The sequence below is a fragment of the Neofelis nebulosa genome, chromosome 1, assembly GCF_028018385.1.
Source record: "Neofelis nebulosa isolate mNeoNeb1 chromosome 1, mNeoNeb1.pri, whole genome shotgun sequence".
Taxonomy (NCBI): domain Eukaryota; kingdom Metazoa; phylum Chordata; class Mammalia; order Carnivora; family Felidae; genus Neofelis; species Neofelis nebulosa.
Genome location: NC_080782.1, coordinates 111,605,362 through 111,740,082, shown reverse-complemented (window position 1 = coordinate 111,740,082; position 134,721 = coordinate 111,605,362). Strand labels below are relative to the sequence as shown.

The window sequence follows — 134,721 nt, the reverse complement described above, 5'->3', positions numbered from 1 at the left end:
CTTGGGTTTTATCAGGACAGCAGTAACAGATTCAGTTGAGTGGAGTTCACGGAGATAATGGTAAAGCCCCCACAAACAAGGTACCCTCTGGCCTCCAACTGGAGAATGAAGGAAGAGATGAAGGGCCGGAGCAGGACAAACTTGGAAAATGATGAAAATCTAATGTCAGTGTGTCCACTCCAGTATGAATCTGTGTTTGGGGCAGGGAGGCTTCCAGACACAGGCAGTTAAATAGTTCGAAGGCCTTGTTGGAGGGATGCAAGCACATCATTCTCTACCCCTCCTCAATATTTTTTTACCTTATTCATATTCTATGTAGGTTTGGGGGGAAATATAATAACATCTGTGAAGAGATACCACCACAAATGGTAGAGAATTCAAAAGTTACACTATAAAATATGATGAAATGTAACACCCTTCCCACCTCTATCTCCCAGCCACTCAACAACTGTTACAGTTTCTTGAATATACTTCCAAAGCTGTTCTATGCGCATACAAGTACATAGGTACATGTATTTTTATGAACATTTATAGAAGACACATGGAGGAGTAGTTTTCAAAAATTTTTTTGGTGATCCACAAAAAGCAAAGAACCTTCTCTTCCATTCCACTGACGTTACTATGTATGCCCAGTACCAGGGTGCTGTCATCATCTTAGCTTGGTACTCTATGTTCCTCAGAGCATTTGTGTCCTCTCATTATTGTTTGGATTCAGTAATTTCCCTGTGTATTCTTCCCCTTTTATTTATCCATATAAACTTTACAGCTTGTCTAGACATGTGGTCCTATCCTGCATTATAGCCTGATACCAATTGTTTTTGTTTGTATGGGTAAGGACTACTGACTTTTTTTTTTTTTTAATCAAGCTACAGTACTCAATTCTCTTATTATTGCTGGCAGTGATCCTTGTTATTTTTGTTTCCTAGGCACAATCGTTTTATTTCCAAATATGATTATTTTACCTCCTCCTCTCCAACTTATACATATTTCTCTTCTCTAAAATGTTGGCTAGTACCTCAAGACTGGCATTCAACAAAGTGAGGACTGTGACATCCTTGCCCTGATTTAATGTGAATACTTCTATTGTTTGTACATTAAGCATGAGCTGACTTTTGCAATAAGATAAATGTTATATTAAGGCAGCATGAATTTAGTTATATTTTATGAGGCGTTTTTCCATAATCAATAATGGACTCTCATAAAATTTTCAGCAACCATGGGTGGGAGCACATGGCTTGCTGTTTTAATACACTACTACAGTGAATTACATTAGTAGGTTTCCTAACACTAAGCTAACCTGCCTTTGCTCAAACCTCACCTACTCATATTTTACTCATTTTTTATTGTCATTCTGGATCCTGTTAATATTTCACTCAACACCTTTGCACTGATACTCACAAGGGACATTGGTTTTTGGTTTTCTTTCTTCTCATTGCTGTTCCATAGCAGATTTTTGTGCTTATATATCCTTTACTCTGTAACCAGAAACCAGTGGCTTGGCTTTATCTAGAAAAGTGTGAAATCAATTGAGTAATCAATTAAGGTTTGAAGAGTTGATCTGGGAAAACATTTGCACCTCATAGTTGGGGAGAGAGGCAGCCTCCACACAACTTTTCTCTTTTTTTCTAGTATAATTCATCTCTTTAGGTTTTCAGATTTTCTGGGGTCAGCCTTGGAATGTTATCTTTTCTATACATTAAATGTTTTATCCAAGTTTTTAAAAATGTATTTGAACATGATTGACCAAATAAGTCTCCTATAATCTCCTTTAACTTTCTGACATTATTTCTCTATTCTTGTTTACTTATTTCATCCATTCCTGCTTTTTTCCCTTGCAAAAATAAATGAGTGCTGCAACACTATTCACAGTAGCCAAAAGGTGGAAGCAATCCACCTGAAAATAATTCAGACATAGAAAAGGAGGAATGACATATGCTAAGTGGATGAACCTTAAGGGCATTGTGCTAAATGAAATGAGCCAGACATTAGAATTGAGACAAAAAGACATTGGAATTTACCATAATGTGGGGGGATGAAGAATGGGGAACTATTGCTTAACAGGCACAGAGTTTCTGTTTAGGGGGATTAAAAACATTTGAACATAAGTAATGACGATGGTTGTACAACATTGTGGATATAATCAATGCCACTAAACTGTATGCTCTAAAATGGCAAATTCTCATTAAATATATTTTACTACAAAAACACTAATTCCAAAGGATATATGCACCCCTGTTTACTGTATTTACAATAGTCAAATTATGGAAGCAATCCAAATGTCCATCAATTGATAAATGGATAAAGAAGATGTCGTATATATGTACAATAGAGTATTATTTAGCCATTAAAAAGAATGAAATCTTGCTATTTGCAACAACATGATCATGGACCTTATGATTTCACTCACATATGCAATTTAAGAAACCGAAGGGAAAGAAGAACAGATCAGAAAAAAAACAGACTCATATAGAGAACAGTTACCAGAGGTCAAGTGGATGGAGGGGGACTGGTGAAACAGATGCAGATTAAAAGTACACTCATTTTTTTAAGTAACTTATTGAGAGAGAAGGCACACGGGAGCACACGCGGGGGGGGGGGGGAGAGGGGGCAGAGAGAGAAAGAGACACTCAGGCAGCCTCCATGCTATAAGCATGGAGCCAGATGCAAGGCTCAATCTGACAAACCATGAGATCATGACCTGAACCAAAATCAAGAGTTGGACACTTGACTGAGTCATCCAGGCATCACAGAAGTATACTCATCTTGATGAGCACAGACATGGAATTACTGAATCTCTATATTGTACACTTGAAACTAATATAACACTGTATGGTACCTATACTATAATTAAAATTTTTAAATTTTTAAATTTTTCAAATACAATCGAGTGTAGCCAACAATTTTAATATTTTTTCCAGACCCAACTAATAGACTTAGTTTCACCATTTTAAAAATTTCTACAATTCATTTGCTTTTGCTTTTATCTTTATTAGTGTCTTACTCTGTTTTCTCTAATTCACATTATTTCATAAATTATGGTTTTGGGTATTTAAAATTCACTAAATTCTTAATTTTAAGTATTTAATGCTATGAATTTTCCTCTGCAATTTGGCATTGCTTTACCAAGATCTCAGTCTCCAATATGGTGTTTTAATTTTTGTTAATACAGAGTTAATTTTTCTGACTGCTCAATCAATACTTCAAAGGACAGTATAACGTTTTCTGAGTATATAGCTTAATGTGTATCCATTAGAGCTATCCTACTCAGGTCATTCAGAGTCCATATTCTTTCTTTCTTTTAGCTTTATAACTATTGGCCGTAGTTAATAGGTAAGATTTAAGTTTTCTGTTATTTGAACATTTCTATCTATTCCTATATTTTCTTTAACTTTGGCACTGGTTTTCATGACAAATTTTTTAACACATTAAGTTATATCATGAGTTACATCTTTTACTGTAATCAAATGTCCTTTGTATCTAATTTAATGCTTTTTATTTAGAACACAACCATATAGTTATGATTGTTGCTTTCTCTCTCCCTCTCCCTTGCTCTCTTGGCATTTTCTTTGTTGTCTGTTTTGTTGGCTTGGGCCGCCCTAAAAAAATACCATAGACTGGGTGACTCTAAAAACAAAAATTTACTTTCTCACAGTTTTGGAGGCTAGAAAGTCCAAAATGGGGGTGCCAGCATAGTCACATTCTGGTAAAACTTTCCTGGCTTAGAGACTGCCACCTTCTGCATCTTCCCATGACAAAGACTACATTCTAGTGTCTCTCTTTTTGCCAGGGCACCAGCTCTATCAGATCAGGGCCCCACCCTTTCAACCTCATATAACCTCAACCATGCTTTAAAAACCATCTCCAATATATAATCTCATAGAAGGGTTAGGACTTCAACATATAAACTGGGAGGGGGAGGCAAGTTGGGACATGACTCACACTAAAGCAATCTCTGCCCAACTGTCTACACCTTCAGCCTTTCTGGGCTTCACTGTTCTACACACGTCTCCTATATTGCATAGAACTGAACTCCACATTCTTTGTAAATACGAGTCTCTTAACAGGTGAGTGGGACAATTTACATTTATTGTTAAGGTTATATGTTTGGTCAAATTTGGGGACTCATTTTGTTGTTTTCTAAGCCTTTGCTTTGGGACGTGATGGGAAAATCCTACAGGTACACATGGCAGAGTAAGACATGATCATAGTTGAAAGTGAAGACAATCTAATCAGAAAGATTTAATATTTGTCAGCCAACGTTGAGGCTCAAGTCATGAGTGGGACACGCAAGAAGGCTGAAAGGGATGGTAATTAGTATTCCTCTCCTTGTTTATCCTCTCCTACTGAAGAATCCACACCAACCTCCTCATAACCCTTCTCAAAAGCAACAATGTCCTCACAGGCCTCAGAAAACTCCCCTTCCTCCATGCCGTCACCCACCTACTAGTGAACAAAGGGACACTTGGCATTCACCAGGTCATACTTGTGGTCCAGGCGAGCCCAGGCCTCAGCAATGGCTGTGGTGTTGCTCAGCATACACACAGCTCACTGTACTTGGGCCACATCTCCACCAGGTACCACAGTGGGGAGGCAGGTAATTAGCACCAACTTTGAAGCCAGTGGAGCAGCAGTCCACAGACTTGATGCTGCACAGGTCTTGATGGGGGCATGGCAGCAATGCACCTTTAGGAACATGATGCCACAGCATGACAGGCAGCAAGCCATGTATTTACCATGGTGGAGGTCACATTTCACCCCCTGGTTGGCTGGCTCAAAGCATGCGTTGGTGACCTGTTCTATAGAAAGCTGTTCATGGTAGGCTTTATCAGCAGAGATTACAGGGCATATGCAGCCAGAACAAAGTGGATGCAGGGTTAGGGCACCAGCTTGGTCTGAAATTTTGTCAGATCAACATTCAGGGCTTCATCAAATCAGGGAGAAGCAGTGATTTAGGAATTCAATAGCAAGGTTTCGAGAACAGACACCACAGATGGACTCATTGCCATGAAGGCAAAATCAGACTGCTCCACGGTGGGATGGGTAGTGAAGATGGAGTTGTAGAGCACAACTACATCTGTGGACATCTGGGGGGCTGGGTAAATGGAGAACTCCAGCTTGGACTTCTTCCCATATCAACAGAGAGAGGGAGGTGGACCCAGAACCAGCTCCCCCTTCAAAGCTGTGGAAACCAAGAAACTCTGAAGACATATGCACTCGTCAGCCAGTTTCCAAAATCGGCCCAAGACAAGGTCAATGATCTCCTTGCCAGCAGTGTAGTGCCCTAGGGAGTAGTTATTGGCAGCCTGTGAAGACCTGCTCAGGGTGAAAGAGGTGATGGTAGGTGCCAGTGCAAAATTCATCAATGATGGTGGGTTCTGGATTTACAAACACTGCCCTGGACACATGTTTGCCAGCACCCATCTCACTGAAGAAGATGCAAGAGTCATCCCCTCCCCCAGTGGTCTTCTCACTTGGCATCTGACCATCAGGCTGGATGCCATGTTCCAAGTAATATGGCTCCCAGCAGGCACTGCCAATCTGACCACCAGCCTGGCCAACAGGAATGAAGATGCCCTCATACATGGTGGTTACAGCTTAGCAGGCACCAGCTACAGAAGCAGACACTGGGTCCTGGTTACTGTTGCCAACAAACTAAGAGTCAAGGTAAGTCGCACACTCGGGTACTCATATTTTATGTTCTTATTCCCTTCTCTTGCTTTTGATATTCCACTGTGTAATCTGTTTTGCTATAATGTCACCTTGATTTTTCCTCCTTTTAATAGTTTTTTTTGTTTGTTTCTTTGGTTTTCGGTTTGTTTTTTGTTTTTTGTTTTTTTTTGCCTAAATGAAAGACTTTGTCTTCAAGGGCCAGTAAATGTCCTTGGATACGTGTCAATGCTAATCATTCTGTATCAGTTTTCTCTGGGCCACAGTGCAGCCTTTTCATTTGGAGACTCAAGTCTTATTTAATTTTCCAAAGCATTTTACTGAGTATCATCTCCAGGCTTCTTCTTAAAGGATACCAATAATGCATACGCTGCAATTCTTTTGCCTTCCAGATCTTTCGGATTCTCTTTCATCCGTTCTATGTTTGTTCATTTCTAGTCTATTTTTGCTTGCTTTTCTTAATCCTGTTCCCCTCTTCATCACGGATGTCAGCAGTGCCTGTTCTTCTTTGCGTTTATTCCAAGGTGCTTGCATTTCAATGGCGGCTCTATTTTTCTCTTCTGCTTCCTTCCTGAGCTCTAGAAGTTCTTGTTTCATCTCCATCTGTGATGTCCCTATTATTTTCCCCCAAGCTCTCACTTGCTCTGCTTACACCTGTTTTGTTAACTTGCCTTAATTCATAGCCATTTACTTACTCATCATTTTCAACATCTTGGTGGCCACTTATTGTTAAGAACCCTTTCTGCCATACATATATCTGTCCCTCCCTCATGTCTTTTGTCTTATACCATCTTTACATGGAACCTGTTCTGGTTGCCTTTGTGTACTCATCTGTCAATTACATACACTCTTCTGGGACTTTGGAACTAGTTCATGTTGGGAAGGGGCAGGGTAGTACTTCCAGGCTAGCAGAAATTCTCCCTGGTTGAGGGAGAAACCCATCATGACAAGGTTGTATATGCAATTAACTTTAGCTTTTCCCGCTCTCCAGCCAACAAACACAGGCAGCTACAGCGCAAGGCATAACTTGGCTTCTCTTCCACCCACCTCACCAGGAGACAGACAAAAATGGCATTTCCATAGTTTTTTTTTTTTAATTCAACTCTGCCTTTCCCATTTCTCTGTGTGATGAAGTAAGGTCTAGGGATCTAGGTTCCCTACCACCACAAGTAGATGCCATTCCTATGATTCCAAAGAAGAAGAAATTGGTTTTGCCCCCCTCAGAACGCCATCTGTGTAAGAAAATGTTTTCCTTCCAACTGTGTCTGAAATCTACACCTACAAACACCCCTTCCAGGAGCCTTCCTGGACCTGTACTTGATCTTTACTGCATTGGCAGCTCTCCACATGTATTATCTTTTGCAGGTTAGTCTTCAGTTTTATCAAAGGTGACATTCTTATTTCTGCCCTCCATTTTTCTTTCTGGAAAATTCTAAGAAGTATAGAAAAATATCTTTAGTATGTCCTGTTAAATCAAAGCCCCAGTATTTATAAAAGGTATAGATTAAAGTGAACACAAAGATTAACTTTAGGGGGAAAATGTGCTGGCAGGCAGACACGTATCCTGAGAACTGATCGTGGAAGGGAGGGAACAATTACTTTATCAGTGCCTCAGCTGAGGATAAAAGAACCCATGTTCGGACTATGTATATGCTAGTCCCTCCCTGTAAACTCATTTCCCCCTAGCACCAGTGTTTTGTCTTATACCACTCCTTAGAAACTTTGGTACTCAAAAGGTGGCCTGTGGACCAGCAACATCAGCCTCAGATGGGAGCTTGTTAGAGATGCACAATCTTAGGCCCTAACTCCAGCTCAAAATAAGAATCTGCATTATAACAAGATTCCCAGGTAACTCACATACACAGTAAGTTTGGGTAGCAGCATCTGGTCTCAGCTCTAGTATCCCTTCCCTCCGCTGACCCAGTCATCTGAGGCTCCTTTGTTGCATACTCCAAAGACATTTCTTCTGAGCTCTCACTCTGTAATTATCCATTTACTAGAATATGTTTAGAAAAACATATTCATCTGTATGTCCCCCACTAAGGTAGTGCCAAGCTCCCTAACTATCCCACAACCAATAAATAAATATTTCCTGAATGAGTAAGTGCATGTCTACCATATTCTGTTTATGTCTCAAACCATCTTCAGTGCCCATTGGCCCTTGCTCATTCTCCCTTCAGTGGCCTCCATGCATCAATTCATCCATGTCTATATCCACCTGCTAGAACTGAGCAAGGAAACAAAGGAATGAATGGTATCTCAGAAAATCCAAGAAATCTCATCATTCAGTGCCATTTTCCAACATCTTACGTACTTGTAAACGGCACAAAGAGATCCTGTTACCTGAGTGTTATTTTGGAAAATCTAATCATTATTCCTGTGTGGGAAGGGAAGACATTTCCCTGGCACTGGAGCAGACACCCAGTGCCCACAGCCCCAGCTCAGAGAGGATGTGCTGCAGCAGGAAGGTCCCAGTGACAGAGGAGGGGCCAGACAGGGTGGGAGACACTGAGAGGAGCTTCCCCTGCTGCTGTGCTCACACTCAGCTCCAGTAGTGCAATTGTTCCTGTCCACTGCCCTCACCAGGTGTAGGGGAAAGTGCCATTCTCAGCTGCAGGGGGGCTGTTTTGATGAGCAAGGAATGAAAAGTGACAGCTTGAAACTAGTTTCCCTACGTGGATAATTAAACCTTTACTAAATATAGTAAGTTTAAAATGAATGTTCACAACACTGAAACAGAACATGCTAATTCTAAAAATACAGACTCCCTTGCTGTGGAAGTCCTCTCAGGAAAAGGGGACAGTGAAGCGCAACGATGATTTCATCCCTCCTGACCTCCACCCCCCACCCAGTGAGCCAATGTGTTCCAAGAGGAGGGTCACCACATGGCAGGGGGAGAAGCCAGAGCTGTTAGCAGACACTCCATGAAACTCTGAGGAAACTAATGGTAGGAAATCAAGGAAGGAGAAGTGATCAGGCAGAAGTGCTCTCTGTGGGATCCTGCCCGGCACCAAATCAAGCCAACAAGCTCTTGTTTTTTTAATCAATAAATGCAAATCTCGAGTTCGTATGGGAAAGAAATTTCATTAGCTTTGCATTGGAGTCCATGATGCATTTTGTTAGAAAGGACATTCCAGTAAGAAAAACTTTCTTTGAGGAAAGTAAACTCTCTAGGGAGGAACTTTCCTGAACGATTTAATCACAGATGACCTTGACTCTCTATGACCTCAAAAGCGATTACACCCAGATCTCAAAGAAGGCTGTTCTTTGATCATAAAATTCTCCTTTGCAATTTACATGGTGTAATAACAACCTGTCAACAAAGCTTCAAAGAGTTGTCTTCACTTGCTATTCTTGTCTTCCCAACCTGCTCTCTCTGGAGCCCACTGCGACCAGAGTCAAAGTGTGTATCATGGGCATAATGTCCCCATGTTGTTCCTTCCAGTGGTCAGCCCCTAGTTGTGCCAGGAGCATGTGGCAGGGCTGGTCACCCCCTTCCTGAAAATCCTCACCTTTCACTCATCTGGTTCTTGATCCACCATTCCCTCTGATTCTCCTCTGACCTCAATAGGGACAACTTCACTGGCACAGAAAGTTGCATTTTGCTGATATGTGACCTCATCTTCAGTGACCATGCTTTCTATTTTTGGAAGGCTTGAGTTTTCTTCACAGCAAAACCAAGTATGTGAATATGATACTTTGCTCTTCCAAAATGTAATGTGTCACTGAAAGTCACAGTGTCTCTTCAGAAGGCACCATCCTCAGGGGTCGCAGCACTGCTACATCCTCTGTGGTTCAACCTCAACCCTTCAACTTTCCAGTCTTCCCTCAGCACCAGTCCAGTGCAGTAGCTCAGTGGCACAGCTCTAGACAACAATAGCCAGTTAATTCTCTACTGGAGAGAGGGGAACTCAGACATCCACATAAAACTCTGGCTACCCTCAGCCCAAAGGGTACAAAGCCGAAAATTTATATCCTCCATAATTTCATGCCACCAAGTTATTTGTACTGCTTATCACATCTATACCTAAAGATGGGATAAATACAACTAAGAAATTATTCCAGAAGAGAAGACAGCAAGAGTTTTGGTGTGTTTTTGTTTTTGTTTTTAAAGAATTGGGGGCAGGGAATGAGGGGGATTTGGGGCCAGGAAAACTCTTTTTCAGGGGTACAAAGGGCTACTGTGCTCCTCCCACTCTGTAATTCTCAATATAACAATCTGCCATCCTTCTTTTCAAGGAAAAAGGCCATGTTCTCACAATAAGCTCACTTCACTTACTCCTGTTTTAGCACGTGTGACATTCCTGACCTGTCCTCCAACTCCACAGGCAATAATCAAACCAGATCAATTACAAGAAATTACAACAATTTTACACATTCTGAAACTAGCTGCATGACATTTCAGTTGTTTTTTTGTTTTCCAAATATATCAGTCAATAAGTTAGACTTTAAAGGAAATCCTGGTTGTTTCAAGAAGTCTTTTACCTCTGTGTGAAAATTACTTCACCTGACAAATGCTCAGCCATCTTCTGTAAATGGTAACTCATTTGTAATCTACAAGTTTATAGAGCTAAAGAATTCTTTTAGCATAACTTACATAAAAGACATTCTTAACCTCTAAAATTTAATGGGTGTTTTATATTGTGTTTACTTTTTCCATGGGAGCCAAGAAAGAAATCTAGCATGTCTGACACTTTTAAGAGATGTGCTTGTTCTGTCTTCTTAATCCAATTCAAAATGTTCAAAGTTCAAGAGAAAGTGCTTAAAAGGAAGTAATTTCAATGTATATTTATGCCACAATGACATTTGTAACATATGTATTATATAATGTATAATTTATAATTTCTAGAATTTACTTTGTAAAATTTTCAAATAGGATCTATCAATATTTATGAAAGGGTGGAAGGAGTTGAGATATTATCTACTTTTTTTTTAAATACTCCCCTTTTACAAGCATATGGTCAGTTCTTTGTTCATTGTCTTAGAGAAGTGGTAAACTGAGGCAGAAAGCAGACAAGGCCTCTGAAATTTCCTAGCATTGATTTCTGAGTATGTGTGTGACAATAAACACTTAAGGCTAAGAAAATGAACTGAGGTCTTTACAAAGTGTCTGAGACAAACTAAAAAGGAAAAGATAAGAATTTCTTACCTCACCTTACCACCACTCCAGAAGAAAATAAAAAGGCTTCTCTACAAAGGAGAGCAGAGCCTAGGGGTCAGGGTGTCCTAAGAAAAGGGTCCCCCAGAAAGACAGTGGCTGCAGCCAGCCTCCATGCAGGGATTCTGGATTCTCAGCCCTTCAGAAAAGTAGGAAACTGTACCAACACAGCCCTCCAAGTAGAGGATGACTGTAATAAGACAAGACACCACAGTAAAAATGCCATGCAGACAGGCACTGGGAGTGACTGGGCAGGCTTCTGCAAGGCCCAGGGACTCAGGACCAGGACCACATGCGTAGACAGTCATTCCCCCCAACAAGTGCTTAGGACCGAGTCATCTTCAACATTATCCACATTTCCTAGAATAAAATATTTCCCGCAGATAAAAAACATTAAGACATAAAAAGTAAACAAAGCAGGTGAGTGACAGAACTGAACGTAGTTCTGTTTTCTTTTTGATATATCGTGTCATCCTCAGAAAGTATTCCAACCACTGTATCATGAGACATCCTAATGGCCAATATAAGTATTGTTTAACTAACTGTCTGGCATCACTAAGTCTAGAGACATTTGCTTTCTCTTGTTGAACGTAGCCACGTACGTTCTCGTGTTGAACGTAGCAGGGGAAACCCTGCTAAAAATCAAACATAAAATTTAAATGTAGGTTGTTGAATTTTCAACTTCAGCAGAAGTCACAATCTTGCCCAGGCTCTTATGTGAAAATGACAGCACGGATTTGGAAAGAATGAAGTCCTAGAATGTGGAAAGACCACAGCTAGTTATACTGAAATGAAACTTACAAACCTGAAGGGCCGGGTCCCCCTGAGTCCTCCCTATCAGTGGAAGTAGCCTGCCCTCTTTCGTCTGGGGACATCAGCCTCTTGTAGCCACTCTCTTCTCCAAAAGCATAATTCTTATCAGGCTTCAGGGTGTCAGGCACACAATGTAACACGGGAGCAAAGAGCTCACTCTCCAAAAGAACTCAAAGATTTTGCTAAATTATTGGCATAAATCTAAGAAATACACGTGGAAGTAGATTCTAAGAGTGTTAGAATAGGAGGACCAAACAATGTTAGATTGGGCTACATTTGTTGATAGGAGTGTATTTACTAGAGATTCTGAATTTAATGTGTTAGCTCATGTAGAGAGAAATGGCTATAACAACTGATGTGGCTGGTTGACTGAAACTTGGTCTCAAAAGTGGTCTACATGTAATGAGGTTGAAATATCAGGGAATACCAAAGCTTAGGTAGATAGGAACGTTCAAGCAGATTTATCATGTGTTACCTGCACAGTCCCAATTATATTCCCCAAGGCCCAGAATATACTCACTTCATTAAACATTGGTAAGTATACAATTGGGTAGAGCACCTGTATCCTCAGAAAGGATTGTTCACCTTGCAGACCAAGAGTGACCATGAAGAGTTTCATTGATAGGAGACCCCTGATGTCAATGGGAAGATAGGATTCCAGAGGAAGAGAAGGCATGAGGCGGCAATTTACCACCAAAGACCAGGAGAACACACTCACAATGAAGGGGACCAGGGATGTAATGGTGATCTGTTAACAGGATTTAGCAAGAAAAAACTCTAGGTCTGGTGGCCAAATACCTAGCTTGACTTGAAAGGGAAAAGGTATGGGGAAGACTTCTCAAAGAGGGCATAGTGGGAAGAAATTTGTCTTGTATGTCAATTCCTACCCAAGGGCATCTGCTATGGAAGTTCTTTTAAAAAAATTTTTTTAATGTTTATTTTTTAGGGAGAAAGAGAGATAGAGCATGATCATGGAAGGGGCAGAAAGAGAGGGAGACACAGAATCTGAAGCAGGCTCCAGGCTCTGAGCTGTCAGCATGAAGCCCAACATGGGACATGAACTCACAAACTGCAAGATCATGACCTGAGCTGAGATTGGATGTTCAACTGACTGAGCCACGCAGGCACCCCATCTATGGAAGTTCTTTAAAACCATGCTGGCTGACACCAGTCATATTCTTTCCCAAGATATTCCAGTGTTACTCAAAGGCCCCCTGAGCTTAGTGGCCAGAGTATCAGGGTTGGAGGCTCTGAAAAAACAAACCAGATCTCTCCTTAGTAAGGCTGACCTGGCTACAATTACTGCCTATTTTCTCATCAGCCAATAGCAGAGATCAACACTGAGCCCGTGATGTGGTACCATTTACCAGGGGAACCAGCCAACCACCTGGTAACAGCTTCATTACCTTGGACTTATTTCCATTAAGGAGAGAATGGGGATTAATCCTCACTGTACTAAACCCAAACTCTGGATAGGGATTGGTCTTTCTGCCTGTAACACCCCTGTAAAAACCACCCATGAACTAAAAAAATGCCTCATCCACCATCATCGTATTCCACACAACACTGCTTCTGATCGACTTATTTCATAGCAAATTAAGTACAACAGTGGACTTATGCCCAACTAATCCTATGTTATTTCCATCACATACACCATTGCCCAAAGCAACTGGGCTGATTCAAACTCTGGATGGCTTACTGACCACTCAGTTATAGCTCTGTTTGGGACAAAACACTGTGAAAGACTAAAGCTTATGCCTTGACTCCGACTTCGTATGGTGCTGTCTCCCCCATAACCAGAATACATGGAACTGGAACTTAAAGGGTGGAAATAAAAGCAGCTCTTCTCACTAAATACCTAACAATCCTTTTGCAGAATTTTTGCTTCCCTTCCCAGCCACTCTGAGCACTGCTGACTTGGAGGTCTAAGTTCTCAAGGAGGCAGCACTTCTACCAAGGGACCTAACAATGGTTCCATTAAACTGTGGGGGAAAAGGTCACTTTGAACTCCTTATGCCACTCAGTCAAAAGAGAAAAAAAGAAGTACCTCTATTGGCTGAAATGATTCTGTTTACCAAGAGAACTAGGGATGCTACTAAACACTGGAAGCAATGAGGACTATATCTGACATACAAGGGGCCCTCTGGAAGCAGCAGCAAAGTTAATGTTAAACTATAGGAATCAACTTTTTCAAAACTGCTATTATTGAGAACTCAGACCCTTACAATGAAGGTTTGGGTCACTCAACCAGGTAGAGAACCCTGATCTAAAGGCAATGAGAACAAGGGCAGGCAGTAAAAGAGACCAACCACAGGTAGTAATGACAGCCTCTTAATTACTGAAATAAGAACTGTATAGTTTGTATTTTCTCTTTGTATGCTGTTTGTAGGAGTTTATATTAACCATTTTTCTTTTTTCTTCCTTTCTTCCCTTCACTATTTTATAAATAAGTTGTTTAACTTAGCCTGTAGATAAGAGAACACCCAATGGGATTGTGACTGAATTTGGAAAATAATACAGGCAGCTAAGGATACAAATGACTGTTGACATTTTATGTCTCCTCATTCAGAGGAAGGGGTGAGAACTTCTGCTCTTCTCTGAAGAACAGAGCTGGCTTTGTGATGTACAAAAGTTCAAACGTGGGGGTGCCTGCGTGGCTCAGTAGGTTGGGCATTAGACTTCAGCTCAGGTCATGATCTCATGGTCTGGGAGTTTGAGCCCCGCATCAGGATCTGTGCTGACAGCTCAGCACAGAGCTGACAAGAACCTGGTTTGGATTCTGTGACTCCCTCCCTCCCCCTCCCTCTCTCTGCCTCCCTCCCCCACTTTTTTAAAGGAGCACCTGGGTGGCTCAGTTGGTTAAGTGTCCGACTTGGGGTCAGGTCACATTCTCACTCTTTGTGGGTTCAAGCCCTGCATCGGGCTCTGGGCTGAGAGCTCAGAGCCTGGAGCCTGCTTCAGATTCTGTGTCTTCCTCTCTCTCTGCCCCTCCCCCACTTGTACTCTCTTGCTTTCTCTCAAAAATAAACATTAAAAAACACTAAAATTGTTTTTTTTTTAACATTTATTTATTTTTTGAGACAGAGACAGAGCATGAACAGGGGAGGGGCGGAGAGAGAGGGAGACACAGAATCTGAAACAGGCTCCAGGCTCCGAGCTGTCAGCACAGAGGCCGACGTGGGGCTCCAACTCACAGACTGTGAGATCATGACCTGAGCCAAAGTCGGACGCTTAACCAACCGAGTCACCCAGGCGCCCCGAAAAAAAAAACCACTAAAATTGTTTTTTTTTAAAGTTCAAATATTTATCAAAGGATGTGTGTGGAGATTAAGGTGCCATAGGAGTTCACTGCCAGTCATTGATTTATTACCTCCCAACTCCAGATCCACCCTTCCTTGCCCTACTCTACACCCTGGGAACACCTCTCCCCAGACAGCTGGTGCCATATTCTGTTTTGTTGGTACAATTCAAGGGGAGAAACAGCAAGGTATAGCAGAATGAACATTCTTCCATTCTTCCTGGGTCTTCTGTCACCAGCTGCATGTAGGAGACCCAGTGGCACCTGCCCTCCGGCAAATTTCACCAGCTCCCAATGAGGGCTTCCAAATGAGTTTCACTTCCATCCCAGGAGACCTCTTTCTTGCCAGCAATATGTAGAACATCCAGGGGTACCCCCTTCCAGCAGATTTGCCAAACCATAGTAGGCACTTTCCTGCTCATGGTACTAGACCGCTGGCACCCCAAAAGACAGCTGACTGTTCAGCAGCCTTGGCCGCTGACACCTGAAAGAATTGCACTAGGCAGCGGGCTACACACAGCCTGTCCTTCTCCAGTAACATCTGGATCTCAGCCTTGGGATGAGGGTGAGTGAACCATCTCCAAATGAATTCCTTCCTTGAGAATTGACTGTCAGCTCTACATAGAGTAGCCACAGATACTTTATTATGTGGTAGTTATCGTAGCTACTTCCTAACTTGGTATTCCTGTTTTTTTAGAGTCTAATCTACCCCTTTTGTAATTAAACAGGTTTTTCTAACTAATAATTTGCCATATTAAATTTTCCCTATTCAAATTACTGGTGTGACTTTGGTCTCCTCTCTGGACACTGAGTGATACAGTTCCCTTGAAGAAAGAATCCCCTTTAGAAAACTTCTAATTTTTCTAATTTTTCCCCCCACAAACGAATATCAAAACATTACAGGACTTTGAACAGGATGTTTCACAGTTGGAATTATAATATTTGCCTTTAAAAAAAATGTAGTGTTTATTTTTGTGAGACAGAGAGAGACAGATCGAGTGCAAGCGGGGGAAGGACAGAGAGAGAGGCAGACATTGAATCCGAATTAGGCTCCGGGCTCTGAGGTGTCAGCTGACTGAGCCACCCAGGCACCCCTAAAATTCAGAAAACAGTCTGACAGTTGCTCAAAATGTTAAACATCCAGTTCCCATATAATCAAAAATTCCACTTCTAGGCAACACATGCAAGAGAAATGAAAGCATACGCCACACAACTTGTCCATGAATGTTCATAGTAGCATGATTCATAACAGCCAAAAAGTAGAAACCATCCAAATATCCATCAACTGGTGAAAAAAATGTGATATACACATAAAATAGATTATTTAGCCATAAAAGGGATGAACATAGGGCACCTGGATGGCTCAGTCGGTTGAGCATCTGACCTCGCCTCAGGACAGCACAGAACCTGTTTTGGATCCTCTGTCCCTTTCTCTCTCAAAAATAATTTTAAAAAATCAACATTAAAAAAGAGGGAATAGATTTACATGTTTTAACATGGATGCATCTTTAAAGTTTCATGCTAACTCAAAGAAATCAGAGCCAGTTATCAGAGACCATACATTGTAGGATTCCATTTGAATGACACTTCAAGGACAGAGTGATCTATACAGACAGAAAGTTAATTAGCATTGCCTAAAGCTGGGGCAAGAGGAATGAGCAGGAATGGGGACAGACAGCTAATGGATATGGGATTTCTCATGGAAAAGTTCTCAGATTGTGGTAATCTGTACAACTCTGAAAAATATGCTCAAAACAGTGAACTGTACACTTTGAATACATCAATTTAAATGTATGTGAGTTATGTCTTAATACAGCAGTTTTGAAACTCTGCCTTCTAAAAGTGGCTTTAGCTCTGCCAGCGTAGCTCCTGAAATGTATCCAAGGGAAGCGAAAATAAAACCAAGAACTAAACCCAATAAATCACAAAATCTTTTAACATTTTATCTATTCCTTGGTTTCATTTGATTTGCTTTTAATAAAAATTGTTTTTGAAAAACATCTGAGAGGAGAGTGGATGACTTTTCTCAGAGGTTTTGTAATAGTCTGTTTCATCCAATTGCCTGAAGGGTATGCTTTGTGAATGTGATTTAATGATTCTAAATCAATGGTAAAGATCACCTCAAAAGAGATAATAACCAGGAAAGTGTGATGGAAAATGCCACAGGGTGTCCCTCTGGTTCCAGCTCTTTGAAGAGAGACTAGAGCTTTGGAAGGCACCTTCACCACCCTGGACCTCTCTGCTCATCTGTACTATCAGCATGTTGAGAGAAATGGTCTCTGAACATCTGTGTCCCCAGCATTCTGGGAGGCTGAGATTCTGTTCTGGGGGCGGGGGGGGGGGGGGGGGGGCGGAAATGTAAGCAAATTTTGCAAATGAAAGCAGACCTCTGTTGAATACTTTGGTGTGATGGCCTACATGAGTATCAGATACACCCAGGGCCATGGTCCCTCCAGGGTCACCAGAGAGGCTCTTCTTTAGGAAACCAGACAAACATCAAGGACAGGCTAGATGACAATCAAAAAGTAAACTGGACTCTTCAGATTGAGGACCTTTGAATGAGGTTACAAAACTTGCTGTACTTGTTGCCAGTTTTCCTAAGTAGCTAATTCCTTTTTTTTTTTTTTTCCCATAAAAGCTTCTGTAGTTATTCCTGGTTTTAAAAAAATGGGCACTTTTGAAATAATTAAATCCTTTATATAGTTTTCTTTCACATTACTCATCTATTCTTTGCTCCCTGAGGATCTTGCAAAGCAATGAACCTCAGGAAAAGTATAGAAAATACAGTTACTTTCTTTCTCCTATTTCTTTTTTGTGTGCCATAAAAGATTCCCTCTAAGAGCTCTCCATCTTAACTCCAAATGGACAAGCTAAATCTAATTCTAATTGCTATTCATATTAACTAATCTCACATTTAAATCATGCTGATGCCATTTTATCAAGGCTTTGAAAATGGCTTAAGCAATTTGTTTACTTCAGTGAACTGTAAGCTAGCTGTTGCTCAAGGATTTTTCAATTTTAATTTTATTGCTTCAAATTTCACCTTACTTATTTTCCTAGGTATGCACAACGGTCAGATGCTCATTGAATGAAAACCTTCAACCCAGAAGACAGAAAGGGGACTAGACAACCTTTATCAGATATAAAATAAAAAATTAAATATCCACTATTAATATGCTTTCATATGTACAATATATGTAGAATTTGTATGTAGAGTATAAAAGTATATCGAGACAAGTATGTATAGGATATTTGATACAGATATACATTAATGCCGTAAGATACAGACATACAATAAAAAGTAAATACTTCTTTTAAATGAAAAAAATACAACAAAGTACAAATGTGTAAAAAGTGATAAAGATAACAAGTGTTAGAAAATTTGGGGAAAAAATATATTTTTATTAGTTGCCTGATACATTTCTAGAATACTTTTATTCCTATGGTTTTAGCTGAATACTTGCTGGGTGCCTTGTCCTAGGACAACATTTTACAAAACATTAAGAACCATCTCTTTTGTCCATTGTACGTTCTGTTGGGTCCTCTGTCAGTATGACGGGATCATGATTCTGGAAAAAGTCATTAAACATTGTTGAATGAAATATTGCTCACCCTAACAAGTCCCAACAAAAAAGGGCAGGTTGTATCAAAATCAATAACCTGGTCATAATGCAGTCTTGACATTCACACCCTTCTGTTGACTATAAAACTTGGTTGTGTCTACAGTGTCATATTCATTTTCCATCTGCTTTTTCACTTTCTGCTTGAGGAGGTCCTGGTTCTCCTAGACATCTGGATGTCTTGCCTTCAGTTTTTTTAACTGTAATTTTTGGTTATCTTGTTTCTTTGCCCTATCTTCATGATTTTGAGCATCAGAGCTTTTAGTTTATATAGTGACATGGTTTTTTTATTTTGAAGCTTATGCTACCTTCTTTCATCCAATTTTTGTTTTTTCTCTCTCTCTAGGGAGACTTCTTTCATATCAATAGTGTCATAAATTATTTAATAACTTAAATAGTATCAAGTATAAAATATCTAACTTCTACAACATAATTCATCTGTCATCAGAACCTAACAAAAACAAGAGCAGGCAAACTCTTTAGTTAATAAAGGGTCACACAGTATATACTTTTCAGCACTGAGGGCCTTACAGTCCATCTTAATGACACAGCTCTACTTTCACAACACTAAAATAGCCACAGACATTATGTAAATATATGGCCATGACTTTGTTCCAGCAGTAACCTGGATTTGGTCCCCAGTCCATAGTTTGTCAAACCTTACCCAAGAGCAATTTTAATGTTTATTTATTTTTGAGAGAGAAAGACAGAGTACGAGCAGGGGAGGGGCAGAGACAGAGGGAGACACAGAATCCAAACCAGGCTCCAGGCTCAGAGCTTTTAGCACAGAGCCCAACGTGGGACTCATATTCGTGAACCCCTCAAACCCACAAACTCCAAGATCATGACCTGAGCCAAAGTTGGACACTTAACCAGTTGAGCCATTCAGGCGCCCCTCAAATCAGTTTTCAAACTGCTGCTACATTCTATTGACCTACACAATTACTCCTACTACCAATCTCCTTTAACAATTCTTAGATTGCGTACACTGACTTATTGGTGATTATTAGGAGTTTGGTCCCTTCGACACTTCTTTCTTCTGTTTTCCTTCATTGTTGGCAATAGGGTGAGCCATTTCCTCTGGAACCATGCAATTTCAGCAGCATAGGATACATGGGAAGTGCTGAAACAATCCAATACACTAGGAAGCTTAAAACACGTGAGCTCACATACATACTATTTGCAGTATAGCAACAGGTTTGAATCTTAATCAGAAATTCTGATAAACTCTATTTTGTACATTTCCTCTCAAAAAATCTATGTATGGTGCACTGGTAACTGATATGCAGTAAATGTATTGTTGACAGCAGACAATTACCATTTGACTGGAAATTAATGAAAACAAACTTAGCAGTGTACAAATTGGAATAGTTTCCCCAGACTAACTTCTGGTTCTCTACCTTTTTAAAAAATGTTTATTTTGAGAGAGAGGCTACTTGGGATTCCTTCTCTCTGCCCCTCTGCCCCTCCCCAATTTGTGTGCACGCACTCTCTGTAAAAATAAACTTAGAAAAAAAAACCAGAAAATAAACCGGTTTACTCTACCAAACATCTCCCCCAAAATGTTTAAGTGAATAAAGCTACACCCAAGTTCACATAGTTGGTGGTATAGGACATAATTCTGCCCTATCCTCTGTGTATATCTTCCAGTTTTATGAGGACTGTACATGAGACAGTCCCAAAGAAGAGTTTTTGAAACCACTCAAAAACCTTTGAGTGGCTCACACGCAACCATGGTGGCTCACAGAACCCTGTAATGTAACCTGCCAGCCCCCAGAAATAAATTACAATACATGTAAGTCAGCATTTCCCAAGCTATGGAAGCAACAATTCTTAAAATACAGTTGTGAGTAAAAGTTTTATGTTCATTAAATACACACAAAGAACCAAGATGCATAGATTGTTTTAAAGCAAAAATGTATTTTTTTTTTACACTCTAAGATACAAAGTCCCCAAAATAAAGACTAGAATCAGACTTTCTCATACTCATTACTATGCAATAAAATCAGAAGAGTCAGCTCTGAAAAATAGGTAGATCCATCAGTCCGAAATTTTCCACAGGGTAACTTTGTCAAGTACAAATACTGTGGGTGCTTCATATATGTTATGGATAGAAAATAGGGACTTTTCCAACCCAAACTATTGTATAAGAAGGAAAGCTATGTAAGTTTCTTCCTTGGACTGCTGAAGCACAGCAGGGGGTGTGAAGCGGTGGGGAACAGTAGCCACCATTCACTGTGAATGGACTTTTGCCAGACATGGTGCAGGGCATTCTAGTGATATTAGCTCACTTAATCCTCCTCACAACTCCATTATATAGGCAAAGAATGTTAAATAACTCCCATAGGTTCACAAGATATATACTTCTACAGAACTCACAGACTCAAATCACAATAGAAATTAGAAGACATTTCAAACTGACTTACAATAAAAATAATACCTATTAAAACTCAACCGAAGCTACTAAAGCCGTGCTTACAGGAAAATTTATAGCCTTATAGGCATTTATTAGAAAAGATGAAATCTGGCTGCAGGCTAAGTGTTTATCTCACACAACTGAATCAAGAGCAAATTAACACAAGGAAACCAAGTGAAGACAATAAAGATAGGACATAGAAAACAAATATACAATACAGAGGCAAAAAAGCCTAAAACATGTTACTGATAAATAATTCACTTAAAAAACCTAGGTGAAAACGAGCCCACAACCACGCTCCTGGGCCTTGGTCTGCTCATAATCTCCATGGGGTTCAGGTAATCATGAAGTACATCATTTTTTAAAAAGCAACTCTGACCATTTGTACAAGATAGGACCAACACAGTAAGTCAAGTCTGCTTTTACAAGTGGATTTCGACAGTGAAATCACTGTTATTGCAACACATTTGCAGAGAATTTTTTGAAGCCCACACCTTTTTTATGTTAAAGTAGCTCTCAAGTGTTTTATAGGGTAAGAGCCCTTAAAAAGTCAATTGTAGCTTACGTGAAATAATATATTTCTTATACTGAACAGAAAACAATTAGGTTACTGTTTTAATGCAAAAAAGAAGAAATTCATTAAATAACATTATGGGATCAATAAATTTAGAAAACTGAAACGCCATTTCACTGTTAAATGCCTAGGTGAAAGGAATTGTATGTGCTTACCTGAAATGTTCCCCCAAGTCCTCACAGAACACTCCGAACTCTGGCATATGTAGCAAAAATTAATTCTATGACTCACTGCACTGGTTTCTCCTTTTTATTTAGGGGGTTTTCAAGCCCATTGGAGCATAAACTCTCGTGGGTCTCGGGGTGTGGTCTCGCGACAACACCATCTCTATCACCTGGGACTTGTTAGACATGCAAATTATCAGGCCGAATCTACAGAACCAACCTTAGCTACAGAACCAACCTTAACAATCTGGGCTCTAACAAGCCCTCCAGGTGATTCTAATCCACACTGAAGTTTGAGAACCCCTGGTGTAAGGTAAATTGAGAAAGACTTCCAGAAGCATCTCAAAATGGCATCTCCACCTGAAGCTAAAGGAAACGCACAGGGCTCTGCCCATCCACAGGTGTGGGCAGTTTATACAGAGCTCTTAATGGCTCTGACTAAAGCAGGAGCCTAATTATCAAAGCAGAAGCTTCCACAGCATCTCACATAAGACGGGTTCTACCTTGCAAAAATGTGCTGTAAATAGCACTTCCCTGCATACTAGAAGAAATGACAAGAAATTTAATGAGCTTATAACAAGATATACTTGCCTGAATAGTTGATCATTCGCCAGAGTAGAGCTGTCCTACCCCTAAAAAAGGACATTCATAGGAAAATAGAAGCAAAGGAGAAAGCTGAGAAAACCACCATTCCAAGGACAGCCAATTAGTAAATGGCTTGATTGAATGAAAATAAGATCCACCAGCACTTTATCACCAATTATCCTAAGGCGACAATGGCTATATTTACTCCTTTATATTTTCCTCTGCCTTATTCCTGCCTCTATTTTGAGAAGAAAATGAAGAAAAATGTTTCCCCTGAGTTTCCCTAAGCTCACATTTCTCCAACTAACAATGGTCACAACAGCCACGAGGGGTCCCTGGGGGGTTTAGAAACAAGGGCCTCTTAACAAAGAAAAGCAAAACACTTGCCTTTCCAGCATGGTGTTCTTGTTGTCCTGTTTTTATTTATTTATTTTTTTAATATACTTTGTCCTTTCCAAATCAGACGATAGATTAAACTGAAGTTCTGAGTGGAGCTCACTGATGATTAGGGGGGAAAGGGAAGTGTGCACATTTTACTACTATTTCTTTCTCTGCCTGATTTCTCCCACCACGCACACTGCCTGTAAGTAACTGCAGCACTCAGTGGAATTTTCTAAAGGTCAAGCCTCTCTCCTTCCTTCAGAGAGCCTATGGAACAGTGAGCTAGGGAGGTAACAGCCCAACATCACAGCCCAGGTTCTAACTCTGTACCTAGACCCTGAAAGAAAAACATCTCTTTTTAGTAACTATTTTGTATTCCACTTTTTTAATTGCAAAACTAATACATGCTCATTTTAACTGATAAAATAATCCAAAGATGCATCTGTGGTATAAACAATATTTAACATAAACACATTTGTAAGGGACATTGGTGGGGAAATCTTTCATTGTGTGAATTTGGCTGTGAACATGTTAAAGGGGGAAACAGTATTCTCTTCCCAAAGGATTCACACATCCCCACCAACTGGTGTCTGGTGCAGAGCACACACACACTCAGCTTGCACCAACACCCCTAGCTGGACTAATGCATTCAACGGAATTGAGAAAAGACTCCATGGCCAATTGGTACCAGTAGGGGTAAAAGTCTAATGGTGGCCATGCTATTATGGACATTCTAAACCACACTGCTCTGTGACATGACCTCTGTTGTGTCCTCCATGGCCAAGGTCCCTGCCAAATTCCTGAGCCTAGTTCTTCTATATTAATCTTCCAACTACTTCTGTGAGCCTCATTTAGCACATAATTTGGAATATTCTCAATACTGGCAAAATTTTTTGCCTTTAAGGGTAGATTTGAGTTTTGAAACAGCCAAAAGGCATTTGGAAAGAAGTGATGATACTAATGAATACTATGAATACTATATATGGACATACACACTCACAGACACATGAATGAGACATGATTATTATGAAGTTAAAGAAAATGGTGCCAAAAATGTCTTGAACAATGGAAACATTGTTAAAATGAGTGCATTTTAACATTAAGAGCTCACTCTTTAAAAGGATGAAATTAATGCCAATGTTTATTTCTATTTTTGTAAATTAAAATCAGTCTTACTACTACCTATCTGGTATGCATTTTATATGAGCCCAGGCATAATGGGACCTCATGAAGAGCCTAGAAATTCTTTATTTATTTATTTAAAAAAATTTTTTAATGTTTGTTTATTTCTGAGACAGAGAGAGAACAGAGCATGAGTGGGGGAGGGGCAGAGAGAGAGGGAGACAGAATCAGAAGCAGGTTCCAGGCTCTGAGCTGTCAGCACAGAGCCCAACGAAGGGCTCGAACTCACAAACCATGAGATCGTGACCTGAGCCAAAGTCGGTCGCTCAACCGAGCGAGCCACCCAGGCACCCCGAAATTCTTTATTTTAATAAGAAAAAGACAGGCTTCCAGATCCATAATTTAATTACTTTAAACCTAGAAACTACAATTCAGTTTTGGTCTGCCCAATATTATATTTTCTACACTATGATAATAAAAACAAAATAGCTTTCTCCTGACAGTACACCTACATAAATAAAACCACTATTTGGAATAGCATTTTTATGACCTTAAACAGAAGCAAATGTTTGGATTATCTTATTTTAAGTTGCCGTGCACTTTTGATACTCATATCCATCCATGTATAATTGTCTAACATTTAGTGGATACTAGAATACATTTTTATTTTCAAATCTATTCCATGAACTGGGCACGAAGTTTTTTATTTCCTCCAGTGATTGTTTTTGTACCAGTTTTATTTATATGTTTCACATACCATACAATTCACCCATTTAAAAGAGCAATTCAATGATTTTTAGTATATTCACAGACTTGCTCAACCATCACAGCTGTGATTTGTTTCAAGAGGCAGTAGCCAAAGCAATAAGAGACAGAAAAGGAGCTCCCTTTCAAGTTTCAAGCCGAACTCAACACCAAAAAAACAAACAATCTGATTTAAAAATAGGCAGAGAAGAGGTGACTGGATGGCTCAGTCAGCTAAGCATCCAACTCTTGTTTTTGGCTCAGGACATGATCTCACAGTTTGTGTGTTCAAGCCCTGCATAGGGCTCTGCACCTGGCAGCATGGAGCCTGGGTGCAATTCTCTCCCTCTCTCTTTCTCTCTCTCTCTCTGCACCTCCCCCACCCTGTTCACATTCTGTTGCTAAATAAATAAATACATACATAAATAAATAAATGTTTAAAAATGGGCAGAGGACCTGAAAAGACATTTCTCCAAAGATGATATACAGATGGCCTACAGACATATACACAAGCCCACATTGTGGCTATTTTGTCTGATGAATCGTATATAGCTGTGGAGTGGAAAATTCATTCTCCCTACATGGAGATGGCATGAGGAGGGAGAGAAGGGAAGGCAAATCAAAGCAGTTTATTTATGGTTGCTAGTCTCATCTTCCTAACTAGACTATCCTGCTGGGCAGTAAGAAACTCAGGATTTAAATTAACTAAATTTAAACATATCGGATAACTTCTTATCTGATGCAATCAAGATTAATATTTGATTTAAAAGTTAAAATGAGAAACTATAAAATATATAACAAATACTATAATCATTTTCATTTAAATCATAAATACATACATTTAATAAAGTGAGTCCACTTAACTTGTCAAGATGATACATGATTTTTCACAACATAGTTGTTCCACTTTTTAATTATACAACTATTTTTAACTCTTGATTCAATCTGGTACTTAATAAATGGTAACATTTAGGACTTTATTGACCTATACTAGTTCTGGATTTGATTCTCTCTTTGCTTCTCCTCTTTTTCAAATTGAGATAAATTAATTTAATTAAGATTTTATATGATTTCTACATTATTCATGCTATGGCCTTAGTGTTTATGTCCCCCAGTAAAATTCATATGCTGAAACCTTAATCTCAATGCAACTGTATTATGAGGCAGGACCTTTGGGAGGGTTCTAACCTCAGAAATGGCATTAGGGCCCATATAACAAAAAGTTAGAGGTGGACCTGGGTGGCTCAGTCAGTTAAACATCTGACTTCAGCTCAGGTCATGATCTCACAGTTAGTAAGTTTGAGCCCCAGGTCTGGCTCTGTGCAGATAGCTCAGAGCCTGAAGCCTGCTTCAGATTCTGTGTCTCCCTCTCTCTCTGCTCCTCCCTGCTCATTCTCATTCCCTCTCTCTCAAAAATAAATAAAACATTTTTAAAAATTTTTAAAAAAGAAATTTAGAAACTCCTTCCTTCTCTTGACAAAGTCAAACTTTCCATGCTGCCCACACTATTTTAAAAAATACAACTACCCTATGATCCAGCAATTGCACTACTATTTACCCACAGAATACAAAATTCAAAGGGATACATGAACCCCAATGTTTATTGCAGCATTATCTGTAAGTGCCAAATTATGGAAACAGCACACACAATGGAATATTACTCAGCCATAAAAAAGAACGATATCTTGCCACTTGCAATGATGTGGTTGGAGCTAAAGAATCTAATTCTAAGCAAAATACGTCATTCAGAGGAAGACAAGTACCATATGATTTCACTCCTATGTGGAATTTAAGAAACAAAACAAAGGAGCAAAGGGAAAAAAGAGTGAGGCAAACTAAGAAACAGACTCTTCACTATAGAGAACAAACGGATGGTCATTAGAAGGGAGGTGGAGGGAGGTTGGGGGAAATAGGTGATGGGGATTAAGGAGTGCACTTGTGATGGAAGTGTTGAATCACTGTATTGTACACCTGAAACTAATATTACAGTGTATGCTAACTAAAATCTAAATAAAAACTTTAACAAAATTCTATCATAGTTAAAAGCTGAACACTGAATCTTTGCATTCTTATTATAAAAGTCTTAATCCCACTCCTAGTCCCATAGTTTCTCACACTCCTACCCTCACTACAGAAAGATGCCTTGGCCTGACCAGGAATAAAGTCATATACACAGAAATTCAGGACAGGAGAGTACATAGAACATTTCAAAAAAAATTACCCTCTGTTAAACACTTCTACTAAGTGAAGATAATGAATAAATAAGTGAACAAGGGCAAGATAAACTTGCATAAGAAATAACAGGACAGAAAAGAAGCAAGCTCACAGAACACTCAGGAATGTTTGCTCGATACATAAACAAAGTCACTGAGACCATGAACCGCTTCCCATTATTTGTCCTTAGGAAATAAAAATACATCAAAAAGAATTGAAATCAGGATTTCAAAGAGATATCTGTACCCCCACATTCACCACAGAATTATTCACAATAGCCAAAATATGGAAACAACCTAAACGTCCATTGACAGATGAATGAATGCATGAAGAAGATGTGGTGTATATATACAACAGAATATTATTCAGCCTTAAGAAATGAAGGAAATCCTGTCATTTGTAACAACAGAGATAAACCTGGGGAACTCGATGCTAAATGAAATAAGGCAGACCACAGAAGGACAAATACGATGTGATACCATTATATGAGAAATCTAAAGTAGCCAAACTCCTAGAACCAGGGAGTAGAAGGATGGTTACCAGGGACTGAGAAGAGGGGAAATAGGAAGGTATTAGTCAAAAGGTACAAAGTTCGATCATGCAAGATGAATAAGCCCTAGAGGCCTACTGAATAGCACAGTGCCTGTAACAATACTGTAGTATGTACTTAAATACTTGCTAAGAGGGTAGATCTTACATTACGTGTTCTTATCATACACTACACACACACAAAATAAAGAAAGTAGAAGAAAACTTTTGGAGGTGAAAGATGTTTATGGCATAGATGTGGTGCTGATTTTCATGAATGTATATTTATCTCCAAACCCATAAAACTGTATACATTAGAAACGTACATCTTTTTGTAGGTCAATAAAAACTTAATAAAGTGGCTTAGAAAGGAGATAGAAATAAAATGCCACATTTTATAAAATCTGAGACACCATTAATTTTTCCACCACTAAAAAAATTTTTAGATGCTGCCAATTAAACGACTCACCACCAACTGAGAGATGCATCCTAGTTTCAGAGATGCTAAAATGTGGAGAAAAAAATGTCTTAGGTGGAATAAAATATGGTAGCAGAGATGAATGAATCCTAAAAACAAAAATTAACTGATCACTTTCAGTTACGTTAGAGATACAAAAAAAGATTGCTACCAAAATAAAAATAAAAAAAAAAAGAAGAAGAACTAGAATAATCAAAAATATTTTCACCATTTCTATAACATACAGAATACTACAGAAAAATGTAACAAGGATGCAGGGTTTTGAAACAGGTATTTAAGGTCTTCCAAAATGCAATTAAAAAATGAAAAGGAATATAACAAAGTAGAATCATGGAAATGCCACTTCTTCCTGGAAAAGCTGCTGAGCCGTCAAAATCGTCATAGGAAAGCACGGGACTCTGTCTTCCCGCGGAATGGCTGGTTCAGGAGGTTTGCAAGGTCTGCGAAAGCACCCAGGGCTACTCTGAAAGATGTTTTCTTTCTTTTCTTTTTTCTTTCTTTCTTTCTTTCTTTCTTTCTTTCTTTCTTTCTTTCTTTCTTTCTTTCTTTCTTTCTTTTTCTTTCTTTTCTTTCTTCCTTCCTTCCTTTCTTCTTTCTTTCTTTCTTTCTTTCTTTCTCTCTCTCTCTTTCTTTCTTTCTTTTTTTAAGTGTATTTATTTTGAGAGAGAGAGAGAGAGAAAGCGTACAAATGGGGGAGGTGTAGAAAGAGAGGGAGAGAGAGAATCCCAAGCAGGCTCTGCACTGCCACACACACCTCGATGTGGAGTTCAAACTCACGAACCATGAGATCATGACCGGAGCCAAAGTGAGACAGACATTCCATCAACTGAGCCACCCAGATGTCCCTCTGAAAGATGTCTTCTGAGACAACTGCACAAGCTGTAAGACGTTTGATGATCTCTAGATACATCTTTTTGCCTAAAGAACAGCAATAGAAGTCCTGCTGATTACATCCTTCCTTACCGGCTACAAACTGATAACATGCATAGTGATGAGAAAAGAGTTTCCTTACATTAGTATATAAATGAAGCATCCAAATGAGTTTTCATACTATACTATATTATACTCCATTAAAAAAAAAACTGAACTGGGGCGCCTGGGTGGCGCAGTCGGTTAAGCGGCCGACTTCAGCCAGGTCACGATCTCGCGGTCTGTGAGTTCGAGCCCCGCGTCAGGCTCTGGGCTGATGGCTCGGAGCCTGGAGCCTGTTTCCGATTCTGTCTCCCTCTCTCTCTGCCCCTCCCCCGTTCATGCTCTGTCTCTGTCTGTCCCAAAAATAAATAAAAAACATTAAAAAAAAAATTTAAAAAAAAAAAAAAAAAAAAACTGAACTACAGAAAGGCATAGCATCTAAGTACGACCAATGTTAACTGCTTCTAACTCAATGCCCTGCTTATATCTACGAGGGGCTATAAAAGTTTATAAAATTGGGCTTTTGATTATGAAAATATTCAACCCTGGTAATGGGAATATTTGCATCTTTTCACACATAAAAAGGCACTATCAAGTCAAGAACATTTTAATGAAATGAGGAACAATTTAGAGATGCTTATTTAATACTCTCATTTTATATTGAGTCAATTAAAAAAAAGCTACATAACTTTGGTTTTGACTTAATGATAAAATTTGAAACTAGGCATTATGACATGAGTCATTTGATCTAACAGGACAACTTGAAGCTCTGTGCTCACTCTATTACCCATGTGGCCAAGCTACTGAAAATTGCCATGAATGTTAATAATGATATGAAAAGGGAGTCTGGTTTATATAAATGCAAGTCAATACATATGGGGAAAGGACCATTTATTGTGATGGATGTGTTCACTGAATGTAAAAAGAATATTATTGAAGAGAGAGTGAAAGGAAGAAATCTATAAATATCCAGACTCCCTGCAGTCGAAGGGAATTAACTACATGGAAATGAAAGAAAAGCTGAAGGAAAACACGGAGTTCGCATGTGGAGAAAATATTAAAAGCATCTCACTGCAGGCAACAAGATTAAGGCGATGCATTTGTGGAGCCAGTTCTAACATTCATTAAATGTTATGAAACGGAACAGTACAGACCCAGAGGCATGGAATATATCAGGCTGTTGAGGGTAAAATAGAAACGGGCAAATAAAAGGATCGCTCTTTTAAATAAAGCACAAGGAAGGTTCATCAATACCAATGATTTTTTGCAACCTTCGTAAATACACCAGTATAAATGAACACAGGCATGCCTTGTGAAAACTTGGAAAGAGAAACCATGATGTAGCCCCAACCTAAGCAGGATTCCAGAGCAAATTCCAGAGAGCACGGTGTCTGGATGTACTGGGCTGGAATAAAGTAGAAGAGGAAGTCACCTTGGAGATGTTACTTGAGAGATGTGGTAAAGCTCCTCACTTAAGATAATTCCCTGCCTGCTCTACCACAGGTCATGAGATCCCCTTATCAACCAACCACTCCTTTAGATAAAGTCATTTAAGACTCTTTATTAAAATACTAGTATTATACTGACAACATGGAATGACAAATGACTTCTGACTGCCACTAGCGCCTTATTTTGCACCAGACCCACCTAGGAAATGTCTTTTTGCCCTGCCTTCGTCCTGGTGGACACGTTTTTCAGGGCTCAGCTTAAATATTAGCTTCTCAGGGACATCTTCCCTATGCCTCCAACTGCCCTGGAAAAATTGCCTTTCTCTTCTCCGTGTCCCTGCACGCTACGGGGCTCTGTGGCTCCAAGTCATCACCTACAGTTACGTGGAGGCATGTGCATTTTCCTCACTGCTACATGCCTTCAGAGTTGTACCTTTCTTCCTGCATCATTGCTGAGGGTCTGCATATTAAGGGTCTAAAAACCAAAACAAAACAAAACAAAGAATAACTGCAACAGCTCTAATTATTTGGATAGCTAATAGTCTTTGTGAAGAAACGAAGTACAGCCTGGATTAGTTATGCTGAGGGCAAAGTCGGCATGATAGTGGAGACCCTGAAGTCAGAGGGCAGCACCATGCAGACACTGGGCCCTTCTGTCAGCTCGTAAAGGGCGTCTCATATAAACACCAATACTCAGTACATATATGAGCATGGCTGACGTGGGGGGTGGGGGTGAAGAGAAAAGGACCCCAAAATGAAGGGGCACACATGGAGGATAGAGGGAACCCCCCCAGAAGTGCCCTCTTTCGGAGATCTGCTTGGATCAAGCCCACATACCTCACCTGACAGCAACAGGATTAGTGTGGTAAAATGCAAGAGTATTGGATCATCAAAGAGAAGAGCACACATGAAGTTCTGCATTAGTGTCTGAGCACTTCTCTGAACCTGCCTCCTCATCTGCATCTATTTGCCCGCTGGGATTTGAAAAGAGTTTGTCAGAAAATACAGGTGAAATCACTGCACCAAGGGCTCCAGAAATGAAAAGTACTGGGTTTTTTTTTTTGTTTGTTTGGTTTTTATTTTTTGTTCTTGTTTGTTTGTTTGTTTTTTGGTCTAACCAACAAGACAATGTAGGTAATGACAACATAAAAGCCACCTGTTAGCGAAAATAAACATATGCACAGAGACTGAAGGCTGGCTCTGGCAATTTCAGTTGGCACAACGAGTACCGAAAATTTGTGAATATTTTGTAAACAACTGTGATGACAGGTGCAAACATATAACACAAGTATTGACACTGATGAAGAAAAATGTTCTGGTAGCTATTGGGGATTAAACCAACCAGCCTAATCCTCTAAACAGAGACAAACAGCAGTTCAAGTTAAGTTAGGCACATTCTTTTTTTTTTTTTTTTAATGTTTTTATTTTTTTATTTTTTCTTATTGTTGAAGGAGAGAAATACAGAGTGTGAGCAGGGAGGGGCAGAGAGAGAGGGAGACGCAGAATCCAAAGTTGGCTCCAGGCTCCAAGCTGTCAGCACAGAGCCTGACACAGGGCTCGAACTCACAAACCACGAGAACACGTCCTAAGGTGAAGTCAGATGCTTAACTGACTGAGCTACCCAGATGCCCCAGGTTAAGCACATTCTAACAAGCCTAAGGATGAAGATAAAATTTCTTTTGGAAAAAGGCGATTCATGATGCATTAGCATTCACTTTAAACTTACCCTGACAGGCTTTCTTCTATTTTCATATAGAACTGAGTGTGCTGACATGTGTTTTACTCAAAACAAAAGCAGAAGAGCTCAAGAGACAGAAATAGGAAAATAAGCATAAAGCAATAAGGGGCCAAGTGTGGGAAAAGGTTTAAAAAAAAATCACGAAACACCAGAACCAGAAGAGACCTCACAACTCACCTAATGCAAATTTTGTCATCTCTGCCCATATTATTTTTTTGGCCAACACTGGCATTTGGCATTTTGTTTTTGTTTCAAATACTTTGGCGTAGGACTTGAATGTTCCACCTTCTACTGGCCCTTCCACTACTCACAACCTCTACTATCTTCCTGTCCCCAGAAGACATTGGAGTTTGTGACCTCTGAAATCCAATCCCTTCAGTTTACTGAGGAAACCAAAGCCCAGAGAGGCTGTGATTCACTCAAGTTAGCGTGACTCACTAACCAAGATTGGTGCTACAAATTCTAGTGGGAAGGACCTTTCAGTAACAATTCAGATGGAAAGAAGGGACTAAGAGTCTTGCCTTAAGGTTGACATTTGCACAGCAAATATACCATTTCCTTAGTTCTGTTTCTTTCAGGTGCGGGAGATGAAAGTCTCCCCAAGCTATGCCCTGGTACCACTGCCACTGCTCACAGTGTTCTCTCCACTCGCCTGTATATCTCTGGTAAAGTCACTTAATCTTCTCAGTGACCTCTAAGGTGTTTTCTGGGCTACGCTTGTTGGACTCCTTGCAGTAGGTTGGTGTTGTCAACTCCAAAAGCATCGTTTGCAAACACGTTTTATCTCAGATTCTACTTCTGCACTTATTATAAGGTGCTTGGTAAAGAGATGAAAAATGAGTCTGAGGAATAAGAGGTAACCAAGATTTATTCTAAGGAAAGAGAACCGGCAGTTACTCCCACGTTGTAGAAAAGACAGGCGACTTGCACAAAATTATCCTACCTCTTGTTTTTCTTTTTTCTCAAACTCAATTTTGTAGACAATTTTTTTCACTTTAAAATCTAGTAATCTGACATTTAACCCAAATTATCTGCTGCTGTATTGAGATAACTGTTTATTCTCACCATGTAGATAGCCCACTTTTGGAGAGTGTTTAGCAAGCAATAGATCCCTGTGAGGTTTTGGAGAAAAATATGGTGATACAGGAGTCAAAACAGTACCCATAGTTACTTATGTTACAATAAAGATTATCAGTTTTTAAGTTTCTTCTTTCCACAACTAATGGATTACAAATTATATAAAATATACATAACTTTTAAATAAAATCCCTAGCTTTTCCTTTATGGTACAATCATTACCAACACAAGACTGTTCCCACTGGGTCCATCTGTCCCAAGTCCTGGATGGTCAGGACTTGTGAAGAGTCTTCCTAAACCAGACACCTCCAACAGCTTTTAATAGATCAGTGAATTCCATTCTCTGTGAAGAGAAGAGTGAGGAACTTTCTGAAATCAAAGCCTTTATGGTCTTTAACCAATAATGGTGGTTAATCATACTTGGCATTTGGATGAGTAGAAAGTTCAAAGAAATTCACAAATGATGTCAGTGTATGTTTCAAATGTTAATTATTGCTTCAGGTAATTATTAAGAGGTGAACAGTGAGAGCAGTATTATCCAATCAGATTTTACCACCCTCTACATGCCATTTAGAAAAGTCTTAAATTTTTTTCTAAGTATCAGAAAGCTTTTTTTTTTTTTAAATAAGATTGAATCTTTAAGACAAACTTGCATATGGACAAAATCCCAGGTTTGATTAAAAAAAAAAAAGGCAGAATCAGTAGACAAAAAGGCTCATTTCTGCTGTTATTGTCCTCTATGCCTCGTATTACGGTCTGTTTTAAGATCTCATGTGAAGAAACTTTCAGCCACATGATTCTAATCTTCAAAACATTATTCGCATGGTATGAGTTTGGTTTTTTTAATAACTGAGTCTAAAACACACCTGATTTTTTAAAAATATAAATACATATATATATATATATATACATATATATATATACACACATATATATACATACATATACATACATATATTATATATATATACATATATATATATATATATATGTATATATATATATATATAGAAATAAACTGGAATCAAAGGCTCTTAAAATCACAGATTGCATTTTATCCTAACTGTTTTTCACAGGAAATTGTTCTGCTACTTTAGTAAATTATCACTGAAATGTTTGTTGCAAAGAGTCTTCCAAAGGGCACAAGTTCTTAGTTGCAAACAGTGAGCAAAAGACCTCTTCATTCCCATGTCAGATAACCCTACACTGATTAAAAGTACTTCTATTTTAAATATCAATTATAGTTTCCTAGTTCTTATGAAAATAAAATAATCTTCAGTCCTCTGGTGTTTTCTTTGTTTTACTAGAATGCTCAAGAAGACTACCTTGTTATTACTATGAGAGAGAGGCTGGCAGCTATAAGGAAAATTTGTGGAGGCTGGAAAAGGGGAGAACACCTTCTGTTATATGCTCTAGAAAAGTATCTGGAATCTGTTCTCGGTTTTGAAAGAAGAGGCCCAACAGAGATATTATATAATGAATACACCCAGCCAAACACATATATTATTTTTTGCTTTGAGACAGGTATGTTTTATGGGAAATATAATTTATTCTAGGTCCTCAAATGAGGCAAACAATTCACTTAACAATTCTCCAAGATGGAATTTGCAAAAACTATAGTTTTTTAACTAAATCTTAGATTCACTGAATTATGAAACTTACAGAGCAACACAAACGTACACTGAACAAGCAACAACTTTCATTTTTTAATGGGCTAGTACCTTATTATCTCATTGTTGTTCCCATTTCATTTCCTCAAATGGAAAGTTGAAACACTGAGGTTATACCGACACTAAAACACACAAAAAATCCACGAGAAGCTACTCATTATATTCTTAAATTAGTGAATATACACTCCAGTTATCCCAGGGAGTATATTTCTTCTACAAAATTAACAAATGCATTTTCAAGTTGATAAAAAGAAGCAAATTCTCTGTTTATTAATGCCGTACCAGATCCCAACTTACAAATTACTTGCGTACCCAGGAGCAAATATTTTCTTTAAGTCCTAATAATCATAGTTTGTTTTACAGTAATTTGTTCACCTGGGAGACCCAACATGTAATGATTCAAGGTAGTATACTTTTTTGCAGGTTATGTTGTCTTAGGCAAGTAAATGCAAGTGCAAAATGATTCCAAATGCCACAAAATTAGAATTTCCAATGCTTCATTTTGAAGTAAACACTTCAAATTTGGGCCAATGCTATAATGATGGAGAGACATACAGCTGAATTGCCTCTTGCTACTGATTGTAGTAAATAATAATTATTTTGTAAATAAATATTTATTTAGTAACAATATTGGTTTTAGTAAATTACTCCAGGACTTTAATGTTTAATGTCCGTTTTTGTTCTTCAAGGCAAAAGGAAAGATGTTAAAGATTCAGCCACCCCATATAGTAAAGAGGCATTTTAATTGATTCCTTTCTCAATCATGCGAAAAGATTTTGTGCTCTTCTAAACATAGAAATATTCAGTTTCCTATTCTTATACATTAACAGTTCACAAATACTGGCTCTTTTTAAGTTACATTTCCTATAAAAATGTATAGAAACGCTCTTCTGGCTGTGGGAATCCAAACAGAGCTCCTGGAGGACACAAATGCTAAGTCATGACTGATACATCTGCTGCATTTGCTAGAGCCCAAATATGACTTCCCTGAAGGTAGATGCAGGAACACAATGATGTATGAGAAATGAGAATGAAGAATGGCTGAATTCCATTACATGGGATATACTCAATCTTGAAATGTGCCTTAGAACCCTCAAATTTTCTGTATGGAACACTCGTTTGATAAATTCCTGATCGCAGTCTCTCAGATCAATGATAATCCCTATGACATTTTCTACTCATCCTGCCTATCACAATACCTTAAAAGGTATACCTACAAAGCCAATACATGACTGCACCAGAGAGCTTCTACAAAACACTCTAGTTTCATCACTGTTGCAGGTTTTTTTTATAGGGATATGTAGGAAATTCAGTGAAAAATCTTTAGTAGATATTCATAGAAAGTGACCAGAAAAAGAGTGGAAATGAATTTGGCAAGGTAGGTTAGGGCACTGAAAACACTGCCAATAAAAAAGAAATTTGAGTTCTTAAGTTTTACAAAGCATAGGCCAAAAAAACGTCTTTACACAACGTCTGAGCTTATACACAAATATCAAACGGTGCTCATAAAAACCATGAAACAATGCTCAATGGGAGACAATAAGACATCAGAGTCAGGAGCCTGGACAATGCAGTCACAGCTGGTCGTGACCGCTTACTATGCTGTTCACAAGATGGGTGATCTTAGGGCAGTTACCCAACCTTACTGAGTCTTGTTTCCTGAGCTGTAAATTGGGATATAAATTTGAAAGTAGCAAATACAAGAATTTAATAGTAGACTAAACATACCTGAAGAGAAATGTGCTGGAATGGAAGAAAGAGTAAAGAAATTATCCAGAATGCAGCACAGAAAGGCAAAAATATGGAAGGTACATGAGAGATTAAGAAACAGAGAATAGTATGAAAAGATCTAAAATATGTTTAAAGAATCAAAAGCAGAGGAGAGATTGTGAGAAAGGGAATACTTAAGAGAGTAAAAGACCTTGATCCTCTTATTTAAGAAGCCCCACAAATAACCAATCAGAATAACCACTGAAAGAGTACATTATATAAACCAGAAATGTCATTGTAAACTGCAGACCACCAAAAATAAAGAGAAAATCATAAACAGCAGCTGCCAAAACATGACACACTATCTATAAAGAGTGTCAACAGACTTTTCATCAGTAACAATGGAAGCCAGCTAACAAATGAATGACTACAAGGTACTGAGATACAAAAACCTTCAACCTAGAATTCTATAAGCAGCAGAAATATTTGTAAAGAATGAAGGCATTCTTTATACAGAATTGTACGCTTAAAAATGATTAAAATGGCAAGTTTTGATATAAGAAAAACATAAAATGTAAAATACTAAAAACCACTGAATTATATACTTTAAAAGGGTTAATTACATGATATGTGAATTACATCTCAATAAAGTTATTTATTTAAAAAAGGAATGAGGGCAAAATGAAAAAGACAAAAACCAGCAAATACTAAGTTCTGAAGAATGTACTCTAAGGAGAAATGTGGTAAAACATGGGTAAGTCTAATAAACAAGTACTATATATAAAAACAATATAGTATGAGGTTTAAAAATTATAAAGTTAAAATATATCAGAAGAATAATACCTCATTTGGGAGGGTGTTGTTAGTGCTTTAAGGTCCCTGAACAGCCTCCGTGGAGGGTAAAAGGTATTTACTGACATTAAACTTTGATAAATTAGTATGTAAAATGTAATTTCCAGGGACCCAATAAGAAAATTAGAAACAGAATATTGAGTTTCAAATTAGAAGAAAACATGAAATTAGGTGTAAGATCCAAAAAAAGTCAAGAAAGTAGAGACAAAGAGGTGTAAAACATCAATAAATGTTTATACCCAAATATAGAATTTTATTAAATATAATTTGTTACAAAATTTTGACTAGAAACAAAAATTGTCAAGTTGGCATCTTAAAAAATAATCTATATGATGGTTATAAGGGACACAACTAAAATATAATATAGAAAGACTGCAAACAAGTACATTGCTAAAGATAAAGAGTGACAGTTTATAATAATTCTAAAAAATGAAGGAGGGAAGGAAGAAAGGAGGGACGGAGGGAGGGAGGGAGGGAGAAAAAGAGGGAAAACGAATTGGAAGGTGTATTGTATCTATCACTTCATAACAAATTACCCCCAGATTAAGTGACTGGAAAAGCCAAATATTTATTATCTCACAGTTTCTGTGGGTCTGGAATCCAGGCACAATGAAGCTGAATCCTCTGGCTCAGGACCTCAGGCTTCAGTCAAAGCGTCAGCTAAGGCTGCCTTCACCTCAAGGTTTAAGAGAGAGTGTGCTTGCAGGATCACTCACGTGACTGCTGGCAGGCTTCAGAACAGCCACTTCCAAGATTGCTCACACAGCTGTTGGCAGGCCGCACGTCCTCACTCACTAGAAGGCAGAGACAGGAGTTCCTGGCCTGAGGGGCCTCTCCAAAGAGCAGCTCCCGCAGGTCATCTGGCTTTCCCCTCAGAGCAGGCCTGGGAAAGAGAGAGGGAGGGCAAGCAAGACGGAAACTGGGTCTTTATGTACTCTAATCTCAAGAGATATCCTATCACTTTTGTCATATTCTATTTGTTACAAATGTGTCACTACACCCAACTTAACATTCAAGGAAAGATTACACAAATACCAACAGGCAGGGGTCACTGGGGACATTTTAAATGCCATAGACTGCAGAAATGAAAAACAAAAACTGTCATTGTTTGCTTACTATGTAGTGAATATGTAGGAAATAAAAAAAACACGCTAGATGTTTAGAATTAATAGGAAAGACTAGGGGCACCTGGGTGGCTCAGTCAGCTGAGTCCAACTTCAGCTCAAATCGTGATCTCACGTTTCTTGAGTTCAAGCCTCACATCAGGCTCTGTGCTGACAGCTCAGAGCCTGGAACCTGCTTCAGATTTTGTGTCTCCCCCTCTCTCTATGCCTTCCTCTCTCTCTCAAAAATAAATAAACATTAAAAAAAACAGGAAAGCCTAGCAGGGAGTTTGGATACAAATATCAGTACACAAAAATCAGTTTTATACTATATATAAGCAAGAAGCTGAAAGTGGAAATTTTAAAATAACCCCCTTCACAATAGGATCAAACAAGAGGTATTTTTCAGTTAAATAATAACTAGTGAAGTTAGGGATGGATACTATTTACTTTTGCGTATACTTGAAATTTTTGATACTAACATATTTTTTAAAAGTACCAAATACCTAGGAACACATCTAACAAACGATTTGCAAACCTTTGCAGAGATTTTTTTTTCTCATTTATTCTAAATAAATGGAAAGATAAACTATGTTCATCCACTGGAAGACTTAATATTGTAAATATAGCAATTATCTCCAAATTGATTTATAAATTCAATACAATCAAAATCAAAACCTCAGAGGTGTGTGTGTGTGCACACAAGTGTAAAGCTTGACAGGCTGATACTAAAATCTGAATAAAAATGGAAAAAGTAAAAAAACATATATAGTAGAAGTCTTTGGCTAAACCATACCCATAACACAAAGTAAAACCATAATGAGATACCATTATACACCCACCACATTGACAAAAATTCAAACTCTGACAATAGCAAGTTTTGGTGAGGACATTAAGCAAAAAGAACTCTTAGACACTGTCAATGGGAAGGTTTACCGGAGTGCAAAGAAAGCAGAAGTAGACTTATTCTTTGCTATAAACATCATTCTAAGATCTGAAAACAAATCCTGAAATACTAAAAATCTCCCATTCCTTTACCTATTCGGAGGGAAAGGTGGTATCCAAACCAAGAGGAATACTTTTATCCACTTGTAAGTAAACAAAATCTGAGTCACATGTAGGAGCCATTCTGCAACAAAAGAACAGGGCCAGAGCAAAGGCAAGGGAATTCAGTCCAAAGCCAACTAGTGACTGTTACTCTTAAAATTTAGGGCAATTACTTATAGAAGAAGGCTTCCAGATGCTCCATAATCTAAGTGTACCATTATTTGCAAAAGGGCAAAGCAAACTGGGTCTTTAGGTACTCTAATCTCAAGAGATATCCTATCACTTAGCCACAACGGACAAAGGCTCCTGAAGGCTCATAAAAAGCCTAACATCACTCATTTTATCATAGAAATAAATGAATGATGTGAGGACACTGGCCAAGACGATGAACTTCAGCATCTGAAGATGTTTTCTAACTGAACGAAATAAATACCAAAAAAGAAACACCACAGAGCATAAAAAAACAAAAACCAGTATTTATTTACATCCCATTTACTTTCCAAAGGATGAGGAAGGTGGGAGAAATACAAAGGAAGTAGTCTTGTTTTACTTAACCTATTTGTGCTTTTCACGAAACAACAAAGACCTGACTCACAATCACAGTAACAAGGGGACCCAAAAAGATTACTCAGTTCAATTTTCCATCTCCAGCCAAGACTGAAATGATACCACTGCAGGCAAATGAAAATCAACCCCAAATATAGGTGAACACCAGTTAATATATGTTCTAAAAGAACCAGCTTTAGTTAAAGCTGTCATAACATCCAACGAATCTGCAATAAAAGACACAGTCATCATAATGTGGAGCCTTAAGACTCTCTGTACAACAATGAAAACCAAATTTTACACAAAGAGAAGTCACAACTATTAAGCTGTGAAGTCAAGAGCATCACAGTAGCAGTACCCAGTGTCTCTCTTATTCAAGTACATACACTATTTTTAAAACTTGGTTATAACAAAGACATCAGTAACTGAAATGTACAATTATTTTATTAACACCATGAAAGATAACAAATAAAAAAATAAAACTACCCACAAATTTTGTAACAATTACAGACACGCATATTAACCATACCACTATACATTTGTCTCAACTTTTAACTGATTTGTACACTTTAAAAATAGCATTGGGTTTTACAAAAATACTGATAATGGCTCAACATTTTAGGAAGTCCGGTAACTTTCTATTTTCCGTAGCCTCTATTTTCTGCTCTTCTTTCTTCCATCGCCATAATCCTCCTACAACCACCAATTTGCTCGAGGCAACAGCAACAGAGATCTCTAAGAGCTATGCAAGCACTACATCCGAAAACTTCTAGTTCTTTGAAATGGTTGGAAAGGGTTTTTTAGTGCCCACATCAGGAGCTGTGGTTTCGGTTTCGGTTTTTCAGGAAACAGAAGTGCTTCACTTTCTGGTGTAGGAAATCGTTCTTGGTAGACTTCAGGATAGGATTTTTGAAACTAAAAAAAAAAAAAAAGATTCAAGACGAGTCAAAAAAAAACCCACATAAGGGCCAATAAAATTAGGCGATCTAATTTTAAAATTAAAGACTTTCTGATCTGATTCCATACAAGCTGTTTTTGTTTTGTTTCAATGTTTATTGTTCTCTATCAGAAAAGAGAATAACAAGACAACTAATCGTAATCAAATTCACTCCAACACAAATCCATTTCTTTTGGTAAGATCATTTGATTCCACTTGCTATAGATCTAATTCAATTTAAATTTGATCAAAGCTTCAAATACACTTCTCATTTTGGTCTTATTTCTTAAAATTTCCCCCACTGCTAACTATAAATAGACTTCACTTTAAAAATATTCACAAGTAATCCTGACTTGAAAATAACTTATGTTCTACACAGTTAAAGAAAATTTTGGCCCAACTACATTTCACGATCTCCCAGCTTCTCCAACTCAGTCCCACCTGCTTCTGCTCAAATGGAAGGGAAAACATTCCAGTATATATGACTTTATGAAAAGCTTAAAGAGAGGCAATATGCTTTTCCTTCATCCTCAACACTGAACTCTTCTCCAAAATTACTGAGAAAAATACGATTGGGAGTCTAGAACTCTGGTGATCTGTGTATAATCCTATATGCATGATGTGATCAGGGATCAAGCTTGCAGGAGTCAGACTTCAAAAATAAAAACAATTCACTTAATCTGGAATCAATACTTTAAGAATGGTCGAAGCAAATCTAGTGTGAGTTAAACACTATTCAATGAAACCCTAAACCTTGTTCCTAGCAGGAACTAAAAACTTTTAGTGCTGCCTGAGGCAAAAAAACAATTTGATACTGGTGATCTAAAACCAAAGCCTTTCCAGTTTTACACATTTTCTATTTGCAAATTCAGTATAATTTGCCTTTCAAAAAAAAATCAAAAGGAACCTGTCCTCATTTGATAGCTTCTCTGAATTTAAAGTAATTACTCCACTAACACATCAAGGCACATACCAAAACAAAGGACAAATAATAGAGAAGAGCTCCACAAATGAAGAGTTCAACAATGGTAAAATATCTACACTGGAAAATAAAGACGTGGAAAACAGACCACAATTGTGTAAAACAATGAGACTGCCGGAATGTATAAATTGAGTAATATACTTTCAAAACTGCTATGTCATAGAAGATGAGATTTATATGAAATTTAGTAAAACAGAGAATAAAAAGAAAAAATATAAGAACAGCAGGCAGAAGAAGAAATGACTTCTAAAGAATATTCTTCTTTTACCTGCTTCAGTTTTTTCTTCTTCTCTTTGCTGGAGAGTTTGGCATCTGTTATGACTTCTTCCAGCAAGGCTGCCAGAGGTTCCTGAGAGCCGTATGCTCTCTGGTATTCAAACTCCCCTGGACTGATCTGACGGCAAAATGATGGAGCAGATAGAGTGATATCCATATCAGCTCCTGGGTATTTTATCTAAGGCAAAAGGATTAATAGTGAATGGAATAAGTATATTTTCACATAAACTGCAAAAATTAGTTCAGATCAAATACAGCATATCTCCTACTAAGAGTACCACATCATTCTTCAATTTGGGGAAAACTCTTTGGTAAAAGGTAACAGTGTTTCTATAACTTCAAAAAAAATATCACAGCCACAGTTTTAAGTAAGAGATGTTTACCTTTTTAAACCCAAGATCCATTTTAATAAATAAAAAACCTGCGTGCTCTTTTAAATAAAACCTTAAGTTGAAACATAAACTAAACATGTTGACAAAAATGATTCAAAAACAATTATAATATTGACCACACTTAGTGGATCCCTTCCCACATCTGGAGAATCTGATCCTCTCTTTCTTGGGGATGGACAGAGAAACACATATAGCTTGGCTGTTATGTAGAGAGAAGTTCTACAACCATCTCCAAATATGTTAACACTGAAAATCAAGAAAATAAATATTCAGACATTGTATAGGGCAAAAGGGAGAAGGAAGAAAAAAGAGGAAACATAATACCAAGACCTATAAATAAACGAGCATCCATTAAAAATATTTAATTTCAGGGCCATTTGGGTGGCTCAGTTGACTAAGCATTGGACCTTGCTCAGGTCATGATCCCATGGTTTATGAGTTCTAGCCCCATATCAGGCTCTATGCTGTCAGCACAGAGCCTGCTTCAGATTCTCTGTCCCCCTCTCTCTCTGCCCCTCCCTGCTCAATCTCTCTCTCTCTCTCTCTCACAAATAAGTACATAAGAACTTTAAAAATATATATATTTAATTTACATAAAGCAAATATTAACAGGTATAAAGGGAGAAACTGACAGTAATACAATCATAATAGGAGACTTTAACACCCCACTTACATCAATGGAGAAGTCATCCAGACAGAAAATCAACAAGGTTAGAGGGACGTAACAAATATATACAGAATATTTCATTCATATACAGCAGAATACACATTCTTTTCAAATGTACATGGAACACTCTCCAGCATAGATCACATCTTAGGCCACAAAACAAGACTCAATAAATTTAAGAAGACTGAAATCATATCAAGCATCTTTTCCAATCACAACAGTGTAAAAGTAGAAATCAGTTATCAAAAGCAAACAAAAAAACAAAAAACCTGAAATAAACAAAAACATGTGCAACTAAATAACCAATGGATCAATGAAGAAATCAAAGAAGAAATTTAAAAAAAAAATACATGAAGACAAATGAAAATGAAAACACAATGGTCCGGGGCACCTGGGTAGCTTAGTCAGTTGAGACCCAAAATCTTAAAACTCCCAAAAGAAAACATAGGCTATAATCTCTTGGACATTACCCTAAACAACATATTTATGGATATGTCTCCTCAGGCAAGTCAAACAAACAAAAGTAAAAATAAGCTCCTGGGACTACACTAAGATAAAGAGATTTTGTATAGCAAACAAACAAACCAAATCAAAACAAACCAAACAAAAACAAAAAACCCCTCAATAAAACCAAAAGACAACACAGTGAATGGGAGAAAATATCTGCATATGATATATCCAATAAAGTTATACTATCCAAAATATAGAACTTATATAACTCAACATCAAAAAAACAAATAATCTGATTTAAAAATGGGCAGAAGACTGGAAAAGACATTTTTCCAAAGACGTACAGATGCCCAATAGAAACATGCAAAGATGCTCAACATCACTAATCATCCAGGAAACAGAAATCAAAACCACAATTAGATACCACCTCATACCAGTCACAATGGCTAGAATCAAAACGACAGGAAATAACAACTGCTGGCAAGGATGTGGAGAAAAGGAACCCTCGTGCACTGTTAGTGGAATGTAAATTGGTGCAACCATTGTGGAAAATAGTATGAAAGTTCCTCAAAAAATTAAAAACAGAACTACCATATGATCCAGTAATTCCTCTTCTGGATGTTTACCCAAACAGAATGAAAATACTAATTTGAAAATAAATATGCACACACCTATGTTTATCACACACAAAGAACAAAACCTTGCTGCCATTTGCAACAATTAAGGATAGAGCTAGAGAGTATAATGCTAACAGAAATAAGTTAGAGAAAAAAATTACCATATAATTTCACTCATATGTGGAATTTAAGAAACAAACCAAAAATAAATAAATAAATAAATAAATAAATAAATAAATAAATAAATAAATAGCAAAGGGAAAAAGAGAAAGACAAACCAAGAAACAGACTCTTAGCTATAGAGAACAAACTGATGGCTACCACAGGACAGATGGTGGGGGATGGGTAAAAAAGGTTATGGGGATTAAACAGTGCACTTGTCATGATGAACACTGGGTGACGTACGGAACTGTTGAATCACTATATTACACTCTTGAAACTAATATAGCACTGTATGTTAGCTATACTGCAACTTCAAAAAAAAAAAAAAGGTGGTATATACATGGAACATTACTCAGCCATAAAAAGAATGATATCTTGCCATTTGTGACAACATAGATGGACCTATAAGATATGTTGCTAAGTGAAGTCAGATAGAGAAAGTCAAATACCATATGATTTCACTTATATCTGGAATATAAAAAAACAAACAAATTTAAAAAAACCCAAATTTACTCTCATATACAGAAGAAGGGGCACAGGGATGGGGGGAGATAGGCAAATATGAAGGGAATTAAGAGGTAAAAACTTCCAGTTAGAAAATATAAATAAGGCACAGACATGAAAAGTACAACATAGAGAATACAGTCAATAATGTAACAAGTTGTATAGTTACCATACTCATTGTGAGGAGCACTGAGTAATGTACAGAACTATGGAATGGCTATGTTATACACCTGAAACTAATGTAACACTATGGCAATTATACTTCAATTAGAAAGAAATTAAAGCGTTTTTTTTTAGGTAATAATTTTTTTCTGTACATGTTCCTTAAAATGTTTTATTAACTGTTAGATATTAACAAATATTATCTTATCCATTTCCTGATAGGATATATTAAAACATCCCATTGCAATTGTGGATTTTCAAGTCAACTTGTAATTTTGTCATCATTATACATTCTGAGGATCATAATGTGCATACAAGTTCAAATATTTTTTCCTCCAATTTTATTTTTTATTAAATTTTATTAAATTTCTCATTATTCTTAATTCCAAAAATTTACATCACGGTTTTGCCAGTGCCTTCTTGCCAAAGATTACCAGGATGACATCTGTGCTCAAAAAGAGAGAGGTAGAATGAATTGTACTGCTAAAGATGACCACAAACCATAAATAACAATGGGATTGTATTGGGGTACCTGGCTGGTTCAGTCGGGGGAGCACGCAACTCTTGATCTCAGGGTTGTGAGCTCAAGCCTCACGTTAGGTGTAGAGATTACTTTAAAAAAATTAAATCTTGGGGCACCTGGGTGGCTCGATTGGTTAAGCGTCCGACTTCGGCTCAGGTCATGATCTCACGGTCCGTGAGTTCGAGCCCCGTGTCGGGCTCTGTGCTGACAGCTCAGAGCCTGGAGCCTGTTTTCAGATTCTGTGTCTCCCTCTCTCTCCGCCCCTCCCCTGTTCATGCTCTGTCTCTCTCTGTCTCAAAAATAAATAAACATTAAAAAAAAAAATTAAAAAAAAAAATTAAATCTTTTAAAAAACAACAACAGTGGAGTCTATCAATGCGAAGGTGGTCAAATGGTCTAGGATTTGGACTTGTGAAACTCTTATAGAAATTAATACATTTAAAAAGCAGACATTTTTACAGGGGGATTGGGTACAAAGCACACCCACAGACCCAGAGAAGACCCATGCCCAATAAAGGCCTTCATGCTAGGCTGAAGGGGAAGACTTTTCTTTGCATGGAGCCAGTCTGCAAAGAGGTGATGTGGGTGTTTTATCAAATGCCCAAGTTTCAACAAAAGATCATAAAGCATACAAAGAAACTTGGAAACATGGCCCACTAAAATCAAATCCTAAATCTCCAGAAAGCAAGCCTAACAAAACACAGGCCTCAGACTTTAGTAGACAATGATTTTTTTTTTTTTTTTTTTTTTTTTTTTTACTTTACACCCAAGTTAGTGAGCATGTAGTGCAACAATGATTTCAGGAGTAGATTCCTGAACGCCCCGTAGGTCAATAAATTTTTAATTAAAGAATTTTACATGTGATTCTTTGCACTGCCAATCACCACAGTTTCTCCAAAATCAGAATCATAATCTTCAAAATAGCCCTTTTGAAAAGCACTTTGGTTCAATCCACAGTTCTCACTGTCACTCCAGAGTTCTTTTCAGTTGGACTTCTTTGATCTCCACTTGAATATGGACAGACTTCAAAAATTCGCCACACATTTAGCGTCAGAGTAGATGGATCTGATCTTCCTGGTGCTCAATTTCAGACAACCTCTAAATGTGAATGAGTGCAAATCATAATCACCCCTAAACTATCCCACCCTAAAACTGTACAGATTGTTGGGATATGCCAATACCTAAGACTTAAAAAATTTGACTATTACATCTTTCACATAGTTTTAGCAGAAAGACGTCTTGCAGTTCTTCCTACAGATCTAAACACATAGTTCTGTGAATACAGAAAACCATACATATACTCTAGAGACAAAGCCCCATCAGGATAGACCTCAGTTAAAGTGTTCCATCTTCCCAAAAATATAATACCTTTTGTTCTTCTGCAGCCAGAAGCCTAGTAAGGAAAATTCTAGATATCTATGATTAAAGATAGCAAAGGAAGAAGAGGACTGTAGTCAAGGCTGATAAAAGGTTGGTGTCAAAAACACCACATACCTCACAATTTATCTATCCCAGGATCAGCTGTGTAATTTCCCCAGAACAATCCAAGTAACATCGTTCATTTTCAGAGAAGCACTTCCCTAAATCTCACATGCTGTAGGGACTGAGTAGTCCACATGAGAGAACAGAAATCTCTGAATACTGAAACAACTGGTCAGCAATTCTACTGAGTACTTCCAACAGAGAAAATGTAATTGGACAAATGAGTGCTTACTGGTTTTATGTAGTGCCAGAGCAGTGCCCTCCTCAAGATCATGATAATGTGCAGTTAAATGAATCAGCACAGCTCAGCCTTCTGATCCTCAACTGAGAGCAAAGGGCTCAGTTATAAGCTGCTGCAGCATATGCCTGTGCTATGGGACACACAAACCCAGCAAGCATATAGAGGAACATAGCTACTGCTATCAATTCTCCCTGCAGAAATTCAGTGAAGTATTTCTTCTTTACCTTTTTTATAGGTTAGGGTCATAGAAATATTGGGCGGAGGGAAGATTTAACTAAAACAGCACTAAGGTTATACTTTTTACCCATTAAAACAGCAAAGGTATATGTGTTAATGATAATACCCAAAGTAGCACAAGGGTGCAAAGAAATGAACACTTTCTTAGACAATTCATGGGAATATACATTGGTATATTTAGAATAATACAATTCTAAATGATACATTTAGAATAATCATTCTAAAGGGAAATTTGGCAATATGCAATCAATACTTAAAATACACCCACGGCCTTTGACCATGCAATACCACTCATAAAAATTTATTCTTATAGGGACACCTGGGTGGCTCAGTCCATTGAGTGTCTGACTCTTGATTTCAGCTCAGGTTGTGACCTCATGGTTGTGATATGGAGCCTTGCATCAGGCTCTGTGCTGATGGCATGGACCCTGATTGGGATTCTCTCTCTTTCTCTCTCAAAATAAATAAAAACAAATTATTTTTAGAAAATAATCAAGGACTACCACCACACACACCCCCAAAAAAAATCTAGCTACAAAAATATTTACTGGTAGATTGTTTGCAAAACAGAGGGGGAAATGGAAACAATCTAACCAAAGAAACCCATTTAAATAAATTATGGTATATATCCATATTACCAAACACTATACTATCAATAATAACAATACTGTGGAATGACATAACACTAATGATGATGATAATATTAACAGCAGCTACCAACTGAGGGCCTAGTATGTGATAAATATTATTTTAAGCACTTTACACATCTTAAGCCATTCAATCCCTAAAACAACCCCAGGAGGTAGGTATTGACTATTTTTATCCCACTCTACAGATAAGAAAAGAGGGATGTCAGGTACAGGCTGAAGCAGAGACATTTTATAAAATGTGCCCAAGGTCACAGGGCCAATAAAGGGTATATCAAGAACACAAGTACCACTTAGCTCCAGGGTCTGAGCTCTCAACAACCCTGGTGTCAGTCAAGAATATTTAGTGATATGGGAAATATTTTTTGTTGTACTATCAAAAGAAAATATGGTATAAAAGAAAAGAGCAAGAGTGAGAGAGAGTGAGAAAAGGGGAGGGGAGGAAAGGGGAGGGGAGGAAAGGGGAGGGGAGAAGGGAAGGGGAAGGGAAAGGGGAGGGAATGGAAGGGAAGGAAAGGGAAGGGAGAAGTGGGGAGGCAAGGTAAGACAAGACATGACACAGAAAAACATCTGAAAGACGATAATACTAACTGAATAGGTAGTGTTACTCTTAGAGTTTTTGGTGTACATTTTCTATAGTTTCCAAATTCCTTCAATAGATTAGGTTGACAATTACCCAAAATTTTTTATTTTAATTTTTAAATTGCACGCTGAAACAGGTGAACAGTTATTCACCCTGAAAATACTTTGGGAGGTAGCAGCTCACTGGTCCTTAATCGTGGAACCTCAAAAAGTGCTTAAGCAGAAAGAGGGCCAATCATTCCAAAGGAGGTAAGCAGACCTTTTGCTTGCATTTATCAAGTTTCTGCTCCCACAGGCTGACATACAAACCCCACTTGGGGCCCACATAATAGTTATGCATTACATTTCTTCTGCATCATTTTAACAGAACAATAGTAAAAGCTACCTTTCAACGAGTACCTGCTATAAGTCAGACATTTATGCTAGGGGTTTTACAATACAGTATTCTACTCTTAGCAACAATATTATAGAGCAGGTATGGCCCATTTTAACACTTGCAGAAACTAAAATTCAGAGAGGTTAAGAGACTTGCCCAAGGCCACAAAATCAGGAAAAGGGAAAACCAGGAACTGGCCCAGCCAGGACTTTATGGCTCTAAGGCCATTCTTCTACCACACCACGTTTTATGGAGGCAGTGTGGTATGACAGACCACGGATTCTGGAAACTGAGTTTATGTGTGTGAGTCCTGGCTCTGTGACTTAAATTCTCCATGCCTTAGCTCACTCATCAAAAAAATGCAAATATCAATAGTATGTCAGTCACAGGGCGATTATGATCAAGACATGTATTACACATAAATCATTTCCATCAGGAAGTATATGCAGATTCTAAACAAATTCATTTAAGGAAGTTGCAGTCAGAAGTATGCAGCATTGATTACATAACCAAACCAAGTAAGCATTCTGTAAGTTTTCAATAATACCAAACACATGCAGAGCTTACCATGCAGCAAGCCCTGTTGGAAGCACTTTGTACAGATTTATTCACTTAACTTCTTCCCAACAAGAGGTTCCAAGAAACCTAGCAAGTTTACATGACTTTCTGCTGGCAATTTTAAAGGACTGGTAACATCCCTTTCTTTACCTGGACTCTTCGTAGATGAGCCACACGCTCCTCTATGGAGGTCTGCAAGGCCAAAGGGACTTTCAAAATCTCTTGGTAATTGTCCATTAGAAATGTCACCAACCTCACAGCTAATAACTCATCCAAGTCTACTTCATCCTTGGAACACAAGATGCAACGGGAAAATGTCTGAACCATCTGAAACAAGAAGGGGAGGTATTTTTTAATGAAACACAGATGAAGTCTTCTTTCCCTACAATGAACTGAGTTCCATCTAATTTGCAAAAAACAAATGTGACTAGTCAGGGAGAAATGGCCCACAGGACAGGGTACACATCTAATCTGGCACCTGGCCGTACCTGGTCATCTGAGATGGGCTGATTTTTATCAACCAGCAAAACAGAAGATGCATCTCATCTCACAGAGACTCAGCAGACATGCTTGTCTGAGCAGTTTTTAAAGCACACCCCTTTACAGACAGTTTTAAACATATATGAACGAATTCTGAAAATTATTATCATTACCATTACTTGAATCATGTAGCATTTCAAAGTTCAAAGTACTTTAAAGCCATTTAGTTTACTAATATCCTTATTTCACTACTGATTTTTTTAAAAATCTGCTAGCACAACATATATGCCTCAACAGTTATGTTTTTTCCCAGTTAACTGTAATTTTCTCTAGGAGTTTGGGTGTACATTTGACAATCACATTTGAACAAAATCATTAGACTTTGTAACAAGTTCGTTAAATGATGAGACTTTACAAAAAGCAGAAATATAAAAAATATTATGTAGCTGCTTTCATAGAAGGCATATTAACTATTTCCTTCTTTAATACTATCCTTTGGATAGATACTTTTTCCTTTTCCTACTAATTTTACTGCTGACAATCTTATTTTGAAACCTACAAGCATGAAATCATGTAATTCTGCTTAATTAGACTTCATTTCATCAACTTACTGCAGAGGATCCTTTATTTTTCATTCACATGTACGTGTACAGAGAGACACGCAGACAGACATTTTTTACCTGGAGACTATGGACCTTAGGGAATCTGAATGCCTTGAAATTGTATGCAAAATTTTACATGTGTATCCTTCTGGGGAACAGTGCAAAGTTTTCTTCAGCCTTTCACAAAGGCCCATTAGCCCCATTACCTATCTACCCAACCAAACCCAAGGTCAAGAATCCCTCTACTGGGCACTGAGTGCTCCTCTGATCTTACCCCACACTTCTAAAACTGGACCAGAGGACCCCCAGAGGTACACCATGGTTCACCTGGACGTGAAAAGGACATACACCTCAAAGAAGCATCAAATTTGCTCCAAGGCCTCCAATTTTGAGGAAAATTAAAAATTTTTGTAATAAGAAATTCTAAACATAAACCCTATTTTAAAAGACATGCTAACATTAGCAAAGTAGAATTTAAAATTAGCATACGTGGCACACATGGGTGGCTCAATGAGTTAAGCGTCTGACTTTGGCTCAGGTCACAATTTCACGGTTCGTGAGTTTGAGCCCCACATCAGGTTCTGTGCTGACAGAGCACAGCCTGCTAGGGATTCTCTTTCCCTCCCTCCCTCTCTGCCCCTCCCCTGCTTGCTCTTTCTCTCCTTCAAAAATAGATAGATAGATAGATAGATAGATAGATAGATAGATAGATAGATAGAGGCGCCTGGGTGGCTCAGTCGGTTGGTTGGGCGTCCAACTTTGGCTCAGGTCATGATCTCACAGCTTGTGAGTTCGAGCCCCGCATCGGGCTCTGTGCTGACAGCTCAGAGCCTGGAGCCTGCTTCGGATTCTGTGTCTCCCTCTCTCTCTGCCCCTAGCTCACTCGCATCCTGTCTCTGTCTCTCTCAAAAATAAATAAACATTAAAAAAATAATAAAATAAATAAACAAAAACTTCAAAAAATAATAAAAGAAAATTAGCATACATTGGTAAGCAAAACTGAGAATATTTTATGGACCCTAAGATCATAACCTGAGTGAACAAGTTCTCAATCTCCCTGCCAGGCTATCTGATCCAACTCTGTATTTTACTTCTTTCCTCTTCACCTCATTATACAGGCTGTGTCCACTTGTTATAGTGACAAATGCTTCACAACCGTTTTTGTCCTGGAGGAAAGAATACTGTTTTCTTGAGAGACCACTTATCCTCACTGTCCACCCTTCCTTCTCTTTATGTTGACAGTAGGCCCTAGGCAGCAGACCCCTTTAAACTCAGAGCCTATCCCTACTCACTCTCCACTTTGCGTTATGTTATTTAAGACATTAACACCCAAAGTGTTTAGTGTCGGGGTGGTTTCCAAGCGATGGTTCTATAAGCAAGCCTGCCTTGCACCTTCCTCTGGCTGCCAAGCTAGTAAACTCTACTCAGGTGGATTTTATTGCCAAATCTGAAGTCAAGTTAGATGGTAGAGATCAACCTACCAGTGTTCGGGTACCAAGGCCATCACACAGGGGTGGCATCTCCTTATTTAGGCAGATTCTTGCCATCATCCTCATCAACAGCTGTAACTTTCTCCTATTTTCGGGTGGCAGGAGGAGGCAGCAAATCTGAAATGCTTCAATAGCCATTTTCTCTTTCTGTAACAAACCTGATTTAGAAAGAAGTCTTTAATCTTTTAAAACCAATAGCCAACTTGACTCCATTATGTTTACATTTTTCAAATTATGTACTATCAAAATTATATAGAACATGTACACATATCCAACTACACTGGGCCAAATGATTATAGATCTAATGCATTGGCACCGAAAATACAAACCATCAACTAAGGATGACAAATATATAAAACAAATACAGCCATTTCCCTCTCTCAGATTTTTTGTAGTATTCTTTCCCAGCAAACCAATAGCAGTCAGGTTAAGTCTAACCTAACACTCAACACTCACAGTTACTATAGGATGAAGACAGCATGAGCAAAGATATGAATGTGCCACTGCTGCTCTGAATTGCCCCCTTGTATTATGTCCCTGGGATGAGCAGGGTCACCATCTAACAGGATTCTCACGGACTGAAAACAGGTCCGATTGGCCTACAGTCAGACCACTGCCAGATGGCTGCACTTCTTTCCAAACAACACACACCAAATAACCCTTCCTCACACATAAGCTGTTCTTCCTAGCTAAGTGTACCGATTCAATCATGTTATATGCCAGCCCTCCTCAACCAAACTACAGTCTTCTAATACTGTGCTAAAAATCATGGTTCTCTAATACTGTGCTCTCTTCAACCACATTTGTCCCCAGACACATCCACATCCAAACCCTCTAATGAGAAGAAACTGCTTTCATCAATTTATTTGTTCCATGTCCAACCTCTTCAAGTTCCCAATGGTTTCTCTTAGAGGCAAAACCATCTTTGGCACCCAGTAAGTATTTCTGACCATCTATGATATGCCAGGAACTGTGCCAAGTCCTGGAAATATGAAAATATGCCAGGTCCCTCACTCTGAAGAGCTGATGTGCTATGAGGTAACACCCATTAAAAAATTGTAAATGGGGGGCGCCTGGGTGGCTCAGTCGGTTAAGCGTCCGACTTCGGCTCAGGTCACAATCCTGCGGTCCGTGAGTTCGAGCCCCGCGTCAGGCTCTCTGCTGACAGCTCAGAGCCTGGAGCCTGTTTCAGATTCTGTGTCTCCCTCTCTCTGACCCTCCCCCATTCATGCTCTGTCTCTCTCTGTCTCAAAAATAAACAAACATTAAAAAAAAAATTTTAAAAAAAATTGTAAATGGCAAAATGTGAGAGGTGCTTCAAGAGACATCTGCAAGGGTAACATTAGGGAAATTATAAGTCATTCCTTAGGACACACCACAGGCTTGGCATAGAAGTAAAGCTGGAAAGGTCAACAGAGATGAGATCCAAAAAGGCCTTGAACGCCAGACTAAGGAGCTTGGGTTTGGCCCTGATGGCAGTGGGTGGGCATGGGAGAGAAAAGGAGGCAGAAGGGGAGCTTTAATACACCAAGTTCAATCCTAGATGTTCACTGAAAATACTGCTGCTGATTCTCATCACTAGACCTTCTTTGAACTCTATATAATCAGGTCTATGAAAAGAAAAAAGGTTTATGATCAAATATTAATTCTTTCTTTCACTTATCCAACAAATATTTATTAAGCCTTGCCTGTATTCCAGGAACTATTTTAGAAGAGGACGTACAGTAGGGAATAAAAACAAAATCCTTGCCTGATGTCATGGAGCTTACTTTCCAGCAGATAATAAGCAAAGAGGTACAAACATATGGCAGGTGGAAAAATGCTATGGAGAAAAAAGAAAGGAGCAGGGGAGTGATGGGATGTGCTCAGAAAAACATTTCTGGTTTTTTGGGAAAGGTCTCTAAGGAGGTGAAATTTGAGCAGAGATCTGAAAGAAATGAGAGTAAGCCAGAGAAGTTATCTGAGAGACAAATTTCCAAGGTGGAGGAAAGAGCAATGACAGAGATTGTGACACAAGAGTATGTTTGGAGTGTGTGAGGAAAAGCAGTGAGGCCAGTGTGAAGAGAGAGGAGTGTATAAGAGCATTCAAACAGGAAAGGAGGTTAGAGTGGAAGGTAAGAGCCACACCAGGCAGAACCTTGTAGGCTACCATTAAGAATTTTGAGTTTTATTATGAGTGACCTCAGAAATCACTGGAGGGTTCTGGGCAGGGGAATCATTAACCTGAATTACTTTTTACTCTGGCAGCTCTAGAGAGAAGAGATTGTAAGGGGGTAACACAGAAGGAGGAAGATGAGAAGCATGATGACAGTCTGGATAAGATAGAAGAAGTGGAACTAGTAAGAACTAATTAAATTCTAAATCTCTTTCTCCACCAAAGCCTTCTACTTTTTCCATAAAGCTTTCTATCACATTAGCCCACAAATCCCTTCTTTTTCCAAATTATAAACACCTTTTGACAGATTTTACCTTATTTTATTATGATTCATGTATATATACAATATGTATATTGTATATATGTATTGTTTTACGAAAGAGAGAGCAAGCTAATTGAAAGCATAATCCATTTCCTTTGGCAAGCTTTACTTCCTGATAAAGTACAGGTGAATATTCAAATACCTATTTGTCAATAGAGTATTACACGGCTATTAAAAGTGGTAAATTTTGAAGTTATGGAACAATATTTCCAGTACAATATTTATGAAGAAAATCACAATAATAAACCTTATAAAAATAAGGTAGTAAAAAGGAAAAGATCAAGACTACATCAATTTTCTTTTAATTTTCAGATTTCTTTGTTGGGACACTGTTAAACTAACACATAAAAGTTACATTCATCAAATCTTTTAAAAAGTCTAAATTCTAAAACTTCCAGTTGCTTAAATCCCAAACTTGGAGTTGGTCATGATTCTGGGTTTTATGAAAATTAGGGTGAGAATGTATCAGTAAATCCATCTCAGGAATTAATCTACACAAACCTACACAAATAGGAGACAAAGTCCACCCTTGACTCGCATACATCCCAATAACTCACTGGCCCCCCTGTGAAGCCAGGGACTCCCTTCCTTCTGCCACGGATCCCAAGTGAGAACTCCCTGCAATTCATTCCAATTGCCAACTTCCCACCTCCTGTAAAAAGAGAAGCAATGCTACTGATCCCTTCCTCCATTAAATTCCTAATCTCCCCCAAACAATGCCGCAGCCTCTGGCTGTGGAGGAGCCACCATCAATAGTTTGAATGAGGGAAGCTCCTGCTGAACAACACTTCAGAATGTGGAAGGAAGGAGAGTTGCTTATGCCCAAAGCTTGAAGAGTAACATGAAACTATGAGGCTCCTAATACTCCCTCCTGGAGCCTGGAATGCATTTTACCAGAGGAAGGAAAAACAAAACAAAACAAAACACTGTAGGGACTGATTAGGCCTACAGTATCATTAGATTTTAACTACAGATAAAATTCATAATGAATTAAGTATATTCTGTAAATTGATCTTATAACTTAGCTGTCCTTTACAGCACTGCTTCTTGGGGAGGGAGGCAAGGAGCAGAACATTGTTCTAAACAACATAATCTGAAAGGTTTACAACAAATTCTGTCATTTTGACATAATTTAATAATTTATCAGATAAAATTAAAAAATTAAGGTGTTCCTACCTCCCAAAAGGTATAAAAATTGGTACTCCTAATACCCCCTACTTGTTTTTTTTTGTTTTGTTTTCTTTTTTTAGAGAGAGAGAGTGTGCATGAGTGGGAGGGTAGGGGTGTCAGAGAAAGAGAGAAAGAGAATGAATCTCAAGCAGGCTCCACTCTTAGCCTGAGGCAGGGCTCCATCCCATGACCCTGGGATCATGATCTGAACCCAAATTCAAGAGCCAGACGCTTAACCGACTGAGCCACCCAGGCACCTCTATTTTTTCTAATTATACATTATCACCTCCTAATATACTACAGAATTTACTTTTTTGTTATCTACCATTGTTTCCCCTCTGACTTAATAAAATGTAAGCTCTACATGGGCAGGGATTCCTTTTGTTTACTGATACCTCCAACAGGTAGAACACTACCTGGTAGATCACAGGTGCTTACTAAATATTTTCTGTGGTGAACATGTGAATGAATGACTATATGAATGAAGGAATAACAATGAGTCCTCCCTTGCTAGGATTGGAACTAGAATATCTGGCTTAAGTCCCTGGTCCCATTGATTGTATATGCTTGGACAAGTCACTTAACCTCCATGAATCCCAATTAATCCAGCAGTAAATTGTGGTGGACGGCCATAAAACCGAATCATTGTACTGAACTGAGGGCCCATAGGCTATAAAAGAAAGCCTACGTGAATTGAAACTTTTAATAGCATTGATGATAGCTGCTGCTGCTGCTACTACTACAATTACTACTATTAAATTAAAGCATTAAGACTAATACCAGGGTGGAAAATAGGATGCAAATCAGATGCAACTTTGGCTAGATTTTCTTAAAAGGTCAGTTAAGAAATATACTGTGCACTAGTACACAGACATGAATTTGGCTCTGGATCTCTGTGATGAGAGAATAAATAAAGTCCCACAATGCCCCAGCAGAACTGTATTACTGAGTAACAAATCATCTAAGAATGCCCTCCTCAAGCCTATATGCCTCAGCAGTTGCATAACCCTATGACAGAGGATGGAAAAAAATATAAACATATGTAAACATCATCTCATGCAATGGTTATGTCAACTTGACCATGCGTAATTCAGAAAGACTCACAATTATGACTTTTTGGTTCACTGGAACAATCTCATGCCCACATTATTATTAGGTAAAAACAGCTATGTCTGACTTACTGATGTTAGAAGGATCTATAACCCTTAAATTTTTCTTGACTTTTTAGCTGAAAGAATGTGGATGCCTTTGTTGCCATCAATGACAGAATTATCACAATATTTGGTAGTTGGCCCCTTGTTAACCTAAAGATTATAGAAGTCTTTGTTAGAATTAACTACTAATGTATAATGTACAACGCTACAGTCTTAAAACTTAGGTGAAAGTTGTTCTTTAGGCAAAAGGCTTACCTTTCAACAGCGTTTAATTTGCTAACTGATATAGCAACTGTGTGGCTGAACACAAGATTTCAAGGATGAACTACAACAGCTGACCTGCTTTGGTTGCTTACTCCAATCAAATAATTCAAATAGATAAAAAGTTCACTGAGAAAAACACAAAAGAAATTATCTCATGTCCATAAGTGGCAAGAATTAGGAGTAGGGACTCACCTGACATGAAAGCAACACTTGCTACAAAGCTATAGTTAATTAAACAGTATGATGCTACCATGAGAAAACATAAAAGACCAACATGACAAATTTGGAAGTCTAGAAACAGGCCCAAGTATGCTTGGGAACCTGATATATCACAGAAATGTCATCACCAATCAGCAAGGAAAGAATGGTCTGTTCAAAAAAGGTGTTTGGAATAACCTAATAACCATATGTCAGGAAAAAAATTAAATCATTAAAATTAAATTATTAAAAATACAGAAAATTCTGACTCCAACCAAGATAGAACAGCAAGGCCCAGACTAACCCTCCGTCCACAAACAGCTAGAAAACTGGACAAATTTTATGCAATAACAATTTTTATACATGGGATAGCGAAACAGTACCATAATTCCTGAGAAAAGAGAACAAAACAAACAAGCTCTACAATTTCCCCACATTATGCCTAGAGACACATTCTAAAACATGTATCAGAGACAGAGAGCTCAAGCAGACGGAAGAGACAGACTGGAGTTTGTGGAGGCTGAGTCAGCTGGACATTGCAAAGCAGAGTTCCAACTGCAGGGAACTAAACAGAAGAAGGGTTCCATAAACCTGCATAGAAATCCCCTGAGACTCTGATGAACACTGAAATGCATATACATGATTAAGGCAAAACTCCAGGAGGTCATACAAAAAGCAACCAGTGAGCTTTGAGCTGAACAGTTCCCAGAGCTCACACAGAAGAGAGCCCTGCTGATCACTGAAGGCATTCCACAGAAAGCCCAGCAGGATTAAGCTTCAATAGTAGGACCAAACTTCACTTCAGTAAAGGTTAATCTAATCTGGCCTTAAAAACAGCTTTAAAAATAAGACACAAATGCATCAAAAAGAAATTCAATTAAATTAACTGCCTAAGAGAACAAAGCTTACCCTCTTCAAAGGAAGATAACAAAATTCAGATACTCAACAAGGGAAAACATTTTGTTCAAACAAAATCACTAGACATACCAAGAAGCAAAAAAGTATGACCCATGGCAGGAGAAAAAATTAGTAGAAAATCATAAAAATAGCCACAGATAAAGAACTTAGAGAAAAGTATGTTACAAAAGATATTCTATGTTCTCATATTATTAGAAAATATATAAATACAGGAAGGAGAAAATGGAAGACATAAAGAAAAACCAAATGGAACTTCTAGAAATGAAAAATCCTCATCCTCAAATGAAACACTCACTAGGTGAGAACCATAGCAGATTAACACTTCAAAAAAAGAAAACTTAAGTTCACAGTAAATGAATCAGCCAAAATAGAAGCAAAGTAGGCAAAAAAGTAGGGAAAAAAATAAACAGAGCTGCAGCAAACTGTGGGAAAACATCAGATGACCTAAACTCTGTGTCATTAGAAAAGTAGGAGTCACAGAAAAAAATATTTGAAGAAATAATTGCTAAAAATGTTCCAAATTTGGTGAAATCGATAAATCAACAGAATAAAAAAATTCAATGAATCAAAGGGCAAAAAACACAAAAAAACTCTTAAAAGCACATTATAATTAAATTCCCAAAATCAGTGATAAAGAAAATCTCAAAAACAGTCAGAGGGAAAAAAAGGCACATTACAAACAGAAGAACAAAAATAAGTAATGACCATAGACTTTTCTTCAGAAACTACTTAAGCCAGAAGACACCTTAAAAGTGCTAAATAAAATTATCTTAGAATTCAATATCCATTGAAAATACTTTCCAGAATTAAGTATGAAGAAAGACGTTTCAGAACCCCAACCTCCCACTAAAAATCTACAGCCAAGAGACCTATACCATAAAAATGTCACAGGACATTATTCCAGCAGAAGGAAAATGATACCAGATAGTAATGATACCAGATGGATCTGCATAAGGGAATGAAGATTCCCAGAAAAGATTAATATGTGAATAAATGAAAAGAATAATATGTGAATAAAAGATTGCTTTGTGTTCCATAATTTCTTTAAAAGAAAATTACCTGCCCAAAGAAAAAATAACATACAGTAGGGCTTATTACAAATGTTATAAAACAATATATCACACAAAATGGATGATGATAATATCAGAAAGGATAGAAAAGATTAAAAAAAGGATACGGTAACATGATAACATATGTGAAGAAATATGATATTTAAAGGTAAGCAAAGGTTTCTTGAGACAAAAAGCATGAACCATAAAAGAAAATGATAAAATAGACTTCATCAAAACTAAAAGATTCTGCTTTTTCAAAGACATTGTTAAGGAAAAGAAACAAAAGACCACAATTTGGGAGAAAATATTTACGATACATAATCAAAGAAAGGACTTATAGGCAGAGTATGCAAACACCTCTTACAACTCAATAAGAGAACAAACAAGCCAATAAAAAGCAGAATATTTCAATAGACACTTCACAAAAGAAGATAACAGAAAAGCCATTGGGCAAATGAAAACATGCTCAATATAACTAGTCATTAGAAACATACAGCTAAAAACCACAGATATAGCACTACCCACCTACTAAGTGAGCTAAAACAAAAGACTGACAGTATCAAATGTTGACAAGGATATAGAACTACCAAAACTCTTACACATCATGGGGATGTAAAATGGCACAACAATTTTGGAAACTACCTTGTCAGTTTCATAATGAAAGTAAATATACATTTATCATATGACTCAGCAATTCCACCCCTAACTATTTACTCAAAAGGAGTTAAGATACATGTTCATACAGCTTTATTCATAATGGCCCAAGAATGGATACAATCCACCTGTTCTGCAACAAGTAAGTGGATAAACCAATTATGGTTTGTAGTATATCCATGCACTAGAATACTCAGCAAAACAAGCCAGATACAAAGTACATAGTGTATAATCCCACTTGTATGAAACGCTTAAAAATAAAACCTAATCTATCGGATAAAAAGCTTCTATTTCTGGTTGTCTGGTGCCAGTGGTGGCGTTGGGGACTAAGAGAGAGCACAAGAGAACCTTCAGAACTAATGTAAATGACCTGTTAATTTAATGCTAATTACGCTAGTATAAACTCATCAAAACTCACTGAACTACTTAAAATGAGTGCATATTAATTGTATATTACGTATGTTAATTATACCTTAATAAAGTCAACTTTATAAAGTTAAAATAAATTATTTATTCATTTAAATAAATTAAACAGGGGCGCCTGGGTGGCGCAGTCGGTTAAGCGGCCGACTTCAGCCAGGTCACGATCTCGCGTCTGTGAGTTCGAGCCCCGCGTCGGGCTCTGTGCTGACAGCTCGGAGCCTGGAGCCTGTTTCCAATTCTGTGTCTCCCTCTCTCTCTGCCCCTCCCCCGTTCATGCTCTGTGTCTCTCTGTCCCAAAAATAAATAAAAAACATTGAAAAAAAAAAATTTAAATAAATTAAACAAATCAAGAGAAATTAGAGCCCTAAACATGAAAAATGCAAAACTTAAAAATCTTAAAAGTACAGAATCTCTTTGTGAAAGATTTCTTAAGATACACAAGTAAATTAATTTGACCAAAATAGAACATAAAAGGTTTTTTTTTACCTTTTGATTAAAACCAAAAGAGAAGCCACAGACTATGAAATATTTGCAAGACACAAGGTATGAAGAATTAGTACCTAGAATATATTTTTAGAACGAAGAAAGAAAGAAAGAAAGAAAGAAAGAAAGAAAGAAAGAAAGAAAGAAAGAAAGAAAGAAAGAAAAGGGAAGGAAGAAACCAAGAGAAAAAAATGGGTAAAAGACAAAAAAAGTATTTCACCCAAGAAGAAATCCATATGACCAATAAACAGCAACAAGATTGCTTTTCACACACATCAGATTGCAAAAATTAAAAAGCCCCAGCAATTGTTTGGCCTTGTAACATGTAGCAACAGGGCCAGTTGGGGATCTTAAGCCACGTTTGGGGGTTTTGGGGGGGTTGCTGACACTGCTGCCACGTTTGATCATGTGCAATGAAAGGCTTTGATAACAAACACAGATTTCTACCAGACAAGTTACAGCATCGATGACCAATCACAGCAATCCTATGACTATGGAGGAAGTGGAGGACCCTATAGCAAACAGTTTGCTGGCTATGACTACTCACAGCAAGGCCAATTTGTCCCTCTAGACATGAGGCAGCCATAACAGCCACATACTGGGCCAATTTTCCAGCCAACTCAGGCATACACTCTAACACATTAGCTTGTCTATGGAAAACACTTTGAGAATAAGCCACCTTTATTAGAAGAATCAGGTATCAATTGTGACCACATCTGGCAAAAAACATGAACAGTGTTACATCCATTACAAGTGGCAGATGGCAGCATCATGAATGTGACTGATTTGGCACGACCAATGGTTTTTTGCCTTGCCTTTGGAGCCACATTGTTACTGGCTGGCAAAATTCAGTTTGGCTATGTATGTGGCATAAGTGCACTTGGATGTCTAGAAATGTTTTTGTCTACTAAGCTGAGTATGACAGGTGTTTCATTTGGTTGTGTGGCAAGTGTCCGTGGATACTGTCTTCTTCCCATGATCCTACTTTGCAGCTCTGCAGTGATATTTTCTTTGCAAGGAATGGCAAGAGTCACTCACTGCTGGAATTATTGGATGGTGCAGTTTTTCCCCTTCCAAAATTTTTAATTCTGCATTAGCCATGGAAGAACAGCCACTTCTAGTAGCATATCCCTGTGCTTTGTTGAACGGAGTCTTTGCCCTAATTTCCATTTAATGAACTGAATTTATCTGGCATGTGGACATCACTGGGCCAAAAAGGACTCTGAACTCTTAAACTAGACCAGAGAACTGCTACAGTTCTCTGCATCTCCCATGCAGATCTAAATTTTGGCTTTTGGCACGGTAGAAGTAAAGATTATCTTTCGTTCATTTTTATAGAACTTCTGAATACTATCTTGGATTTACCTGCAGCATGAGTAGCTTTAAATGTTTGTGCTTATACAAATAAGAAGTGCTATTTCTTTCCTGTTCCTGTGTCCTTTGAAAAACCAAGTGTTTTTTCTTGTAAACTATTAAAATGCTTTTGACAGAATTTTAACAACTGTGGGAAACTAACCACAGAGCTGATAACCTTTCTCAAAACCACCCAGTCATAGTTAAGAAGACACAAGACTTATTGCAGAAATAGTTCTCCAAGGGATTAAGAAAGAAAAATCGCCTGTATTCTCCAGTTAGATGAGCTTGAAGCAAAAATGCAATCCCAATGTAGAGTTTTAGGAGTTTGCCCTTCAAAAATTTGATATTCCTTTAAATTATCTCATGGAGTTTTGCTAAAATTCAACAATATAAGAAGTTCACAATCTACTTTATTGTAGATGGAAATATGAACACCTGTTGAGATTAGCATTGAATAAACCATAATGACATAGACTGGCCATGTTAATGTATATAGTTGAATCTCCAAGTTTCCTGGGGGGGGGGGGGGGGGGGGTGGAAACCAACACTTTTTTGAGAAAAATACTTAAAATGTCACAATTTCAGTACTGCAGTTATTGATGTAAAGTGCACTTGGTGCTTAGTAATTAAATTTTTCCCAATTAAAAAAATTTAATGCCTGATGAAACCAAGTATTGGTAAGAAAAAAAAAAATGGTCCAACAGAAATATATTTCTAATATATGTGTAAGTTGCTGTGACTCTGGAAAGCAATTTGCTTCAACTTGTAAAGATGTAAATAGCAAACAGCCCAGTAGTTCAGCTTCTAGATATAGAGAAAGACATGGATGTTTTGTATCACTGCACAGTATATGTGTTAAATTAGGGTGATGGGGACATAGATGTCTCTTATATTACTCTCCACACTGACAATTTAACCACTATCCTCCTCCCAAATAGTACTTAAAGTGAAAGTTTGGAAATCAGATTTCAGGGTCACTCATTTCATGTCATTGGAGAATTATTTTTTCTACAGACAATATTTCCAATAAAAATGAACACAACAACTACTAAATCTTGGCTTCTATATATCATTCTCTACTCACAGGAAGCAAGAATCCTTGAAGAAATGCCTGAGAAAGAAAGAATAAGGACCTTTCCTGTCAGAAAATAAGAAAGTGTTCCAAGAATGATAGGGATGTGGTTTAAAAAATATATAATACATGAGCTGGTTTTTAAGGACCTCCTTCAGGGATTCCAATTACATGTATATTAGACTACTTCATATTGCTCTATATGTCACTAGGGCTATGTTTGACGCATGTTGTTTGTTTTGTTTCTGGACCCTGTTCCCTCTGTGCTTTCTTTAGGCTAGCTTTTATTACTGTATATTCAAGTTCACCGATCTTTTCTTCTGCAATGTCTAATCTGTTCCTAAACCCATTCAATGAAATTTCCACTTATAATATTGTGTTTTAAGTCCTAAAGTCCAATTTGGTTCTTTTTCTCTGTTTTTTGTTATGAAATTATCTTTAAATGTACAATTCAGCAGTTTTTAGTATATTTATTAAGTTAGGTCCATCACCACTATCTAATTCCAGAATATTTCTGTCACTCAAAAAAGAAACCCTCATACCAATTAACACTCACTCCCCATTCTCTTCTCCCCTCACCTCATAGAAAACACTAATCACAGTCACAGATTTGCCTGTTTTGAACATTTCATATAAATGGAATCATACAAAATAAGGTATTTTGTGTCTGGCTTCTTTCACTTAGAATAATGTTTCAAGGTTCAACCATGTTATAGCATGTAACAATACTTCATTCCTTTTCATGGTTGCATAATATTCTATCGTGTGGATATATTAAATATTTTCATTCATCACTTTTTTTCTTTTTAGTTTGTTTTTTAATTTCATTTTTTATTTTTTAAAATTTACATCCAAATTGGTTAGCATACAGTAAAACAATGATTTCAGGAGTAGATTCCTTAATGCCCCTTACCCATTTAGCCCATCTCCTTTTCCACAACCCCTCCACCAAACCTCAGTTTGTTCTCCATATTTATGAGTCTCTTCTGTTTTGGCCCCTTCCCTGTTTTTATATTATTTTTGTTTCCCTTCCCTTATGTTAATTCGTCTTGTCTCTTCAAGTCCTCATATGAGTGAAGTCATATGATTTTTGTCTTTCTCTCACTGACTAATTTCACTTAGCATAATACCCTCCAGTTCCATCTACGTAGTTGCAAATGGCAAGATTCCATTCTTTTTGATTGCCGAATAATACTCCATTGTATAGATATACCACCTCTTCTTTATCCATTCATCCATCGATGGACATTTGGGCTCTTTCCATACTTTGGCTATTGTGGATAGTGCTTCTATAAACATGGGGGTGCATGTTTGCACCTTCGAAACAACACACCTGTATCCCGTGGATAAATGCCTAGTAGTGCAATTTCTGGGTTCTAGGGTAGTTCTATTTTTAGTTTTTTGAGGAACCCCCATACTGTTTTTCAGAGCGGCTACACCAGCTTGCATTCCCACCAACAATGCAAAAGAGATCCTCTTTCTCTACATCCTCACCAATATCTATTGCTGCCTGAGTTGTTAATGTTAGCCAAGCTGACAGGTGTGAGGTGGTATCTCACTGTGGTTTTGATTTGTATTTCCCTGACGATGAGTGATGTTGAGCATTTTTTCATGTGTCAGTTGACCATCTGGATGTCTACCTTGGAGAAGTGTCTATTCATGTCTTTTGCCCATTTCTTCACTGGATTCTTTGTTTTTTGGGTGTTGAAGTTCTTTACAAGTTTTGGATACTAACCCTTTATCTGATATGTTGTTTGCAAATATCTTCTCCCATTCTGTCGGTTGCCTTTTAGTTTTGCTGATTGTTTCCTTCACCGTGCAGAAGTTTTTATTTTGATGAGGTCCCAGTAGTTCATTTTTGCTTTTGTTTCCCTTGCCTCCAGAGACAAGAGGCAAGAAGTTGAGTAAGTTGAGTAAGAAGTTGCTGCGGCCAAGATCAAAGAGGTTTTTGCCTGATTTCTCCTTGAGGATTTGATGGCTTCCTGTCTTACATTGAGGTCTTTCATCCATTTTGAGTTTGTTTTTGTGTATGGTGTAAGAAAGTGGTCCAGGTTCATTCTTCTGCATGTCACTGTCCAGTTTTCCCAGCACCACTTGCTGAAGAGACTGTCTTTATTCCATTGGATATTCTTTCCTGCTTTGTCAAAGATTAATTGGCCATACGTTTGTGGGTCCATTTCTGGGTTCTCTATTCTGTTCTATTGATCTGAGTGTCTGTTCTTGTGCCAGTACCATACTGTCTTGATGATTACAGCTTTGTAGTATAGCTTGAAGTCTGGGACTGTGATGCCTTCTGCTTTGGTTTTCTTTTCCAAGATCGTTTTGGCTATTCGGGGTCTTTTCTGCTCCCATACAAATTTTAGGATTGTTTGTTCTAGCTCCGTGAAGAATGCTGGTGTTACTTTCATAGGGATTGCATTGAATATGTAGATTGCTTTGGGTATTATCAACATTTTAACAATATCTGTTCTTCCTATCCAGGAGCATGGAATCTTTTTCATTTTTTTGTGTCTTCAAATTCTTTCATAAGCTTTCTATAATTTTCAGATTTTTTACCTCTTTGGTTAGATTTATTCCTAGGTATTTTATGGTTTTTGGTGCAACTGTAAATGGGATCGATTCCTTGATTTCTCTGTCACTTCATTGTTGGTGTATAGGAATGCAACTGATTTCTGTGTGTTGATTTTATATCCTGCAACTTTGCTGAATTCATGAATCAGTTCTAGCAGTTTTTTGGATGGTGGAATCTTTTGGGTTTTCCATATAGAGTATCATGTCATCTGCAAAGAGTGAAAGTTTGACCACCTCCTGGCCCATCTGGATGCCTTTGATTTCTTTGTGTTGTCTGATTGCTGAGGCTAAGACTTCCAACACTATGTTGAATAACAGTGGTGAGAGTGGACATCCCTGTCTTGTTCCTGACCTTAGGGGAAAGCTCTCAGTTTGTCACCATTGAGGATGATATAGCTGTTGGGTCCTTCACATATGGCTTTTATGACCTCGAGGTATGCTCCTTCTATCCCTACTTTGAGGGTTTTTATCAAGAAAGGATGCTGTATTTTGTCAAATGCTTTCTCTGCATCTATTGAGAGGATCATATGGTTCTTGTCCTTTCTTTTACTGATGTGATGAATCCCGTGAATTGTTTTGCAGATATTGAACCAGCCCTGCATCCCAGGTATAAATCCCACTTGGTCATGGTGAATAATTTTTTTAATGTATTATTGGATCTGGTTGGCTAATATCTTGTTGAGGATTTTTGGATCCATGTTCATCAGGGAAATTGGTTTATAGTTCTCCTTTTTAGTGGGGTCTCTGTCTGGTTTTGGAATCAAGGTAATGCTGGCTTCATAGAAAGAGTTTGGAAGTTTTCCTTCCATTTCTATTTTTTGGAACAGTTTCAAGAGAATAGGTGTTAACTCTTCCTTAAATGTTTGGTAGAATTCCCCTGGAAAGCCATTTGGTCCTGGACACTTGTTTTTTGGCAGATTTTTTATTACTAATTCGATTTCCTTACTGGTTATGGGTCTGTTCAAATTTTCTATTTCTTCCTGTTTCAGTTTTGGTAGTATATATGTTTCTAGGAATTTGTCCATTTCTTCCAGATTACCCACTGGCATATAATTGCTCATAATATTCTCTTATTATTGTTTTTATTTCTGTTGTGTTGGTTGTGATCTCTCTTCTTTCATTCTTGATTTTACTTATTTGGATCCTTTCCTTTTTCTTCTGGATCAAACTGGCTAGTGGTTTATCAATTTTGTTAATTCTTTCAAAGAACAAGCTTCTAGTTTCATTGATCTGTTTTTTTGGTTTCGATAGCATTAATTTCTGCTCTAATCTTTATTATTTCCTGTCTTCTGCTGGTTTGGGTTTTTTTTTGCTATTCTTTTCCCATCTCCTTAAGGCATAAGTTTAGATTGTGTATCTGAGATCTTTCTTCCTTCTTTAGGAAGGCCTGGATTGCTATATACTTTCCTCTTATGACTGCCTTTGCTGTGTCCCAGAGGTTTGGGGTTGTGGTGTTATCAGTTTCATTGACTTCCATATATTTTTTAATTTCCTCTTTAACTGCTTGGTTAGCCCATTCATTCTTTACTAGGATGTTCTTCAGTCTCCAAGTATTTGTTACCTTTGCAAATTTTTTCTTGTGGTTGATTTCGAGTTTCATAGCATTATGGTCTGAAAATATGCACGGTATGATCTTGATCTTTTTGTACTTACTTAGGGCTGATTTGTGTCCCAGTATATGGTCTATTCTGGAGAACGTTCCATGTGCACTGGAGAATGTATATTCTGCTGCTTTAGGATGAAATGTTCTGAACATATCTGTTAAGTCCATCTGGTCCAGTGTGTCATTCAAAGCCATTGTTTCCTTGTTGATTTTGTGTTTAGATGATCTGTCCATTGCTGAAGGAGGGTGTTGAAGTCCCCTACTATAATGGTATTATTATCAATGAGTGTCTTTATGTTTGTGATTAATTGATTTATATATTTGAGTGCTCTCATATTTGGAGCATAAATATTTACAATTGTTAGGTCTTCTTGGTGGATAGACCCCTTAATTATGATATAATGCCCTTCTTCATCTCTTCTTACAATCTTTATTTTAAAGTCTAGATTGAGTGATATAAACATGGCTTTCTTTCATCGGCCATTAGCATGATAGATGGTTCTCCATCCCCTTATTTTCAATCTGAAGGTATCTTTAGGTCTAAAGTGGGTCTCTTGTAAACAGCATATAGATGGATATTGTTTTCTTATCCATTCTGTTAACCTATGTCTTTTGATTGGAGCATTGAGTCCATTGACATTTAGAGTGAGTACTGAAAGATATGAATTTGTTGTCATTATGACGCTTGTAGAGTTGGAGTGTTGGTGGTGTTCTCTGGTCGTTTCTAATCTTTTGTTGCTTTTGGTGTGTATATATATATTTTCATCTTTTCCCCCCTCAGAAAAGTCCCCCTTAAAATTTCTTGCAGCGCTGGTTTAGTGGTCACAAACTCCTTTAATTTTTGTCTGGGAAACTTTTTATCTCTCCTTCTATTTTGAATGACAGCCTTGCTGGATAAAAAATTCTTGGCTGCATATTTTTCTGATTCAGCACACTGAATATATCCTGCAACCACCAGGTATCAAGCTGTGGAGTTGCAGTCTTTGCGCTCCCCTTGTTTACAGTCTTAATGGAATTTAAACCCTCTTCTTTCTCCTTTCTCCCTTTTCAGTTTAGTCCCTGCGGCTGTTTCCAATTTTCCACTTTCTCTCCAGCTGCTTTTGGGGAGGGGTGCTTTTCCCATATCCCCCCACCCCGTATCTGTCCTCTCTCCACCCACAAAAGCACCTCCCTTCTCGTGGCTTCTCGCTCCCCAAGTTTAGCTCTCCCCACCACGTACCTGCTGAGTTCGGTGGTTCAAGTTGTGCAGATTGTTGTGTTAATCCTCAGATCGGTTTTCTAGGTGTGTAGGATGGTTTAGTGTTGGTCTGGCTGTATTTCATGGATGCGAGACACACAAAAAGCTTCCATGCTGTTCTGCCATCTTGGCTCCTCCCTCATTCATCATTTCATGGAGATCTCCATTATTTCCACTTTTTGGTTGTTATGAATAATGCTGCCATCAACATTTAGTGGTTGTGTGACATATGTTATCGACTGTTTGGTATATAGCTAAGAGTGGAACTGCTGACTCATATGGCAATGTTTAACCTTTTTTAAAGAAATGCCAAACTGTTTTATAAAAAGGCTATGCCAAAGTAGTTAAGACTTGCCCCAAGAATACATCCGGGGGACACCTGGGTGGCTCATCAATTGAGCATACGACTTCAGCTCAGGTCATCCTCTCATAGTCTGTGAGTTCAAGGCCCATGTTGGGCTCTGTGCTAACAGCTCAGAGCCTGGAGCCTGCTTTCAATTCTGTTTCTCCCTCTCTCTCTGCCCCTCCCCCACCCCCGTCTCTCTCTCAAAAATAAATAAACACAGGGGCGCCTGGGTGGCTCAGGCGGTTGAGCGCCGACTTCGCTCAGGTCACGATCTCGCGGTCCGTGAGTTCAAGCCCCGCATCGGGCCCCTGTGCTGACAGCTCAGAGCCCGGAGCCTGTTTCGGATTCTGTGTCTCCCTCTCTCTGACCCTCCCCCATTCATGCTCTGTCTCTCTCTGTCTCAAAAATAAATAAACGTAAAAAAAAAAAAAAAAAAATTAAAAAAAATAAATAAACACAAAATACACCTGGGATTCACACCAATGTGTTCTTCCTCCCTTACACACATAATTATCAACATATAATCATCAACCTGCTTCCAATAAACTCTACTTGGTTTTAATTTAGTTTTAAAATTGACGGTCAGCAATTATTAATTGCTAATTAAAAGATTACACTCTTGAATTAATACCATACTCTATATCCTTTATTAACACTGACAGATATATTTTTCTTGACTATTCTAAGAGTCCTAAAGAAAAAAAAATAATAATTTTGGAGTAGGTTTAAAAAGTTTATCTGTCAGCCATCCATCATCATTGTTTTATACCATTAAGGAGTCTACCACCAAAATCTTCAGGAACCTGAAAAAAAAGTCTTCAAGCTCTAGTAGCCATTAAGTAAATCTATATTTTAAAAGAAATTGAACCTAGGGAATAAAGGAGACATAAACTAATAGCATTGCTCAACCACATCAAAGCCACAACTTGTAATCACAAAAATATTAACTGGTAGGAAGTTTAGAAAACTGGCAGGGGAATACTTTATAAATTATTCTTTTTAAATATTTTGGAAAGTTTCAAGAGGCAATAGCATAAAAAGTCATAGTCCTAGAATTCCCTTAGCATTAGAAATATAGATATTATAGACAAGGGGAAAAACATGGTCCCAAAGACATTTAACTGTGCCCCAGTTTATCACATCACTATACATGCCAGAGAAAAATAGAAGACTAGATTAAAAGTAAAAATATTTGTAGAATGTGGCAATTTGCAACACTTCCATGCCATTAATCTTGATGAGAGTAGATAGTTCTACTACATGTAAAAGCACATGAATCTCACAAAATACTTTTTGAACTAAAGTACAAGATCTTCCACTACAGAAAGGAATTTTAAAAGTGTGATAGTGGTTTTGAAGCTTATTTTTCTGTCTTTAAAAATCAGAATAAAAAAATAAGAGAAGCTAATATATACATTATATATATATAATATATATATAATATATATAATAATAAAACTAATTTTTTTATGGGAGAAGAAAATAGTTAACATTAATGGAATTAACATTAAACATACTTTATTATGTACCTAATAGTGTTCTAAACACTAAACATTATCTCGTTTAATCTTTACAAAAACTCTATAAGGTATTTAACCATCATTAATCCCACTTACAGATAAAGACAGTGAGGCTTAAAGAAATGAGGTCACTTGCCCAAATCACACAGCTAGTTAGTGGCAAAGTGGGGTGTGAGCTTACTTACATGGTCTAGGGCAGACACGCCTCAATACCATTCTATATTACTGACTTTGTCCATGTGGCCAATTATTTCCTAAGGATAAATTCCTATAAGTAGAAATGTTGGCTCAAAGAATATGCACAAATATTTCATACGCAGATAGTCAAAATATCACTCTGCATTCTTCAACTGGGGGCAGAAGTAGATGGTAAAAAGAAGAGAATTTCTCAACATAGTGAAATCTGAAACTAGTTCCTTTATACCAGAGAGAGCACATAAAACCATTTCTTCTCCTCATTTCTCTCTCATCAAGTAAAACTACAATGTAGTGTAACCCTGAAGAAACCTCCAAACCACTTTAAAATGCTAATTCCACCACAAAAAGAAGGAAAAATTGAATGTAACTCTAAACAATATGATCCATAGGGGCCGCCTGGGTGTCTCAGTAGGTTAAGTGGCCGATTCTTGATTTTGGCTCATGTCATGATCTCACAGTTCATGGGTTCAAGCCCCACATCAGGCTCTGGGCTGACAGCACCAAGCCTTCTTGGGATTCTCTCTCTCCCTCTCTGCCTCTTCAGTGTTTGTGTTCTCCCTCTCCCCCACCCTCTCTCTCTCAAAATAAATAAACTTAAAAAAATATATATGATCCATAAGTAAAAAGTTATTTTTTTATCGAAATTTAAAGGACAAACCACATATAGCATAAGCATCTTTCACCATTAACTACTATTACTAGTAATATCTGAGAAATATTACACTTTGAGAGATTTTCTCATTCATTAAATCCTCATAGTCATCTTACTATGTAGGTAAATGGAGATGAAATTTAAAGTAGGGGTTTTTTTCAAAAATTTTTTACTACAACAAAAATTAAGAAATATATGTTATGTCACAATATATACGCATATACATAGGTATTTAAAACAAAGTCTACAAATATACCTACTATGTATATTCTGTCTTTTTAACACTGTTCTACTACAGAGAATTCACATCCAACACACAGTTTCTGAAATAGTGGCTTACAAAGACTCCTGAATTTGAACCAAGGCTCTTGTATAACAAACATCCAGGAATACACAGCCAGAGCCAGAGAGATATTCTGGTCAGAGCTCAGGAGACAGATCGAGGATGAAAGTAAGGAGTGGAAATCCTTAGCACATGGGTGATCCATGAAGTGGTATGAATATGATCAAAGGGAAGACGTATGGGGAAAAGCTGAGATTTGAAGCACCTGTAATACTTCGGTCCTTCTTGGCAACCAGTTCCAAGGATGTTATTTTTCAATCTGTCTAAATGTCAAAGCAGGACTCACTTTTAGTTCTGCTTTTGAATGTTGGAGTGCGACATAATGCTTTCCTCAGTTCAAACACATGCAGAATACTTAGATTCTCAAAAACAGTTTAATCTGATTTCTCTGTTTCCTAACTTCTTTCTCATTGCTGACCATTACGTTTATTTTCTTTCATAAAATGTTAATGACAAAAGCACACTACAGAACTCGGGGAAATGATTGCAAGAGAATTTAGTTTTAAAATACACATGATGGTATACAGTTGAACTCAAAGCACATCTTCAACAAGTACTATTGGATTCTTCAAGATCATAAACTACTACTGATTTTAAAGAGCTTCTTGGGGGCTGTTTTAGGTTTTAAGAGCTCCTGAGGGATATTAGTAGGCTCTCCTCATTTTATAACCAAAGAGTTTAAAAGACTAACTACTTTATTCTTTGGATTAATTTCACTTTGCTGAACAAAAGCTAAAAGAGTAACTTTTCATCTTTCATCATTTCTTCAACCTCAACATCACCATAAAAATACTGAGTCTTCCTTTGCAAGAAAATGACAAGTACCTTTGGCAGCCCTAAAGGTAACTCGTTTCTTGCATTTCAGAATGATATACTAGTGCTTATCCCAATCATGGATTATAAAGATGTATCACAAGTAGTTTCACATTAAAAAAATCTTGCTATCATTTGAAAGAAGATATGGCTAGCTAGCAACATATGATCATCCTATCTTAATTTATACATTTTGCCATTTTTTTGTATTTTTCAAAACAAAAAAAAAGAAACTTAGTAGGAAAACAAGTGTAACCCACTACTTTAAATTTCATGTTTTCATATCTAAAAGTATAATAGGCATTACTGCCATTTACCAATGAAAAAACCAGGGTCTAGAAAGGCAGAGTGAGTCATCTAAGTGGGTACACCTCAGTGAACAAACAAAGTTCTTGAGTTTGGAGATGTTTCCATTGGTAAAATAAGAATAAAATAATGAACAAACAAAAAAAAGAATAAAATAATGAAAAGATAATAATCCACCAAATAATTCATCTTGAGACTTTTTCAATCAGGGAAACATTTCATTATTTAGCCCCAGTGATGAAGGATGAGTGAATAAATAATTGAATACTCAAAAAAATCCAAGTGTTCCTTATGATAAAAATAAGTAAAATTAAAATAATATTCTCTATGATTAGAGATTAGGTGACACCTCAGCCATGAAGATCACATGACAGGCTTCAGAGTTGTCAGTGCTTTGTATGACAACTACCTTTGTCACCCTCCTTCCCATTCTCTAGTGGTTACATCAGATTTCCATTCTCAAATCATTACAAACACAAATTTTTATTTCTGTAAAGTAGAAATGGCATTTCTACTAATATATGCTATGTTATCAATAAGCGATCCCTTATGGGAGCTTCAAAAAAAAAAAAATAGTGAAATATGAAGACTTTTGAAAGGGCCCAGCATTCCCCAAAAGGCCAGTGGGATCGAGTCTGTTCAGCCAGAGAAGGAGAGACTCAAGAAGACTCAAGTTTTCGAACAACGAAAGAAATAATAAAAAAAAAAGTTTCATTTTCACAGAGAAGAGGTATAAAAAGGAAAAGGTTTATACTAAGGCAAAAGAATTCAGACTACACATCAATTGGTCAGAACTCCCTGCCTAAAGAAAGACATATCAAGAGAGACTATTTCTCTAGGGGCTTTTAAGGAAACACAAACAAGTCGTCTTTGAATTGCTTAAAAGTAGACACAGATTCACCTATCACAACATGATGCCCTTTCCTACATGAAGAGTCCCAAACTGCTATAGCACTTTTATGACTTCTTTTGCTTTCAGGCTGAGAAAGTCCTTCACCCACCCAATATCAACTATATTTTAGATGTACATTTTTTACATTTAATTCTCTAATTCAGCTGGAATTTATCCTGATGAATGGTATGAGAAAAGTCTTAAGTTTTTTCCCCCAGAAGTTTTATCAGCTATCCTAGTGATTACTGGTATATTTACAAACAGCTTAGATATTTTGTTATAGCCAAGAAATACCTAGGCACTTTCCTAAATTGCTATATTTAAGGAGCAACTAACCCCACTTTATTCCAGCAATTGACTTAACAGTAGTCATTTTATTTGGAGGTGATTCAACATCCTTACCTTGGCTCATCTACATCTTCAAAAACTCCAGCCATAAGCCCTGGGCTCTGAGAGCAAAGAGAACCACCAGCAAGAACTTTGGACTAACATGGGCAAGAGCCCTCTGTCTGGTCAAGCAAACCAACTAGGCACTCTCTGAAAAAAAGAATTGTTTTCCCTTAAGAATTACTATGGGACACAGACCCTAAGATAACTTGAAGAACGTAACAAGAGGAAATAAGTCCATGATGGCATATAGCTCCACAGGATATCTGAGAAGTCATCAGACAAAAGAATCAAAGATTGGAAAGTTAACCCTTATAGGTGTCTCTGGCTTAAAAAATACATAGAAGATCTCAGCTATTTAATTTGATAATCCAGTGTACGATCAATCTAGTGAATTTCAATGGCATTTTCTAAACTTGACATTTTAGAAGGTAGGGAGCAGGAAAGAGCTACTCAGTATTCCAGCCTCTGAGCAAATAAACCAGAAGCCAAAAGCCCAAGTGCAGACAAAAGGGATAAATGAGCAAAGAGTCAAGTGAACTTAGCTTGAGAGTCTGAGAAGCAGTGGGAAGCACTGCAAATTGGAGTTTGTGTCCCTGGAACACTTGCTCCTTCTAGTGGCGGCACTAGCCACACAGATGCAACAGTTGGTGCCCATGTAAATTCAAGCCCAGAGCAGCCACATTTTCCACTTTTTCTCTTCACAAATTTACAAATTCTTACCTGAACTTCCTGTTTCTTAAAGTTTGGCAATTAATTACATTTTCTTTTTAAAACACAGGGGTCGGTGTGCCAGGGTGGCTTAGTCGGTTGAGCATCTGACTTCAGCTCAAGCTCGCAGTTCGTGAGTTCAAGCCACACGTTGGGCTTTGTGCTGATGGCTCAGAGCCTGGAGTCTGCTTCTGATTGAGTCTCCCTCTCCCACGCCCCGCCCATACTCTGTCTCTATCTCTGTCTCTGTCTCTCTCTCTCAAAAATAAACATTAACAAAACAAAATAAAACAAAACACAGAGGTCAAATCAGATGTATTTATAACTCAGATCTGGCCCAGAGATCACCAGTTTGGGAACTAAGATTATAACATTATACAACCCACAAGTCTCTCAACTGTCCAAACACCATCCCCTGCTGCTATGCCTTTTTGTGCCTCCTACGGGTGTCCATTTTTCCTCAATATGACAAATTACAGCAAGCTACACAGCTCAGTGGATTCTAGGGTACACATGGAATGGAGTGAAGGATGCTACACCATCTCATTCACCCCACTTAAGAGTCAGCCAAATTCTATCTTAATAACAAACTGACATTTTAGAAATGAAAATTTATTATTATATACAGCTATGTTGTTTGATCAGACTGCTGACCCAAATTAAATCATTTTCTAGTGATTAAAGAATAATTCTCATAGCTCCAAAAAATCTTTTTTTTCTTTTTTTTTTTTTGTTTAAGAACTCTTAGACTTTTTTTTTTTTCACATATCAATGACTAACAGCTCTCAAGGTCACAACTTTTACATCAAGCTAGCATTATTTCATTCTAGAAGCAAAGGAATCAACCTCAAAAAAGCCCATTAATTAAACTGAAAACTATTTCCACTGAAAATGCTATAGGATTTTTAGCTGCTACACAAAGTATGCTGATTACCTACTTTATTACTTACTTATCTAATCTAATAGCATCCTACTGCAGTCCAAGTAAGTCAAAAGGTTTGAAGAATTGAGTCAACCACACCAAGATTCAACCTATATATCTGCTTTGCACATATCTATATATAATACCTTTTCCCACAGACTCTTAACAAGATTACTATACTAGATGATCTTCATTGATCAAATGATGATCAAATTTATGATAATCTATACGTGTTTATATTTCTCCTTTTACTACATAAGGATCTAAAATATATGGTTTTCAACGCAAGGTGTCTCAAACATGTTCACTTGAGAAGGACTGGATCAGAGAAGGATAATAAATCTTGACTATCTGCACACATTAGTCTATTCTTGCTGATACTTAACTGCCAAAATTCTCCAATCTATCCATCCTTCTCCACCCTAAACCCTGTATAAGTGATACTTTAGAAGGAGGCTTATTCTGACATCAATTTGGAAATAATCAGCTTTAATTCCTAGCAGAGATCAAAATGAACAATTGTGGTAGAACAGATCAGTGATGTCATAAACACAGCTGATTCACACTGGAATCTCTTCTCCAAAAAAAGTTCCAAGTACTTGTGTTTCCAAAGCAGATCATTTTTACTACATAACATTATGAAAATGGAAAATGAAAAGAAAACCTAAGTAATTTTTATTCCAGTCTTTAGAATTCTTATTTTACCAGTGGCACATGGCAGTGAGTGGCTAAAAGAATCTACTCAATGAGTCCAAATGCATATTAAACAACAGCAAGTATTCATCATTAGGTACGATGTTCAAAAGGACATAAGCACTCGATCCTCTTTGGTTGAAAACAAAATACCAAGACAGTCCAGTGGTCTCAAACACCTGTAACAGGCCTAATCCTTTCATCTGTTCCCAATACTAATCCCTCTAAAAACAAACTCACTCTTATGTGCATGATTTATAGTTTTGTACTTTGTTTCTTCTTATCAGAAAACTTACAGAATCTTAAATTTTAAAGTACTGTACTATGAGATCAGGTAAATTACTCATACTATGAGTATTTTCTATGGTGGCATCCATACTTTCCAATAAGATGGAAAGCAGAAGAAAGGGCAGGGCGGGGCAGGGCAGGGGGCTAAGCCCCCCAGTACTCAGGAACAAGAGCATGCAAATTCCTACTAATTTACATAACAGAGTATGATATCTACACAATGATCGGTCATTAAAGCAAACAATAAAAGAATAATATTTATTGAACAATCACAATAGCAACAGGAAAATCTGATATGCAAGAAGAAAGGAACAATACCAAAAAGGCCTACAGCAATAACAATGATTTTTTTTTCCTCTCTACCCTGCTTTTGTGACACTGTAAATTCTGACATACAGATCTATGTGAAGAATAGTAATGTAAGGGTTAAATTGTAGTGTAGGGCTAATGCTTAGCTTGAAAAATAACAGCTTTGTGTTGACATTGAAGGTTAAGAGATAACAGCCTTGCTTTACTCTTATAAATTACGCCTCATACTCTTGTAAATTAGGCTTCACCAATTAAGGAAACAAAAGTTCAAAGAAAAGAGCATCAGAGGCAGGGTCAAGGAGATCCACTGGTTGCAACTTAGAGGCAGAAAGTCTAAAGTAAACACCTCATTAGGCAACTGTTTCTAACTCATCTGGAAATTGTTTCTTTGTTCTGTTCCCAGGTGATGATAAAACGATGTGATCGGTTATAAAAACTCTGTCCCCCGGCTGTTCGAGGCCGCACTCTTATCAAGAGTGTTGGTCCCGATCGATCGGTCGGCCTTGCCTCTCATTGTAATAAACTTTGTTGTGACTGTCACTGGTGCCCGTAGCATTCTGTTTCAGGAGTCGTGTGGATGCAACATTTGGTGCATTGGCCGGGAAAGTTAAAGGTCTGAAACAGGGCCCTTTCTTGGATTGTTCCGCGGGAAAGTTAAAGGTCTGAAACAGGGCCCTTTCCTCGGATTGTTCCGCCAGAAAGTTAAAGGTCTGAAACAGGGCCCTTTCTGCGGATTGCTCCGCCGACCCCTGGGAAGAAGCTCGGGATTGGGAGAGGTAAGGAATTCTTGGGGCGCGCCATTTGGATGACTCAGGAGGGTCTGCTGGACGCGGCTATAGATCCAGAGTCAGGGATCCTACCGGGACGCTGGTGGACCCCATTTGGTTTGGTTTTTGTCAAGAAGGATCCTATTTTCAGGTGGCTGCCACGGCCTACTGGCCTAGAGATCTCAAATTTGTGTTTTCTTCGTGTCTTAATTGTCTTCTTCCTGTTGACTGTCTGTGTGTCCTTGTCAGTTCTGCCTATCTTTGTCATGGGTCAAAATCAGAGTACCCCCACCCCTCTGAGTCTCATACTAACCCATTTCCAGGACTATAGGAGAGCTGCCTCAGTTTTCGGCCTCCACGTTTAGAAGTCAGTCCTTCGAACTCTCTGCGAGGTGGAATGGACCAGCTTTCAGGTGGAATGGCCTCCACAGGGGACCTTTGACCTTACATTGATATATAAGGTTCATGATATTGTCTTTTCTAGGCACGAAGACCAAATCCCATATATTGGGGCATGGAGGACCCTCATCGAAAACCCTCCAGATTGGTTAAAACTTCTCCTTCCCCTTTCCCCTTGCCTCCCTAAAGTACAGGCTTTACCACTCAAAGGCAGCCCATCTGGAGCTCAAAATAAGAATCTTGACGGGACTAAGCGGCTGCCCCCCCATCACCTGCACCAGAGGAAGAAGAAGAAACTTACCGCCCGCCGCCCTATAGTTCTCGCTCAAAAAATACAAGTCAGGATGCTTCAGATCAGGAGGCAAGCCCGGGTCAGGACACTCCCCTGAGCCCATCTCATACCCGGTCGGGGACTCCCTTTCATCCCCCTCCCACTGCCCTACCCCTTCGTCCAGGGCCACCCCTGCAGGGTGAAGTCCGACCCTTTATGACTTATGTACCCTTCTCCACTAGCGACCTTTATAATTGGAAGCTTCAAAACCCCTCGTTCTCAGAGAAACCCCAAACCTTAATTTCTCTTTTTGAAACCATATTTGTGACCCATCAGCCAACCTGGGATGACTGCCAGCAGCTCTTGCAGGTTCTCTTCACCACTGAGGAGCGAGATAAGATCCGTCGTGAGGCCCAGAAATTAGTGATGGGGTCAAACGGGCAACCCACCGTGGATCCTGCTGTGCTGGAGGAAGTTTTTCCTTCCTCGCATCCTGAGAATTGGGACCCAAACACTCCTCACAGTAGGCAATCATTAACCCTATTTCGCCAGACTCTACTGGGAGGTCTCCGAGCGGCCGCCCACCGGCCCACAAACATGTCTAAGGTAACAGAAGTAATTCAGGGAGCTGGGGAAAGCCCCTCAGCCTTCTTAGAAAGGCTCATGGAGGCGTACCGCACCTTTAACCCTGTTGACCCTGAGGCACCTGAAAATAGAAGGGCATTAAATCTGGCTTTTGTCTCACAGGCAGCCCCAGACATTCGGAAAAAGTTACAAAAATTAGATGGGTTTGAAGGAAAAAATTTATCTGAGTTAGTTGAAATAGCCCAAAAGGTTTTCAACAATAGGGATTCTCAGGAAGAAAGACAGACAAAAAAAATTAAGCAGGGTGGTGGCAGCCGTCCTGGATGCCCGTGAGGGAAGAGGACCCAGAACGCCCAAAGAATTCTGGTCTGAACAAAAGAAAAAAGATAAACAAAGGGTTAAAGTGTCACTGGGAAAAAATCAGTGTGCATATTGCAAACAAGAGGGACACTGGAAAAAGGATTGCCCCAACTTAGCCCAACGCAAAACTGGGCCACCCCAGGTATCTGTGATGGGAGTCGATTTCGACTGATGGGGCCGCGGCTCGATGGCCCCTTCTGAGCCGTTGGTTACTGTTAATATAGGGGGCCAACCTAAGACCTTCTTGGTGGACACTGGGGCAACCTTTTCAGGTTTTGGTTTTGTTTTGTTTTGTTTTTTTTAACATTTATTTATTTTTGAGACAGAGAGAGACAGAGCATGAACAGGGGAGGGTCAGAGAGAGAGGGAGACACAGAATCTGAAACAGGCTCCAGGCTCTGAGCACTCAGCACAGAGCCTGACGCGGGGCTCGAACTCACGGAACGCGAGATCGTGACCTGAGCCGAAGTCGGACGCTCAACCGACTGAGCCACCCAGGCGCCCCACCTTTTCAGTTTTAAAACAAGATCCTGGCCCCACCAGGCAAGGGGCAACCCTGGTGCAAGGAGCAACTGGGTCCCAGACTTGTAAATGGACCACTGAACGACAAGTAGATTTAGGCCGTAAAACTGTTACACATTCTTTCCTAATCATGCCTGAATGCCCCTACCCTGGATTACTAGGTAGAGACCTACTGCATAAACTAACGGCTTCTTTGAAATTCACTGAAGGGGGTATGCATATTAAAGTCGGCCAGGATGGCCCAACAACGGTAATGGTGACTGTGCCACTTGGGGAAGAGGGCCTGCTCACTCCAGTGCCTAATGAAAATGTTCATGCAGTCGATCCCTTCCTTAAAAGCCTCCAGGCGGATTTTCCCCAGGTATGGGCTGAAACTAATCCACCTGGGCTGGCAGTTCATCAAGCTCCCATAATAGTGGAACTTAAGGCATCCGCACTTCCGGTAAGACTAAAACAATATCCCATGTCCCGGGAGGCTAGGCAGGGAATCGCTATTCACATCAAGCGTTTGCGCGACTCTGGCATTTTGATCCCATGCAAGTCGCCATGGAATACTCCGCTTCTTCCTGTCCGGAAGCCTAATTCATCCGATTTCCGGCCAGTTCAAGACCTAAGAGCAGTAAACGCCAGGGTAATGGACATTCATCCCACTGTACCCAACCCTTATACTCTCCTTAGTCTGCTTCCCCCTTCTCAGGTGTATTATACAGTTCTGGACTTAAAAGATGCCTTCTTTGCCATCCCGCTGGCCCCACAAAGCCAGCCACTATTTGCATTTGAATGGACTGATCCTGAAGAGGGAAAAGCCGGACAGCTCACCTGGACGCAACTCCCCCAGGGATTTAAAAATTCTCCTACTCTTTTTAATGAAGCCCTGCACCAAGATTTAGAGCCATTTCGGATTTCCAACCCACAGGTAACTCTATTGCAATATGTTGATGATATCTTGCTGGCGGCCCCTTCTCATTTAGAATGCCTGAATGCCACCAAAGGACTCTTGAGTCTTCTACAAAAACTGGGGTACCGAGTGTCAGCCAGAAAAGCACAGGTCTGTCGTACTGCAGTGACCTATCTAGGTTACAACCTTAAAAAAGGTAAGCGCTACCTTGGTGAACAAAGAATTCGGGCCATACTTGATATTCCTCAGCCTAAAACTCGCAAACAAGTCCGCGAGTTCCTTGGGGCGGCAGGCTACTGCAGACTATGGATACCTGGCTTTGCTGAACTGGCAGCCCCTTTGTATGCCACCCTCAAAGGGTCTCCAGAATCCTTCATGTGGGGAGAGACTCAAACCAAAGCCTTCCAAGCCTTACGAGATGCTCTCATGACCCCACCAGCCTTGGCCCTGCCAGATCCCACCAAGCCATTCCATTTGTTTGTAGCCGAAAAAGGGGGGGTAGCCAAAGGAGTTCTGACACAGCGCCTAGGACCTTGGCGCCGACCAGTGGCTTATTTATCAAAACGGCTGGATCCAGTTGCTTCCGGGTGGCCCCCATGCATTCAACAAATTGTTGCCACTGCGCTTCTAGTTAAAGATGCAGACAAACTAACCTTAGGGCAAGCATTGTCTGTCACGGGGCCCCATGAAGTGGAAACTTTACTGCGGGCTCCCCCAGAGCGATGGCTGTCAAATGCTCGGATTACCCAATATCAAGCATTGCTACTTGACCAGCCCCGAATACGTTTTTGTGCTCCCACAACCTTAAACCCAGCCACTTTGCTGCCTGAAGGACAGAATCCCCCTCTACACTCTTGCCCAGAAACCTTGGCAACGATCTCGTCCCTCCGCTCTGATCTTATGGACATTCCTTTACATGACCCTGATATCAGCATGTTTTCAGACGGCAGTAGTTTTGTGTTTCAAGGGCAAAGGTATGCCGGTGCTGCGGTGACGACAGACCGTGAAGTTTTATGGCAACAGACCCTTCCCCCAGGAACTTCAGCCCAACACGCAGAGCTCATCGCACTAACAAAAGCCCTAAAACTTGGAAGAAACAAGTCAGTTAACATTTATACGGACAGCCTCTATGCTTTTGCAACCACGCATGTACACGGATCCATTTATCAAGAGCGTGGTCTCCTCACAGCAGAAGGCAAGGCCATCAAAAATAAAGCTGAAATTTTAGATCTTCTAGCAGCCATCTGGGAACCTGCGAGGCTGGCAATCATTCACTGCCCGGGACATCAAAAAGGCAACTCCCTAGAGGCAGTCGGAAACCGCCTGGCTGATGCAGCAGCCCGAGAAGCTGCCCTAACTAAAAGTGAAAGTGCCTTGGAGCTACCGATCTTGACAGAGCCCCTGCTTCCACTGGAGCCCAGTTACACTCCTAAAGATTTGGAGTGGATTTCCAGAAAAGGGGGAAGTAAGATGCCGGGACAAAAGTGGTTTCAGGATCCTGAAGGTAAGATCCTCTTACCCGCGGCACTCGGGCGGCGCATGGTGGGTCAGCTCCACCAAGGGACTCATCTGGGAAAAACGAAGATGGCGGAATTAGTGCGGAGAAAGTTCAGGGCACAAGGGCTGGGAAAAGAGATTGAAGAGGTGGTTGAAAGGTGTGTAAGTTGCGCCCAAGTAAATCAGGGTGCAAATAGGAAGGTTTCAGAAGCTAAAAGAGATAGAGGAATTGAGCCAGGCCACTTTTGGGAAGTAGATTTTACTGAGATTAAACCAGGGAAATATGGATATAAATATTTGCTTGTTTTTGTAGACACCTTCTCCGGGTGGGTCGAGGCATTCCCCACTAAATCAGAAACGGCTCAGGCGACAGTTAAGAAATTATTAAATGAAATAATCCCTAGATTCGGGCTGCCTCTGAGCATAGGATCGGACAATGGCCCGGCCTTCATGGCGCAGTGTCCCAGGGTCTGGTCCAGGCATTGGGAATAGATTGGAAATTACACTGTGCATATAGACCCCAGAGCTCGGGTCAAGTAGAAAGGATGAATAGGACCCTAAAAGAGACCTTAACCAAATTGTCCCTTGAGACAGGCGAAAATTGGGTTGATGTCCTGCCTTTTGCCCTTTTGCGAGCGCGTTGTACTCCATTTGTCAAGGGATTTTCCCCTTATGAAATTTTATTTGGCAGACCTCCACCTATCCTGCCGAGGCTAGGAGACGATGTAATGGAACAGTTGGAACAGGACCATTTGCTGGCTTCGCTCATGGCCCTGCAACATGTACAGAAGGAAATAACCAGGGCCTTGAGAGAAGCCTTCACTCATCCTCCTGTTCTTCCCCACCCCTTTCAACCAGGAGACTTAGTCTGGGTCAAAAGGCACGAGCCTAAAACCCTGGAGCCGCGCTGGAAAGGACCACACACCGTGATTCTGACTACACCCACGGCCGTGAAGGTAGATGGTGTCCGAACCTGGATTCATCACTCTCAGGTTAAGAAAAACTGCATGAAGGCGGGAACAACCCAGACTGATGCAGAACCAGATAACAAACCGCAACGGGAGTTTCAAAGGCACCCAGAAGATCCTTTAAAGCTAAGACTGATGCGAGCATAATAATTTTTTGGGTTTGTATGGTGTTAAGTGTGGGGGACTGTATGAAATTGCATCCCCTATCTTTTTGGCCATACAAATGGGAACTCAGGGACACTGTCACGAGGAAGGTGATAGCATCTAATACCTCTTCCACTGTGCCTTGTTTTTTTGTTGTTGTTGTTGTTTGTTTGTTTGTTTGATTTATGTGACTTGGTGGGGGACTCATGGGGACTTTAGTTACTAATTATAAACAGCCAACGGGCTTTGCTCCTCCGGTCCCCGAAAACCCCTATATGGTTACCTATGGATGTGGACACAGGGATCAAGAACAAAAATTGGCTAACATACCAGGGTAAAAAGGGCAGCACCAGTCCTCATTCCACTCCCAGTGGGACTGGGAATTGCAGGATCCACAGCTATTGGAACTGCTGGACTCATTGTGGGGGACCAAAATTTCAAAACTGTAAGCAAGCAAGTGGACCGAGACCTAGGCTACTTGGAAACTTCAATTTCTCGGCTAGAACACCAAGTAGACTCTTTAGCCGAGGTTGTATTACAAAACAGAAGAGGGCTTGATTTACTCTTCATGAAAGAAGGGGGCCTCTGCGTGGCCCTCGGAGAAACATGCTGTTTTTATGCGAACAATTCCGGAGTAATCCGAGACACTCTCAGTTTGGTCAGGGATAATCTTAGGGCCAGGGAACGTGCCAGGGAAGCCAGCAATAATTGGTATCAGAGTTTATTCCCTTGGTCCCCCTGGCTCACATCATTGCTTACAGCAGTAGCTGGGCCACTGCTATTGTTACTTCTCGGGTTAACTATTGGCCCGTGCATTATCAATTGGTTAGTACAATATGTCAAGAAGCGAGTTAGTGAAATAAAAATTATGATGATCAGGTCCAATTATATCCCCTTAGTTCCCAATGATGAATCAAGGGATTGATTCACTGACAAGAAAAGGGGGAAATGTAAGGGTTAAATTGTTGTGTAGGGCTAATGCTTAGCTTGAAAAATAACAGCTTTGTGTTGACATTGAAGGTTAAGAGATAACAGCCTTGCTTTACTCTTATAAATTACGCCTCATACTCTTGTAAATTAGGCTTCACCAATTAAGGAAACAAAAGTTCAAAGAAAAGAGCATCAGAGGCAGGGTCAAGGAGATCCACTGGTTGCAACTTAGAGGCAGAAAGTCTAAAGTAAACACCTCATTAGGCAACTGTTTCTAACTCATCTGGAAATTGTTTCTTTGTTCTGTTCCCAGGTGATGATAAAACGATGTGATCGGTTATAAAAACTCTGTCCCCCGGCTGTTCGAGGCCGCACTCTTATCAAGAGTGTTGGTCCCGATCGATCGGTCGGCCTTGCCTCTCATTGTAATAAACTTTGTTGTGACTGTCACTGGTGCCCGTAGCATTCTGTTTCAGGAGTCGTGTGGATGCAACAGTAACAAGTTTCAGAGAATGATAAAGTTACTATATTTATTTTTCATGTTACAAATAACAAATAGCCCTACAGAAACCTGTTCCTTCTATGAAAAGAAATTAGATTTCTAAATGAAAATCTGTCTCCCATACATGACTGTTCATAAAGGCACATCCAGAGGAGTAGATCTACTGCAACAGTCAATATCAAACTGACATTCTTCTCTACCAAAGAAGTTGTACTGTTTTGCACAAAAGTGACACATAGCATATTATTCTTTCTTATCAAGTAAAAACTATTGGTCCTTGATTTGAGCTTCTTAACAGAGCTTAACCATTTTCTTTTCCTCCTTCACAGAGCAGGACTGTAACCAGGCAAGCACCTCATCCCTTTTTATTTTAGAAATGCTATGGAGGTTTGACTAATGGAAATCTCAAGACACTGGAAAATGAAATGATTCCATATCAATAATACAGACACACGTTCATTATATTCCAACTTACCTAATACACTGACAAAGGCATCAAAAAGATGAAATGTAAGTAGAGGCTCTTTCAAGTGACCATAGTAATCTGCTATAGTTTTAAAGACATCCTTTTCAAATCCTAAATACATAGGCTGCTTCAAATCTGAACAATTAGGCCCTGTTAAAAAAAGAGAAACAGAGAAAGAAGAAACATTACTGGGACGATCACTTATGAGGATTAGTCTCTGTGCATATGTATGGTGTGTATAGATATTCAAGATCACAAAAGTTTTCATGGGGAAAATTGACGTTATTTAAAAGGACATTATACATTTGCTTACATGAATACTTTATGTCTAAATCGAAATCTATTATAAAACAAGGAGGAAAATCAATGGCTTACTTGCATTTTAAGAGACACCCACTCTTTCTTTTACATCTTCTGAAAGGCATTTTTATTAAATGTAGACAATGATTATTTTGTTTGAAATATTTGATGTTTTCCTAGGCTTAACACAGTTGACCAAGGTGATAATTATCTCACATATGTAATAGACAAGTTATAAAGCAATTTTCAAAGCTTTTTAGTATTTTGTCATTGCTATATTATGAAATCCTAGAATCAGAGTTGAGTTAATCAATTTCTGCCTCTAACTAAATTATTTCAGACTAATAAAAACTTACACTCTTTTTCATAAAGATATTCTAAAAAGGAGATTTTACACTGGGTCCTGTGATTCATTTTGATTGTAAAACTCTATGTGATCCCCAACCAACCTTTAAAAGATAGTGTATCAGGCAAAGCATATTCCAAAGTTAGGGTAACAATAAGAAGCCTGGAACAATGTGGTCCCAGCCATATCCCATGCAAACAGCAAGGCAAAGATCCAGTTGTATCCGGGACCAAAGAGGAACAAGAAGAAATGCCTAGCCCTCTACAGATATAGCAGTAAATGCCTCCAAGAATCCACACACAGACTACAGATTGACATTGCCAAGTGGAGAGACAAACCAGAGCTGCCCATGCCTTGGGGAAATGGCAAGTAGCCTCATGAGGGAGAGTTCGGCCAGTCTTCTCAATTGCTCTGACAGTGTGGAAGGGAGAAGCAGTGCAAGTGCAATGGCCAGTTCTGGGCCAGCAGAATACAAGACTAAACAACTAGATCCAAACAGAGCTCTACCCTCAGAGGAGAGTGAAAGATAAAGCCAGTAAAAACTAAAAGAAAGCCTTCCTCCAGCACCACTGTAACTAAAGAGAAAGGATCAAACTAAAAAGAACAGATAAACATTCTGGGCCTTCGCATCCCAAGGCCAATGGGACAAAGTGAAAATGGCTTTTTCTTGGTCTCCTTAAAAACCCTCTCACCTTTTAATATTCTGTATACACTTGTCATAAAATAACTTAATTTGATTGACTAAAATAATGAAAATTATGAGAGACTCTTGTGTGGTACCATGTTAACCTAGCAGCCAACATAACCATCATTCTTGCCTGCTTCCTCCTTTGAAATACTCCAAGCTTCATCGATTGAAACAATTAGTTTAATGTCTCAGTAATCCATAATGCCATGAATTACTTCCTCCCAAGATAAGTATGCGGTTGATTATAAGCAGCTGTATCCCTGAACAAACATTTCATCATTCTTGCTAAAAATATGCAAAACCAAAACAAAAACAGTTTCCATACAAATGCAAATGCATAGTAGGCCCCATGAGAGGAGGCCATATTTCTAAGATCTTCTGTTTCTTAATCATCTTGAACTTCGGAATAGCTTTTATAAATGTTATTCCTGACAGATCTTGGAAAAGAGTTGTCTGTACCCGTTTTTGTTTTTGTTTTTTGTTTTTTTTTTTTATTGAATGCAATGTACATGCACAAAGAAGACACAGTTAACCTGGTTTTATACTTAGTATCAGTTCATCATGCTGTGGCCAACCATGAGGCTGGACAAGGAAAGTATTCAGGCCTATGTGCACATGGTCTACCGGGCCTCAGAGAAAGAGGTAGGCAGGAAATTTACAGAAAAGGAGGCAAGAAGCCTTCAAAATATCACATAAACCAGCCAGTCTATCCTTTTTGTTCCCTATTACATGACTGTAATGGGAATCTAGACTCAATAAGGATAAGAAGGGTAAGTAACAGGTCATCACTTTGATAGACTCAAAGTAAACTCAAGGGGCCAAGGAGAATTTGGAAAATTTAATAATGTCACAAAACTATTCAAAAGGATGTTCTTGCCTTTTCGTCACTTTTTTTGTCTTTGAAACATAAATAAGCATTTTTATGGATATGCCAACTATCTGTAAAACACTGCACTTGATACATGTGAGACATGTCCCTGTTCTCAAGAATTTCCACCTAATAACACCACCACACACATGGAGAACATTATTAAGTTGCTCTTTACATCTTTCCTCTCCATTAATAAGTAATTCCAATTATTATAATATTCCTGCAGAAGTTTTTGTGGCTTTATGTATACATCTTACTTGCAGGAAAAGTTACACTCTTCACAACGTTTTGATCACTGAAAAATCTGTATCATAATCTCACCTTAATATACATTATACAACATATTATAGCCTAGATTTGTCATACTGGCTTCTTCTATTCTTTCCCAGTTCATCAATTACCAAAAGCTTGGTTTGCCAGGAATTTAGAAATGGGTAATTTAACTTTGCATTTAGACCTTCTATCTCATCATTGCCAACTCTGTCCAAAGATATAATTTAAATTTAATTTACCTCAAATGGTTGAGTGGGAATAATAAAAAGCACTCTCCCAAGCTAAAACCACTCTATGTCTCAGACGTCCCAAAATATTAACCAAAACCAATGAAAATTTAATAGTTAAACACAGAGAACCTTGGGCTTCATACAAGCTAATAATTGGTATTCATATTCAGAATGATAGTATATAATCATTGTCCACATATTATGACTGGAATTACCTACAGTAAACTGCCTGGTTATCTTAATTTCATTCTATAATCAAACAAAACTAACATCAATTAAATAAATCATTCAGGGTCTACTAACTCATAATTTTATTATACCTGTCTCCGTACATGCTAGTTCTACCCAAAAGGTACCTCTCTCAGGCCATCTGTGAGGCTTAAAGGCTTCATAGACCAAATATCACCACTATTAGCAAAAGAACTAGAATTCTTCTCATTAAAATCACTTGTTTGGGTTAAGCCATTAACTATTAGAATCCCTTCTTTGGGTTAACCCTTCTAAAAAAATCCCCAGAAAAAAAGGGCAATGTTAGTGGGATACTATAATACATTTTTCACAGTGCCTACAGCATCCGATGATGTGGATATCACATGCCTGTGAAATGGACTGTGGGTGCTTATGAAAATCCTCAGAAGGACCATTGTGATCCAGGCCCCTTCATTTTACATCCAATTACTAAAACATCCCTTCTTGTTTCTCTGCACGCCAAGTTCTTCTCCTTCCAAACCAGCCTGCTTATCAGTCAGACTAGTCTAAAATATTTCTTTCCCACTTCAACTGGTGCCCTATAAAAAGCCAATAGTAGATAGGATCTGCTGAGCAAATGGAGATGTAAATATAGGGCATATTTAGGGATATATGTTTTAGGAATAAAATACATGCTTTAGAAATAAAAATGTGTAAACAGTCAACAGGCAGCTATCTGTACAATATTATATTCAATACTACTAATTTTTCTTTACTGTGATGAAGCAGTCAGAAGTAGTAGTATGGGTAAATCTGTAGTGTGATTATATGCACTAGAAAAAAGAAGCACAAAATACCTTTAAAAATGTTCTATAACTCAGCCCTTTCACCGAGTCACAAATTCATCACTAAAAGCACACAAGTCCCAAAATAATTAACTGCCAGTCTCACAGGTGTCAAATCAATGTTCAGGCCATTGAGCAAAAATATTTTCTAATTCAGGGCACTAATTTCTGCTAATCTCATAAAACTGGAGGATAATTAGTACTTACAATTTGCCAAACACTTCATAGCTGACAGTACCCAATGAGGAAGTTCTTCTGCAGAGAAACAAAAATAAAAAGAAGATATTTTACTCAACTGCATATAACTCAAAGAATTATATACATACATAGTATCATAAGAATATATAACTTGCCCAAATAATATGAAACCTATCTGCCAATCGCAAACCACAAATCACCTATGAATATAGCCGAATGTTTTAAAAACATGGAAATTTTTCTTTTGCAGCAGTGTTCCAATATGCTTTTATAAATCATGCCTACAAATTTCTCTAAGGATAAGATGCACCTTTTGAAGCTTTGGTGAAAAGTAGACATCTGACAGTTTATTCCAAAGAAGCAAACTAACAAATCAGTTATCCTAGGAATTAAAGAAGGAAAAGAAAAAACAGAAAAAGCAAAAATATTAGTTATCAATTGTATTTGTGAATTCAGTTCAGCAAACAGCTAAAAAAAAAAAAAAAAAAAAAAAAGGTAAATTCTGTATGTCCAATGTCCAATATAAGTATCATTTTACACATTTCAATTTTCAAAATGTTTCAGGGCAAGAAAGTGCTACTGACATACTAATATAGGCTACTCCTTTTAGGACAGTCTTAAAATAATAATTGTTAACACGGCTACAAAAAGTCCCAGCTGAGCCTTTTTTCTGGAGTCTCTCCCCTCCTCTGATGAGATGGACCATCACTCATGCTTCCCCTTCTCCACTTTCTAAAAACTGCAAGGATACTGGCTGAACTGTGTTAGATCTAATGAACCTGATGCTCTTCTTTCTGAAGAACTTGATAAGACAAAAGATGACTGGTCATCTAACTGGTAGGTAAAAGTATTCATGTTTGCTGCACTCAAAGAATGTGGAAGGATTTTAGATGTATTTCAAAGGCAATACCTCCATCATTCTATGTAAGTTAGTTTTATATGTTGATATTAACCTGACAACTCACAAGGTCACAAATTCGTTTGTTTCCTTAATGTCCATCATTCCCGATACAGAGACTATATGAAAGAAGTGTTTCAAGTTTCAATGACACATTCTGTTCCTGTCAGGAAACATGGCCTAGAAAAACCTCTTCCCCTCTCACAGCTGCTGAGGCTCCTTCTGGTAGAGTTCCATCTTGTTGCCCAGGAGACTCCAGCTCTAAATTTAATAATAATTTATAAAAACCCAAAAGTACTATACCATCTTCCCACATCCAAAGGTCATTCTAGTTCCAGCTATTTCCAGGACCAAGGGTTGGAAGTAAAGGAAGAACTGTTCAAAAAACCCATCTAATTCTGGTCCATCCCTGATCCAAGCGAAGTAAGCTTTAAAATCAGTAAATCAATTAGGGGATTCTGGCCCACCATGGGTACCATGACCTTATTTTTCCAAACAAAAAAAGAGGATAGGCAGCTGCCTAATGTCTTTTTTTCCTGATTTGTAAACTGGCTTGGAATAAAAGGTATAAAAAAAAATTGAAGCACCTTCAGCATTTACAGAACTACCCTTATTAATTAAAAAAAAAAAAAAAAAAAGACATAAACCAAGACTATTCTGGAAAATCTACCACAGAGATGCCATAATGAAAAGGTCGGGGAGAACCTAAAATCAGTCAAACTCACCTGAAACCTAAAATTAATCTCTCCAAGACCCAGTTCTAACTGACTTAAGCACTCAGGTCTTAAACTTACCTACTTTTCAGGGATTTTCTGTGAATAATATAGAACCACTTAATGCCCAGTGTGACTAACATTGAACTAGCCTCTGGATGGACTGTGCTGAGGCTTTGACTTTCCATGACATCTCCTTTATGCACACAATCATTTAAAAGGCATGAAAGTGAGAGAAGGCTATACATAATGAGGAGGTACCTTCATTGAGGGTTTGAGGAATGGTCAAAAAGAAGCTGAGGGAGCTGTGCAGCCAGCATAGTGGATCAAATGGGACCACAGTGGTTTTTATGTACTTACTTGACTTGTCATCAAGGATGACAACTCCCTGCTTGCTCACACTATATACATTATGGATGATGAACTTGGAGTTGACCAGTTTAATATCTAAGACTTCTTCCAAAGAATCCAGGCCAAGGACTTTCTGTAAACTGAAAAGATATATGATAATTAATTACTTTTAAAAAATCATTATTACCCAAAAACCCGGCATGTAAAAGATCAATCTTCAAAATATGCTGCTTTTAGGCATTTTATACAATCTTTGGCAAAAAGGCTAGAAACTAAATATGACAAAACAAATTTAAAAGATCCTTGGGTCATTAACATGTTGCTTCACTAATTTAATAGAACACCTTCAATGCCAGGAAAAACATTTCATAAGATACGATAAAAACAGAAAATAGCTTACCCAATGATGAGAAACTGGTATTAGTACATGTTTGTGAGGGAACGAAAATGCTTTGTAACATCATTTACCTTAATTACCTATAGTACAGCAAGTATCTAGGAGATGAAATTTACCACCGTGTTTCATTAAACATAAAACTTCAGTGTTACTAGAAAGTTGAAGAACTTTTAAACTTCTATTCTTAACTGTCCTATAAATGACAAGAGAAAATTCCCAGAATTCAGTTAAATTATGTTCGCTAAGCAGCATAGCTGCAAATAATGCAAAGTTAAGCTTTTAATACATAATTTCAGAAAATTAAATATGCAGAGAGTAGTAGAGAAGCAAACCACAAAAAAAAAAAAAACACTGAAAGTTCTCATTAATATCAAATGCACATACTATGATAATGTCATAGATTTCCATATCTCTTCTACATTGGCCTCCGTCAGCTGTCTGCGGTAGACAAGACGGCAGGCCGGCACCTCTCCAATAGCAATACTGTGACGCTTGAACCACATCTCAGAGTTCTAATTGGGGGAGAGTAGAAAGAAAAAGAGAATAAATATTTCAACAGGCAGTAGTATGAGAAATTTCTTTGACTTGGTTATTTGTAATTTGATTTAAAATAATAACTAGAAATATAAACTAACTTTCTTTGTACTGACTGCAGAGAAGTATAACTGTTAAAGATCAGGTCACATTATAAGCGAGTATTTGTAAATTGCAAAAGAACTATAGCAATAAACATGACATTGACTAGCTATTTTTTTCCTGTGGGAATTTCAACTAATCAATGAGGTAGCCATGAAATAAAACTGTATTAATTCAAAATTAAGTCAAAGAATACCTATCCAAAAAAAAAAAAAGAATACCTATCCATATTCACACGCTGTCCAAACCGAGTGATTGTTTAAAACAAAATTAAAGTCTATTACTTTCAAGAACTCTCTATTTTTTATAAGCAAAAATCAAATAAGTACAATTTAAAGAGCAGACCCCAGATCTTAGGCAACTGCAGAAGGCAGAGAAAACAAGAGCTCCCCGGAAAACTGAGACAGTAGGAAGAAAAACTAAAATTCAGAGAGCTTAAATAATTTGCTCAAAGCCACACAGCTTTACCAGTTCAACATTCTTAGTATCTCCTTTCTCACATAGTCTACTAAACGTTTAATTCTTAAAACTTCCTTTTTATAATCACAAAGAGAAACATTGAGGTTTTACAGACAAAACATGTAAGAAATCACTTATAAAGATTTTCTGTAATAGTTTTTTACAAAAGTATCATTACAGAAAAATCTTATAAATTTGGATGAAAGGAGCCAGAAAGTTGTTTTATGATTTTGTTTTTAGAGAATTACTGAATTACAAAAGAAAGTCGAAGACCGTGTGGATTTGTGAATTTTTTTTAAGTATCTAAATTAAATTAGGTGTTCATTTTTGAAGGCAGGCATGTAAATTGTTGCATTTGCCTAGAAAATCTACTTCCAACTGAGAACAAACTGAGGGTTGATGGGGGGTGGGAGGGAAGGTAGGGTGGGTGAGGCATATTGAGGAGGGCACCTGTTGGGATGAGCACTGGGTGTTGTATGGAAACCAATTTGACAATAAATTTCATATTTAAAAAAACTGCCACTAGGCAACACACACACACAAAAAAATCTACTTCCAAAAGTTACCTTTTATAAAAAAATTTTTTCTTACATTTATTCATTTTTGAGAGACAGAGAGAGACAGAGCACAAGCGAGGGAGGGTCAGAGAGAGAGGGAGACACAGAATCTGAAGCAGGCTCCAGGCTCTGAGCTGTCAGCACACAGCCCGATGCAGGGCTCAAACTCACAAACCGTGAGATCATGACCTGAGCCAAAGTCAGACGCTTAACTGACCGAGCCACCCAGGCGCCTCCAAAAGCTTATCTTAAAGAAATACCATGGACATACTCAACTAATTATCTGTAAAGACATTGCTCATTACATTGTTTACAGAAAACTAGAAACATGGTATATACTAACAGTAAGGGACTAGATACATAAACTATATTGCTTTTATGTTAGACAAGATACAGATACTAAATATGATGTCAAATGTTTAAAAACATGGAAAAAGGGGGTGACTGGGTAACTCAGTTGGTTAAACATCCGACTCATAATTTTGGCTCAGGTCATGATCTCACAATTCATGAGTCCAAGCCCCTCATTGGGCTCTGTTCTGACAGTATAAAATCTGCAGGGGATTCTCTCTCTTCTCTTCTCTTTCTCTCTTTCTCTGTCTCTCTCTCTCTCTGTCTCTCTCTCTCTCTCCTTCTCTCTCTGTCCCTTCCCTGCTTGTACACTTGTTCTCTCTCTCTCTCAAAATAAATAAACTTAAAAATAATAACATGATGGGGCGCCTGGGTGGCTCAGTCGGTTTAGTGTCCAACTTCATCTCAGCTCATGATCTCACGGTTTGTGAGTTCGAGCCCCGCGTCGGGCTCTGTGCTGACAGCTCGGAGCCTGGAGGCTGCTTTGGATTCTGTGTCTCCCTCTCTCTCTGACCCTCCCCGTTCATGCTCTGTCTCTCTCTGTCTCAAAAATAAATAAACATTAAAAAAAATTTTTTTTTTAAATAATAACATGAAAAAAGAAGCAAAACATTGTTGTAAGTGAAGAACACAGGCCACAAAAAACTCAACATGATCTCCTTTAGGAGGTAAAAATGTGCACAGAAAAAAGGATACAGAAGAAAAATGTTAATATTAATTCTCTCTGGATGATATCATGGGTGATTTTTTTTTTCATCTCTGCCTGAAAACAATTCTATTGAATAAGTGAATTATAGCAACAGCAGTTAACAGTTACTGACTACCTGTGGGCCAGACACCATTCTAAGCACTTTATAGATATGAACTCACCTGATTCTCACAACAAGCCTACCTCAGAGGGTACTATTATCATCTCAGTTTCACCAATAAGAAAACTGAGACACAAACACAATGACTAAAACAGAGAAACAAGTCCAAATAAATAGTAAATGGAGGAGCCAAGATCCAAACCCGGTCGACTGGCTCCAGAGTGCACAATCTTACTTTCCATACTGTTCTGCCCCTCAGCAAACACAATGGTTTCATTTTAGTATTTTATTTTTTATCTGTGTAAGTAGCTAGGCAAGAGAAAAGACAGGATAAAAAAACCACCGAGCAAAGAGGAAGCAAAGATAGAAACAGGGAAAGTAAAATAGAAATAAATGATGAGCTGAAGTTCTTTTTAAGAAAGATGACATTTCTTTATTGACTAATAACCTCATCATTCTAAAACCTACACCAAGGCCCAAGTGGGGACACAGATCCTGCTCTACCATTCTTCCTGTGAACCATGCTCAAGAGGTAGCAGCCTAAGCTTTGCTGGAATTACAATGAGCAGGGAGCTCAAACCTCTACCACTTGAATTAAGGGGGATGTATAAGAAAGAGAAGGCGAGACAAAAGTATCAAAACAAATACAGGTACAGATGACCCTGAGAGGCCTGAGAAAATTGAAACTTAAAAGCTTAAGTTACGGGAAACTGAAACCTAACCAAGCTTAACCACCTTGTTCTGCTTCTGTACAATTGCTTGGTGCGCCCATGTATTCCTGATCAACCATTGTTACTTGGCACATCTGTGTATTCCTGATCAATCATTGTGATACCCGTACCCCCGGTTGTGGTCTGACCTAAAGGCAGGAACCAATCGAATACTGTTAAGTGTCCAACTTTAAACACCAACCAATCGCAGCTCTGTAACTGTGGAAAATTCCTGATTTCCCCATGACTTGTTTTTACCTGTCTATAAAAGGGGTGTAAAAACCTCTCTCAGGGCCTCTTGGCGTCACCAGCAACGGGGGCGCAGAGGTCCAGGTTCAAACCTGCAATAAATGACCCTTGCTGCTTAGCTTTGACTCTGGACTCTGGTGGTTCGTTTTTGGGGGTCTCTTAAACTCTGGGCGTTTCAACCCGGGAAAGGATAAGCTTTGGGCTAAAATGGTTGATGAATCTAGGACATTGGTCTACCACTTCAGGGCTCCTGAAAAATTAGAAAATGACGAGAAAAGACAGAAGTCATTGTCACTAGGGCATTAAAGTATGCTAATGAGCATTTGGTCTTCTGCAGGTGATACCAGGAATATTACAACTTCATAGAACCAAGTGGAATAGAAAAGGAAAGTAGTTATTATCGATGACATAAATACATATTAATTTACGGGATTTTATCTCCTTTGTATAAACAACACTGAAGACCTTATAATGAAAAAAATGTCTGTTGAATAGCCACTCTGCCAATGGGGTCATATCAGATGTTTAAATGCAAATGTTAAAAGAAAAAAATGTACCTGATCTCATGGAACTTATATTCTAATTTTCTCTGGAACAGAAACTATCAACTAGACCTCAATTAAGTACTCCTTATTAGGAATTAATTAAAAGTCCTCAAATACCCTAAGTCACTTGACTCTGTTTTCTAGTTATCTATTTTGGTACTGTATGCTTCACTAGACTATGAGCCTTTTTAGAGTAAAAACTGTATCACATATTACTGTGTCTGTGGAGCCTAGCACAATTCATGGCACACAGTAGACGCTGATTCAATATTATCTTTGTTGAATAAATAAAGTAATTAATGACTTCCAAATATGATCTTGCCTTTAAGTTCCAGGATCATTATCTCCATCTGCCTATGAGACACTTCCATTTAAGGTAAGCCCGGTTTATCACCAGTCATATTTAAAACCAAATTCATCACCATCCTGACAAACCTGCAAGTCCTTAAAGGAGTCCTTATTTCTGTTACTGGTGCCACTCTCTTCCTAGAATTATCTTTGATAAAGCCTAAGCTTCTTAGCTATTCTCTTCAAACTGAAAATACAATCTCTTTAAAAAATAAGTGTTTTTTCTTTTAATTACATTGCCTAAAAATGTGTACATCCCATCTTTGCAAACAAACGTATGAAGTGGACATCTAGTCCTATTGGACTAGACTAACTTAAAACACTGGTGTGAGTACAATTCTTAAAAACTGCCATATAAAAGTTTTTCTTTGTATTTTATGTTTTAGCATCGTCTCAATCATGGTAGTTTTCTACTGGGAATATTTTAATGAAAAAGAGTACCAAAAAGATTAGATTATTCAACAATAAGCTTAGGTTTTCCAAAACTAACAGAATCTACCTTTGATCATCTATAGTGTCAGGGGTCATTCCACAATACTTCACATCCTAACCTTCTCACTCTCAACTAGTAATAGAACAAAATCCAGGAGACAAAGAGGGAGAAGAGTAAATTCTAGAACACAAGAGAATGAGATTATAAAGGAGTTGTCACATAAACCTGCTTGTTCTGAACATATGAAAATAGGTACCATATATATGCCAAAGCCTCAACAGGCAAGAGTTCAACAGCTAATCTTTCCTTGTCACTGTTCTCTCAGCTATGGACACCTAAGATATTTTAAAGTACTTTCAGACCATTGTTCCTAAGGGACCAGTAGAAAAAAGACTAAGGCTGGTGGTTCACAGATCATATCCTATTTCTGGTAGCTGCTAGACCCGCCCCCAGCCACCGCCACCACCATCGCCCCACTCCACCCGGACCATCCCACCCACTCTTTTAGTAACACACTTACCATCACAAGTGGCCTCACTGGGATGTTCTCTTGTGAAGTCCCTGGTGGGGGGTCATTCCATTCTGGAAATTTTATAGCATCTTTTTGGTATGTAGGCTTCTTTGGATATGGTTTCAGGGGTGAGGAAGGAGGAAATCTAAAAACCAAGAAGGAAATCTCTATTATTTTAGTCAATGGGAGACACAGATATTTTAACAACAGCCCCCATTTCTTCTGTCCTTGAGAATTTATGTAATAATTCCAAACTTCAGATAATGGAATTCTCACTATCAATCAGAGTATAAATGCTCAAATTATTACACATGGCTCACTATGCCCAACATACGACTTTTTTCAAAATTCATTCATTATGTCTACTAGAAAACATTTATGAAGAAAAACAGGAATCAAACCTGTGACACATTATTAAATAAATAAATAAAATTTGTTCTCTTATCAAATGATTTTCACGAATAAAGATGTTCTTAATGGACTGCTGGAGCAAGCCAGTTCTTTCACCCAGCTGGAAATCCTTAGTACCTCACAACTCTCTGAAATGTCTAGGTGGTACGTATGCAAAAGAAAATATGGACCAATGAATGCTCAGCGCTACTTGCTGAGGAAGAGCATATCAGCACAAGAATCTTTTACCCTAATGTTCATTTTTATAACTATTTCAAAAGAAGATTAATCAATCCTCTTTCCCTTGAATATGGAACACTTCACAGTGAGATGGAAGCCTCAGTCCTGGAGGAGGTGAAAGCTGCCCAGTGTCCTTCTGCCTTTTGATCCCCTCCTCTGTCCCCATACCGCCAAGTCACTGGCAACATCACTCCTTGGACCAACACAGAGAAGCCTAAATATGCTAACTCTCCTTAAATCAGTCTAGGCCATACCTGATAAACAACAATAGAAAGGTAACTAAATACATACTTTCCTCAGAGTAACTGTTCTTGTTAGTTTGTTAGAAAAAGACAGGCTGCAGGACATTGAAAAGGTAACACAAGATCTCTAGTTCTTCATGTTGACATGGAAGTCAGTAGGTAGTTTACTTTTCATTTATTTAAGCCAAAATAAAGGTTTAAAATCTTATCCATGATACCTGTAGGAAAAAATAATCCAAATAAACTAGAAAGATCTTATTCCTAAGGCAAATGAAGACAGAAATAGTTTTCAAATGCCTATAGTTTACCAAAAAAGTTTGTACTGAGGTGAATCAGAAGAATCACAAGTAATAAGCAGTATGAAGCAACATTTCAAAAATAGTCACAATAGACTTGAAAGGGATGGCTAGAGGCACCTGGGTGACTCAGTTGGTTAAGCGTCCAACTTTGGCTCAGGTCATAATCTTGTAGTCCTGGGTTTGAGCCCTGAGTCCGGCTCTGTGCTAACAGCTCAGAGCCTGGAGCCTGCTTCGGATTCTGTGTCTCCCCCTCTCAATGCCCCACTTGCACGCTGTCTCTCAAAAAAAATAAATAAATAAACATTAAAAAAAAAAGTGATGGCTAATGAAGATAAGTTTCATCTCTGAAAAAAAATATGCAATGACTATGCTTTATTTGAAAAGTCAATGAGAAAAAAATGAAATCATTAAATCAAAGATAAACAAACTGAAAGCTTAAATTTTTTAATCAAGTTAAAAGACAGGCATTTTCAAACAATTCCAAAATATAAATTAAATCTCTAAAGCCCATAAAAGTTACTCTACTTCTTTTTTTTTAATGTTTTATTTATTTTTGAGAGATAGAAAGACAGAGTGCGAGCAGGGTAGAAGCAGACAGAGAAGGACACAGAATCCGAAGCAGGCTCCAGGCTCTTAGCTGTCAGCACAAAGCCAGATGCATGACTTAAACCCACGAACAGTGAGATCATGACCCGAGCCAAAGTTGGACACTTAACTGCTTGAGCCACACAGTTGCCCCTACTCCTTAAGTAAAGGCTGGCTTTTACTTAAGCCAGCTTATTTCTAAGAAGCCAACAATCGTAACACAAGTCCTACTGCCAACATACAGCACGTAGGCACACACTCAGGTATACATAAACACTCTCACATTCAAACACACATGTGGTGTAGCAAATTGTCTCCAGGAAATTCGGAGATCACCCACTTCTCAGTTCTTTAAAAATTAAACACCATCCCGGGGTGCCTGGACAGCTCAGTCGGTTAGGCGTCCGACTTCAGGTCAGGTCATGACCTCACAATTCATGAGTTCAAGCCCCACATCAGGCTCTCTGCTGTCAGTGCAGAGCCCACTTTGGATACTCTCCTCTCTCTCTCTGCTCCTCCCCCCACTCTCTCTCTCTCACACATCCTCTCTCAAAAATAAACATTAAAAAAAATTTAAACACCATCCCTACTCCCACCCCACCACTAACACCCACTGCTTATCCCCCCAACTCTGTCAACTAAAGTTGTGAAAACTTGACCTGTGCTCCAGCCCTAGTTCTCTCCGGAACAGTCTTTGTGTCCTCTGGAAAATAATAGTGTCTATAAGTTTATTCATTTGTCAAACAAAGGGATTAAATTGGATGATCCATAAATGTCCTCCTGGGTTCAAAATGTGTTTCTTGTATTCCCACACCCTGAAACAAGTAATAGCTTCCAAAACCCACAGCAGCAGTTCCTAAGTGGAGAACTGTGATTGAAGTGATACCAGGGAGTCACTTTCTGCCTTTGCCCTGAGAAGATGCCCTGGGAAGATCAATAACAGATGTGGTGTCTTTGCAGCCACCTGGCCAGAGATGAAATGCAGAAGAGCTCCCTCTCATGGACTGTTTTTATTGTGTGTATTGAAAGTTTTCCATTTAATTCTAACACTTTAATCATGTCTTCTCAGGCTTCAAAGGCTGTCACAGATGATCTAATCCACCTGTCACGTTCTTTACTTATGGAAATCAAGGCCCAAAAGAGGAAAGCAACTTATTAAAAGACTCACAACTGGCCATGCGAACAAACCATCTTGCACAAAAGATGTGTAAGCCCTTTAATAAGGACATCACAAAACTTTATTGAAAGACATTAATGAAGTAAATTGATAGATGTATCATATTGGTAAATAAGATTCAATATCAATATTCAACAGCAAAATGGCAATGTAAATATTCCTCATGAAGACATACACTTACAGAGAAATTCTAATTAGAATATAAAGTTTTTTATGAAATAGGATAAACTGATTCTAAGTTTACATGGAAATGCAAGAGGCCAAAAACAATGAAGACATTCTTAAAGAAGAAAAACAAAGTGAGGAGACTTACCCTACCAGCTATCAAGGCTAATTAAGATAATATGGTAGGGCTATACTGATGGCATAGACTATGGATTCTCAGCCTCAGCATTATTGACGTTTGGGGCTGGATAATCTTGTGTGGAGAGCTATCCTGTGTACCATAGGTTGTTTAGCAGCATCCCTGGCCTCCACCCACTAGATGCTAGTAGCACACCCTCCCAAGTGTGACAACCAAAAATATTTCCAGACATTGTCCCCAGCAAAATGGCCCCCAGTGGAAAATCATGGGCCCAGATAATCTAAAACAAACATACACACTTATTTAGAAACCTGGTTTATGGCAGACCAGACATTACAGATCAGTGAGAATGTATGGACTGTTCAATAAAGAGTTCTGGTCCAAGAGTTTCACACATGGGAAACGTGAAATTGCACCCCTGCTGTAGACTGCACCTCCAAAGATGTTTTACAAAGGCACTTCCCTCCCACATCCTTCTCTGCAAGTGGTATTGCCACCACTCTATCAAGAGGCAGAGTGTGTTTCTCTACTCTTTTGGTTCTGGGTGAGACTCCCTCCAAGGACTTTGGTAACTAGGATGGCAAGAGTAAGAGGGTGCCAGTTCTACAGCCTGTATTTGCTTCAGATCATTAAGAAATAAATTTTATACTTCAAGTGTGAAAAAAAAGGGGGGGGGGGGTGCCAGTTCTGGGCATTAGCCTTAAAATGGCCTGGAATGCCCTTCCTGCCTCTAAGAGCTTCCACTCTTCTTCCCAAGCTCCCTCATATAGACTAGCCATCATGTAAAGAAGGGGGAGTACTCTGAGACCAGAATACTGTGAGGTACCTAAGCATCAAAAAGAGGTCCTAGAAGATGAGACACTGCATGGAAAGAAACTTGAGGTCAAGTATATGGCAGTTCCAGACTTGTGCATGCAGAGGTCATCATGGAGGTGCATTTTCCAGCCTCAGCATCCCAGCCAATGTCCAGCTAAGACTTCCCAAACTCCTGACTCACAAAATTATGTAAAAACAACAACTGGCTTAAGCCACTGTGTTTGGGCATAGTTTTGTTACACAACAACAGATAAGCTGAACAGAAATTTATTTATATCAGAACAGGCAGTCAGTGGACCTCTGAAGAACCTCAGGGAGACTTGTTACAGGAACGTGGAAGGGCTGTGAGAAGGCTGAGGTTGGAGGTATAGGAAAGACCCATGTTGCCTAGTGGCAACAATTCCAGTCAAAATTGGCCCCTGCAGTGACATGGAAAATACGAAAGGTGGATTTGGATAAGGAGTTTTCCAAGATGAATGTTGAAAGTGCCAACCAGTCTCTTTCAGTCTTGATAACCAGGTATGGACGGACAAAGATAAACTAAAGAAGGACCACTTCAAATTTTAAGCAGAATTTAAAGAAAACATAAAAGAGCTATGACTTGATTCATAAACAAAACTATTTCTCATCCCCAGTCTCTCTCAACAAAAGGTTCTCAAAGTAAAATGGCCTTACAACCAATATCAAATTCAAGATGTTTCTAGTAAGACATGGTCCTTGGGTAGTTGCATGCATGGCTATAAAAGACTTTTACTATAACCTTAAAAAGATTTAAGGCAGTACCTTATAGATCATCTTGGTTAAAGTTAGAGTTTAAGAATCTTGAAGGTGTTGTATCATGGCAGACTTATAAGTAGCCCAGGTAGAAAAGAGCCTGTTTCAAAGACACTTGTGTGACTTTTGTCTAATGGAATAAATCAAAATAAAATTCACAGAAAAGCCACAGCACTTTTAAGACACTAATACTAGCAGAATCACCATCCACTTGGACTAAAAAGTGAACAGTTCAAAATGCAAAAAAACCAGTCAAGAATCTCAAGCTTCTGTAAGCAGGAAGTTTATCAGAAAGTTATTTCACTGCAAACATGAGCCATTTTTTATGGAAAAGGAAAAAGGACTAAGTGTGCAGAGACAAGACTCTAGGGGGAAGAGCCAGGAACCATGTACCATCACTCACAGGAAGCAGAACTGGGCCCTAATCAAGGAATGGCAGACACATGTTCAACTGCATTTTAGAAGTGCTATGGGCTAACATTGTTTTATGTGATGCCATAATGGGACAAATTTAGAGAATCATGATGCAGAGGATGAATGCAGTTTGCCAATGAATGCCATTGTGGCCAAAGTGTATTTTGCAAGAATGGCCACAACAGTATTGCCCATCCTTCCCCAATGTGACTCTTCTCCAGTGTGACTCTTCCTCAGTGTAACTTTGATGAGGTCAAATATTCAACAGGATGAGATGATTTCTCTACCTCTTTGAATGTGAACAGGCCCTTTGGCTGCTTTGACAAATAGAATATGGCAGAAGTGACACTTTGCTGATTCCAGGAATAGACCTTACCTAGCTGGCAGTTTCCTCTTTTAGCCTATTGTAAATTTCCTCTTTTAGCCTATTGCAAGCAAATACTTGCTCTTGGGATGCTCATTCTTGGGACATAACCTCTTGGAAGCCAGCCACCATATAAGAATAGTGACCACCCTAACACCATCATGTCATGAAAAGTATAACCCATGTGAAGATGCCCGATACAATCAAATCTCATGAGAAAAGAGAGAGGGGCCAAGAAGCACAAAGGCACCAACCACAACTCTGAGCAGAGAAAGAAGTCTTCTTGGAAGTGAATTGTGCAGCCCAACTGATGCTTTATGGGTAATGGGCAAACTGCCAGATGTGCTCTTGCTCAATTCTTGACACAAAATTATGAGAATAAAATGCTTAAAGCCACTAATGTTTGAGAAAGGTTGTTTCTCAGAATGAGAATACCAGAACAATCCCAAATTCACACCATGAATAAAAATCATAGGTAAAAACCTTAAAATTTAGAATACAATATAAGAAAATATCTCTGACTTTCAGTAATAAAAGGACTCTTGTTAAGCAAGATACAAAAACCATAAAGTAAATGGGGTGCCTGGGTGATTTAGTCAGTTGAGCACCCGACTTGGGCTCAGGTCATGATCTCATGGCTCGTGAGGTCGAGTCCCATGTTGGGCTCTGTGCTGACAGCTCAGAGCCTAGAGCCTGCTTCAGATTCTGTCTCCCATTCTCTCTGCCCCTCCCCTGCTTGTGCTCGCCACCACCCCCATCTCTGTCTCAAAAATAAATAAATATTTTAAAAACTTTAAAACAATATAAACTATTAAAAAAAGATTGACACATTCACTTACATTAAAATAAAAAAAGTTCTGCTTATCAAGACACAATAAAATGAAAAAAAGGAGATCTTTGCAATCCAAATAATTGACAAAATAATTGACAAAAATTATATCAATCCAAATAATGACAAAAAGGATTAATATCCAGAATATACTTTTTTTTTTAACTCCTAAAAACATATAAGAAAAAAAATCCTATAGAAAAAGGGCAAACACATGAACCAGGCATTTCCAGATGTGGAACCAGGAAAGATGAATAAACATATAAAAGACACTTGATCCATCAATAATCAAATAATATCACAACAAGACGGCATTTCATACTTACCAGATTGGCAAAAGATCAAGTCCGTCAATATCAAATGTTTTCTACTACTGGATAAAACTTAGCATAGCCGCTATGCTATGTTGGCATTACCTAGTAAAGGTGAACAAATATGCAGTATCTTCTAAACTAATTTCACTCTATGTAACTCTGGTTAGCCTAAAGAAACTCTTACACATGTACAAAAGGAGACAAGTCCATAAATGTTCATGGCAGCACTGCTTATAAAAGCAAAAAACTGGAAGCAACCCAAATCTCATTGGAAAAGGAAGAGATAAATGGATTGTGGTATACTGATAAATATAAAGTAGCTGAAAAAATTCCTTAACTATAATTAAATACACCAACATGGATGAATCTCAAAAATCATGAGAACTAAAAGTCAGAAAAGAATACATACTGTTTGATATCTGTTATATAAATTTCAAAGCAGAGAAAAATATTTCAGGAGCCAAAACGATCCAAGGATAAGTGTTAAAACAATAGAGAGAAGCAAAGAAATGATTAACACATAAGGCAGGATAGTGATGATCTCTTGGAGAAGAAAATGCAAATTGTCAGTGAACAGGTGTTTACTATTCTTATATAAACCATTCAGATAGTTTATACACTCACCTATGGCATATATTTTAAATACAACTGACAACATTTAAAAAGAGCAGAGCTCCCTCCAGTGGGTTATACTGGTCTTTGCTTTTAAAATTCTAAATTTAATTCTAGCATTATGATCATGGATTACAAAATTATAGTCTCTTAGAAATGATCTAGTTGTACACTGAATAAAATGAGACCAGAAAAGGAATCAGCACCAGCTAATCATCCAACACAACAACAATCCAGGTCTTACCTGTATTGCCAAATTTTGGTTGGAAAAAAAGCAGTTAAAAATAAACCATTCTGGGGTGCCTAGGTGGCTCAGTTGGTTGAGCATCTAACTCTTGATTTTGGTTCAGGTCATGATTCCAGAGTCATGGTATCAAGCCTTGCATCGTGTTCTGTGCTGAGCATAGAGCCTACTTCAGATTCTCTTTCTTTCTCTCTCTCTCTCTCTCTCTCTCTCTCTCTCTCTCTCTCTCTCACCCCCTCCCCCTCTCCCTCTCTCCCTCTCTCCTTCTGCCTCACTCCCCAGCTCATGCATCTGTCTCACTAAAAATAAAATAAATAGTAATAAACTATCCCAGAACTTAATATATTTTGACAAATTTACTTAAAACAAATTAGAATTTATTAACTAATCAATCAATTAAAATATTCTAGGGCATCTAAACTGCAAGGAGAACATAGTTTAGAAATCTTAATAAATTTGAGTCATAAATGACACAATGCACTAACAAAGTTCTTCCCATTACATATACTAAAATTGTTTCTTTAGCATCAGCAGAAATTTGCAGCATCTACAGCTTTTGCCAGCTTGCCTCTTTGCCTTAGTCACCTAAGCCTCTGTACAAGAAAAGCCAGGCAGAAAGTGATTATAGGAGCTGACCTCTCTGAGACTGTGGTTTCCAAGAAACCCATGCATTAGGCAAACCGGTAGCAATTTGCTGGGCTCCAATGTGCTCTGTACCCATTCAATGTATTGTTCAGGACCAGTAGTGGTACATAGTATTGTGTAAATGCTGAAAAACCGTAAATGACTATATTTCACAAAAACTGCTTAAAGGTGTATCAGAAACATAAAGTAACTGAGGGAATGAGAATAAAAGATGAAGCTGGAACAGTTGCCAAACTAAGGAAGCCATGAACTCTGAGATCAGAAATCGTTCCTTATTCCATATGAATAAAGATTCCATTATGAGTAAAGGATCAAATAAGATTTTTTTAAGGAAGGGAGAAATGTGATCTGGTCTGAAAGACACTCTTACCTTATTAGCAATAACTATTTAGAAAATGAATTCCATTTACAACAGAAGAAAATATATAAAATATCTGTAACTTAAAGAAATGTGTGAGATCTACAAAGAAAATCACCACTATTTACAATAGCAGCAAAAAACACGAACTACTTAGATCTAAATCTAACAAAACTTGTGCAGCATAAGTACATGCACAGCAACAAAGCACGGCTGAGAAATTAAAGACCTAAATGAACTGAGAGCTATGCTATGTTCATGATTTGGAGGGCTCAATTTTGTTAATTTGTCAAATTCCCCGAATTGATCTACAGAGTCCATACAATATCATTAAAAATTTTGACCAAATTTTTATAGAAATGCACAAGGAGAGCCTAAAATTTATGTGGACAAGCAAAAGAACTAGAATAGTCAAAATAATTTTGAAAAATAACAAAGTTGGAGGACTTACACTAACTGATTTTGAGAGTTATTATATGTCTGCAGTAATCAACACTGTTGTACTGGAGATAAGCTGGACATACAGGACAGTGGAACAATATATAAATTAAGTCACAGGACTTAATATGATGTTATGTCCCATATCCGCAAGAGTACACGGCCCAGGATCAAGGAGTGGAAGTAAGAAGAGCCCTACTGACCATCCCTCCCAGTGACCCATCCCCACAACTCTTGGTTCTGCAGTTAGAGGTCCTGTTCCCAAAAGAGAAACAAGTATTCCTGCCAGGAGACATAGCAAGTACACTTTAGACTCCTTGCAGCAAGGAGCAGAGACAAGAAGAGGGGCTGCTGTCATGGTAGGGGTAACTGATCCTGACCAGCAGGAGGAGGGTGGGCTGCCCTTCACCTGTGGGGACAAGAACACCTTGTTGTATGGAAACCAATTTGACAATAAATTTCATATACTGAAAAAAAAAAAAGAACAAAAAAAGAACATCTATGGCACCTATTGGTACTTCCTTGTCCCACTGTAACTGTACATGGGTATGGACAGAAACATCAGCCTGAGAAGTGTATGGTTGTCAAAGGTCCAGACACTTTCAGGAATGAACTTTGGGGTCACACTATGAGGTAACACACCCAAAGCTTGTCAAGGTGATAGCTGAGGGTGAGGAACTTTACAGTGGCAAGAGGAGAAGAAAGAGGATGAGGACCAGCTGTAGCCCTAAGACCAGCTGTGGCAACAAGGGATATATTCTTCTCAGTAATTTCCATCTCCTGCATGTCGTCTCAGGAGGAAAGTCCCATGCCCACGCAAAGAGAAGCAGATGTGTGCAGCACAAGTGATTGACTATGCCAGCCATGGAGGTGCACGGTCCCTACCTCCCTTCAAGAGGCCAACAGCCTCCAAGACAGTCCCCAGGCTCCAAGCGCTGTGCCTTTCAGGCTTTGCCACGATGCTTCCAGCACATCAGTGAGTACACGGTGGGTATTGCAGCTGGGCCAATTCCACCGGAAGACATAGGACTCCTCTAGAAAGCAACTATTGTCCAAGGACTCCCCATCAACCTGGCCAAGACTTTCTCAGAACTGCACCCTATCATCTTAGGTCCTTCCTGCCCAATTCTTTCCCCTCTGCTTTCCCAGAGATCAGACCTGCATCAGAGTCCCAGCCCCTTGCTCCCTTCCCCCTTCAACCATTCCAGACAGGCCCCAAATACTAGCGTTAATTTCCTTTCACATCTAGCCCCATCATGGCATCTCCTTCTCTTCTCAGAGACTTGAACTAACAGACTCAGGCCTGTCTCACTCCAGTGTGTTTGTTACAGTCCTTCCATTACCGACTTCACAATTGTACTTAACTGCAGCTCACTTGATGTGGGAAAAGACTGAGCCACTCTGACTCAGGAACAGGTGGAGTGATTATTGCTTAACTTCTCAGTTTAAAAGGACCTTATTAACCTTTGAACTTCTTTCTCAATGAATACTAGGCATTGTGTTAGGTGTGAGGGACACAGATAACAGCAAATTCTTTCACAGCCTTATCTTCCACCACACCTTTCCTAATAACACCCTCCACGTTCTTATATCCTTCAAGCTCACTTGTGATGACCACTTTTATAAGCAATTCCCTCCACCCTGATTGACCCTCTCCCTTGCCTGGCAAACACCCACGGACGCATCAAGACTGAACCCAAGCATCACTTCTGGGCAAAATATTCTCTGACGTACACAAGCAGAGTTGATTCCTCAGTCCTCCTATAACACACCCTAATCATGGCATCTGTGATAATGAATTCAGATTTATCTGTCTTCCTAACTAAAATGGAACTCTTTGAAGCATGGGTCATGCATCCAAAGTGTTTAGCACTGTGCCTGGCATAAAGTAGGTACTCCTAGATGCCTGAGAAGAGAAAGGGAAGCAAAAAGAGGACAGCAACAAGCAGCACACCTGAGGATCTAACTAACAAGGACCGTAACAAACAAGGACCAACACCAAAAAGAACCCAGAAGTATTTTGCAAGTGGTGAAATGCTGACTGGACACCAGTTGCATAAAAACACTGAAACAGGGGCACCTGAGTGGCTCAGTCGGTTGAGCATCTGACTCCAGCTCAGGTCTTGATCTCACAGTTCATGGTTCAAACCCCATGTCAGGCTCTGTACTGACAGTGAAGAGCCTGCTTGCTCAGCAGCCTGCACATGAACTCTCAAAATAAATAAACATTAAAAAACAAAAACGGTGAAACAGACTATGCTTTCTGACACTCCCATAAAACACCTGTCAGGCCTCTCCCACTGCTAGTTTGCAGGCTTATCAAATTCAGAGAGTGGCCTGCCCACCCTTCCACAGCCCTCACAAGTCCACTCTTACAGCCTGCACCTCAAGGCAAGTTCCCACTCTTCTCAGAAACTTCTGGCCTGGGGTTAACTGAGAAAAACTGATGGATCCCCATGGGATCATTTTGTTTTGAGGTCAGAGTATTTAAGAACTATTCCTGGGGCGCCTGTGTGGCTCAGTTGGCTAAGCATCCAACTCTTCATTTCGGCTCCGGTCATGATCTCATGGTTCATGGGTTCAAGCCCCACATGGGGCTCTGTGCAGATGGCATGAAGCCTGCTTGCGATTCTGTCTCCCTTTCTCTCTCCCTCCTCCTCTCCCTCCCCTGCTCGCTCTCGATCTATCTCTCTCTCAAAAATAAATAAACATTAAAAAAAAAAGTTTAAAAAAAAGAACTCCTGTTCAATCTACCTTCTCTGGCCAAAACACCTTTCTCTTCCTCTAAGGGGAGCGTTCAGTGGGTTATGTTCACTGATTTTTCTGGATTCTCTACTGATGAAACTCCATTCTCTATTAATTATAATCACGAGGCATCATGAATTCATAGGAAAGAAACTTGGGTAAGGATTAAAGGAAAAAAGAATTAAAGACCAAGTGGGTGAAACAAATACAAAGTGAAGGGAAAAAGAAACATGACACAAAACATGAAACACAAGAATATGACCACACATGAATGGCCAGGGTAGAAAGATAAAACACAGGTTCAAAATTAACCTGAGGTAATCACCAAAAAGCCTAAAAATGAGGATGCCACAAAAGTTTATCAGTAACCAGTAGATGCTTTTCATGAGTCAAGACAGTCTATTCAATACTGTTTAACACACCTACTTTCCCTGGCACATTTTACATCCAAAGAGGGCAGCGATAATGTAACCTCAGGATGAGCTGAGTCTGGTATAGAACTGTCTGCCCCAGGGCAGAGATCAGCTTACGGCTTATTTTTAGTGGAACCAGCTTACAGCTTATTTTTAGTGGATTCTGCTCCTGCACCTCAGGGACTGCCAGGGTCCTCAGGTGGAATCCATCCCCACAGCTTGGGACAGACTGCACTGCTGCTTACCTTTTGGGCAGTCTATATACACACCATAATCATGGTACTGTTTCCTCTGCCCAAAACAACTCCCCAGTTTTGCTCCTTCAACAGGCACTGCCTGTCGTATCAGTTTGAGTTGTTGGTTGCAAAAACCAATTCTGACTAATTTAACCAGACACAAAAAAATTGAAAATATCCAAGTAGGTTACAAAATCAATAGGAGGGAGAGCTGGAAAACTAGCATCAGAAAGGGGGAAAAAAAGTGCTAGGGAGAAAGGAAGCCACAGCAGCACACAGAGCAGGAACCACAAGGGACAGTCTAGTGAGACAGCGACAGCTGACACCATGGCCTCTGCATGCCTTTGCCTCTATGTGCTCTGCCCTTGCTCCTGCAGGCCACCACTGCTGTCACAAGAAATTCTAAGCTGTCCCTTCCCCTTCACATCTCTCACTTGACATTCAAAGTCGTAGGTAGGAGTGTATCAACCGCCAAGGGCAGGACAGGTCCCTGAACCCTAACTGCTGAAAGACGGAGAATCTCACCTACCTCGGCTTCTACAAGGAAGACAGGGCTCTGCCTCCCTCCAAGGCTCACAAAAACAGGGAATCTCACAAAACAGAAAAGGAGCTTAAAATGTTTGGCAGCAAAAAAGGTGAAATGTCCAGTATATGTTTTTTATCAGTACCCCACAACTATGACATGGAAACCTGGACATTCATTCTTGACTTTTATGGGAGGAGTGGGTACAGAGACTCTGAGATACTCATCCAGCTCCAGAGGGTCTAAGCTCCCAGAGACTTTATATAGGAAAAATCCTAAAGATTTAGATGTTCACTAACCGCAGATGTATTTGAAGAACTGCAAGGACTTACAGATTGACAGGTGCCTTCACAAAGGTAAGAGTTAGACTCCAGACCTCAATAAAAGAAAATGCTAAACATCAGTAAAGATTCTAAATGCAAAGGGATGAAGGGAGAGATCCAAGACGGCAGCATGGGAAGACCCTGAACTCACCTCATCCCAGAGACAAACGGAATCTACACCTACATGTACAGCAATTGCTCCTAAAGAACTGAGGGTCAGTGAACAGCTTCTGCACACCCAAGGATAGAGGGACCGCACAGAGAACGGGCAGGAGAGACAGAGACAAGGTGATGATGAGAACACCACCCCCCCACACACACACACTATAAACTGCAGAAGGAAGGGATAGCAACAGAGGGCCCTCAGCAGATTTGCACAACCTGGGACACAGCAAAAATAGCAGTTTCAAGGGCAACTAGACTTTGAGTGGAAGAATCCCGTTTACTAACCCTAGAGCACCCACGGAACAGTGCGGGAACTGCTGAAACTCTCTCGAAGGCTGGAGATGCCAGTGAGGGTCATGTTTTTGTTCCTCCCCTATCTTGACAGCACAGAGCGGGGCAGGGCCAAGGCATTCTAGCCAGCCTGCTGCCTCAGCAAGCGCAGGGTCCCTGGCCCACACCAGCTCCAGCCATGCTGCCAAGGTGGCCACCCCACCCACACCTGTCCCAGCTCCACCCAGCCCAACAAGGGCTACCACATGGTCCACTCTGGAAAACCTCCCGGCCCATGCCTCCTCTAGCTCCAGCCATCCCACCTGCATGTCCCCTCTGCAGGGTCCTCCACCCCGCTCCAGCTCCGGCTGCACACAGCCAGCCCAAACCACCTCATTCACAGAAACATACACACAAAGTGTATATGAGGAGACAGAAGAATATACTCCAAACGAATTAACAAAACCTCTGAAAAAGAACTAAATACAACAGTGATAAGCAATCTACCTGATAAAGAGTTCAAAGTAATGCTCATAAAGATGTTCACCAGAGTGAAGAATGATTGAACTTAGTGAGAACTTCAACAAAGTGATAAAATATAAAAAAGAACCACCAGAGCTGAAGAACGCAATAACTGAAATAAAAAACACACTGGAGGGAATTAAGAGCAGATTAAAGGATGCAAATGAACGAATCAGCATTCTGGAACAGGGGGTAAGAGAGAACACCCAAGCTGAAGAGCAAAAAGAAAACAAAATTTTAAAAACTGATGATAATAGGTTAAGGGACCTCTGGTACAACAAGCATACTAACATTCACATTATAAGGGTCCCAGAAGGAGAAGACAGACAGAAAGGCACAGAAACTTATTTGAAGAAAAGTTCCCTAACCTGGGGAAAGAAATGGCCATCCAGGTCCCAATAAGACACCTAGTAATTAAAATGCCCAAAATTAAAAATAAAAAGAGAATCGGGGCGCCTGGGTGGCTCAGTCGGTTAAGCGGCCGACTTCGGCTCAGGTCATGATCTCGCGGTCTGTGAATTCCAGCCCCGCGTCGGGCTCTGTGCTGACAGCTCAGAGCCTGAAGCCTGTTTCGGATTCTGTGTCTCCCTCTCTCTGACCCTCCCCCATTCATGCTTTGTCTCTCTCTGTCTCAAAAATAAAAAATAAAAAAAAAGGAAAAAAAAAATAAAATAAAAAAATAAAAAGAGAATCTTAACAGGAGCAACAGAAAAATAGCAATGAAGCCCTTAAACAATGTGGGGGTTAGGAGCAATGACACCCCACTCACTGCCCTCATGCACCCCAAACCCAAGTCTAACTTTGACTCTCCCAAAACTTAACTACGAATAGCCTACCAGTGACCAGAGCCTTGCCGATGAACATAAACAGTCAATTAACATATATTTTGTGTATTGTATGTCATATACTATATTCCTACAATAAAGTAAGCTAGAGAAAAGAAAATGTTATTGAGAAAATCATAAAGAAAAAATACATTTATAATTCTGTACTGCAAAACATCCACGTATAAGTAGACCCATGCAGTCAAACCCCGTGTTGTTCAAGGGTCAGCTGTGGTTATAAACAACAGAAACTCCCTAAGGCTGTCAATTCATTTTTCAGCAGAAACTGTGTAGGCCACACAGGAGTGGCATAATATATTCAAAGGGCTGAAAGGAAAACACCTATAACTAAGTTACTCAGCCCAATAAGGTTATCATTCAAAATTGAAGGAGAGATAAAGAATTTCCCAGACAAACAAAAGTTAAAGGAGTTTATCACCATTAAAGCAGCCTTACAAGAAATGTTAAAGGAACTTCTTTAAGTAGAAAAGGCCAGTAAGTATAAGGCAATTCTGAAATGAAAAAAATACACAGGTGGGAGAATATAAATGTCAGTTTTTAGAATGTGTTCAAACTTAAGTGACCATAGACTTAATACAGACTGCTATATATTTAGGATATTATAAATAAACCTCAAAACAGCCAAAAACCAAAAAGAATAAAATACCTAGAAATAAATTTAACCAAGGGAGTAAAAGACACACTCTAAAAACTCTAAGAAACTGATGAAAGAAATTGAAGACAACAGAAACAAATGAAAAGATACATCATGCTCATGGATTGGAAGGTAATATGGTTAAAATGTTGAGAGGCACCTGGGTGGCTCAGTCAGTTAAGCGTCCGACTCTCAGTTCAGCTCAGGTCATGATCTTATGGTTTCATGAGTTCAAGCACCACACATCAGGCTCTGCACTGGCAATGGGGAGCCTGCTTGGAATTCTCTCTCTCTCTCTACCCCTCCCCTACTCAAGCTGTCTCTGTTTCTCTGAAAATAAATAAATAAACTTTAAAAATTTTTTTTTAATTTTTTTTTTAATCTTTATTTATTTATTTTTTTTTTTTATTTTATTTATTTTTGGGACAGAGAGAGACAGAGCATGAACGGGGGAGGGGCAGAGAGAGAAGGAGACACAGAATCGGAAACAGGCTCCAGGCTCCGAGCCATCAGCCCAGAGCCTGACGCGGGGCTCGAACTCACGGACTGCGAGATCGTGACCTGGCTGAAGTCGGACGCTTAACCGACTGCGCCACCCAGGCGCCCCAATCTTTATTTATTTTTGAGAGAGAGACAGAGTGTGAGCAGGGGAGGAGCTGAGGGGAGGGAGACACAGAATCAGAAGCAGGCTCCAGGCCCTGAGCTGTCAGCACAGAGCCTGATGTGGGGCCCGAACTCATGAACTGTGAGATCATGACCTGAGCTGAAGTCAGACGCTTAACCAACTGACCAACCGAGGCGCCCCTAAAATAAAATTTTTTTAAAGGTTGATACTATCCAAAGCAATCTACAGGTTTAATGCAATCTCTATTAAAATTCCAATGATAATTTTCACAGGACTAGATAGAACAACTAATCCTAAATTTTGTATGGAACCACAAAACACTCTGAAGAGTCAAAGCAATCTAGAGAAAGAAGAACAAAGCTGGAAGTATCACAAACCCAGATTTCAAACTATACTGCAAAGTTATAGTAATCAAAACAGTATGGTACTAGCATGAAAACAGACATGTAGATGAAAAGAAGAGGAAAGACAGCCCAGGAATAAACCCAAGCCTATAGGGTCAACTAATAGACAACAGAGGAGGCAAGAACATACAATGGGGAAAAAGGTGGTCTTTTCAATTAACAGTGCTGGGAAAACTGGACAGCTACATGAAAAGAATGAAACTGAACCACTTTCTTACACCACACACAAAAATAAACTCAAAATGGATTAAAGTCCCAGTAATTTCCTAGATATTACCCTTAGCAACATATTTATGCCTCCTCAGGCAAGGGAAACAAAAAATAAATAAATAAACTTTTGAGACTACATCAAACTGAAAAGCTTTTGCACAACAAAGGAAACCATCAACAGAACAAACAGGCCACCCACTAAGTAGGGGCAGATATTTGCAAATGATGCATCTGATTGGGGGTTAATACCCAAAATATATAAAGAACTACAACTCAATAGCAAAAAACCCAAATAATCCAACTAAAAATGGGCAAAGGACTTGAAGAGACATTTTCCCAAAGACATAACCAGTGTCCAAAAGACACATGGAAAGATGCTCAACATCACTAATCACCAGAGAAATGTAAATCAAAACCATGAGATACCACCTCACACCAGTCAGAATGGCTAGAATCAAAAAGACAAGAAACAGCAAGGGTTGTGAGGATGTGGAGAAAAGGGAGCCCTTGTGCAGTGTTGGTGGAAATGTAAGCTGGTGCAGCCACTGTGGAAATCCACATGAAGGTATCTCAAAAAATTAAAAAGAAATACCGTATGACCCAGTAATTCCATATTAGGGTATTCACCTGAAGAAAACAAAAACACTAATTTAAAAAGATATATGCATCTCTATGTTTATTGCAGAAGTATTTACGATGGCCAAGATATGGAAGGAGCCCAAGTGTCCATCAACTGACAAATGGATAAAGAAGATGAAAGAGAGGAAGGAAGGAAGGAAGGAAGGAAGGAAGGAAGGAAGGAAGGAAGGAAGGAAGGAAGGAAGGAAGGATAGGAAGGAAGGATGGATTTCCAGCTATAAAAAAGAATGAAACCTTGTCATTCACAACAACATAGGTGGACCCAAGGAGTATTATGCTAAGTGAAATAAATCAGACCGAGAAAGACAAATACCATATGATTTCACTTACACATGGAATCTAAAAACAAAACAAATGAACAATAACAACAACAAAAACAGACTCATAAAGACGAAGAACAAACTGGTGTTTGCTGGAGGGGAGAGGGGAGAGAAATTGGTAAAACAGGCAAAAGAGATTAAGAGGTACAAAATTCCAGTTATAAAGTAAATAAGTCATGAATAAAAAGTACAGAAGAAATATAATCAATAATATTGTAATAACTCTGTATGGTGACGGAGAATAACTATACTAATCGTGGTAAGAATTTTGTAATGTATATAACTGTTCATCACTATGTCATACACCTGAAACTAACATAATACTATATGTCAACTATACTTCGATTAAAAATAAATTTTAAAAGTTAAAGTCTGCTCCACAACCACATATTTAAGAAACTGCACCAAATTTATCCCTATGACTTCCTGACCTTAAATTTCTCCAGTCAGGCCATTCTCCTCTCTCCTCTCCTAGGAAAGCCCACTTAGACATTTCTGAACAATAGCCTCAGTCTTGCTATCCTCGTCACTTGAAATACCCTCTCTCTTCTCATTAACCAGATCCCACCACATTCTTGGGACCCAGGTTGAAGTCCTCCACCTCCTGCTCCATGAGATATCAAAACACTCCCACAGCAAGTGGGTCACAAACACAAATCCTGCAGTGGCCAGGCAGACAACATCACCATGATACAGTGCGGTATAATGGAAGGGAATGGTGGCAAGAATATCAAGTGCAGTGGGTTTGCCCCAACTAAAGACTTTCAGGTTCACAATTTCTTAAGACACTGTAAAAAGCTCAGAATTATTAGGAGCCTCTGGGGAAAGGAACTGGGTAGCTGGAGGAGAGCGGTGGAATGGAGATTTTTTCATTGCAAATACTCTATTATACTTTGTAAATTTTGAACTACATTAAAGTATTATCTTCCCAAAATACCCAAAATTGGGAAAAAAAAAAAACCGAGATGAAAACATTTTAATCACTAAAAATACTATGCCAGTGAGACAAAACAGATGTGTCAGTCCAAGGGCTATCAGTGTAACACCTCTAATTTATTACTTGTTCTGGTTCATTTTGGTTAATTAATTAAATAACACCCTGTTTCTGCTACTTACCTTTTTCATATATGTATACTCTATCTCTCCAGAGAATGCCAAGTTAGGGAGGAAATGAATCATGTTATATTGCATTAGAATGACAAACACGTGGGAAAACTACTGAATATTTGGAATCATAAACATTTAGAATTTTAAAAGTCCTTAAAGATCTAGGTTATCACGTCATTTTATTTATTTTTCTGTTCATTCTTTTTATTTATATATATAAAATTTATTGTCAAATTGGTTTCCATAAACACCCAGTGCTCATCCCCAACAGGTGCCCTCCTCAATGCCCATCACCCACTTTCCCCTCTCCCCCACCCCCCATCAACCCTCGGTTTGTTCTCAGTATTTAAGAATCTCTTATGGTTTGTCTCCTTCCCCCTCTGTAACTTTCTTTTTTCCCCTTTCCCTCCCCCATGGTCTTAAGTTTCTCAGGATCCACATAAGAGTGAACACATATGGTATCTGTGTTTCTCTGCCTGACTTATTTCACTTAGCATAATACTCTCCAGTTCCATCCATGTTGCTAAAAATGGCCAGATTTCCTTCTTTCTCATTGCCAAGTAGTATTCCATTGTATATATAAACAACAACTTATTTATCCATTCATCAGTTGATGGACATTTAGCTCTTTCCATAATTTGGCTATTGTTGAAAGTGCTGCTATCAACATTGGGGTACAAGTGCCCCTATGCATCAGCACTCCTGTGTCCCTTGGGTAAATTCCTAGCAGTGCTATTGCTGGGTCATAGGGTAGATCTATTTTTAATTTTTTGAGGAACCTCCACACTGTTTTCCAGAGCAGCTGCACCAGTTTGCATCCCCACCAACAGTGCAAGAGGGTTCCCGTTTCTCCACATCCTTGCCAGCATCTATAGTCTCCGGATTTGTTCATTTTAGCCACTCTGACCAGCATGAGATGGTATCTCAGATTTGTATTTCCCTGATGAGGAGTGACGTTGAACATCTTTTCAAGTGCCTGTTGGCCATCCGGATATCTTCTTTAGAGGAGTGTCTATTCATGTTTTCTGCCCATTTCTTCACTGGCTTATTTGTTTTTTGGATGTTTTTTTGGAGTTTGGTGAGTTCTTTATAGATTTTGGATACTAGCCTTTTATCCAATACGTCATTTGCAAATACCTTTCCCATTCCATTGGTTGCCTTTTAGTTTTCTTGACTGTTTCCTTTGTAGTGCAGAAGCTTTTTATCTTCATGAGGTCCCAATAGTTCATTTTTGCTTTTAATTCCCTTGCCTTTGGAGATGTGTCGAGTAAGAAATTGCTGCAGCTGAGGTCAGAGAGGTTTTTTCCTGCTTTTGCCTCTAGGGTTTTGATGGTTTCCTGTCTCACAGTCAGGTCCTTCATCCATGTTGAGTTTGTTTTTGTGAATGGTGTAACAAACTGGTCTAGTTTCAACTTTCTGCATGTTGCTGTCCAGTTCTCCCAGCACCATTTGTTAAAGAGACTGTCTTTTTTCCATTGGATATTCTTTCCTGCTTTGTCAAAGATTAGTTGGCCATACATTTGTGGGTCCAATTCTGGAGTCTCTATTCTATTCCATTGGTCTATGTGTCTGTTTATGTGCCAGTACCATACTGTCTTGATGATTATAGCTTTGTAGTAGAGGCTAAAGTCTGGGATTGTGATGCCTCCCACTTTGGTCATCTTCTTCAATATTACTTTGGCTATTCGGGGCCTTTTGTGGTTCCATACAAATTGTAGGATTGCTTGTTCTAGCTTCGAGAAGAATGCTGGTGCAATTTTGATTGGGATTGCACTGAATGTGTAGATTGGGTAGTATTGACATTTTAACAATATTTATACTTCCAATCCATGACCATGAATATTTTTCCATGTTCCATGTGCACTCGAGAAGAAAGTATATTCTGTTGCATTGGGATGCAGAGTTCTAAATATATGTCAAGTCCATCTGATCCAGCGTATCATTCAGGGCCCTTGTTTCTTTATTGATCCTGTGTCTAGATGATCTACCCATTGTTGTAAGTGGGGTATTAAAGTCCCCTGCAATGATCACATTCTTATCAATAAGGTTGCTTATGTTTGTAATTGTTTTATATATTTGGGGGCTCCCGTATTTGGCGCACAGACATTAATAATTGTTAGCTCTTCCTGATGGGTAGACCCTGTAATTATTATATAATGCCCTTCTTCATCTCTTGTTACAGCCTTTAATTTAAAGTCTAGTTTGTCTGGTATAACTATGGCTACTCCAGCTTTCTTTTGACTTCCAGTACCATGATAGATAGTTCTCCATCCCCTCACTTTCAATCTGAAGGTATCCTCAGGTCTAAAATTAGTCTCTTGTAGACAGCAAATAGACGGGTCTTGTTTTTTTTTTTATCTATTCTGATACCCTATGTCTTCTGGTTGGAGCGTTTAGTCCATTTACATTCAGTGTTATTATTGAAAGATACAGGTTTAGAGTCATTGTGATGTCTGTAGGTTTCATGCTTGTAGTGATGTCTCTGCTACTTTGTGGTCCTTGCAACATTTCACTCACTGAGTCCCCCTTAGGACCTCTTGTAGGGCTGGTTTAGGGGTGATGAATTCCTTCAGTTTTTGTTTGTTTGGGAAAACCTTTATCTCTCCCTCTACTCTGAATGACAGACTTGCTGGGTAAAGGATTCTTGGCTGCATATTTTTTTCTGTTCATCACATTGAAGATCTCCTGCCATTCCTTTCTGGCCTGCCAAGTTTCAGTACATAGGTCTGCTACTACCCTTATGTGTCTACCTTTGTATGTTAAGGCCCATTTATCCCTGACTGCTTTCAGAATTTTCTCTTCATCCTTGTATTTTGCCACTTTCACTGTGATATGTCATGCAGAAGATCGATTCAAGTTACGTCTGAAGGGAGTTCTCTGTGCCTCTTGGATTTCAATGCCTTTTTCCTTCCCCAGATCAGGGAAGTTCTCAGCTATGATTTGTTCAAGTACATCTTCAGCCCCTTTCTCTCTCTTCATCTTCTGGAATTCTTATTATACGGATATTGTTCCATTTGATTGCATCACTTAGTTCTCTAATTCTCCCCCTCGTACTCCTGAATTTTTTTTTAATCTCTTTTTCTCAGCTTCCTTTTATCCCATAATTTTATCTTCTAATTCACCTATTCTCACCTCTGCCTTTTCAGTCCGCACTGTGGCCACCTCCATTTTATCTTGCACCTCATTTGCAGCATTTTTTAATTCATTATGATTATTTTTTAGTCCCTTGATCTCTGTAGCAATAGATTCTCTGCTGTACTCTATGCTTTTTTCAAGCCCAGCAATTAATTTTATGACTATTATTCTAAATTCTTGTTCAGTTATATTGCTTAAATCAGTTTTGATCAATTCATTAGCTGTGGCTACTTCCTGGAATTTCTTTTGAGGAATATTCTTCCGTTTCGTCACTTGGGCTAGTTTTCTATCCCTTACGCATTTTAAAAACTTGTTGTGTGCTCTGCACCTGTGAGCACTGCTATATTAAAGGAGGGTCATACACTGTCCAGGGCCTGGCCCTTCAGGAGGTGTTTTTTCGCAGACTGTTACTTGCTTTCTGTTATTGTGACTTTGGTTATTTTATTACCGTACTCATAGTGATATTTTGGACCCTCCACCAGGTGTGCTTTGATTTGTTCCTTGCAGTAGCCCTATATTTTTTCCAGCTTTCCCATTTTCTTCCTGGTAGATTCAGTCTCTTTTCCTCCCAGGCTCTGATGTTCAAAGTCCTTTGGCTTCTGCACTTCTTTGTTTGAGAGACACAGGAAGTATGGACCCCCTACTTCTCCCCCATGTTGGCCCCTCCAATTATGACAGGACAAGGACCCAGGATTTGATGAAAAGAATAAAAACAAAAGAAAAACAAAATCACACACACATTTTGAGCTTACTATGAGAATACAGGATGCCCACTAGAGGGAGCCATAGTCCATTAACTTGAAGGTGAGGTCCGTAAAAGTGTTCCCTTCAAATGGATAATGAAAAAATTTTCCCAGGGCCACAGGATGTGACTAAAGAGCCACGGACCTAAACAATTCAAATTTATTTCTCCAGAGGTACAAACGGAGATCTTCAAATCTCCAGCATTAAAAAAAATGTTATTAGCATACAGTAAAATTGATGTGTTTTTTTTTGGTCCACAATTCTATCAATTTTAATACATGTATACATTTGTACAACCACCACAATCAGGAAACAGAACAGTTCCATTTTTCCCAAGAACTCACTCCTCTGATTTTACAGTCACATCTCCCCCCAACACACACAGTGGCATTCCATTTTATAGATGTAAAATGTTTATCCACTCACCCACTGAAGAATATCTGGTTTGTTTTCAGCTCCTGGCAATTACTATAGAGCTGCTATCAATATTCATGTACAAGTTTTTGTGTGAAAATAAGTTTTCATTTTTCTAGGGTAAATGCCCAAGCATGGGAATACTGAGTTACACAGTACATAGAGGTTCAACTCTAAAAGAAAATGCCAAACTTCTCTCCACGGTGATAACCAATCCAAGCTTCCTACCACCAGTAGAGCAGATTTCCAACTGCTCTGCATCCTCTCTAGCACTTGATATTGTCAGTATTTTTATTTTAACCATTCCCATAAATATGTAGTAGTATCTTATCCAGGTTTAATTTGCATCTCCCTAATACTAATCATAAAAATCATTTTAGGCATCAGTAGCTCTTGAGTTATCTTTGGTGAAATGTTCATTTAAGTGTTCTGTTCATTTTTTAATTGGGTTGTTTGTCTTCTTACTGTTGAGTTTTTTAAGTTCTTTATATATTCTTGATACCAGTCCATTGTCATATATATGGCTTGCAAAGTCTCTCCCCATCTGTACCTTGTCTCCTCAGCCTCTTAATAGTGTCTTTCACAGAGCAAAGGTTTTTAATTTTGATGAAGTCCAAATTATCATGTTTTTTTTTTTTCTTTTATGAATCATGCTTTTGGTATCATGTCTAAGAACTCTTTACCTAACCCCAAGGCATAAAGAGCTTCTCTGGTTTCTCTAAATTTTTCCTAGTTTTACATTTAAATCTATGATTCACTTTTAATTAACTTTTGCATAAAGTACACAGTTTACATTTGAGGTTCATTTTTTTAATATAGAGGATATATATCTAATTGTTCTAACACCATTTGCTGAAAAGACTACTCTTTTTTCCTTTAAACTGCTTTTACGCTTCTGTCAAAAACCAAGTGGCCAAGTTTGTGTGTGATTCTGGACCACCAATTCTGTGCCAGCAATCTAAGCATCCATTCCTTCACCAACACCACAGTCTCCATTACTGTAGCTTTATGTAATAAGTCTTAAAACTGGGCAGCATGAGTCTTGCTTTTGTAAATTAAGAATGTGGAAGTAACATTATTCAATAGAGCTGGCAATATCTACCTAACAAATTCTAGTTTCAAATTAAAATCAGTATTTTGGAAATAGGACAGGAAAAAAAGCAAATATGAAGGAAAGGGAACAGAAAGAATACAGGAAACAAAGAGAAAGAAGTAGGAACATGAGAGAGACACACGTAAAGAGGTAGAAACAAAGGAAAAGAAGAGAAAAAGGGGACAGGGAGAGGTGGGAAAATAGAGGAAGTGGTTCCCTACACATCAGATCTCAACCACTAAAGCTGAGCCAAGCAAATTCCTATCTGTGAACACCAAACACCTTCCCACTTACACGATCCACCAGAGCTAGCATCAGTAATGAGAACAGGTCAAGGGCCAGGTATCTCACCAGACCAGGAACCTCATCCTCCTAAAAATCTACAGTAGGACAAACACTTTTCTCATTAAATCATTCAAAACAAGCAATTATCATAATATCGACTTCAATTTTTATATGACCCATTACATTAGTCTTAAATACTCCTATATAACTGCCTGTTCACATAAATAAACGGACACATTTGATGATCAGCATGAACTTTCCTTAACTAGAACACTCCTGGTGTTTGGTTTAGATATTTCAAAGAGAAACATCCTTGGTTCTCTTTGGATGAACTATCCACCCTGTCCACCTCCCAGGGTTGCCATGAAGATCAAAGGAGATCATGGAAGGGAAATTGCTTCATAAACTGAAATTTTTCATACAAATATATATCAATGACTCTCCTCATTAGAGGTATAGGACCAGGAAACTTTGTCAGACACAGATGAAAGCATCTGGCTCAACTACATAGACGCTTTAGTGAAATCTAAAATGGTCTTTAGTAGCAGCAAATTCAGAATTCTTTCCAGACAATGGCATTATTAACAAGAAGGATGTGGTTCGGTAACTAGCTCTGGGCAGTTCTCTGCAACATCTCTGACAATGATGGACATTCAGATATTGGGATCTTGCTTTCCTTTCTTGCACGCTAAAATTCACTACTTCCTTCTATTTTCTATACTTACATCTTTGATTCTGGGGGAAAAAAAATCATGGTTAACAAATGTAACTGTAGTCACAGAAGAAATATGACACACAGTCTTTAAGAACTAGAAATAAAATTTGGTACATTCCAAAATAAAAGCTTAACTTTCTGTTACAAAATTCTCCCACATATACTGTGTGTGCATGCGTGTGTGTGTGTGTGTGTTTTCTGTCTTCAAAAAAATGCTGTAAGAGCCTTTGCTATTTCATGTAGCTTTCTGTAATTCACAAACCCAAGAAACCACCCACCTCCTGCTATATTTGTAAGTGCTTAGGTTGATGATGTTTACCTCACTTCCTTTATTTGACAACTTCTTTTCTTTCTTTTAATACTTATTTTTCAGGGACAGAGAGCACGTGAGCAGAGAAGGGGCAGAGAGAGAGGGAGTGAGAGGATCCAAAGCAGGCTCCCAGCTGACAGCAGAGAACCCAATCTTGGGCTCAAACTCATGAACCGTGAGATAACTAAGCTGAAGTCAGACGCTAAACCAACGGAGCCACCCAGTCATCCTTTGACAATTTCCTGAAGACAGAGGATCATTAACTGTATTACCTGGTACTTAAAACATTACTGGAATTCTGTAAATACATAAACGCATGTTGGGTACACCAAATGCATCTTGTTTATTACTGTGTGTTTACTCATCCAATCACTATCTAATAACCTAAGTCAATCTCACGTTGTGGAAATGGAGGCAATATAGCCTATCGTAAGAACACAGGCTTCAGACACAGACATCTCAATTCAAATCCTACTCTTACTACCAGCTGAGTGACTCTGCAGAAGTTAGTAACTTTGGCCTTAATAACTTCCTAATCTTTAAAATCAGGATAATATGCTACATCGACAGATGCTGAATTAAATAACAATAACATGACAAGTCAGCACATCATCAGTGTGTGAGTACCTTAGCTCCTTCCTTGCCAGCAAGACTCCTCGGCTATCTGTTCCAGCCTCCTTGATACTACCTAGGAAGGCTTGATATTTAGAAGCATGTTCTGGAATTTCTCCACCTTACTGACTCTCCATCTACTTTCAAATCTAACCTGCCTCTGGATCCTCATCTCCCTCATCTGCTTCCATTATAATCCGGCAGCAGGACGTACTCTGCTAGGAAAGCAGGTGCAAGCAGAGCAGGCAGGGCAGCCCCCGTCCCACTCTTCTCTGGAGCCCTGGCACACAGCTGCGAGGATCCGAGCTCCGGTCCTGGAAGCTGCACGCGGGCAACAGCTGCCGCCTCTCTCATTAGCTCACTCTCAATTCAGGGCACATGCTCCTTAACAAATGCTTTACTTATCTGAATAGATTTCATCTGATAGTAATCTGAGAAATTGGCAAACACCAGTGGTTAACTCAGAATACTTCCACTTGGGCAAATGGAAAGCTATGAGTTTTCAGGTGGTAAACAACAGAAGAAAATAGTGCTCCGTTTATGATTCACAAGTATTAGAGAAAGTGAAGAGAAAATCGCTATTTAAAGGACAAATGTACTCTGGCTGTACACTCGATGTTTTTAAATCGGGACACCTGATTAAATCTTCATCCTGATGTGAAGCATGCTCTGCCAGGGCAGGGGGGCCGGCTCCTAGAGCATTCTCCCATTTCACTCTTCTGAGGACCCTGAAAGCCTCCTGAGATGCAAGGGATGTTACCCAACGTAAGGTGGTCACAAGAGAAGAGATTGTGAGTTACTCATCCAGAGAATCTTTCAGAAGTGTTCTAGCTAAGTTGTGACGGGGTACAAGCAATTACAGTTTCCCAAGAGAAATAATCACTTACAAATTCCCAGGGAAGTATGGCATGCAGAACCAGGGCTGGAGTTTCCACTGCCTGATGCTAACAAGCACTACGGTCTCAGAATAAGCTCAAATCACCCAAGATCCTAATTAAAAGTTGGATGAGCAAGCCAGAAATAACTGCCAAATGGAGAGACAACTAAATGTCCCATGACAGTCTTGCTATCTAGAAGCTGGAGATTGCTGATGAAACTCCATAAAGAAGTTAATGCTAAATGTGCAGCAGTGTCTGGTCTTAGCCTTGGGGCTGGTGGCAACCCTCACACTGCTCTGTGAGCTTCCTCAGCAGCTAGTCCACAAAAGAGCCAAACAAATGGTTCAGGGAGGAAATAAACAGGTTTTCTCTGCTCAAAGTCATGGGTCCCAGGGACCCCAAACTCCCTTACTAAATGTGTTGTAAGAACATGCCTAATTTTCTTTTGGAGTAAAAGAAAACAAATGTTAAGGATCCATATTCTCCATTTCTTCTTTTAATCCCTTTCAGGTTCTCACCCCTTTGGTAGGCCTGTCAGTAACTCAATACTTACTCTTTTCAGGACATGTGCAGCTTCATTCCTCTAATACTCTCCCAGTCCCCAAAGCTTACTTAGGTAGGTCCCCTCCGCCTTCAGCAGTAAAACAACCTAGCATGTAGTGAGAAGGAAAGTCTGAGCGAGAGACATGCATTTTTCCCTTGGGCGATCGGGTGGTAAGTGACCAATCACAAAATAGCACTAAAACATGAGCAAAAACATTTGGCGGAAAGCAGACATACATCAGGGAATTCTAGTACAACGCTTCATACAGGCTCTGAGATCTGCCTAAAGATCAGACCCACTCTGCCGCTAACCCCCTGAATAAATACATTCTCATTGCCAGAGAGGCCCGGCCCAGAGCTATTTCACCCTTTCCTATTCTCTAGAAGCACTGAGCCACTGTGATCACCCTCCCAGATGTGCAAAAGGCAAGAAAAGATGTCCTTTCTGAAAACTCGCTACAACAAAACACGGCCAGGGGGCACTCTACAGACCTAAGAACACGGCAATAGGCTTTATTGTGACAACACATTCAGGTCTTCACTCAACAAATCACAAGGACGAGGATCATTCCAGTGGACAAGAGAGATTCTTTCACATGAGGCAGTTTCAAGAGACTGACCAGAGCCGCCCGTCCTCCCCCTTAAGGTTTACTTGTCACCGTTACCTGTACAAGTGACGATTGTCTTCAAAATCTTCCTGACCCCATTTTCCCTTGATATCTTCAATAACATGATTCTTAAGGAATTTTTTCAGCAGCTGGACTGTTTGCTTGCGGGTCACCTCGGGGCCAAAGTTCTGACTGCACCTCAACAGCTCATGCAGCCAATCCACGGCTTCAGCCGCCGTGAAGCAGCGTTCATAACTTTTAAAACGACAGCGATGTTTCCGTAAGGGCATCCTAGCGCGAAAAAGCTCAACTGTTTCATTCCACTGGAGAAAAAAGGGAGAAAAGCATGTAGCAATCAACTGGTTTTGTTCAAGTTATTACATCCCAAATATTTAAGACGATGAATGCAGTTTTTCCACTTAGAAAACCTTCTTAATGACAGCCTCGACTTTTTTTTATTTACAACCTTCACACTTGAAAGAAAAATAACTTTTAAAACGGTATTTTATATTTTAAAAAACTGTATTTTATTCATTCAATAGGTATTTACTGGAGATAAGACCAGAAAGTTGTCCCATTATGTGAATTTAATGGATTTTTACATTAATGACAAACATATGATCAAAAAAATTGATAAACCAGAGCCCAATATGCCTAATTCACTTCTTGGAGCTCTAATATGATTTTACATCATTAAGCAAATATGTATCATTTATTACATGAAAAGCATCAAATGGAGAGAAGAAAAGGTATATGTACAAGATATAGTCCTGATGTCAAAACATGTTTAAAACTCCTGCAAAATATTTTCCTCTTAAAAAAAAAATCTATGGGGCGCCTGGGTGGCGCAGTCGGTTACGCGTCCGACTTCAGCCAGGACACGATCTCGCGGTCCGTGAGTTCGAGCCCCGAATCAGGCTCTGGGCTGATGGCTCGGAGCCTGGAGCCTGTTTCCGATTCTGTGTCTCCTTCTCTCTCTGCCCCTCCCCCGTTCATGCTCTGTCTCTCTCTGTCCCAAAAATAAATTAAAAAAAAAAAAAAAAAAAAAACCGTGGGAAAAAAAAAAATCTAGACATCCACCCCTTCATCCGCCTTCCGTAAATTAAATGAAATGTTCACATAAGGTATCCTTCCTACATAATTATACCAATTTCTTTTTAGGACTCTAGGCTTCCTGCCAGTACTCCTAAAAGTATTAAAACCTCATGGTCTTACTCTTCTAACCACTGTCCCTTCTCCCACTCTTCTCTTTCTGTATCACTGCACAAAGTGAATTTTTACTTTTCACCTCCTTTCCCATTGAAATCAGAAAATCTTTTTCTAATAATTATAGTTTGATTTTTTTTTAATTTTTGGTTTTTTTTTTGTTTTTTTAGAAAGACAGAGAGAGAGCATGAGTGGGGGAGAGGGGTAGAGGGAGCTAGAGAGTATCTTAAGAATCTTAAGCAGACTCCACGCTCAGGGCAGAGCCCGCCAAGGGGCCTGATACCATAACCCTGGAATCATGACCTGAGCCGAAATCAAGATGGAATGAGCCACCCAGGCACCCCCAGGGTAATCTCTTACAACAAATTTGGGGCTCAAACTATTCTAGGGCTAGAAAGCAATTGGGGCAAAATCAAGACCCAAGGAAGATGTGCAAAATGGCACATGTCCCTCAGGCAGTTAGTCTCAGAATATAATCTGAAATCTGTTCTGTGGTTTCCTCATTAAGTGGTCATTTCATTATAGCACCTATAGCTATAAATATAAACATACTTTTAACCAATATCCACATATTTTTAACCATTGTTGTTGTTTATTCTCTGCTGACACCTAGCCTTCACGTTAGTCCTGATCAAGCATATTGGGAGTGGGAAGAGTTAATAAAAAAGATTTGCATTTATTTTAGGTTGACTGAATTATCATAATCATTATCAGTTAAACTTATACATCGTACTTTATACATTACTTAATAAATGTAATGGAGACATGGGTTCCTGGGATCCAATATTTCAAAACAGAAGTAAACATGCCTATTAATTGACTCAAGCTGGTAAGCAGTTCCTCTATTTATTTTAATTAGGTAAGTAATAATATACACTGTAACAAATTAAATGCAGAAGTGTATACAATAGAGCCTGCCCAGTCTCTCTCCAATTCCACATACCTATCAAACATATGCACATATATATAGATTTTTCCTTTTTTATATATGTGTGTTATTTATTATTACTGCTGTTGTTTGCTTCCTTTTTAAAGAAATATGATCAATCCTATTGCACACATTACCCAACTTGTTTTTGCACTGAACATAGCATGGATGTCTTTCTATATGAATACCTGTATATCCAGCCCATTCTTATGAATGAGTAAGTTGTTGTTTCAATGAGTATTGTGGTTTCAATGAGTTGTTACTCATTCTTATGAATAAGTTGTTGTTTCAATGAGTTGTTTCAATGAGTACTCAAATAATGAGTATTTGTTGTTTCAAAATATTCTTATTTTAAAAACCTTTAGGTCCTTTGGTCCTTTGGACCAAAAAGGTCCTTTGGTCCTTTAGGACCAATGTTTTTATTTATTTTTGTTACAATGGATTTCTAGAGAGGATCAGCATATTTAAATCAGATGTAACAATTTAGAGTGATACCAGCAGCGTATGTGCATCCTACCTTACCTTTGTCCATCACTAGATGTTACTATCATCTAGATGTTACTGTTTCTGCCAATCTGCGTTCAAGAAATGGTATCGCTTAAATTTTGTTTGCATGTTGCTCTCTTCATCTTTAGTAATTTTCATTTACTCATCTGAGACTTGACATTTTTCTATTGGGTAGTCTCTTAATTTTTTTTAAATGTTTACATCTAGCATTTAAGTCAAAGCACAAAGAAGTCAGGAAAGTTAGTCTATTTTGCTCAGTTCCGTATCCCCACAACTGAAGGCAGTGTACATGTATTTAATAAAGGTGTATTGAATTAAAAAATATGGAATATTAATCTTTTTTAAAATATATTAAGAATGTTTTCTCCTGGCTTATCAATTTGTTTATGTAGTCTCTAGCTACATGAAGGTTTTATTGTTGATGATGATGTTTTAATGCAACAAATATATATTCTTTTTCTTTATAGCTTCAGGGTTTTCCCCTTTAGGGGAAGGAAGTTGGACATTTTTCCCATCCTGATGTATTAAAAGTATTCATCAAATATTTTAGAGTGATTTTTTTTTTTTTTACTGTTTGAATCTACAACTGGAATTTTTTATGGGAGGAGGAAGAATACCCTTTTTTCAACGAATTGAAATAGTAAATTACCTTACATAGTATCTTTCTTGATTCTGTTCTGAATCAAGATCTGAACTCTTTTTTATCCCACTGTGCTACTTGCGTTTTCCTGTGCTATACTATACCACAGGAAATTACAATTAACTAATTACAATTAATTAATTGTGATTACAATCAATTAATACTAAGTTTAAATTTCTGGTAGGTCAAGGTCACCTACAGTCTTTTTTTTTTCCAAAAAAATTTTTTTGAACATACTTTTACTATTCTGTATGAGCTTTTCATTCAACGCATTTTCCACCGAGAAAAAAACAAGTCATTATGATAACACTTTTACTGACTCTGTGGACAGCTGGTTTTCATTATGCACTAGAAATTTGCTAATAAGACATATTTATCAAAAATAAATTATAAAAAGAACTTTTAATTTATGTTGCTTTTTAATGGCATTTATCATTATGGATTATATTTACTTAATCCATGAAACACTTTAGAATTCTAAAACCTAGTGAGAACCATGATTTCTGTTCCCACTTATTTCCAAAACTAATAATGTTGCTATTTCGTTACTCTGTAAAAAAAAAGAATTAAGTTCTCCGTAAAACAAGTTACAATTCTCACACTTAGAAGGAAAATAACCTACATCAACAAAGAACAAGGCAGAGCTTCAGAATGTGATTTTGTTCTACAACATATTACATTTGAAGAGATAATCTTTATAGCAAAGGGGATAAAACAGATTTATTTGTGATTAAAAGACTTTTTTTGTTTTACTTATTTATCCCTTAAACTAGGGATCTGAAATAAGGAATCAAACAATTGTTTTTGCTTCACATCATGAGCCAAACTACAAACTACAGCACTGAGTGTTGAAATGTGCTTCCTGTTCTTTTCTCTAGGATAGTTATTCTATTTCCTTCCTTCTTAGTACCAAAAATATTGTGATAATGGTGCTACAATGATATAGCACCTGGGAGCAGAGACAACCAAACTCTAGATCTAGTTGTACTTGCCGCGTACTAACAAGACAGGCCTAATCGAGTCAGTTCACCCTTTAGGTCTCAACAGAATGGTGGGACTGGACTAGACAATCATTCACATCCATTCTAGTTCTCAGATTCAATGACAGCTGTGTTTTAAAGTTTAACAGTTGCTTCATATGCTATAAATAACTCAGAATTAAGTTCAAAGAAAGAATCCATAGATAATAGGAGTTTTTAAAAAGCTATTTTCTTTCTCATTATTTCTATTAAAATGATCAACTATGGTTGCCCCTTAAACAACGGGTTTGAAATACGTGGGTCCACTTATACACATTTTGGTCTATAAATACAGTACAGTACTGTAAATGTATCTTCTCTTCCTTATGACTTTCTTAATAACTTTTTTCTCTAGCTCATTTTAAGAATGCAGTATATAATACATAAACATACAAAATACAGTAAAACCCGGATTACAAGTAACTTGCTCTGCAGGTGTTCCACAAGATGAGCAAACATTTCTAATAAATTTAAACAAGAGGTGTCTTGCAATATGAGTTGCACGTGACACCAAACATCATATGATCACAACTGACCCAATGGTTCTTCTCTCTCTCTCTCTCTCTCTCTCTCTCTCTCTTTCTCTCTCTGTGGGATTGTGGGTGATCATCTCCCATGCTCGGACACTCGGTCTCAGGCCACGGTGATTAGCAGAAATCAATGATTTTTTAGAACGCTGGAAGGTGCCCACAACTGGCACCAGAGTATTTTTTGTCACTTCAAAGCACCTATGGACGGTCCTTTGCTTTTCCATACAAGAGTAAGCTTAGGAATGCTTTGCTTCATTCTAGGTCAGGATGCCTGCAGATACAGACCCTATCCTCTGCTGCCTTATTGCCAGTCTCATTAAATACAGTATATGACAAGAGCTTATTAATACTGGACTGTAGTCAACATCGATGTGAGTGTATACAATGGCCCCTATGCAGAAAAAAATTCCATTGAGCCAATAGATAGCAGTGATTCCATTAATGACAGTAAAAGTCATCCTACACCATAACCCTCCTCTCTCGTCCCCCTCACACCAGCCACAAAGGTTTTCAAAGGTAAGTGCATGTTCATTTGTTTCTTTTTCTTTATATTTTGTATTTTCTTTATTATTTTGTATTATATTACAGGATTGTCATCATTTTCATATGAATATTTTTGGGTTGTGGAATAAATCATCTGAGTTTCCATTATTTCTTATGGGGCAATTCGCTTTGATATAAAGTGCTTTGGATTACAAGCAGGTTTCCGGAACAAATTATGCTCGCAAACCAAGGTTTTATTGTATGTGTTTATTGACTATTTATGTTACTGGTAAGACTTCTGGTGAATAGTAAGCTGTTAGTACTTAAGTTTTAGGTGAGTCAAAAGTTACACACAGATTTTTTTTTTAAATGTTTATTTTATTTTGGGGGTGCAGGGGAGAGAGGGAGCAGAGAATCTGAAATGGGTTCTGTGCTGACAGCAGAGTCCAATGTAAGGTTCGAACTCAGGAACCATGAGATCATGACCTAAGCCAAAGTCAGATGCTTCTGACTGAGCCAGCAAACACCCCCAATTTTCAAATGCACATGGGTGGGCACTCCTAACCCCCATACTGTTTAAGGGTAAACTGTATTTGTATGTGGGTTACAAAAGTGAAAGCTATTTCAAAGAAGATGAGTAAGTTGCTAATCAACTTCCACATTCATCATGTAATGACTTAGAATCTGTCATCTGATTTTTGGCATAAAAAATTCACCGAATCCATAAAACGTTATTTTCAGATAAGACTTTGATGCTTTAGAAAATGAAGCTGTACATGGTTTGAAAAAGTACAGCAAGGCATGAAAGGAGGAAGTAATGGTCTGCTCTTGGAATGCCAACAGATTTTCCCAAGCTTTTCCTGAAGATTGGGTTGAGGGTGATGCTGGGAGAAGGGGAAAATGGTAAGTGGGGAGAGGGAGATGGAAAGGGGAGCTGGGATAAATAAGTACAGAGAGGACTGGTCACAAACTTCATGATTTACCTGGTAAGAGGTGTAAGACACAAGTGAATTATGCTTGGGGAAACATACATTTTATAATGAGGGAGAAAGATGACTGAGATTACTGATAAATCAGAAAGTCTCACTTTTTAAAAAAATTTTGCTAATGTTTTTTGGGCTTTCAAAATCTTAGTTTAGGATCAAGGATCTCAAACAGAATAAAGGTGACAAATGAACTGACTACCTGGGAAATTCTGATAAAATTGAGGTGCGTTCGTTAATGATTCGTGTAATTTTCTGCTTAACTTGATCAGGCTTGGCTAAACTTGACCTGTATATCACTCCTTGGGGGATGACAGCCTCTGGAGGACAAAGAACACATTCCTTTATATATTCCTTTGATAATATTTTAATGTGACTCAGAATGAAGCGGTGTCTTGTTACATAGGTACTCTGCATCCAAGAAAAGTAGTGATTCATACAATTCAGTGAGATTAAAAACAGTTCCAATTCTGATGTAACTTGTTTTAGTCTAAAGCAGGAAGGATGAAAACTAGTTACTCCAAGATCCTGAGCCTCTCTGTTTCCCTTGCGTAACTACTGTGAATAAACTGGGGGAAGAGGGATGTGACTTTTCCCTCCACAAAGGACAGTAAACTTTTTCAAAGTTCCTGATGAAGCACAATCTATATCTCATCCCTAAAGATGGACCTACTAATAGCCCCGACCCCAGGTGGTTTCAAATGGTAGAAGCAATTGTGAAGTGGAAGCAGATATGAAAACACGATTTTTTTAAACCCTTGTTTGTTCTCTGTCAGCACCATCCACACCTCTAAGAGGCTAGCCCAATGGAAATTCTAAATTTATATTTGCTGAATTGTTTTTAATGAATGAATCATTATGAACGCCTGTAACAAACAGACTGTTTGCAAGGATGAGTGCAATAATTCCTCCCGTGCTGTTCCTACCTTTTCCTGGATATCCGTTAGGTGGCAGAGAACAATGAAACGAATTCCCAAGTTAGACGTGGCCAGAAGTGGTAACAGACCAAGGAGCGATGTCCTTCCTGCCAAATTATCAGCAGGCTTTCATACAAAGCTTCTAAAAACCTGCCAGTGACATTGACAAATTGTCACCACTTACTCCATTACAGTAATCCTCTGAAACGCAAAGCACTAAAATTACTTGCTCCAGGTCACAAAGAAATCAACTACACCTAAGAGCCCTGAACACCAAAGTTCTTCTCCCAGAAGAAAAGACAGCACCCGGGACCATCAGGGGCTGCAAAGTCCCTTTCACATCCATTCGGGTCAACCGCTGATTTAGGTCGGTGCTGCCAGAACCAGAAACGCTGAGAGCCAGAAAAGCGGCTAAGACCCACCACCATCCCGGGGGCACCGTTAGAAAGAACCGCAAGTGTCACCACACGAGACACTCAAGACGGAGACACGCCCTGCCTGGATTGCGGCAAAGGGTGAGTGTTAGAAAGGGTGGGTGGCCGTGAGGTTACGGACTAGGTGGGTCCTTCCTCTCCCGGCAACAGGCGTTCGATTCCAGAGGACAAAGGGGGTGGGGGGGTAGGGTCACCCTAGTGTTTCGGATGCTTTATATCGGAAGGCGTCACTTACTGCCGAGAACCAGGCCGACGTCTGGGGACGAAGCTGCACGCACCACAACGACGTGCTGAGCTCCAGACCCGGTAAGCCTTTCCTAGCGCACCGTACGGAAAACGGCCGGTTTTCCGGTGGGGCCCGTCCGCACCGGCCGAAATATGTCCCGCCTCCAAACCCGGGCCCCGCCAGACCTGTAGAGGGGAGGATTGACCAGTACGCGGCCGGCGGCTGCGCCCAGCCCCGGCATGGTCACTCACCAGCTTGGTGGCCCGGTACGGGCCGGGCCCCACGATGCGGTGCTCCATAGCTGGTAAGCAGTGGCGGCGCCGGCCGCCCCTGCGCGGATCCCTGCAGGCTGGCGGCGCAGCAGTTTGAATCGCGAGCCTAAGCACTACAGACGCTGATTGGGCGACACGGAGACACGTGACAGGAACTGAGGGGCGGGGGCGGGGCCCCGCCTGGTAGGCGACTGGTGGCTGCGTTGGCGTCTCCTGTGAGCTCAGACCGGCTGGGGACCGAGTCGGCTGTCCTCCCTTATCCCACCCGGCGCACGCCAGGATGTGCACTGACCGTGCGGGGTGTCTCTGTTTAGCACTGGGGCGAACCTGGCCGACCTCAGACAACGGCATATATACGCTTTCTTTGGTAGAGGGTCAATAAAGAGTGTATAATTCGGTGATGGAAATCGTGGACTGTGAACAAATCCGAGTCAGCATTCCATATGTACAGTGAACCTGCAGGTGCTACTAGTAGGATTGGGAGAAGTGGGCAGTGAAATGAAGCGAGTGGACGGCATCTACAAGTGGAGGGACACTGAAACACTGGATAAGGTCACCTGGCCTCAAAGAGTGTCGACAGCCCCTAGAAGCAGTAAAGAGCTGGAAACAGGGATGACTGCGTGGCTCAATAGGTTAAGGATCCAACTCTTGGTTTCAGCTCAGGTACTGATCCCAGGATGGTAGAATTGAGCCCCGCATCAGGCTTGTGCTGAGCGTGGAGCCTGCTTAAGATTTTCTTTCTCTCTCCCTCTG

At 38.9% G+C, this 134,721-nt stretch overlaps 1 protein-coding gene, 1 long non-coding RNA gene and 2 pseudogenes across 3 annotated transcripts; 1 reads left to right on the top strand and 3 right to left on the bottom strand.

Moving 5' to 3' along the window:
* Positions 1–4,311: 4,311 nt before the first annotated feature.
* On the bottom strand, positions 4,312–5,583 carry LOC131512667 (tubulin alpha chain-like; annotated as a pseudogene).
* A 26,014-nt stretch (positions 5,584–31,597) lies between these two features.
* On the bottom strand, positions 31,598–38,687 carry LOC131512631 (uncharacterized). The gene is made up of 3 exons (XR_009262224.1): positions 37,886–38,687; positions 34,659–34,729; positions 31,598–33,280 (listed from the first exon to the last, which is right to left on the bottom strand). It is a non-coding gene; the product is annotated as an uncharacterized LOC131512631 (long non-coding RNA).
* A 1,088-nt stretch (positions 38,688–39,775) lies between these two features.
* On the bottom strand, positions 39,776–134,069 carry DEPDC1B (DEP domain containing 1B). 2 transcript variants are annotated; one of them, XM_058731875.1, is made up of 12 exons: positions 133,948–134,052; positions 133,046–133,186; positions 125,881–126,146; positions 97,470–97,605; positions 92,237–92,364; positions 91,465–91,595; positions 89,503–89,550; positions 85,563–85,703; positions 52,224–52,390; positions 49,811–49,987; positions 42,053–42,238; positions 39,776–40,780 (listed from the first exon to the last, which is right to left on the bottom strand). In XM_058731875.1, exons 3-12 carry the CDS (start codon positions 126,111–126,113, stop codon positions 40,619–40,621), a joined length of 1,509 nt encoding a protein of 502 aa, XP_058587858.1. In that variant the 5' UTR covers positions 126,114–126,146; positions 133,046–133,186; positions 133,948–134,052; the 3' UTR covers positions 39,776–40,618. The 2 variants fall into 2 exon arrangements, with proteins under 2 accessions (XP_058587858.1, XP_058587849.1); XM_058731866.1 differs by lacking the exon at positions 133,046–133,186 and having other exon boundaries at positions 133,948–134,069.
* On the top strand, positions 61,439–62,199 carry LOC131512787 (protein YIPF5-like; annotated as a pseudogene).
* Positions 134,070–134,721: the final 652 nt, after the last annotated feature.

What these genes read in the sequence shown, in the direction of transcription:
- DEPDC1B (XM_058731866.1), bottom strand. Translation starts at nt 133,995, where the DNA reads ATGGAGCACCGCATCGTGGGGCCCGGCCCGTACCGGGCCACCAAGCTG. An exon ending in AAATCTATGACATTATCATA is followed by an intron (nt 91,596 to 92,236) that starts GTATGTGCATTT and finishes ATATCTTTTCAG; the next exon opens with TTTACAGAAAGTCCTTGGCC. An exon ending in TGCCTTTGTCAGTGTATTAG is followed by an intron (nt 52,391 to 85,562) that starts GTAAGTTGGAAT and finishes TTTCTAAATCAG; the next exon opens with GTTTGTTACAGAAAGAGAAA.